Genomic DNA, 138,097 nt, shown 5'->3' with positions numbered 1-138,097 from the left:
TTAAGTTATGTCCCTCAGGACCATCAGATGTGCCCCCCATTATAAAATCCCCCACCCCATTACCCTGATGGGCCCCAATAATAATTTCAAACCCCCCCTTCAGATTTTAAACCCCCACCCTCTGTTATGGGCAGCCTGATGTGCCCCCCCCTTATCACGATGCCCCCCCCCCCCCCAGATCGTTAAAAAAAAACGCCCCTGCAAGATGAATATCTCACCTTACCTGGTTCCTGCGATCATCCTGCAGCTCCAGCCTCCATTCTCCGCTCTTCACTCAGCCCTGTGACGCTGAATATCCGGGTCCTGGCTTGATGACGTCATCAAGCCGGGACCCGGATATTCAGCGTCACAGGGCTGAGTGCACCGCGGAGAATGGAGGCTGGAGCTGCAGGATGATCGCAGGAACCAGTTCAGGTAAGATATTCATCTTGCAGGGGCGTTTTTTTTACGATCTGGCCACGGAGGGGGAAAGACGAATGATCACGCTGTTTGCTACAGCGGTGATCATTCATCCGCGGGGGGGTCACTAATTGGCTGCAAGGGAACATGTTCCCTTTTGCCAATTAGTAAGGCAGCTGACAGTGCCGGGAGGTGCGCTCTGAAGCGCACCTGTCCCTGCACAACAGCGCTGCAAGCAGGTCAGTATATCTACGTCGCTGTGGCTTGGAGGGTGCCACAGCTGACGTAGATATACTGTAGTGGAGGGGAAAGTGGTTAAAATAAAATATTTCCACAAATGAAGTAAAAAAAAATATTACAAAAGAAAGGAAAACCAAGACACATAATATAATGATAGAGAAGAAAAGGAAGAAGAAGACGAAGATATAGAAGAAGAAGATATAGAAGAAGAAGATGAAGAAGATATAGAAGAAGAAGAAGAAGATATAGAAGAAGAAGACGAAGAAGAAGAAGATATAGAAGACGAAGAAGAAGAAGAAGATATAGAAGACGAGAAGAAGAAGAAGTAAAAGAAGAAAAAGAAGAAGATATAGAAGAAGAAGAAGACGATATAGAAGAAGAAGATATAGAAGAAGAAGAAGAAGAAGAAGATATAGAAGAAGAAGGTATAGAAGAAGAAGAAGAAGAAGATATAGAAGAAGAAGAAGATATAGAAGAAGAAGAAGAAGAGATATAGAAGAAGAAGAAGAAGATATAGAAGAAGAGGAAGAAGATGAAGATATAGAAGAAGAAAAAGATAATTGAAGAAGATACAAGAAGTAGAAGATGAAGAAGATTCGAGTAGAAGAAGATATAGAAGAAGAAGAAGAAGAAGATATAGAAGAAGAAGATGAAGACCACGTAAATGAAGACTTCCAACAACCATTTTGGACACACCTTCTCATGCAAACACTTTTCATGAAGTTAATTTACTATTTTTGATACCTTTTTTATAACTACTACATCACCACATAATCACTTGATGTTTTTCTTCATAAAGAAGGTGGTTTCATGCATCATTGACCTCCAATACAAGTTTTAAAAGCTATTTAAGGCCAGCTCAAATATTTTACTCGAATACAGACTCGGATAGTGACGTCGGATATCCGAGGTCGAATCGGATATTCGATTAACTCGAATATCGAACTTCGAGTGAATTCGGATAGTTTACTATCCGAATTCGACCAAACTCGAATAGGATAATGAGGTATCCGATCAACACTATGTACCCAGCATGACTGTGGTAAGAAATGCAGCACCAGCAGCCCTCACTTTTGTTTAGAAGGCATAGTCAGCTGATGCATAATTATGCAAATACATGCAGCTTGAAAATAGACCAGCAGAATCCTACCTCAACCTCTGTAATTTGTACATTTTTACACTGAATAAATTTGCATACATTTGCATAATCCTGCATCAACGTGGATATATTTGCATCTCATTGACCATCCCTGTTGCTCAGCTAGATTGATTTAGGTCACATAGCTGCATTCTTACAGCAGAACTTTTAGTTACGAAAGACTTGCTGAAACACAAAGAAATGAGCATTTGGGCACTCTGCTTACTAAGCTCTTGGGTGGTATAATTAGAACTTTGCCTGGAAAACTTCTACATTGTCATCTCATACCGGCAACTGATAGAATATGTCTTCTAATTCAAAACAACACAACTGTGACAAATGCTTCTCAGTGCTATCTGGCAGTAGTTTTATGCTGTTTGAACTTTTTGTGTGTATTTTTCCCTATCTCTTGACTTTTTTCAGCATGTCGGGCCTTTGACTATCAAGCTTGCTTGTCAAATTAAAATGACCTGACCTGATTTTATGTCTCCCATCCTATGTTTGTTTCTGTTTGATGTCTGGGATGCACACAAGGCATCTGTGATGTCTTTTTCTTTTAGGCTCGTAGGAAATGTTGATATTTAACAAAACAGCATCAAAATTTTGCCACCACAGGCAGATATTTCTCATTGTTAGGAAAACTCATCTGAAAACAAACACAAGAAAAAGAGCAGCCCTCTGTCATTCCAGATTTCTTTATCAACCTTTTGCGGACTGATGTAGTTGAAATCTGCGTCCTGCCGGTGGCCATGTAGCTCTGACAGGACATAGATTTAAAATATTCACTGACGAAAAAAAAACGTCTTTGCCATTTGCCCTGGTGTTCCGTCGCTGCACCAGCTCTGCTGTCTCAGTGATAGAAGAGTTTCTGCCTTTCCGTCAGGATCCAATGTCAGTGGCTCCTAACCTCCTGATTACTGTGAGCCAATCACAGACAGTAATCACTGGGCTGAATAGGGAACAGATGGGTCAGGTGCTTAAGGGGCCAGAGCCATCCACTCCCAAAAGGGTTAAATGAAAAAGCGAGCACCAGAATAAGTTAAAAAGATAATTCCTCTAGTTATTTCATTCTTGCTTGTGTTGCAGATTGTATACAGTGCCGAACTGAGACATTCAAGCGCACTTCCATTTAATTTTGAATTCCAAGCTGCATACAAGATGTCAGTGCAATTATATAGTACTGACACCTTCTGCAGTCTGAAGAATGCATGTCACTATCTTTCAATAAAAATGTAGAATCTTCAATAATACTCAAACACCGCTTGAATTTCTTCTATGGCACATTAACCAGTTCACCAAAAAGGGGTTTTTACCCTAACAGACCAGAGCAATTTTCACCTGTCAGTGTTCCTCCATTTTATTCGCCAATAACTTTATTGCTACTTATCACAACAAAATGATCTATACCTTGTTTTTTTTGCCACCAATTAGGCTTTCTGTGGGTAGTACATTTTGCTAAGTATTTTATTTTATTCTAAATGCATTTTAATGGGAAACGTAAGAAAAAAATGGAAAAAAGTCATTATTTCTCAGTTTTCGGCCATCATAGTTTTAAAAAAAACGTTCTCTTGTGGATAAAACCCACACATTTTATTTACCCATTTGTCTCTATTATTAAACCATTAAATTATGTCACTATCACAATGTTTGGCGACAATATGTTTGGAAATATAGGTGTTATAGTCCAGTCTATAATTACAAGCCCCTATGTAGTAAAGTAAATAGTAATATACCCTCATAAAATATAGATGAAAAAATAGATGAGTCCCTGAGGCAACTATTTATGTATTTTTTTTAAACAGATTTTTTTTTACAAGTGTCTTTGTGTGTGTGTGTGGGGGGGGGGGGGGGGGGGGGGCTTTGAAAGTATAAGTTAATTTTATTAATTTGTAATTATAAGTGTATGTGTATGTATGTCTGTATGTGTAATTTTACTTTTTGGCCACTATATATATACTATACACTTGCCTGTTGTATAGGAAATGTTCACTTATTCTTTTCTTTTTTCTTTTTTTTTTTTACTGCCTCTGACTGCTGTTTTATAAATGGATCCCCTGATCGTGGTCATGTCCATTCACTCCAGGCATTGCGATTGGGTAGAGGAGCACTCCAATCAGAGAACGCGGTGTCCCGATGGGTAACGGTGGCAGGGGGCGCATACACGTACACAGCGGCGGCGGGAGCGAGTGACTTGTTAAAATGTCCTGTGGCTGTTAACAGGCTAAAACAGGATTTTTTTAATAAGGTGGCTTGCCTTTTAATTGGTTAAAAATGGGGTCCTACCTACTATAACTTTAATCCACCAAGCATTACCGCATGCGAAAAAGCAGAAATCTACTGATTTTATCAATCATTTTGTCAAATGTCAATTCACTAAGGCTGTTACCACATGGAAAACTAAAATTACTTACTAGTGAGATAAATTACCAAACTACTAAGGCAAGTAACACATAAATGTCAATTCTCTAAGATTAGAGCATGAGGTAAAATAAGTGAGATCTTTGGTATTTTATCTCCAACCTGGAGCTGTCAGTAGTAAAACAAACAGTCATTCAAAAAGTTGTAGCAGGGAGAATACAGAGCAGAGAAAATGTGAAAATGAATTAAACTAGTCAGAAAAATAATAAAAACAAAACAGAGGACACCAAGAGCCCAATAGTGCAATATTGTCTGGTAAGCTCAATATATAATGTAATGTCAAAGGTTTTTATTCTCACAAAGGTGGGTTACCATCAGGTAACCACTTGACAGGCAGGTGGGGAGTATTAGTACCTGACCCCACTCAGGAATAAAAGTCGCTCTCTGTAGATAGGAAAATGGGGAAAGAACCCCTCCACCAGGGGTGGACTTAATCGTGCTGTAATATGTACGAACAGAGGCGCCAAGCAAAGTAAAACAATGTTCTAAAAATGATAAAAAGAGGGAAGTCGAGGTGGACTTACCTCCCTCTGGTAGTGGACATATACTCAAATGCAGAGTAAAAAATATACAATTTAATATTTATTCACAGCTCCATAAAATCGCAACGCGTTTTGCGGTCAACAGTCCCACTTTATCAGGCAGTACAGGAGCATATAAAACTGGTTCAGGTCCATAAAGCGTGTGAGCGCGCTCACACGCTTTATGGACCTGAACCAGTTTTATATGCTCCTGTACTGCCTGATGAAGCGGGACCGTTGACCGCAAAACGCGTTGCGATTTTATGGAGCTGTGAATAAATTGTATATTTTTTACTCTACATTTGAGTATATGTCCACTACCAGAGGGAGGTAAGTCCACCTCGACTTCCCTCTTTTTATCATTTTTGGAACATTGTTTTACTCTGCTTGGCGCCTCTGTTCGTACATATTACAGCACAGAAAAATAATAAAGTTTAGGACTGGCTTAGGGCCATGGTAGGTAGAATCTATGTCCTGCGGTGTCCAACTTTGATGCGACGTAGATTCTACACTGTGGCTTACCGCAGTCCCAAGCCAATTGCTGCTCGCTGTGAAAGTAAATTCGAGCTTCCTCCTTTCGGTAAGGAGCCAGTTTCATCGGCTTCTTACCAGGTGATCACTGTGAGCCAATAACAGTGATTACAGAATGGCTGTGTTAAAACAAGGCTCTGGTCCTTATTATTATGTAGAAATTTAAATAGGTAATACAATAATGGTTTTGAGTGGATATAAATGTTATGTTATGATAATTTTAAGCACCTTGGATTTGCAGTATAATGTTCGTTTTACAAATTTCTGAAATATTTCTTAAAGCGGAATGAAACCCAGCATTTCTTCTTTGCTCTAAAAGATTATTTACAGCATATTATATACTACCATTTTTTTTTTGTAGAACAGCATTCAATTAGTAAAACATAGGACTTACAAGCTCAGTGCAGAGAAAGCTGGATGCATCCGAACTGGAGATAATGTTATCGTGTGTTTACTTAATTGTATCAAGTGAGGAATGTGACACATTCTCTGACTGTGCAGACTCTCCTGAACACAGTCAAGATGAATAAGTCAGTTATGAATAAAATGCAAAGTCAGCTCTCAGCGCAAAAAAACCTGTACTTTGGGAATTTGTAATTTCTAAATGAATAATAATACTTATGCACAAAAGCAAATATGACAACCGTATGGCATATAAAAAGTAGGAAAACATGTTTTAATGAATATTATGTCAGGGTTTTATACTACTTTAAATACTGTGCTTCCGTGACATTCCTGTGGCCCTAATCTGGAATGAAAGTTGGAACCACCATTCCACTGTGTTGAGGTCATATACTTTAATAAGCTGGTGGTCCTAAAGCTTAAATTAATGGAACTTTGGTATATATATTATATATAAATACAGAGGGGCTGCAGCACACAACAGGAAAACAGTGAGAGGGGCTCTTGGTTACGCTTTAACGCGCTTAAGCTAAGTGTCCCCGATCTGGTGAGGCCTACTCTAACCAGGCAAAAATGCTAGTTTTTATCAGCGTTCTAGTGGGAACCATACCAAAAGCCCAAGGGTCAACTAAATGGGAGAAATAAAATTAAAAACACCTCACCTTCTACTAGCTACTGACTGAACTATGAGCTCCACCCATTTATATGCTTAACTGTGCTAGAGGTGGGCGTGGCTTTGCACGCTCACAGGGGAAAATAATACTGTATATGTTAGGGAATGAGCAGCACAAACCAAATTGTATGCAATACTATGCAAAGCATGCACGCAGCACTGGAGAATCCTAATCTCCATAAGAAATATATAAATACAGAGGGGCTGCAGCACACAACAGGAAAACTGTGCCAAAGTTTTTATTTTTTTCCTCCCATTTAGCTGACCCCTGGGCTTTTGGCATGGTTCCCACTAGAACGCTGATAAAAACTAGCATTTTTGCCTGGTTAGAGTAGGACTCACCAGATCGGGGACACTTTGGCGCAGTTGGTGAGCTTAAGCGCGTTAAAGCGTAACCAAGAGCCCCTGTCACTGTTTTCCTGTTGTGTGCTGCAGCCCCTCTGTATTTATATATTTCTTATGGAGATTGGGATTCTCCAGTGCTGCGTGCATGCTTTGCATAGTATTGCATAAAATTTGGTTTGTGCTGCTCATCCCCTGACATATATATATATATATATATATATATATATATATATATATATATATATATATATACACACATACATACACACACACACGCTATGTGTGTGTGTGTGTGTGTGTGTGTGTGTGTGTGTGTGGGTGTGTGCGTGCGTGTGTGCGTGTGTGCGTGCGTGCGTGTTTGTTACTCAATCACACAACAATGGCTGAACAGATTTGAATGAAATTTGGCACACGCATAGTACATTACCTGGAATAACATATAGGATACTTTTTATCCCCATAACCAAAAATTGGGCAGAGACAAATGGTAGGAATTCATTCCTTCTGAATCGATTCCTTTCAGAAAGAAATTCATTGTTTTGGAACATTAGGTGGAAATTGAAATGTATGTGTCCAGCTTTACACTTTTTATGGAATGAACAAACACATTTAATAACAAAATTGGATATTTTGAACTCTGGCAGTTAACTAAAAAATATAGACAAAATGGAATTTGATTTGCCGTCATGTCACAGTTTATATATGAGGGCAATCTAACATATGTGCATGCCTAACGGTCTATGACTCCTGTGGCCTCCTCCTTTCCCAGAAACCAGAATTACCTTGGACTGATAGCTTCCATACCTCGCCTCATTTTATCGTCCATGCTTCTGAAAACGTAAAGTAAAAACTGTAATGGTGGACTGATACAGGAGTTAACCCTGACATTTCCACTATACTGACCCCCAAAATGAAAATGCATTTGACATTATTATAGTTCACTCCCACTTTTGGGTTCACGATGTCAAACACACTTTCCACACACTTAAACAGGCCTATCCGTCTCCAGGCCTGGAAGCAGGTGCCGCTCTCCCGCAGGTACACCACTCCTGCACACTTTGTACTATACGAAAAACAGGAGACAGCACACCGTTAGCTTCTTCAAGTAATCTGTATTCAAACCATACAGTTACAGAGCACACAAGGACACGACATGTTTTGGGTGTAGCCCTTCCTCAGGTGTGCCACACCCAGTGAACATTACCCATATATACCCCACCCACAGGAAGTCACCTGACCCTCCGGTCACATGACTAGAAAATAGTGAATACACACATATACTTTTCACCAAAAACATTTCTTTATCAAAGGGAACTACACTGACCGTGTCTACCCCAGAATAATCACTGAGGATGTTGCCCCCCCCCGAATGCAAGTCATAATTCAATTATATATTCAGCGTTATACATTTCCATTCACATATAATTCCTGTATCGAGTCGCATGGTCGCAGTCAGTACTGATCCTACAAAGAAAGAAGATTAGAGAAAACACTTCAGACTTAGGCACTCGTTCAGCCCATTGGGAACAATACAGGTAAATTTCCTTATCCATTTTGCTTCACGTTGTAACAACATTTTCTTTCTGTCGCCTCCCCTAACTAAGGGAGGTACACTGTCGATAACAAACCACCGCAGCTGAGCTGCTGTGTGACGTTTCTCCAAGAAGTGCCGTGAGACTGAAGTCTCATACTCCTTTTTCCCTTTGGCTAAGTTGGAGATATCCCTCTTATGCTCTTGAATTCTTGCCTTTACCTCTCGCTCCGTTTTCCCGACGTAAGCATATCCGCAGGGGCACTTGAGCCCGTACACTACGTACGAGCTCAAGCAGGAAAACCTACCCCTGACTGGAACCCTCACGCCGGTTGTCGGGTGAGAGATAAAGTTCCCTTTCAGCACTGCATTACAACAATTGCAGCTCAAACAGGGTACCGTTCTTCGCCTCATTTCAGGGATCACATTCTTTGTATAAGGTTTGATATCGGATTTACTCACCCAGTTTTTGATCGATCTGCCCCTGCGGTACGCAAAGACCGGTGGATCCCGGAACAATCTCCCAAATTCGGGATCTTGTCCCAAGATCGGCCAGAACCTGCGCACCACCGAGCGGATTCGATCGGACAGGGTTGCCTTATGTAATGAATGTTTTCCAATGATTGCTAAGTATTTGCAATAGGTGCTCCCCATCCTATACTTTCTAACTGATACAGTGTGACTGAATGGTGTACTGGTTAAGGGCTCTGCCTCTGACACAGATGATGTGGGTTCAAACGTTGACTCTTCCTGTTCAGTAAGTCAGCACCTATTCAGTAGGAGACCTTGGGCAAGACTCCCTAACTCTGCTACTGCCTATAGAGCGCATCCTAGTGGCTGCAGCTTTGTCACTTTGAGTCTGCCAGGAGAAAATGTTCTATGTCTTGTCTTGATTATGGCATGTTTGTATAACAGTTATGCTGGCCTCCGGATATCTCAACCAACAATTTGTTACTAAAAATGTCTTTTAAGTACATTGACCATTTTAAGAGAATGACAGAGTCAAGTGTTACATTTATACCATCCTAAATATTTTTCTGCATTAAAAAAGCAATAATATCCTGGCTGCAACTGTGCCACAGGCTGTTGTGTTATGTTGTTTATTTATTTATAAATGGATTCAAATATCCTTCATTTAAATTTGATTTGAAGATTGACAATCATGCATCCTCTCAGTGGGGTTGCTGAGAGTTAAAGAACCACACAGGAGTGCACCTATATGCTTTGCATCTTTTTAGCAAAAGTTTTTTTTTTAAATATTATTAATGATATGATTAGCAAAACATTGAGCTGTAATTGGAATGAAATCAACTTCAATTGGACTAGAACCAACTACATGCCCCAGTCTCTGCTGCCCTGTAGGGAAAAGGAGCACAACAGATTGCAAAATTCATAGGAGACTTGAGGCAAAGCAAAGATGAACTGTTTATCCATTTCCCAGATTTACAAAATACCTCCATGACAGAGTCTTCTTATTCTTTGACATGGATTTATATACAATTACCAAAAGTTTGCAAACACTTCCGGGGACACTATTTAAAAGACAACTCTGTGATGCTTCGTTGAAATGGGCATTGCATAGAAATACCATGCATATTTTATAAGTGGTGACAATGGCAGTGCTCTCCTGCTAAATTCCAGGCCATGCTGCTGCAGGGACATATCTTTCATTGCCATATCGTTCATGCCACATTTGTTTGAATGGGCCAGTAGAATGCTCAGCAGGCAATCAATATACTTTATTTTCTTATGAGGACTTATTTGATTTGATTTTAATGATTATTTCCATGTGTTCACATGAATGGACCAATAGGAATCATTGCATAAAGCCAAATGGACTGCTTAGACTGCTCATCAATGAAGTAGTTCAGTCGTCCGTCTGAAAGGGGCTTAAGAGAGGTCCTGGTAAGTGTAACAGATAATGTGAGGACAGAGAGTGGGTGGGGCACTTCTAGCAAGATTAAATAATAAGTAAAGAAGAATATAATGTCAAAGAAGAAGAGAGATGAACTCAGAGTTGGATTAAGATGAAATGGGTCCCTAGGCAAGGTAGTAGCTTTGACTCCCCTTTATTGTCCTTTTGGTAATGGTTGTGGAGGTCAGAGCACCACATTCAAAGAAATATCACCTTTCATGGGGGGTTGAGGGGCTAAAAAACCTTGAGAGAGGTGGGGGAATACTTTCAGGGCCAGTTCAAGTAACAATTGGGCCCTAGGGCAAAATTAGCCTGGGAGCCCTCCAACAGACACCCCCGACCAAAAAGCGTCATTAAAGGCCCTTTGTTGCAGCCAAATTTCCCTTCTGGGCCCCTGAGCTGGCTGCTGACCCTCCCCCAATCACCTCCCAACTTAACAGACTCTGCAGAGTCCCTGGGGAGCAACAGTTAAGATGGGGGAGAGACAACTTGGGGGCCCCTACAGGTTCTGGGGCCCTGGGGCGATTGCCCATTTTTTCCTATGGTAGCTCCGGCCCTGCATACTTTTTACTGTATTTAAAGGGGCTTTTGTTCCATCTTTTCATGCATTCATGCATGGGGTGCTATAAAAATGTTAATTATTAAAGAGGGCTCCCAGATTTGACCATAAACCCCTCCCCTGAATCTTCATTGTAAGAGAAGTAAGATTCGTGGTCCTATTTTGCAGAGCTCCTTGCCCTCTCCTCCCCCCCCCCCCCCATCATGGACTGTGCAAATTGGTATTGCCCAGGTGGTGAAGCCCCACACTGTTTGGCTCAACCATTCTGGCAGTAATAATCATCATGGAGAAGAGAGGGTTAAACAGGCTAGGGGCAGGAGCTACATAAGTTTCAATAAAAGCAACAACATTGAAATTAAAATAGAAATTAACCCCCCTCCTCCCAGCACCAAAGCAATATGTAATGCATGGTGTTCCAGTGAATCAATAGGAATTGCTCAACATCTTACTTAAAGTAAACTACAGATCAAACATTAACAAGAATTGATACTTACCCAGGGCTATCTCCAGCCCCATAAGAACGTCTGAGTCCCTCACCATCCCCTGCAGTGTTCCGTTCAGCCACAATCAGCCCCGGTAACTGGTTCAGTTGTGTCAGTCAGGGTCCTCTGCACATGTGCGGGAGGTCCATACATGCGCAGAAGACCCCTGTCATAATCATCACAGCCATTGGTGATATTGCATATAATACAGAAGCCATTTTTTTCATTTTTCTGCCTGCTGTGGACTATTTCAGATGTGTATGTATGTTCAGCAGCCACCTGGCTTTGGGGGTATGATTGTCACCTGGCTGAAGGAAGCTGCTAATTTGATTGTCTGTATGGCAGTGTAAAGTACATTTGCATTCAGTTTCCTCTGGACACTGCGGCCTCCAGCAAGGAAACAGGTAATTCGTTAACGACCCACTCTTTTGTCTTGAATCTGCTGAAAAGGTGTTGCATTGCTTTGAACTGTGTATGCATGTAAACAGCCCTGTTGACCCAATATACAATCCGGACTAACTGAGTCTGGAAAGTTGGAAGCTAAAACGGGAAACTTTGAAGTTTGCATATCACAGCCAGCAAGGATATGACAAGCGTTCTGTGCAAACCTTCTGAGGAAATTAAATTATATCTAGACGTGTACCCTGGGAATACACTGCTTGCTATAAAAGTCCACGGAGGACCTTCACAACTTGTAGTTCCTTGGAGATAGCAAAGACGCTAGGACTGTCCTGGTTTCTGACCAGCGACCGCATGCTCCTTGCAAAAAACGCTCTGATCTGTATGCCAGTAACGTTTTATTCCCGTTTTTATTTTGTTTATGAGCAAACTGTCTTGTTGTGTGTCTTTCAAATTTTTACCTTGTTTTTGTAAATCTTTTGTATTTATTACTTCCTGCACTGTTCCACTTTTTTTCTGGAATATTAAATATTTATTTAATAAGCTTGACTTCCGATGTACTCATAGTCTGGGAAGAGACTGCAGTGTAATTTGCATTACAAGTTCAGTGCCTGATTGTGCCTTGCTATTGTGTGATTGTATTGTGTGTGTGGCATTCCTGTATTTGGCCTAAAGCGCAAAGCTGACCCAAATATGAAAACGCTGGACTGAGTGCAGGCCACTCGACAGCAGAGTGGGAATTGTTGAAGTGTCTAGCAGTAGTGTTGGGCGAACACCAAGATGTTCGGGTTCGCGAACGTTCGCCGAACATCGCCGCGATGTTCGGGTGTTCGCGCCGAACTCCGAACATAATGGAAGTCAATGGGGAGCCAAACATTCGTGCTTTGTAAAGCTTCCTTACATGCTACATGCCCCAAATTTGCAGGGTATGTGCACCTTGGGAGTGGGTACAAGAGGAAAAAAAATATTTGAAAAAGAGCTTATAGTTTTTGAGAAAATTGATTGTAAAGTTTCAAAGGAAAAACTGTCTTTTAAATGTGGAAAATGTCATGTTTCTTTGCACAGGTAACATGCTTTTTGTCGCCATGCAGTCATAAATGTAATACAGAGAAGAGGTTCCCGGAAAAGGGACCGGTAACGCTAACCCAGCACCAGCAGCAGCACACGTGATGGAACAGGAGGAGGCGCAGGAGGAGAAGGCCACGCTTTTTGAGACACAACAACCCAGGCCTTGCATGAGGACAAGAAGCGTGCGGATAGCATGCTTTGTACCGCCATGCAGTCATAAATGTAATAAAGATAAGAGGTTCCATAAACAGGGACCGGAAACGCTAACCCAGCACCAGCACACATGATGTAACAGGAGGAGGCGCAGGAGGAGAAGGCCACGCTTTGAGACACAACAACCCAGGTCTTGCATGAGGACAAGAAGCGTGCGGATAGCATGCTTTTTACTGCCATGCAGTCATAAATGTAATAAAGATGAGAGGTTCCATAAACAGGGACCGGCAACGCTAACCCAGCAGCAGCAGCAGCACACGTGATGGAACAGGAGGAGGCGCAGGAGGAGAAGGCCACGCTTTGAGACACAACAACCCAGGCCTTGCATGAGGACAAGAAGCGTGCAGATAGCATGATTTGTACCGCCATGCAGTCATAAATGTAATAAAGAAAAGAGGTTCCATAAACAGGGACCGGCAACGCTAACCCAGCAGCAGCAGACGTGATGGAACAGGAGGAGGCGCAGGAGGAGAAGGCCACGCTTTGAGACACAACAACCCAGGCCTTGCAGGAGGACAAGAAGCGTGCGGATAGCATGCTTTTTACCGCCATGCAGTCATAAATTTAATAAAGATGAGAGGTTCCATAAACAGGGACCGGCAACGCTAACCCAGCAGCAGCAGCATCACACGTGATGGAACAGGAGGAGGCGCAGGAGGAGAAGGCCACGCTTTGAGACACAACAACCCAGGCCTTGCATGAGGACAAGAAGCGTGCGGATAGCATGCTTTTTACCGCCATGCAGTCATAAATGTAATAAAGATGAGAGGTTCCATAAACAGGGACCGGCAACGCTAACCCAGCAGCAGCAGACGTGATGGAACAGGAGGAGGCACAGGAGGAGAAGGCCACGCTTTGAGACACAACAACCCAGGCCTTGCAGGAGGACAAGAAGCGTGCGGATAGCATGCTTTTTACCGCCATGCAGTCATAAATGTAATAAAGATGAGAGGTTCCATAAACAGGGACCGGCAACGCTAACCCATCACAGATGGTCATTGTTCATGTTACTTGGTTGGGGTCCGGGAGTGTTGCATAGTCGTTTCCAATCCAGGATTGATTCATTTTAATTTGAGTCAGACGGTCTGCATTTTCTGTGGAGAGGCGGATACGCCGATCTGTGACGATGCCTCCGGCAGCACTGAAACAGCGTTCCGACATAACGCTTGCTGCCGGGCAAGCCAGCACCTCTATTGCGTACATTGCCAGTTCGTGCCAGGTGTCTAGCTTCGATACCCAATAGTTGAAGGGTGCAGATGGATTGTTCAACACAGCTACGCCATCTGACATGTAGTCCTTGACCATCTTCTCCAGGCGATCGGTGTTGGAGGTGGATCTGCACGCTTGCTGTTCTGTGGGCTGCTGCTGCATGGGTGTCAGAAAATTTTCCCACTCCAAGGACACTGCCGATACCATTCCCTTTTGGGCACTAGCTGCGGCTTGTGTTGTTTGCTGCCCTCCTGTTCGTCCTGGGTTTGCGGAAGTCAGTCTGTCAGCGTACAACTGGCTAGATTCTCCTTCAGATTCCCCCAATTGCATCATGACAGCTGTTTCCTTGATTTTCAACATTGACCTCTTCAGTAAACACAGCAGTGGTATGGTAATGCTGACTGAAGAGTTGTCACTGCTCACAAGCAACGTGGACTGCTCAAAATTTTGGAGGACTTGGCAGAGGTCCAACATGTTGCCCCAATCGGATCCACAGAAGCTTGGCAGCTGTCCGGATGCGCCTCGGTACTGCGCCGTCATGTACTGGACCACTGCACTCTTCTGCTTGCAAAAGCGGGCTAGCATGTGCAGCGTAGAATTCCAGCGCGTAGGGACATCACACAGCAAGCGATGGTGGGGGAGATTGAAGTGCTCCTGCATCTTGGCGAGTGCCCCCGAAGCAGTACTGGAATTTCTACAATGTTTGGCCACTCGTCGCACCTTCAACAGAAGATCGGCCACGCCTGGGTATGTCCTCAGGAACCGCTGAACTACTAGGTTCATCACGTGCGCCAGGCAAGGGATGTGTGTCAGCTTAGCCAACCTTAAAGCACGAATGAGATTACTCCCATTATCACACACAACCATGCCCGGTTTCAGGTCCAGTGGTGCCAGTCACAAATCCGTCTGTTCCTTTATTCCCCTCCAAATTTCCTCCCCTGTGTGCTGCTTATCCCCAAGGCATATCAGCTTCAGCAACGCTTGCTGACGCATGCCAACAGCTGTGCTGCACTGCTTCCACGATCCTACTGCTGCTGGTGCTGGGTTAGCGTTTCCGGATGAGGTACATTTTTGAGATGCGTTGGAGGAGAAGGAGTCAGAGAGGTAGGTGCTGCTGTTGTTATCCAGTGGGAGGGACGGCAGTGCAGCTGTTTGCGGCGTGGGCAACACCCGCGCCGTAGCAGGTGAGGAATCGCTGCCAGGCTCCACAAGGTTCACCCAGTGCGCGGTAAGGGAGATGTATCGACCCTGGCCGAACGCACTCGTCCAGGTGTCAGTGGTGAGGTGAACCTTGCAGGCAACGGCATTCTTCAAGCTTCGGGTTATTTTGCTGACCACGTGCTCATGCAACTCAGGCACTGCAGAGCGCGCAAAGTGGTAGCGGCTGGGAACCACGTAACGTGGGATGGCCACTGACATCATGCCCTTGAAGCTGTTTGTCTCCACCACTCGATATGGCAGCATTTTGCAGGCTAGAAGCTTGGCTATGCTGGCTGTTACTGCCACGGCCCAGGGGTCATTTGCTGGCAATTTCCTCTTGTGATCAAACATCTCCGAGACAGACAACTGAATTGTAGGGCTGCACACTGAAGGGCTGTTGGTTGTTGTGTTTGATGAACACTGGGAGACCTCAAGAGCACTACTCCGGAAAGTGACAGTGTCAGCGTCTGATGTTTGTGAATGTTGTGAACCACGTAATGGCTGGGCTACTGCTGCTGCTGAGGCGGGTCTGGTGGTGAGCCTGGTGACCCCAAGGGAGGCAGTGTTTCTGGTACCCTGTCCTGCCGCGTTTGCCCACAGAGTGGGATGTTTGGATAGCATGTGGCGGCTCATGCTGGTGGTGGAGAGGTTGTTAATACTTTTCCCCCTGCTCAGGCGGGTCTTGCACACCTTGCAAATCGCCATAGTACCATCCTCAGTGCAGTCTTCAAAGAAAGCCCAGACTTTGGAGCACCTGCCTTGCTGGCGATTTCTGTTTGCGCCTCTTTTGCCTCTCACTTGAACTTCCACGCTTGTGGTGCCTGAAATTGCGCGCCGCCTACCTTGTGGCACAAGGTGAACTCATGCAGCAGTGGGTTCTTCAACAGACTCATCTGTGCTGCTGCTGCTACGACGGCGATGTTCTCGTTCACAAACAAAATCTGGGTCTATGTCCACATTGTCCATACCCTCCTCTTCCATCTCCTCAAACTCGTCATATGTCATTGTGGGGGGCCGCCGCCGTGGAGTAGAGCTCCCCAGAACAACCTCTGCGCAGCTCACTCCAACGTCGTCTTCCAGATCTTGTCGGCCGACCTCCTGCAATTGCAACCCCTCCTGCCCAACTTGCTCTGGGATTTGGGTTTCAAAGTCCTCGGACTCGCCTTGCATTTCAGTGCGCCGTGCATTTCCCACAGTTAATGGTTGTGAATCCGGGCACAACATTTCTGGCTGTTCCTCCATTGACCTTTCAAAGGTGGAAGTTTGTTGGGCTGGGAATAGCTCCTGTGAATACCCCATTGTGTCCTGAGGTAATTCATCGGACTGGTTATCTGGCAGTTGTGTGCGTGGTGTCGCTGCCGGTTGTGTCAGCTTTGCGCCCACTGGCTCCTTGTAACTGGCTGATGACTCGGACCTCGTGCGTGATGTGCTGGTGCTGCTTAACCCACTGCTGGACGCTTGAGAGGTCATCCAAGTAATTATCTGGTCCTGTTCTTTTGGATTTGTGAGGGTTGTTGTCCTGGACAACATGGGCGGTATTGAGTAGGTTTTCTTGGGTGCTCCCCTGTGGCCTGTACGTGAACCGTCAGGGGAAACACCTCTTCCCTTGCCCCTCCCTCTTTCACCGGATTTGTTCCTCATTTCACTTATCCTTAAAGTACACGCTGACTGGCAGCAGTACAGTGGCAGTACAGAAATGCTATACAGTGGTGGGTGAGCGGTGTACCACTATTCCCAGCAGCGACACAGAGCACAATGCTATACAGTGGTGGGTGAGCGGTGTACCACTATTCCCAGCAGCGACACAGAGCACAATGCTATACAGTGGCGGGTGAGCGGTGTACTACTGTTCCCAGCAGACACAGAGTGGCAGTAAACACAATGCTATATAGTGTGGCTGAGCAAGGTACACAGAGTGGCAGTAAACACAAAGCTATATAGTGTGGCTGAGCGAACGGTGTACTACTGTTCCCAGCAGACACAGAGTGGCAGTTAACACAATGCTATATAGTGTGCTGGGTGAGCGGTGTACACAGAGTGGCAGTAAACACAATGCTATATAGTGTGGCTGAGCGAGCGGTGTACTACTGTTCCCAGCAGACACAGAGTGGCAGTAAACACAATGCTATATAGTGTGGCTGAGCGAGCGGTGTAGTACTGTTCCCAGCAGACACAGAGTGGCAGTAAACACAATGCTATATAGTGTGGCTGAGCGAGGTACACAGAGTGGCAGTAAACACAATGCTATATAGTGTGGCTGAGCGAGCGGTGTACTACTATTCCCAGCAGACACAAAGTGGCAGTAAACACAATGCTATATAGTGTGGCTGAGCGAGCGGTGTAGTACTGTTCCCAGCAGACACAGAGTGGCAGTAAACACAATGCTATATAGTGTGGCTGAGCGAGGTACACAGAGTGGCAGTAAACACAATGCTATATAGAGTGGCTGAGCGAGCGGTGTACTACTATTCCCAGCAGACACAGAGTGGCAGTAAACAGAATGCTATATAGTGTGTCTGAGCGAGGTACACAGAGTGGCAGTAAACACAATGCTATATTGTGTGGCTGAGCGAGCGGTGTACTACTATTCCCAGCAGACACAAAGTGGCAGTAAACACAATGCTATATAGTGTGGCTGAGCGAGCGGTGTAGTACTGTTCCCAGCAGACACAGAGTGGCAGTAAACACAATGCTATATAGTGTGGCTGAGCGAGGTACACAGAGTGGCAGTAAACAGAATGCTATATAGTGTGGCTGAGCGAGCGGTGTACTACTATTCCCAGCAGACACAAAGTGGCAGTAAACACAATGCTATATAGTGTGGCTGAGCGAGGTACACAGAGTGGCAGTAAACACAATGCTATATAGTGTGGCTGAGCGAGCGGTGTACTACTATTCCCAGCAGACACAGAGTGGCAGTAAACATAATGCTATATAGTGTGGCTGAGCGAGGTACACAGAGTGGCAGTAAACACAATGCTATATAGTGTGGCTGAGCGAGCGGTGTACTACTATTCCCAGCAGACACAAAGTGGCAGTAAACACAATGCTATATAGTGTGGCTGAGCGAGGTACACAGAGTGGCAGTAAACAGAATGCTATATAGTGTGGCTGAGCGAGCGGTGTACTACTATTCCCAGCAGACACAGAGTGGCAGTAAACAGAATGCTATATAGTGTGGCTGAGCGAGGTACACAGAGTGGCAGTAAACAGAATGCTATATAGTGTGGCTGAGTGAGCGGTGTACTACTATTCCCAGCAGACACAGAGTGGCAGTAAACAGAATGCTATATAGTGTGGCTGAGCGAGGTACACAGAGTAGCAGTAAACACAATGCTATATAGTGTGGCTGAGCGAGCGGTGTACTACTATTCCCAGCAGACTTAGAGTGGCAGTAAACAGAATGCTATATAGTGTGGCTGAGCGAGGTACACAGAGTGGCAGTAAACACAATGCTATATAGTGTGGCTGAGCGAGCGGTGTACTACTATTCCAAGCAGACACAGAGTGGCAGTAAACAGAATGCTATATAGTGTGGCTGAGCGAGGTACACAGAGTGGCAGTAAACACAATGCTATATAGTGTGGCTGAGCGAGCGGTGTACTACTATTCCCAGCAGCGACACAATGACTGGGGGGACCCTGGCTAGCGTGGCTGGAGCGCGAACTACCCTGCCTGCCTACCCAAAGCTAAACCCACAGACAAATGGCGGAGATATGACGTGGTTCGGGTATTTATTTACGCGAACCACGTGACAGTTCGGCCAATCAGAGCGCGTTCGGGTCCGAACCACGTGACCCGTTCGGCCAATCACAGCGCTAGCCGAACGTTCGGGGAACGTTCGGCCATGCGCTCTTAGTTCGGCCATGTGGCCCGAACAGGGTGATGTTCTGCAGAACCCGAACAGTGGCGAACACTGTTCGCCCAACACTACCTAGCAGCAGCTAGTGGTGGCAGTGAGAAGTGTTTTGAGGGGTGACAGCCTTGTGTTATCTTGAATAAGGCTGCTTCCCCTCGTGATCTGGTCAAACCACCAGTCAGTAACCGTTTCTGCAGGCGTGCCGTGGGGCCGGTTCCTGACAACCCCGACTGATGTGACTTACCAGGGCTGATTGCGGCTGAATGGCAGACCGCAGGAGGGTGGCGATGGACTCAGACGTGCTTATGAGGCTGGAGGAAGCCCCGGGTAAGTATCGATTCTTGCTATTGTTTGATCTCTGGTACACTTTAAGGTTCCACTGTAATGCTCAAGCCAATTTCCTTAATTGCTAGGCAAGGTTGCAACATCAACATAGGCATTGAGAGTGTCAAAAAGCAATTGTACTGAGCATCAAAAAGCAATTGAATAGAGCGTCAAAAACAGTAATTGTGCAATGCTGGGGAGACAGCAGACTCGCATTTAGTTATTTAGTAAGGCTAGCTAGGATTAAAGTCTTTATTCAATTTGATACATTATGATGGAGAGAGACCAGCACACCAAAGGTATCAAAGAGATGCATTAGGCCAGAAACCCACTAGGAGCGATTTCTAAGCACTAGTGATTTGAAAAAGCTCTTGCTAAAGCAATGCTATGGGGGATTTTTATAAAATCATATTGCTCAAGTGGGATCACACCCATAGCATTACATTAGCAAGAGTTTTCAAATTACAAAGCACTCAGAAAATCGCTCCTAGTGGGTTTCCTGCCTTATTTTGTCTTCAGTGATGAGCAAAAATGCCTATATTCTTTTCGCATTAATTTTCGCAAAAATAATATAAAATTCTACATTCGAGCGAAAATACCAAAAAATCATTTTGCAATAAGTGAGCATTTTTCACATTGTTCATGCTACAGTAAACGAGTTTCACGCTGCTCGCAAATTTTCACAGTAAAAATAAAAGATTTTTCCCATTTTTCATGAATTTCCACTTTGTGAAAATCATTTTCTTTGACCCTATTGCAAAAATACAATGCATTTTTGTGAATATTTTCGCGAAATTGAAAATAGCAAATTTGCAAGCCCCACTGTTTGACTTACATTTGACTGCATTTGCCACATGCTTGTTTTAGGTTTGTGATGCAGACACTACTGATGCCTGAAAGATCCAAAGAAAGAAAGGAGAAGGACATGGCTGTCGTAATCTATTATGTGATCAGTTATCTATTTTTCGGCACATCACTGATTACAAGAAAGCTGTTTGTAGCTTGTATACATTACAATCCACTAATGTGCTATCAAAGCAGGCATACTTGTAGCTAAAGATCTGAGAAGCAGCACGCCTGTGCCGTTATTTACTTCTTTCTTTAAGAAGGCATCAATTCAGGACGTCTCCTACTGTATATTACGGAGAGAAGCAACATGTGTTGGTTCTGAAAACCTGCTGAGGACATATTACCCAGTCCAGCTGTTTTACCAGCTGCCACAGTAATCTCCTTGAAGACATCCCTCACTAGTAAGAAACAAGGTTACAAAACACATCATCAAATCATCATTTGTCACACGCTAAGTACTTTGCTAAAAAGTCAACTTGTTTTTCTATTGACTATAAAAACTTTTGCTAATCACTGTGGTGTATGGGTGTTAGGCCTTACAATGGACATGAGAAGTAGGAAAGGATTCACTTTTTTGCCGACAAACTGTTCCCGGGCAAATAAAAACAGTTCACCATTTGTCTTTACTGCAAATTTTTGCATCCACAATTTGTGTTTGAATTTAATATTGAAGTAGCGGCAGACTTTAGCAGATAATAGCAAAGCCCAAGCACAAGCAAGAATCACCACATTTGGAGGGTATGTTGAAGAGAACAGTGGGACAGTCAACATTTCCCTTTTTTAAAACAGTTCTTCCCCTCTACCCCATACTCCTTGTCAAATCCATGGACAATGGGCTCTTCCCTACCTCTAATGCCCAGGAGGAGGAGGGTGTCTACACCCTGTGTGGGGGTGAAATGAATATAGGGGTTCGTACCATTTACCCATTTCCACAAAGAGTTAAAGATAGAAAAGTAACCATGAAAAAAGTCTTTTAACCACTTTATCCACCACTGCAGTATATCTACGTCCTCTGTGACTTCATATAAGCCACGAGTCAGTAGATATACGTCTTGTAGCAGAAGCAGTGCTGTGCAGGATTGGGCTTGTTCCTGTGCACTTTTCTGGAACTATCTGATGCAGAACTAATTGGTGAATGGAAATATATGTTTCCTGAGCTAATGAGATTGATTTTTACCATTAAAAATACTTTTCTTTTCTCAGTTCATTGTGAAAAATACATTCTGTAGCATTATTTCAGAATCTAATACCCTATACTTGAGATCCCATCAATATGTGCTCATTATACATATTTCATCATTATGGGAATGTAATGTGTAGATGTATGCATCTCTATATATTTCTATGCACATACGCGTTGAGATACATGGATGTGCATTATCATTTGCACAAATGTTCTGAATTGCATTCAAATCTATGCATCTCGTCAATTTACTGGCCTTTTTTTTTGAGTGACCATTTATCATATCTATTTGTTTAAATACCCCCTGCAAACCAATTCATAGCAATTCTACTAACTATATATCAGTTACTTATTGATCGCATAGATTTGTATGCATCCATTGTATCCTCATGTTTTATTGTCGCATAAATTTTTCTACTTGCAATTTTTGTTTTTTATTTATATATTATATACATATTTATTGACTTATATGTTTGTTATAATGCTGAACTGTAGCACTAAGCGCCTCTCTTGATGGTTGTAGGCACATTATTTGGCCTGAGGAAGTGGGCGAGTTCCCACGAAACGCGTTGCCTGTGCTTTTTTTTTACTAATAAATATCCATTCCTATATGGATGTGTCATCATTGAGGTAAGCCACCTCATTTATCTATATTTTAGTTGCTTTTAATGTATTTTATTCACCTTGAGCGCCTCTTTACCTCTTTTTTACTGTGTCTCACCCCATCCGTGGGGTGCTCCTACACCTGACCACTGGTGGTCTCTGACACTACCTAGTTTGCCAGTGTGTTTTTTTTTCAAGAGCGCGGCCTTCGCCAGGTCTCCTGGTACCCCGAGTGGAGTCGGGTTTGTGCATCTCCACCTGCCTGCAGTGGTCGGTTGCCCTTCTGCAACCCGCCTTTGTGAGTATTATTTCAACACCATTTAATTTATTCACCAATCTTTGTGACGTACTGCACCATCTGGGCTCCCATTGTCTCTGTGTGTCTTTCCATAGGGTGCACATACTCACCGTCAACCTTCTTGTAAACCCTGGATGCCTCTTCCTGTTAAAAAGTCCCAAATTCAGGGGGGAAATATTTTAGTTTAGGATGGTGATCTATACAAATCCACAATTGGACCCACAGACTCCCCCCCCCAAAAAAAAACCTCTTAAAAACACACGATCCCCCCAATAATGGCCCAAAAAATACCCCAAACAGCAGCTGTCGCCCATAGAATTGTCTCTTTATTGAACTGGGCATCCCCAGTCAAATTTAAACAATTCAGGATTGATCCTATCAAGACAATTATTGGCAATTATATCAAGATGTTTGATGTTAAATTGACATGAACAGTTCCTTGATGCCTCTATATGATGAAAAAGTTGAACAAACAGCTGTATATTATGTAAAAGCGGCCCACGTGCAGCCATGCAGTAACAACAAATAGTGAAAAACGATTCCTTGGTGTCACTGTGCAGTAGAGTTCAGCATAAACAGTTCCTTAATGTCACTATATGATGAATAGTTGAACAGAAAACTATGTAAACTGTAAAAGCTGCCCACTTGCAGCCATGCAGCAACACATAGTGTGAAACAGTTCCTTTATATTACTATGCAGTAGAGTTCAGCATCCAGCTATTAATCTTCTAACAACCACCCAATCGCAGCCACAAATTAGCAGGATTCATAAGACATGGAACATTCTCACCCATTCTTGTGAGGCATATGAGTTGCTGCTGTTCCGGTAAATACATCTGGATTCGTTCATCCTGGGATGAATAACAAGCTCCGATGTATATTGGAACCGGGAAGTGACATCAGGACCGGCAGGTGCTGGCTATTGGCAGGGCGGTATTGCTGCTAACTAGTTTCGCCGGGTGTGCAGCGTCATCAGAGCTGCCATATTTCCTAACTACCAAACCACTACTTTAAATGCATTGGGTCACACTGCGGCAACTGTGCATGCCCCCAGGCTCCGCCTTCCCGGGTGACGTAATCACGCCTCTGCTGCCCCATTCGGACTTGCAGAGGCAGAAATGCGTCACCAGGACGACGCCCTCGTCTGGTTGATCACATGCACAGTCTGGCACTATCTTCTGGATTGAGTGCTCATTGCACTCATCCTATATCATCCATGCAAACAATTACTCAAAACCTATGAAACAAGAAAATCCCATTGATTTCTTTGCATATAAGTCATCAAATATCACTATTATGCAATACACTGCTGGAACCCACCTATCCCCTCGGAAAGATTTTTATAGGGGAATATCAGGGGGTCTGAACTACATGAACACATTATTTAAACACAAAATAAATGCAGCAAAGCAGACTGTCATCTTTCAGATGGCCCTCCAAGCAAATCACATTATGCAGTCAGGATCACGAAAAAAAGGAAGGGGTAAGACGTCCGCCCCGCACAGTACCCCCCTAAAAGACGTTGATGCCATAACCCACAAATAAAGAAAAAATAAATAAAAAGTACAAATAAATATAAATTAAGGTAAAAAATAAATAAGAAATAAGAAAAAAATGGAAATAAGGGAAAAAATAAACATCAGACACCACAGTATGAATTTGTGAGTAAATAGTAATTAAATAAATAGAAAACTGAATACCAAGCAAGTATGATATAAAGATGAGGGACAAAGGATCGGGACACAATTTTTTATTGATGTATAATCTTAGGGGAGAAAAACCCCATAGTTAAGTTGGACGTTTAGACCAAGGGAGCCGTAGCATTCAAACGATAGGGCCATCTCGCCTCACTGCGTAGCAAGGTAATGTCTTGATCCCCCCTCTAGGATTGGGGTAAATCCGATCCAGCACAAAAAATGAAACACCAGATAGATCACGTCTATGTTTCTCAATAACATGCTTAGCAATCAGGGATATATGCTTCTTGGCCACATCTCCCAAATGTTCGGAGATCCTTTGACTTAAATTCCTCTTGGTTTTCCCAATGTAAAACGCTCCGCATGCACAGAGAATAATATAGACTACCAAGATAGTGTTGCAATTAGCAAAATGCAGAAAAACGAAAGGTTTGCCAGATGGCAAAACAATGTGTCAGATGTCAATGGCAAATATGTTCCAGTGTCTGCTCAGAATCTTCAGGAGACCGTTATGCTCTGAACCATATTGTGTACTGGATCTGACAGGACTAGTAGCTCCACCTGGGTCCACAGCTACTGCTCGCGATGAGGTCAAAAGATCACTCTGTTTACATGCTTTTGCCCTTTTATAGGCTTTAACCAACTGTTTGGGTTTATAACCTCTTTCAAGAAAATGCTTTCTGAGAATTTCATTCTGAAATGCGGCCTCCTTTAAGCAATTACGCCTCGCTCGTAAGTGTTGTCCTGTGGGTATGCCACGGGTAACGTGTCCTGGGAAGCTATCGGCCCATACAAATGCATTGGTGCTAGTAAGTTTACGATACAGTGTAGTATTTATTTGTCCATCTGGACCAATCAAAATCTGTAAATCCAAAAAATGAAATATGTTCCGTATCAAATTCTAGGGTAAACCGTAACTTTTTGTCATTATGATTTAATAATCCCACAAACTCATTCAAGAGCTCTGTGGGACCATCCCAGAGGACCAAGATGTCATTGATGTACCTGTTCCACCACAGAATGTGGCACAGGTACAGCTCAAAACCCTCACTACCAAAAAGTTGGCTCTCCCACTCCCACAGGTACAGGTTAGCCAGGGAAGGGGCACACATTGTCTCCAATAGCCGCCCCCTGCACCTCGAGGTAGTGTGAGCTATCAAACAAAAATACATTATTCTTAAGTAGGAAATACAAGAGCTCCAATAGAAAGTCACTATGCAGTCTCTCACCTACCCCAAGCTCATCTAGAAATCTCTTGACAGCTGCTAACCCCTTATCATGTGGTATGCTTAAATATAAGACTTCCACGTCCAGGGCTGCCAGGATGGTTCCAGGTGGAACATACAGATCTAGTAATTTAGTTAAAAGATGAGTCGTGTCTATAACATAGGAGGGTAATTTAATCACGTGTGGCTGTAGGTGGGCATCAATATATTGACTGACTTTTTCTGTGAGGGATCCCCCTTCCAGACATTATAGGTCTTCCTAGTATTGGATATCTCTGTTTATGCACCTTTGGTAAGGCATAAAATGTTGGTGTTATTGGGTCAGGGTTTTTCAAAAATTGCCCTATAGTACTTGTGATGACACCCCCACCTACAGCCGGTAGAGATGGAAAGAGTTAGAGCTCCTCTGTCAATGTATTATTGTTAACACTTTTTTGGGGGGCTTTACTGTTGACCACCATCAATAAAATAATTACCTCCACAAGATCAATTACAGAGATTTCAAATGGATATAATAATAATAATAATATATTGCACTAACAATGTTTTTCCAATATTTGTACAGCCTAATGTACATTTTGCAGCTCGCAGGCCGGCTTGAGCAGAATCAAAACTCTTGGCAGTAAGTATTTACATTAACAGTGCATACAATGCCTTGCAAAAATATTCACCCCTTTGCCATTTTTCATGTTTTGTTGCCTTACAACTTGGAATTATAATGGATTGTTTGAGAATTTGCACCATGTGAACCATTCTGAAGCCACCTTTTGCAAATATTACAGCTGCTAGTTTTGCTTTGGATAGATCTCTATGAGCTTGCTACAACTTACCATTGGAATGTTTGCTTAGTCATTGTTAGGAACCCATTCAGGACTTGATCTACCTGCTGGTGGCACTGTGTGCGGGACTTATGTACTTCCTATAATCCACCACCAGAGTGCTGCGCACCTCATGTGTTCAAACTCACAATCCTTAGTCTCACCTTCAGATGGCATCAGACTCTGGAGTTTCCTAGGACTTCCACCTCCTGCCAGCAGAGGTCAACCTACTTGGGACTTTGCAGGCCTATCTGCTGACACGCCCATGGCTCCCCTTACGACCAGCTCTCTGGCAGGTGCCAGAACATCACATAGCTTACCCTGTGCTTGTTGAACTCTGGTCTACTGCATCTCTGGTCCTATCCTGATTACCTGGTAATAATATAATAACATATTCTCTTGACATGCATATTTAAAAAGTTCAGACCCTTGGGTAACTATTTATGTTGTTTTTGGTTTTTTTTTAATTGTATTTTTTATTTTTATTTTTAATAAAAAAAGTGTATGTGGGTAATTTTTGGTGTGGGAGGGAAACTGTTAATTTTAAATGTAAAATAATATTTTTTTTTTATTAAAAATGTATTGTGGTGCCGTTTACTATTTGTCCACAAGATGGCCACAGTGAAAAAAGTCCTGGATGCGAACGATCTCGCATCCAGGAACTTAAAAGCAGGGGAGATGTTTCCTGGGGGCAGAAATAACGCGCTCTCTGGAGAGAAAGCGTCGGTATTTCTGCGGGGAAGATAGACCGGTGAATGGGAATTATATTCCCATTCACTGATCGGAGGGCTAGCGGCGGGCAGCGGGAGCGTGCGCGGGGGCGCGCCCGTTCGCGCGCACGAGGCGGCAGCAGCAGCAGCAGTGTCTTTCTGGACGAGGAAGCTCGTCCAGATAGGCCGAACTGGTTAAACTAGCCACCTACAGCCCTCCACTACCCAGACTGTCTTCTATCACAGTGGTGATCTCCGCAGCCTCCTTGCTTACAAACATCTGAGATCTGGCACATGGACTCACGCAAATAGATGACGCTCCTTCTACAAGAGTGGTAGCTATACCAACCTCTCCATGTTACATGTTGTTTGCACTCAGTATATTCCTTTTGCATATCCTTGCTGACTTCTGCACATAAAGGGCGTAGCAATAGACCCTGCAAGAGATGCAGCCGCAGGGGGGGCCAGAAACCACAGGGGCCCCATCCTGAGAAACTGACAACTAATGTCAAGGAGAGAAAAAACTTTCTGCTCTCTGTACAATTGTTCTAATGACTGCATCTGCTTAGCAACTGATAGGGAATCATACAAAGTTTTGCAGACAAATACTGTATTTGTACACAGTCCCTATTCAGTGTTCAGCAGGGTCTTGTGTACAGCGCTGTTCTACCCTCAGCCTTTCTATCTCTCCGCAAGTGCTGTGTCCTGTAGTGATGCTTGAGAAGTCTGCAGAGCCAGTTCTGCTCCATGGACAGAGTGAGTGTAATAAGCTGAGGCTGGGAGCACACTCGTCTGTCAGTTTTCTGTATGCATTTTCTGCACACTATGTGTGTCTGTATGTGTGGAAGCTAATGTAATTGATAGAGAAAATGTGTGCAGTGCTTCACTGCTGTCTGTTTTATCTGCATTGGGAGAACAAATTCAAGTGTGCACTAGCCAATTAAATAACATTGGTTCTCAGTTTACCTGTGCAGAAAGAGGGGGAGAGGGTAAGTTGGCAGGAGGGGACCTCATCCAAAGTTTTGCAGGGGGGACAGTGATTTCTAGTTACACCCCTGTTGTGGATCCCACATTTAACTGGATGTTGCGATTGGACATCTGTGGTCCTCACATATTGATCTCTGAGTATTGGCAGCAGTATCTTTCTGGTTTGCATCAGAACTAGTGGGGACTGGATCCTTTACTAAGCAGGGCCTTTGCACTTTGATGGTTTCAAGTGAACTACTCTAAGACAACTGTCTCATTGGTGCTACAACGATATATACAGAGCCATGTTGCTTATGGTATACACTCATTGAGGAATGTGTCTTTTAGAATTGGATTACCTGTCTACAATCCCTACAGATATATTGCGTATCATATTGAGGAGAGACCAGGGGCGTAGGGCCTGTGGTCGCAACGGTCGCCTCGGCGACCGGGCCCGGCTCCTGAAGAGGCGGGGGAGGGGCCCGGGGGGCCCATGTCCGTTTGGACTCGGAGATCCCTGCGTGCGTTATTGGGAGGGGGGAGCTGCAGCCGTGGGGAGGGCAGTCCGACCTCTCCCCGGGCCCCCCCCTCCCCCTCAGATGCAGAGTGCGCAGCGCACGGAAGCGCTGTAGGCAGAACTCACCTGCCTGCGTTCCAAGCGCCGCTGGTCTCCTCCCGCTCTGCATAGATCTGCTGTTACACACTGCTTCCGGCTAAACAGGAAGCAGTGTGTAACAACATCTATACAGAGCGGGAGGAGACCAGCGGCGCAGGGACGGAGGTGAGTTCCGCCTACAGCGCTTCCGTGCGCTGCGCACTCTGCATCTGAGGAGGAGAGGAAGGGAGGGAGAGGGCAGCTAGCGACCTACCTACCTACCTAACCTACCCTGGGGGGCCAGCTACCTACCTAACCTATCCTGGGGGGCAGCTACCTACCTAACCTACCCTGGGGGGCCAGCTACCTACCTAACCTATCCTGGGGGGCCAGCTACCTACCTAACCTATCCTGGGGGGCCAGCTACCTACCTAACCTATCCTGGGGGGCCAGCTACCTACCTAACCTATCCTGGGGGGCCAGCTACCTACCTAACCTATCCTGGGGGGTCAGCTACCTACCTAACCTATCCTGGGGGGCCAGCTACCTACCTAACCTATCCTGGGGGGCCAGCTACCTACCTAACCTATCCTGGGGGGCCAGCTCCCTACCTAACCTATCCTGGGGGGCCAGCTACCTACCTAACCTATCCTGGGGGGCAGCTACCTACCTAACCTATCCTGGGGGGCCAGCTACCTACCTAACCTATCCTGGGGGGCCAGCTACCTACCTAACCTATCCTGGGGGGCCAGCTACCTACCTAACCTATCCTGGGGGGCAGCTACCTACTCTAACCTATCCGGGGGGGCAGCTACCTACTCTAACCTATCCTGGGGGGCCAGCTACCTACCTAACCTATCCTGGGGGGCCAGCTACCTACCTAACCTATCCTGGGGGGCCAGCTACCTACCTAACCTATCCTGGGGGGCCAGCTACCTACCTAACCTATCCTGGGGGGCCAGCTACCTACCTAACCTATCCTGGGGGGCCAGCTACCTACCTAACCTATCCTGGGGGGCAGCTACCTACCTAAGCTATCCTGGGGGGGCAGCTACCTAACCTATCCTGGGGGGCAGCTACCTAACCTATCCTGGGGGGGCAGCTACCTACTTAACCTATCCTGGGGGGCCAGCTACCTACCTAACCTATCCTGGGGGGGGCAGCTACCTACCTAACCTATCCTGGGGGGCCAGCTACCTACCTAACCTATCCTGGGGGGCAGCTACCTACTCTAACCTATCCGGGGGGGCAGCTACCTACTCTAACCTATCCTGGGGGAAAGCTACCTAATCTATCCTGGGGGGCAGCTACCTAACCTATCCTGGGGGGCACCTACCTCATCTAACCTATACTGGGGGGCAGCTACCTAATCTAACCTATACTGGGGGGCACCTACCTATCTAACCTGGGGGCACTTAATTGTCTAACCTGTATTCGGGGCACCTAGCTAGCCTATACAGGTGGCAACTATACTGGCTACCTATATTGGAGGCACCTACCTAACTAACCTATACTGGGGGCACCTACCTATCTAACCTATGCTGGGGGCAACTATTCTGGCTACCTATATTAGAGGCACCCACCTAGCTAACCTGTACTGGCGGCGCCTGCCTATCTAACCTATACTGGGGGCAACTATACTGGCTACCTATGCTGGAGGCACCTACCTGGCTAACCTATACCGGGGGCAACTATACTGGCGTACCTATGCCTGGCTACCTATACTGGGGGGACCTATAGCTGGCTATAGGGATTCGGATATGTGTGTGCGTCGGGTGTTGCCGGGGGAGGGGGGCTGTTGTTGCCGTGGGGGGGGGGGGGGGGGGGGCCACATCCAGATTCCGCATCGGGGCCCAGAGGTTTGTAGCTACGCCACTGGGAGAGACTGTACCATACTGGCTGTGGATATTTAGGTGCTGGATCATACCATTCTACCTCTTTTTTCTGCCCATAGAGATAATTGTATATAAAAGGTTTTTAGAGATTTAAATAAATGATAATAAATAAATAAATACATGATTCATTGAGTGTTTTGGTTTGCAGATGGGTTGTGTTTTTCTTGTGTATCTTAAAGCACACCTCACAAAAGGCAAAGCTACCTTAGGTAAGCACAGAGGTATGTTCCTGCTGGGTCTACATACCTCTGTCTATTGTCCAGTCCTCTCTAAAGATGGCCCGATTTGTGCAAACTTCGGTGGTTCGCGTTCGCGAACGAACGCAAACTTTATGGCGGTTCGACCCGCCCCCTATACTACATCATTAGGGCCAACTTTGACCCCACACATCACAGTCATCAGGCACAGGGTAGGCTACACTCCCTCCTGAAGCCCCCCCCCCCCCCCCCTTATAAAAAGCAGGCAGCGAAACTTCTGGCTCCCAGATATCATTCACACCGACCAATCCGGTTTTGTCTCTGGTAGAGAGGCAGAGACAACACTCTCAAAACAGTCTCCCTGATCCACTACGCAAATAAAACTAGATCCCCTCTGTGTATAATGTCAGTCGATGCCGTGAAGGCGTTCGACGGGGTTCACTGGCAATTTTTAGAGCTATCTCTTGAGCAACTGAGCTTGGAAGCCAAATTTAAAAACAAAATAATGTCTTTATACAAAAATCCTAGCGCCAGAATCAGAGTAAACGGAACCCTGTCGGATGCCTTCAATATCGCAAATGGAACCAGACAGGGATGCCCACTTACCCCACTACTTTAAGTGATCTGCATGGAACACTTAGCTATAGCCTTAGGGCCCTTTTACACTTAATCAGTTGGTGTGCGTTAGTGTGCGTTAGTATGCATTGGTACGCGTTAGTGCGCGTTGGTACACGTTTTTTCCATAGCAGTGCATTGGGAGAAGATTTCAGTTAAAACGCGTTAAGTGTGAAAGGTGCCATAGGAAAACATGGGTATTACTTTGAAAATCAGTTTTCTTTCCGTTTTAACTGAGAGCAACTGATTAAAGTGTAAAAGGGCCCTTACGACAAAACTCCTCAATTCAGGAAATACGCACCAAAACCCAACACTGAAAACTATCCGTTTGCGGATGATCTTTTGATATATATATCTCCAACCTACAAATTGCGTTCCCTCATATTCTATCTGAATTGGGAAGGTTTGGAGATGTTAGCAACTTCAAAATTAATGTTAGTAAATCGGAAATATTCAATATCAATTTTCCCACGCGTATAGTAGCCACTCTACAAAGATTATTTTCATTCCGATGGCAACCCAATGCAATAAAATATCTGGGAGTATTCATCCCAAGTGATCTTACCCAACTCTTCCAATTCAATTACCCTAAACTCTTCAGTAAACTCCAACAAGAGTTAGATAACTGGACTAATCTTAAACTTACTTGGTCTAGTCGCATAAATGTAACCAAAATGGACACTCTTCCTTAAATTCTTTATACTCTACAAGCTCTACCCATTAAGCTGCCCACCACTTATCTAAAAACACTTCAATCCTTAATGTTAAACTTTATATGGCAACACAAAAAACACATAGAACAAAATTCAAACTCTTTACTAGGCCCACAGCCGAAGGTGGAATGGCTTACCTGATATCAAAGCTTATTACAACGCAGTGACACTCACTCACATCCTAAACTGGTTCCAGGACAGAAAAGGTAAACAGTGGGTCACTCTAGAAGCATCCTTTTCGCACCTAGATCCAAGGGCTCTACTTTGGATTCCCCGCAACCAAAAGCCTAACACTGACAATCTAGCCTTCTGGTCCCCGATTGTCCTTAAGAGGTGGAACGACCTTAGAGACAACTTGAAATTATCCACTTTACATAGTCCCCTTATGCCTCTCCTTGACAACCCCTCTCTTGCTTCAGGCATTCGACAACAATACATTTTGGGATGGGACCGGGACTTTTGGCCCCAAATTAGGCATATTATAACAGGCAGTAGACTCGCTCCTAGAGAGGTCATAGGTAGCCCTGATGCCCCCCCCCCCCCCACGTGTGGACTGGCTGTTGTGGTCTCAGTTGACTTGGTTTTATAAATCAATTACATCTAAAGCTAATGTGCATAGAAACTTAATTCTGTTTGAGAGGCTCTGCGCTACGTCCTTCTCTCTAGACCACAAAATCTCCATAATCTATATACATATAGTGTGCACTAATAGCGAAAAAGACGTTATTAAGACTAACGGACCTTATTAAGACTAAGCTAACGGACACCTGGGACAGAGACCTCGGTCACCCACTTCCCACTGAGGATTGGGAAAAATGTTTTGAGTTGACCCATAAATTCTCTTACTCCTTAAATTTCCAAGAAAGGAACTTTAAAGGGAACCTGTACTGAGTAAAATTATTTTAAGTAAATACATGAGGTAACTTCAAATTCACATTACATAGTTAAAGAGATTGATAAGTAGAGTACACGGGAGGTAAGTATGACTTGTGCATGTTTATTTTGACTTTTAATTTTCAGTTCAGGTTTTCTTTAAGATTTTTGCCAGATGGTATTGAGTCCCGTCACAGGTGTCAAAATACGACTGCAGTTCTACAGATTTGTGCTGGAGATGCTATGGGGCTACAGGTACCTATTACCATATCTGGTGAGACTGCCCTCTGATACAGACCTTTTGGAGGAGAGTATTTGAGATTCACCAGTTTCTCTACTGTAAACCATTGCCCCTGCAGGCCTCGGCTGCCTTACTTACTCTCCCGCCCGGTAGCCCTTCTGCTATTAAAAAATCAATTACCTCTTCATTGCTATTTTCAGCTCGCCTATTAATTGCCCGACATTGGAAATCAAACACAATTCCTACCATGACAGAACTATTTAAGGAAATCAATAATATTATGCGTATGGAGGACCTGTACACCTCAGTTCAGAATAATGCTGAAGCATTTGTTGCGAAATAGGCAATATGGGTTGACTTTAGAGACTCAGACAGAGCCGCAGCAATAATTTCTAGCTAATAGACCCTGCAGTACTTTTCTCATCCTTCCCTGTCATAGGGCACAACATACTATTGAGGGCATTGTGCACAAGGGCCTTTGGTGCATCTTTTCTCTCCCTCTCTCCCCTTCCCCTTTCCCTCCTACAACCCACTCTCTCTTCTCATCCCTCCTAATCTATATGCTTACCCCTCCTATCTTTCAACTCTAGTCTTACACTACTGACAAATTGTTATATAGATATTTAACTGCCAGATGCCACTGATACATGCGCTTTTACTCTCTTATGAGAAGTCAGTTTGAAATTGACAGCTATTTCTCCAAAAGATGTCTTTTGCGGACTTTCTCCCAGTTACTTATGAACATTATGATCGTCTTGGATTTTAAGCAGCCAAGCCGATATTACTGACTCTCATACCACTTCAAGGACATTGGCCTCAATTCACTAAGTTTATCTCCTGTCTTTAATAACTCTTCTAGAGTTGTTACCATGGTGATAAGGCATGTAGTATTCAGGAAACCTTTTACCTCAGGCAAACCTAAAGTTAACTCTTCTGTCTTTAAGTTAACTCTTCAATCCTTAAAATAACTCCAGAGTTAAAGACAGGCTGTTTATTAACTGCATGTGAAAATAACTACAGAGGAGGTAAATTAACTACAGAGGAGGTAAAATAACTACAGAGGAGGTAACTTAACTACAGAGGAGGTAACTTAACCACTTAAGGACCAGCGGTCTCTGGGCACTTAAGGACCAGAGACCGCTGGTCCAATCCCGACAGAATCCCGACGAATCGCCGCACATACCCGTCGCAACTGCCGTCATCGCCGCTCGCCGGGACCCCCAGGACATAGACTCTGCCTGTCTCTATGACGGCAGAGTCATGTGAGCCGGTCAGGAGCCGCTTTCATTGGCTCCTGACCCTGTTTTTCAATGTAAGCCAATGGGAACAGCTTACATTGAAAGACAGGGCCAGGAGCCAATGAAATCGGCTCCTGACCGGCTCACATGACTCTGCCGTCATAGAGACAGGCAGAGCCTGTGAGATGCGGCGAGAATCGTCGGGTTTGAGCGGAGCGATCGGCGGATAGCGGCGGAGACGGCGGATGCGCGCTGCGGACAGTGATTGAAATCTACGCCCTGCCAGTCAAAAGCCCACCAAAACAGGGCGTAGATTTCAATCACTGCGGTCCTTAAATGGTTAAGGAATGAAGAGATAAGATAACTCTCTCTTATGTGGAGGTAAGTTTTCTCTTGCCTTATTATCTCCAGCATGATCTTAGTGAATTGAGGCCAATGACTCCAGTTAAATGTATTATTGTTTGATTAGTGGTGTACAACTATTCTTTTTTTCCTTTGTTTGTTCTTAATTTAAAACTTTAATAAAATCTATTTGGAGAAAAAATGAAATGAAAAGAATTGTAGACCATGACAGCATCAAAGAAGTAAGAATATACAATACAGTCCTCCAGTACAGTTCATTTGTACATAATTACTTGAATGTTTGCAGCAAGGTGAATACAGGTGAATATTCACAACTGTAGGAGGGGGAGAACACAGCAGAATCACCAAAGACAGGCATTGAGATACATAAAACTTAAGGAAATATTATAACATATCTATAACTTGAGGAGTGATATCCAGGTTAACAGAAACTGATTCCTCAGAGTCAAGCCAAGGCTTCCAAATCTTAGAGAATTTAGAGACGGCACCACGTCTCTCCCAGGTAAGTTTGTATAGAGGAAGGGCTTGATTAATTAAGCGGATCCAAGTTTGGAGAGAGGGTTCCGAATTGCTTTTCCACTCTATAGCAATATTTTTTTTTCCCATAAAAAAGGAGATACCTCATTAGGAGCGTCTTGTGTTTATTTAGAGGAAGATCCCACAATACACCCAAGATGCATACCTTATAAGATAGAATACAGGGGAGACTCAGTTTTTCTTGCATGAAAGAGAGGGTTTTGGACCAAAAGGCCTGAATAGACGGGCAGTCCCAGCACATATGCTTAAAGGAACCAGGGGTGTGGCCACACCGCCAGCAGGCGTTGGAAATGTTAGGCGAAAATTTACTCAATCTGATAGGGGTAAAGTATATCTGGTGAAACCATCTCAATTGGATCAGCTTATCTCTAGAGGGAATAACCGTTTTGACATAATTTTCTTCAAAATCGGCCCAATCATCAGAGGAGATCGCCTCTCCCCAATCTGCCCACTTATCCCTAGCTTTATTTATTCTGTGAGAGTATTTAGATTCAGTAAGATTGGAGTAGTATCTAGAAATAAGTTTAGAGGGATCATCAAACAGGAGCCATTTTTCAACAGTACCTGGGGAAAGACATACTTCAGAGCTGCCAAATTGACACAGAGCAGCATGGCGAATCTGAAAATACCGAAAGCGAGCACAACGTGAAAGATTAAACTCTAAGGCTAGATGGGACCACTTTTTGAAAAAGCTGATTGACATATTTAATGCCTTTAGAGACCCAAAAGCTAATATCTTGCATAACTGAGAATTCAGTGAGATTAGAGTTACACCAAAGTGGGGAACTAGGAGGGAGAATCTGTTTGTTGTCTCTGGCAATCTGTTGGGCCTTGTGAAATGTCTTACGGGAGAAGGATAAAATATCTGTGCCCTCCCCAGAGAGGGGACTACCCCGATAAATAAGGTTACAGAGGGCTTCATATGAAGAGGCACAATCAGCTTCAGCATCTAGAGCGGAGTCATTTCTAATACTATGTACCCATCTAAAGATGTAGGAAAGTTGTGCGGCCAGGAAATACATTTGAAAATGTGGTAGAGCCAATCCACCTTTACTTACTGGAAGACGCAGAGTATCTAAAGCCAGTCTAGGAGACTTCCCAGCCCAGAGAAAGGATTGAACCAATGAGTTCATTTTGGTAAAATATGACATAGGGATCCAGCATGGAGCCATCAGAAGGATATATAGGATTTTAGGAGCAATGATAATTTTTATAAGATTGACTCTACCCAACAGATCCAAAGGTAGGTTGTTCCATCTCCTAAGTTTCTCATCAATATTAGAAATAATAGGGGAGAGATTATTACTAATATAAGAATTGTTCTGCCTCGCAATCGTTATTTGAAGGAGGAACAAGTTTGAAGGGGAAGGTCTGGGGGTAAAGTATTGATAGATTCTTCATCCACAGGAAAAAGGAGAGACTTTGACCAGTTAACCCTTAAGCTCGACAGATCACCAAATAGTTTGTAAACCTCTAAGACCCTAGATAGGGAGCGACCCGGACTGTCAAGGTATAAAAGCACGTCGTCAGCGTACAGGGAAATCTTTTCATGTACCCTTCTAATTATCCAGCCAGTGATATGAGGGTCACCCCGAATAAATGCAGCTAGGGGTTCCATAGCTAGGGCGAACAGTATAGGGGAAAGTGGGCACCCTTAACGTGTGCCTCTGCTGATTAAGAAGGGATCAGAAACTTGACAATTTACTTTCAGTCTAGCAGTGGGTGAATTATAAAGGATATTAATCCATTTCCTAAAGCCTGGGCCAAATCCAAAGGCCTCTAGGACAGACTGAAGATACCGCCAAGATAACGTATCGAAAGCCTTATTAGTATCCAAGGCTAAAAGTATTCTTTTCCCAGCATTCTTATGAGGAAGTTGGAGGTTCACAAATAGTCTACGTAAGTTTAATTTGGTGGAGCGTGAGGGAATGAACCCGGTTTGATCCGGGGCAATTAGTTTTTCAATAACCACTTTAAGGCGGTCCGCAAGGGCTTTGGCCAGTATCTTCACATCTGTATTTAAAAGAGAGATGGGACGATAAGAGTCACACATCTCAGGATTCTTCCCAGGCTTCAGAAGAAGGGCTATATGGGCTTCCCTCATAGATTCAGGGAGTGTACCCACTTTATAGGCGTCATTAAACATATGAAGAAGGGCTTGAGAGGTAACTGATCCGCTCTTAATATACCATTCAGATGGTATACCATCAGGATCCAGGGATTTATTAGCTTTAAGGGTTTTAATTGTGGCCACAACCTCTGAGACAGTGATAGGCGCTTCCAGGGATGCACAGTCTTCTACATTGAGAGTAGGTAATTGACATTCCTGCAGAAAGACAGATAAGGAGGACAGGTCACACCCTGGGTCAGCTTTATAGAGGTTACTATAGAATAGGCGAAATGCTTCCAAAATCTCTGGAGAGGAAGAAAGCACCTCACCAGAGGAGGAGATAATTCGTGGTATAGCAATAGGAGAACATTGGGCCCTAACCATGGATGCTAATAATTTACTTGACTTATTACCAAATTCGAAAAACGTTTGAGAGAATATACAATTTCGTCTCTTCGCCCTATTCGGTAATCTAATTTCATGCTCACGGCGGGCTTTGGCCCACACCGAATAGTTTTCTTTGATGGGATTGGACTGAAATTGAGTTTGAGCAGTTAGCATTATTGATTCAGCGCGGGCAATATATGCATCGTCATTTTTAAGGGTGATACCTCTAATATGAGAGAAATGGCCACGCAGGGCTGCCTTAGATGCGTCCCACACAATACCCAAAGTAGAGGTACCCGGGTTAAGATGCCAATATTCTTTCATTTGTGAGGTACAGTAATTAAGCACCACCTCATCACATAACCAGAGCTGACCCACCCTCCAGGAACCTGCGTTTCTCAAGGAGTCGCCCACCTGAGTGCACTGAAGAGGCGCATGGTCAGAGATTCCATGAGGAAGGTATTTGATGGATTCGCAGTGTGGTATTTAATACCACCAGTCACTGTACCTGTTCACGGTACGTGTATGTGTGTGTGTGTGTGTGTGTGTGTGTGTGTGTGTGTGTGTGTGTGTGTGTGTGTGTGTGTGTGTGTGAGACAGCTGCAGATTTGTAATACCCATCACTGCATATACCTACCTATTGTTCAGTGCACCCACCCACCCACCCACCTACATGACCACACGCAGTGTCACTGCACCTGTTCACGGTACGTGTGTGTGTGTGACAGGTGCACATTTGTAATACCCATCACTGCATATACCTACCTGTTGTTCAGTGCACCCGACCCGCCTACCTACATGAGCGCACGCAGTGTGATTTCTAATACCACCAGTCACTGTACCTGTTCACGGTACCTGTGTGTGTGAGACAGCTGCACATTTGTAATACCCATCACTGCATATACCTACTTATTGTTCAGTGCACCCACCCACCTACCTACGTGACCGCATGCAGTGTCACTGCACCTGTTCATGGTGCCTGTGTGTGTGTGTGACAGGTGCACATTTGTAATACCTATCACTGCATATACCTACCTGTTGTTCAGTGCAGAGTGCACCGACCTACCTATGTGAGCGCACGCAGTGTGATATTTAATACCACCAGTCACTGTACCTGTCCACGGTACCTGTGTGTGTGTGTGACAGATGCACATTTGTAATACCCATCATTGCATATACATACCTACCTACATTGTATTAGTCAAGTCAGTGCATACCTTTCATTTCATTCCCCCAATATGGGCAAAACAAGCAGAAGCAGGCCACCTGGCAGGTCTGTTTGAGGTCGTGCAGTCGTGATTTTGTGCGGCCCTGGACCAAAGTACAGTGTTCAGAAGGCGCGTGCCATCAACCCCCAAGATTGTCAGGGCGTAGTTGACTATTTAACTCAGAACACCTCATCTTCCTCAGCTTCCACATGGAACCTATCTTCCTCCTCCTGCTGTGATTCTGGCACCTCACTTAACACTCAGTCAGCCACCACCACCAAAGTGCCATCACCCCGGGGCTCAGCGGTGTGGACATTTTTGTGTGTGTCTCAGATGAGAGCAATGCCACCAAAATTTGAGCCGTGGAAAGACCAAGACCCGCGTAGGGACAACTTCCTTACGAAGGCACATGATGACAAAGCACAAACTGCAATGGGATGACCACCTGAGGAAAAGCAGCACACAAAAGCAAATCCACACAACGCAGTGGAAGATACCAGGCCGCAATTATTTCTCAAAAAATGTGATACCCAAACTGTACCGTGATGTTGAAAGGCAAGTGGTGTCATCTCTGGCACAAAGCATTGGGTCAAGGGTCCATCTGACCACGTGGTCAGCAAAGCACAGTCAGGCCTGCCCGAAGACTAAGTCAGTCTTCACACACAGCATCTCTGCCTGCGCGCCGTGTGACTACCTGCCCCAAGACTAAGTCGCTCCCCACACAGCATCTCTGCCTGCAGGCCACTTGACTGCCTTCTCCGCCACCACCAACAGGGTCCAGGACTCCAGGCGGATTCCTGAATTTTGAAGGCAGCTGCTAGCAGCAGCCGCTATAATAATTTTTCTGGTGCGTGTACATGCCTGCCTAATGTTTCTGGCTGCACTGCAGCTGCAACAACAAAACAAAAGGCAGGTACATGTGTCAATTCCTCTTCGTGATCGTTACCTTGTCGCGGTGAAGGGGTTTACGTATCACAATGAAGCAATGACCGATGGCTATATGAGGTCTTGGGGGGGCACACCCAAGATAATAAGGTCATTGTTTCATTGTGGACAGACCAAATTTGATCAGCTAGACAGTCACTGTTGTTCTGTCACTGAGCTACCTCAGCCCGGCGACCATATGGGCTTGAAAACCGCCATGGCCTGCACTCTGGACATGGTGCGCACCAGTCCAGCGTGGCTGTCACTACACAAACAGCTGTTTGCGGTGCGTTACACAGTGAGTTTGGTCTGTCAGTGTGAAGCAGTACTCTAATTACACTCCCTGACTGGTGTATACACATGCAAGATGTTTTAAAGCACTTTAGGCCTCCAATTTAGCATGCAATGTGATTTCTGCCCTTAAAACCCTGTTTTGTGTCAAATCCAGATTTTAGCCCGGGACTTTTGGCATGTATCCCACTCCCCCATGCAAAAACTCAGATGCTAGACCCCTTGAAACATCTTTTCCATCACTTTTGGGGCCAGCATAAATGTTTCTAATTTTCAAAGTTCGCCTCCCTATTGAAGTCTATTGCGGTTCGCAAAAGTTTGCGAACCAAACTTTTTGCGGAGGTTCGCGGTTGAGGTTTGCGAACCGAAAATTGGAGGTTTGAACCATCTCTATTCCTCTCCCCTATCCCCTTGTCCCCGTAATTTTGAAAGTTTGACTTTTAGCTAAAATCAAATTTTCAGGCAGGAAGAGGGAGGTTTGCTAAGATGTTCCCTCCTAACACCTTCCTATTCCCTCCTCTTCTCTGCCTCTTTGACTCCCCTAAAGAGGAGGTAATTTCAGTGGCTGGAGGGAATGCGGGTCCAGGATGTACATACAGTACCTGTGTGCTTAGTTTAGGTGGCTTTGCCTTGGGTCAAGTATCCTTTAACCTCTTGAGGACCTCAGTGTTAAACCCCCCTAATGACCAGGCCATTTTATGTTAAATGGGCCACTGCAGCTTTAAGGCCAAGCTGCAGAACCGCACAACACAGCACACAAGTGATTTCCCCCCTTTTGTCACCACCAACAGAGCTCTCTATTGGTAACAACAACAACAACAACAAATAACATTTGTAAAGCGCTTTTCTCCCGTGGGACTCAAAGCGCATAAGCATGGCTCTGACCATCGTGGTACAGAGGAAGAATTTTATAAATCTGGAAATGCCAGGCTAAACAGGTGGCTTTTCAGTCTGGATTTGAATAGCTCCAGGGATGGTGCTGTCTTTACTGGGTGTGGTAGGGAGTTCCAAAGAGTAGGGGCAGCATGACAGAAGGCTCTGTCTCCAGACTTTTTGAGGTGCACTCTGGGAGTGACCAAGTTTATAGAACTTGCTGATCTGAGGTTGTGAGAGGTGTGGTGCAGCTTCAGCAAGTCCTTCATGTATCCAGGGCCCAGATTGTGCAGGGATTTGAATGTCAGCAGTCCAATCTTGAAGAGTATTCTCCATTCTACTGGTAGCCAGTGCAGTGAGCGAAGGATCGGTGTAATGTGACAGTGGCGAGGCTGGTTTGTTAGCAATCTGGCAGCAGCATTCTGCACTAATTGCAGGCGACGCAGGTCCTTTTTGGGGAGGCCAGCATAAAGGGCATTGCAGTAGTCCAGCCGTGATGTGATGAAGGCGTGGACTAGGGTTTGAAGATCCTCTGGGGGAATCAGATGTTTAATCTTTGCAATGTTCTTCAGATGAAAGAAGGAAGATTTAACTACAGATGAAATTTGGTTTCTGAAACTCAATTCCCCATCGATTAGTACGCCAAGGCTGCGCACAAGGTTGGAGCTGTTTATGTCTGAATTCCCAATCCTGATTGGTGTTGCTTTAGGATAGAGCTGTTTTGATGGCGAGCACTGGCTTTGGACAAACAGGACCTCAGTTTTGTCAGCATTCAGTTTCAACCAGTTATCATTCATCCATGCCTGAAGCTCCGCTAAGCAAGAGTTTATTTTTGGGGTAGGGTCTGTTCCACCAGGTTTGAAGGACAGGTATAGCTGTGTGTCATCGGCGTAGCAGTGGTACGTCAGGCCATGTCGTTGGATAAGTGTACCGATTGGCAACATGTAGATTGCAAACAGCAGAGGGGATAGGATTGATCCTTGTGGCACTCCGAATTGTAGAGGTGCAGGTTTGGACATTATAGGTCCTAGGGATACTCTCTGTGTTCTGTCAGTCAGGAATGATCTGAACCACTGGAGGACTGATCCACTGATGCCACAGTACTCCTGCAGTCTGTTAAGCAGGATTTTATGGTCAACTGTACCAAAAGCAGCTGAGAGATCCAACAGGATTAGGATGGAGCATTCCCCTCTGTCCCTTGCCATGAGCAGATCGTTGCAGACTTGGATGAGGGCTGTTTCACAGCTGTGGTGTTTCTTAAAGCCAGATTGTAGAGGGTCCAGGATGTTGTTTACTGACAGCCTGGTTTCAAGTTGCAGATAGACAGCCTTTTCAATAACTTTACCTAAGAAGGGGAGGTTGGAGACAGGTCTGTAGCTGCTCATAGCATCTGGATCCATGGAAGGTTTTTTAAGAAGGGGCTTGATGATTCCTTCTTTTAGAGAGGTAGGAAACCTCCCTGCTTGCAGAGAGCAATTTACTATTTTGTGAAATGCTGGACCAAGCAGGTCAGGGCATTTCAGCATATGTTTAGTTGGTCCAGGGTCCAGGTCGCAGGTTGTCTGGCGGAGACGACAGAGGATGTCTGAGATCTCTTCCTCACTAATACTTTTGAAGTCAGTCCAGGGTGTTAGGTTGTTTTTGCAGCTATTTCCATTAGTTGCATGAGTCTTGGGTGCTGTGGACTGAATGAGAGACCGAATAGAAGATACTTTGTCAGCAAAGTAGCAAGCAAATTTCTCACATAGCTCCTTTGAGGGAGTTATAGTAGGTTTTAGACAGGATGGATTACATAGTCTATCAACTGTGCGGAATAGTTGGGCTGGTCTGTTGGCGGCCTTTGCGATCTCCTGTGATAGGTAGGAGGATTTTTTCTTGGTGATCGCATTTTGGTAGCTTTCCAGGTGAGAGACAAGGGTGTGTTTATCTTTTGAATTCTGAGATTTTCGCCACTTCCTTTCTAGTCTGCGCACTTCTTTCTTTATGTCCTTTAGTGAGCTGTCAAACCACCGTGCATGGTGAAGTGGTGTAGATCGTTTGATGCGAACTGGAGCGAGGGCGTCATAGGCAGATGACACTGCATGGTTGTATATCAGGACCATGGAGTCTGGGTCTGCGCAATGATTGGTTAATGCGTCGAAGTTGAGGATATTCTGAACGTGCTGGGGTGAGACATCTTTCAGTGAACGGTATTTTATGAGTTCTTTCCCTCTGTGTTTTATCGCTGGTGCTGTCAGAGAGAAGTGGATGGTGTGGTGGTCTGACCATACCACTGGGTTTATATCCATGTGTGATATTAAAAGTCCGGAATGAAATATAAGATCCAGGGTGTGCCCTTTTCGTGTGGGTGGGGAGGTTGACAGCCTGAGAGAGACCCAGTTCACTCATTATGAGAAGTAGTTAACTTCCTAGCTGGGAGTCGTGATCATCCACCCATGCATTGAAGTCTCCCAGGATGATCCATCTAGGGTGTTCCACTGTTACGCAGGATAAGAGTTCAGATATTTCCTTAAGAAAGGCTGGACCATTTTTTGGGGGGCGGTATATGAGCAATATGTTGATGTTTACTTCTGCTGACAGTTGAGCTGCAAGACATTCAAAGGTTTCAGTGGGGCCTATGGGCAGGGGCCTTATGTTCAAAGAGGATCTGAAGCATATGGCAACCCCCCCACCCTTGCTGACTTGTCTCTCACAGTGCAAGATTGAATAATTGGCCGGCACGGTTGCTTCAAGAGTTGGGCCTGCATGCTTCCCAAGCCAGGTCTCTGTCAAAAAGGTCAAATCAGAGAGCTCTATTAGGTCATGTATAGTTGCAGTCTTATTATTTATCGATCTGGCATTGCAGAGTGTAGCTGTGATTAAGCTTTTCTGAGGGCAAATATGTTTTTTATACTTGGATCCACTACCTCTCCGCCCCCTTCTGCATTTCCTGAGTATCCCAAAGGATTTTAAGCGGAGAGCTAGTGAGGTGTTAATTTGTAATTGTTCCTTGGGAGGGCAGGCAGAGAGAAGGTCCTTTGATGAGTATTTGTATGTTGACATTAGAGACAATAGACTTGTTCAGATAGCTTGTACTTCTGGAGTCCTGCTGAGATCAAAGGGGATCTGTGCAAACTCCTTTCATTCCTACACAGAGTTGGATCATAGATTTATTTTAAGTAAAGTTCCTTGTTTTAGAGTTAGATGATAAATGATAACATAAATGTGGAAAATAGTCACTTGGTGCATATGCCTTGGATAATGAATAAAGGATTACTCACAGGGTGGAGTGAGGGCAATCACAGGCAATCAAGTCTTCAGAGAGGTTGAGGGTCTTGTTTCAGGTCAGCTGTTAGAAGGCTTGGTGTGTTCAGCAGAGGTAGGGTCTGATCGCCCCTGCAGTGTTTGTTTTTTTAATATAAATAGTTATGTTATTTTTTTTTTATGAAATTTATGTATTTTTTAACATATTTTTTTCCCTCCGTCCCCCCCACCCCCCAGGCAGCCAATAACGGCGATCGGCTGTCATAGGCTTCAGCCTATGTGAGCCGATCGCTCTCTTGTCCCCCAGGGGGACAGCTGTGTCACACGGCTGTCCCCAGTACAGCGCTGCTGCAGATCGCAGCGCTGTACAATACAATTAAGCGGCGGTTTCGCCGTTACAGTCTCCCGAGTGGCGATCGGAGACTGAAGGCGGAGCTCTGCTCCGCCCACCAAGCAGGAGATGCGCGCGCAGCCTGCGCGCGATCTCCTGCAAATGCAAGCCCCAGGACTTTACACCAATCAGCGTTAGGCGGTCCTGAGGCTGCGGCCACGGCCACGCCCATCGGCGTGACGCGGTCGGGAAGTGGTTAAATAATACGTTGCCATGGTGTATATCCTATTACAAGAGTTACTGGGGTCTGGAAGGCGGTTGGCTTCTTAACTGTCATGTAAAGGCAGTTTTGGGTCACACAAAAGGGCATCTGAGTAATTTTCCAGAGATGCTCTGCCTAATGGTACCCATACACGGTACAACAAAAACGTTTTCCCATATATTCGACCAAAACCATCCAATCGAATGAAAGTAAAAAATAATCTTTTTTTATCAAGAAAAACAAACGATTAGCCCATTTTTTTTAGTAAAAATCCAATCGCACATGTTGGAAAAATCTTTATATTCGAGCGGAATAATCAAACTAAATTATCTAATCAAAACAAATGAAAAAAAATCTACCATGCAGTTGGGCATCATGAGGGCAGTGGGGGGCAGAACAGAGATAGATGAGGTTTGACGAACTGTGCGTACACTTTAAAAATGTACAAGTCTTCCTACCACAGTGATACATTAACTCAGTGCTGTGATAGCAAAGTGGTCCCATGGGATCTTCGTAAAAGGGAAACCAACGTTAGCCATCAAGAATATGATCCCTGTAATGGTCTTGTGTTTTTTATGTAGTCTGTTTCCATGCAAGCACTACTGCGATTTAATCCAAAGGCAAGTGTGATGTCTGCCTAACCTCTTATTGATTGTGTCTTCCCACATCAATCCCCTTTATTAGCTGATGAATCTTTCTGTACGGAATCTAGATGAATTATTTAAGCAGTAAACTTTCCATTGTATCAAATGGTTTTAAAGCAAGGTCATCCTGAATGCAGTGATTGGGCATTCACACTAACTTTCAAAGCCTGACTTTCTTAAAAACTTCCTGTACCATTTTCTGAGTGTTTTTGCTCAATGGAAGGTATAGGGTAATCACAAAGCGCTTGAAAAACCGATTGGTATAGCGATTTCCCCAGCACTTTTAATAATAAATACATTGTATTCAGGGCCAGATTTCTACTTGTCGACACCCTTTCCCACAAACACACAAAATGATCAGAGAAGCATTTGGCATCGGTTTACATCATTCTGCAAAACCGTCACGTTTTCCCCCCTTGGGGAGCGAAAGGCAAAACACTCACTAGTGGAAGGCCTCTGAATAGCCCAGAGGCTTTCCAGGACTTCTTGCAGCCCATCATTACAGCGCAGGGTTCCTTGGTTTTGTAAGAGTGCGAGCGCTGCATTGGACGAGCGTGTCCAAAGGCAGGCATGAGTAAAGTCTGAGCATGCCCTGTAGAAAAAAAAAGACATTCGTGCATGGAGGAAAAAAGTAATGGATAAACACCTTTGTTGTAGTGGGCATGCACTATCCTTATTCACACATGCCCAGTATGGACACAATCGTCCACGACAGCCCTCACACACTGAAGAAACGTATTAGATCAGAAATTGACTCATCGCTGTAACGGTGGGGTGTAAGAAAGTACGGAAAACCTCTGAACTATCCAGAGGTGTCCTACTACTGAGGTAAGTATCTATATACAGTGGGTTGCAAAAGTATTCGGCCCCCTTGAAGTTTTCCACATTTTGCCACATTACTGCCACAAACATGAATCAATATTATTGGAATTCCACGTGAAAGACCAGTACAAAGTGGTGTACATGTGAGAAGTGGATCAAAAATCATACCAAACATTTTTACAAATAAATAACTGCAAAGTGGGGTGTGCTTAATTATTTGGCCTCCTGAGTCAATACTTTGTAGAACCACCTTTTGCTGCAATTACAGCTGCCATTCTTTTAGGATATGTCTCTACCAGCTTTGCACATCTAGAGACTGAAACCTTTGCCCATTCTTCTTTGCAAAACAGCTCCAACTCAGTCAGATTAGATGGACAGCGTTTATGAACAGCAGTTTTCAGATCTTGCCACAGATTCTCGATTGGATTTAGATCTGGACTTTGACTGGGCCATTCTAACACATAGATATGATTTGTTTTAAACCATTCCATTGTTGCCCTGGCTTTATGTTTAGGGTCATTGCCCTGCTGGAAGGTGAACCTCCACCCCAGTCTCAAGTCTTTTGCAGTCTCCAAGAGGTTTTCATCCAAATTTGCCCTGTATTTGGCTCCATCCATCTTCCCATCAACTCTGACCAGCTTCCCTGTCCCTGCTGAAGAGATGCACCCCCCGAGCATGATGCTGCCACCACCATATTTGACAGTGGGGATGGTGTATTCAGAGTGATGTGCAGTGTTAGTTTTCCGCCACACATAGCGTTTTGCATTTTGGCCAAAACGTTCCATTTTGGTCTCATCTGACTAGAGCACGTTCCTACACATGGTTGCTGTGTCCCCCACATGGCTTGTGGCAAACTGCAAACGGGACTTCTTATGCTTTCTGTTAACAATGCCTTTCTTCTTGCTACTCTTCCATAAAGGCCAACTTTGTACAGTGCATGACTAATAGTTGTCCTATGGACAGAGTCTCCCTCCTGAGCTGTAGTTCACTGCAGCTCGTCCAGAGTCACCATGGGCCTCTTGACTGCATTTCTGATCAGCGCTCTCCTTGTTCGGCCTGTGAGTTTAGGTGGATGGCCTTGTCTTGGTAGGTTTACAGTTGTGCCAAACTCCTTCCATTTCTGAATGATCGCTTGAACAGTGCTCCGTGGGATGTTCAAGGCTTTGGAAATCTTTTTGTAGCCTAAGCCTGCTTTAAATGTCTCAATGACTTGATCCCTGACCTGTCTTGTGTGTTCTTTGGACATCACGGTGTTGTTGCTCCCAATATTCTCTTAGACAACCTCTGAGGCCCTCACAGAGCAGCTGTATTTGTACTGACATTATATTACACACAGGTGCACTCTATTTAGTCATTAGCACTCATCAGGCAATGTCTATAGGCAACTGACTGCACTCAGACCAAAGGGAGCCGAATAATTATGCACACACCACTTTGCAGTTATTTATTTGTAAAAAAATGTTTGGAATCATGTATGATTTTCGTTCACTTCTCATGTGTACACCACTTTGTGTTGGTCTTTCATGTGGAATTCCAATAAAATTGATTTATGTTTGTGGCAGTAATATGACAAAATGTGGAAAACTTTAAGGGGGCCAAATACTTTTGCAACCCACTGTACACTGTATATGGTATGTGCTTCAGGATTTCTTTAAACTAACTGCTAAGAGGGTGGAAAAAAGTTACTGTGTACTTACCTGGAGCTTTTTCCAGTACTCTGTCGTATCTGAGGTCCATTTGTGCCTTTCTGGTCCCCTCTATTGTGCTGTTGTCAGTCCAACTAAAGTCTGTAACTGGCTTAGTTGCAGACTACTGCGTATCTGCTGTCCAGGCCACGTGCCTCCTCGATCATTCTCACATGGCTGGGAGTGTTCTGCGCATGCACAGTTGCAAGTTATCTGAGCTGCAGAATGCTCCTGACAACTGAAGTGTGATTGAGAAGGACATAGCTGGCAGAGTGCATGGGGTGACAGCGGCACAGTGGAGGGGACTGGGAGGAAAGTGAGGGACCTCAGATACTATGGGGAGCCGGAAGAAGCCTCAGGTAAGTAACTTACCTGGGGCTTCTTGCAGCCACCTGGAGTCACCCTGACAGCCCACAATGTCCTCCTGATTCCCTCCAACCAGCAGCGGCAACCCCTGCAAAGTTGTTCAGTCACCAGCTACAGTGCATGTAGCCACATGCACCCTGATTATGCTTCTGTGGCCGGGAGCGATCTGCTCATTCGCAGTCCATGAAAATTGCTACTGCGCATGTGCAGTGCACTCACGGTAGTGGGAGTGCAATCAGAGTGCGCACAGCCCAGGACCACACATGTGCAGTAGCCGACAACTGGCCAGCTCTGCAGGGGTCCCTGGAGGGAATCAGGAGGACTCCATGAGCACAGGATGACTCCAGGGGGCCGCAAGAACCCCCAGGTAAGGGGGGGGGGCGGTGGTGATGGTGGTGGGTGGGTGTGTGTGTGTGTGTGTGTGTGTGTGTGTGTGTGTGTGTGTGTGTGTGTGTGTGTGTGTGTGTGTGTGTGTGTGTGTGTGTGTGTGTGTGAGACACTCCACAGCCCACACTGACACCCAGAGCTGTGTGCACATTACACTACTGCTATTGTTTGCCACATTAAAGCATTTTTACATTTTAAAGCAGCCCTCTATTCCTCAAATTTAGGAATCTACTGTGATTTCTGCCCTTTAGCGATTAAAACATGACTCAGTGTCAAGTATGTAATTTGTATGTAATGTGTGTGTGTGTTTTAGATTTGAGCTATACACATTTTTACTGTATTACAGCACAGGTATGGACATGTTGCCTTACCAAAGGCTGAACTTGTGCCCCTTCTTTCTCCTCCATGCGCTGGATCAGCAGCAGCTGCAGCACACTTCTTTTACAGTCCCCTCCACCAGTTCTGAGGTGAATTGCAGAGCATTCCCCGCCTCTCCATTACCTTGATAGGCTGAAACCTTTCAGGAGGGCGGAGCTGGAGATATCAGGTTTCCATGACAGCGAGCTAGGCTGTTCGAGCGTGCGGCCATTCCCGGCAGCTTACATGCATCATGCAGCTCTTAATGCCTCTCTACTCTCTGCCCGATTCGGGAATGCACACTCGCCTAGTCGCCCGCTGCACAGCTCACACACTGCTGTGTGCAAAGCGGGCGGGCTAAGGACCAAACGGGGTGAGTTAACTGTGACGTCAGGCTCAGTGTAAGGTCATGATTGTATTTATTCTTTTCCGGGTCAAAGAGTTCAATTCCTGACTTGCGTAAGGAAGTGAAAAAATTAATCACTCTACAAAAGCGCTTTATACAAGAGAAAAAAAAAAACGCCCAAAAAAGTCAGCAATTTCGATTCTAGATGTGAACAACCCTAAGTCAAGACACACAAAACATTTATATTGTGCTTTTCTCCTGGTCGACTCAAAGCACCAGAGCTGCAGCCACTAGGGTGCGCTCTATAGGCCGTAGGGAGTCTTTCCCAAGGTCTCCTCACTAAATACTGTAGATCCAGGCTTACTGAACAGAAAGACCCTGGTCTCTTGTGTCAGAGGCGGAGCCCTTAACCAGTACACTATCCAACCACACTAAGGACTTGAGCCCACTAACGCAGTTGTGTCCGCTTTTCAGTTACACATCAATGTTACAGATGCTGAAAAGCGGACAGAAGCAGACACAACCGCGTTAGTGGGCTCAGGCCCTGAGTGAGCAAGAACGATCTCCCATGATACATAAATGTTGATTCCGAAAATGTAAATCATCTCCTTATGCCCTAAAAACCAGACACACAGTTTCCTGGAAATCTTTTTAATCTTGTTTACTTCGTACTACCCGGTCCAAGCCCTATCTTATAGAACTGTATTAATCCATGCACTAATGAGGAGCAGAAACTAGGGAATGGCTGTATGCAGGTTAGATTAGTACTACCAGAGCCCAGAGGGGACCCAGAGGACGCCGATGGACCTAGCGGGCTATAAATTCAGTTAGCTGATCAAACATACAGAAATTAAGGCGATAGTGAATGCAATTCACTGCCAAATACACCACATTGTGGAATTAAATAAATATTCAGAAAAATTCCTACTAAGGCAAAAACAAATTCTGCCAGGGAATCAGATGCATGTAAGCCATCCACTTAGCCCACCTGTAAAGTGCAGATAATAAAAGCAAAACAAGACAAGATTTCTGTACAGGGAAACTCTGATAGGCTGGAGTGGGATGGGGGACAATGAAAATTAAATGCAAAGGCAGTACATTGGAGATAAAACAGTGAAATTATATACAAGGGCATTCGTAGAACATGTTTCAGTTGGGGAAAGGCACATGGTACCCCGTGGACACTGCTCTGCATATGTGAAAGTGATTTTTCGGGGGGTTCTAGTGCGCGCTTCTCACTGGTTGCCGGCTGATCGGAGGTCTGATGCTCGAACACGCTGAATGCAGCGCTGGAGACTTGGGCGCAGCCGGCGCCACCATAGACCGTAATAGGAATTACGGCTATAGCAGCAGACAGGAAGTAACTACGGCGCTGTCATAAGATGGAGCTGAAGTTACTTTTAAAACACAATTCGGATTCCAGCAATTTAATTATTATTTCATTCCCCACCATCCATGGCGGCCTGGAGGTGGAATAGTATTTAGCACGGTGGGGAACTTGTGCAGAAGCAGGATCAGCCATATACCGGCTGGATCCTGTGCCCAAATCTCCCGCGCCAATATCTCTTGTACACCTGATGCTGGCTGCTGGGCTGGCACACTGCCTATTACATGATAGGCAGCGGGGACGGCCGGGGGAGGAGGGAGGAGGGGGGGTTGACTGACGGCGGGGGGGGTGGGGGGTGGAGGCTGCTGACCCATTTTGCCCCTATATGCGGATGCCTATGCATGCACGGTCAGGGCCGGCCCTAGACTTTTTGCCGCCTGAGGCAAATTTAGAAAAAAATTGCCGCCCCCCTGAGTCGTAGGGGTAGCGGGCAGGACGGGGGTATTGGGCCTAGCGGTGGGGAGGGGGTCGTATTGTAAGTGGACGGCGATGCAGGAAGTGACGTCAGTGGAGCGCACGCTGGAACGCGGATAAGGTGAGTCCTCCCCGCCCGTGCCTCTTACTATTGGGCATCGGCTGCTTCCTATTTACAGCTGGAGGGGAGTGCAGATCAGGGGACCCAGGCGAGGCCCAATACCCCCGGCCTGCCCACTACCCCTCCGACTCGGCGACCGCCCCCCCCCCCGCACCCACGGACGGGCGGGTACCGCCTCTAGAACTTTGCCGTCTGAAGCAAAAGTTTCACCCCGCCTCATGAGCGGGCCGGCCCTGTGCACGGTATAGCAAGTGGCAAGCTGGCGCATAAACAATATTGCTGACCATGCTAGGTAATTAGAAACATAGTTTATTGTTACAAGTGCTCAATACCACGCGTTGTATGGGAGCATTCTCCCCACACTTCCTTTGGTATACATTTCATTGTTACAAGAGATACATATAAATAGCTTTTAATATTACTGCCCTGTGGAATGATTTATCAATTAGTTGTCCATTTGATATAAAGTATGTAAATAAATCAATTACCCAGTTTTACCTAAAATACAAAATGTAACAGGAATGGGTTATTAACCACTTAAACCCCAGAGGGTTATACCCCTCTAGTGACTAGTCTATTTTTTACAATTCAGCAGTCGGAACTTCAAATCTTTAACGGTTTATTGCTCAGTCATACAACTTAGCACTCAAAGGAATTTTACCTCCTTTTCTTTTCCCAAATAGAGCTTTCTTTTGGAGGTATTTGATTGCTGCTGCTATTTTTATTTTTTAATATTAATTAACAAAGACCGACATTTTTATTAAAGTGGAGCTGAACTCTTGCACAGGACTGAAGAAATACATAAAGAAATGCACCCTGTATGTATTTAGAGAGTTTAGCCTGTTTATTTCCTCCTAATTTGTGTCTAGTGCTGGTAGCCCCAACCCAACCCTGGGGCACCTGTAATCTGTTGTAATCTGATCTCTCCCTTGTGTCACATGACTGCCTATGGCAGAGATGGCAAATAAGGCCATTTGAAAGCACAGAGTGTTCTATTTAAGTATTTTAAAATACAAATAAAAATTATATAATAAAAAGAGAGGTAATTGCTTACCTCTCCAGAAGATATAGACCCAGTTCAACTGCAAAAAAAAGTTTTTATTCAAAAAGCAATCTGACAATGCGTTTCACAGGTCATGTCCAGCTTCCTTAGGTAAATACAAAATGCCTTGATAGCATAGGGGATAGAGTGTAGGCGCCTCTAAAAGTTTTGGCAGGTAAAAACGACATTTGAAAAGTGGCAGTTGAAAAACAACAGTTAAAAATTGGCAGTTGAAAAACAACAGTTAAAAATTGGCAGTGAGAAAAACGACTTTTGAAAAATGGCACTTGAAAATTAACAATGGTAAACGACAGTTGCAAAATGGCAGTTGAAAAAGGGCAGTTGAAATCTGGCAGTTGGAAAACAACCGTGAAAATGACAGTTGAAAAATGACAGTTGGAAAATGACAGATGGAAAGTGACAGTTGGAAAATGACAGTAGAAAAACAGTTGAAAATGGCAGTTAAAAATGGCAGTTGGAAAATGACAGTTGGAAAATTGCAGTTGAAAAACAGTTAAAAATTGGCAGTTGGAAAAATGCAGCTGGAAACTAACAGTTGAAAAGTGACAGTTGGAAAACAGTTGAAAAATGACAGTTGGAAAATGGCAGTTACAAAATTACAGTTAAAAAATGATAGTTGAAAAGTGACAGTTGGAAAATGACAGTTGAAAAATGGCAGTTGGAAAATGACAGTTGAAAAAGGTCAGTTGAAGAATGACAGTTGGAAAAAGATAGTTAAAAAATGGCAGTTGGAAAATTACAGTTGAAAAATGACAGTTGAAAAATGGCAGTTGAAAATTAGCAGTTAAAAATGGCAGTTGGAAAATGACAGTTGGTAAGTGGCAGTTGGAAAATGACAGTTGGAAAATGGCAGTTGGAAAATGACAGTTGGAAAATGGCAGTTGGAAATTGACAGTTGGAAAATGACAGTTGGAAAATGGCAGTTGGAAAATGACAGTTGGTAAGTGGCAGTTGGAAAACGACAGTTGAAAAATGGCAGTTGGAAAATGACAGTTGGTAAGTGGCAGTTGGAAAACGACAGTTGGAAAATGACAGTTGGAAAATGACAGTTGAAAAATGACAGTTGGAAAATGACAGTTGGTAAGTGGCAGTTGGAAAACGACAGTTGAAAAATGGCAGTTGGAAAATGACAGTTGGTAAGTGGCAGTTGGAAAACGACAGTTGGAAAATGACAGTTGAAAAATGACAGTTGGTAAGTGGCAGTTGAAAAACAGCAGTTGAAAAACGATAGTTGGAAAATGTCAGTTGAAAAAATATAAAAGTTGGCAAGTGACAGTTGGAAAATGGCAGTTGGAAATTCACAGTTGAAAAATGACAATTTTTGGGAGTTTTGGGGCTCTAACTCTGATTCCGTCAGTGCCATTGAGCCCAAATTTGGGTCAGAGGCGGGGCAGGGTTGGGGCTACCAGCACTATTATATAAAGGGAGTTTATCAAAGCCATGTTTTTATTTATTGGTCCTGAACCCCCACTAGAATATGGTGGGAAGGCTAAATCCTAAGAGTAGCATACAACTAATAGAAAAAATGTGGGTTACACAACCTCCTAAAGTATACCAATATTGTTTTATTATTATCACAAAATTCTGAAACATATCCCCGCACAAATATCATCGGAATTAAGCAATTCTATCCCAACCCATTTAAAAACAAACAACTGCGGAGTACTTGAACTGGCTGCGTGCCTATATTATACATATTGTAGGAGGATATTCCATATAACTTATTACTAGCCAGATAATAAAGTTACATCACCTCACATTTGTCCGCGCATTCACTCTCCATTCACACATGTGCCAAAAGGTAACAGTACTTGGGGGCCCCCCTTGAGGGTTTTGAATTACTTCCACTAGGTCGCTACCTTAGTTGGGGGGTTCTGGCCCCTTGGGTTCAGGTGGAGCAAACTCCTCTTTTTTTGGCAGGTGGCTTTTTTTTCCATCTCCCGATCCAAGTGAGACAGTCACCCTCAAATTGATGTGCGGGGCCCTTAGGGTCAGATGAGAGAACACCCCAAATGTGGGTACACTGGCATACCCAGAACCAGAGATACGAGGCCACAAACAAATGGATGGCTTTTTTGGGCTGTTTTGTATGACACCCCCTGGGACCCCCCAGTTTAGGTAGTGACAGGGGCCCTTCATGTTTAGTGACAGGGACCCCACTACTCTAGGCAGTGACAGGTGCCCCCCAGTTTTAGGTGGTGACAGAAACCCCCAAGCTTTAGGTAGTGACAGGGATCCCCCCACTCACCGTGATGTGATGCAGCCAGTGCATCAGACCTCCTATCAGCCGGCAACCAGTGAGAAGGGGGCGCATCATACCCCTGTGGACATCGCGCTGCATATGTGGAAGTGATGTCTGCGAGGTCCTAGAGCCCGCTTCTCATTGGTCGCCGGCTGATCGGAGGTCTGACGCTGGCTGCTGGCACTCTGTCTATTACATGATAGGCAGTGGGGATGGCCCAGGGAGGGGGGGGGTTTGGGCTGCTGACAGGGGGGGGGGGGCGGCTGACAGCAGGGGGGGCCCAGAGGCCCCAGTTTGCCTCTATGTGCGGATGACCCTTGATGATGGGTGTAGCAATGGGGGGGGGCAGAGGTTGCAACCGCATTGGGGCCCTTGGGCCTGAGGGGCCCCGAAGGGCCCTCCCTTAACTGCAGTATTAGCTCTCTATTGGTCCTGTGCTGGTAATCATATCTATAGATGCTTTAGATAGTTGTACTCATAAACAAACTGTTCCCCATCCCCTTCTTGCACCTTTAGTACTGTGGCTGTCCTGGGCAGGCAGGGCCGGCGCTATAATTAAGGCAGGGAAGGCAGTTGCCCCAGGGCCCTGGCCGCCGGGGGGGCCCCAGGCCCCCGCTGGCAGCGAACAAAAATTCTGCGCAGCCTGGGACACTGTGCTGTGCGTACATACATCATGCCTGATGTGCTGCTCTGCCTGTGTCCTCCTGGGCTGCTGACTCCTGTCGGGTGTGTGTGGGGGTGCGGAGTTATAAAATTTGAGCTGCCATTGCTGGGGAGCGGGTAGGAAGAAGATACATACCACTACCGCCGGTTCCAGCATCGGGTCTCCATGGATACCACCCGGCGACACGTCCTGAGCCTTCATCCACTGACTCTGCGCTGCCGGCTCCACCTCCGGGATGCACATCAGTGATGCAGGCATTGACGTCAGTGCATGGACGTCCATGCCTGCAAGGAAAGAGGAGAGGACGTCGTCACGTGATCTTCGTGACGTTATCATCAAGACTGGCTGGCGGCATCAGCGTGCGGACTGTCCGGAGAGCGGCGGAGCCTGACTGACTTGTATATATTAATGGGTAAGTCAGTCAGGCAAGCCTGTTAAATATATAACATGTGGATTTGCGCGGCGGGGGTGGTGGGGGACGGGGGGGGGGGGGGTTAGCCTGGTGGGGGGGAGGAGGGGGGCCTTTGGTGGGCTACATCGGAGGGATAGAGGGAGGAAGGGATGAGCAGAGCAGGGTATGGGACATCTGTTACAGGGAGGGAAGCAGGTAGGCAGAGCACACACCATAAAAATTTGTGTCCATCGCAGCAGTTATCTCTCTCTCTTTCTTAGTCTCTCTCCCTCTAAGTCTCTCCCTCCCTCTCTGTCCCTTTCTCTCTGTCCCTCTCTCTCCCTGTCTCGCTCTCCCTCTCTGTTTCTCTCTTTCTCTGTCAGTCTCTCTCTAAATACCTCATTCTTTGTCTCTCTCTCTTTCTCCCTCCCCCTCTCAGTCTCGCTACCTCCCTCTCTCTGTCCCTTTCTCTCACTCTCTTTCCCTCCCTCTGTGTCTACCTCTTTCTCTCTCCCCTCTGTCTCTCTCTTCCTCCCTCCCTCTTTTTGTCTCTCTCTCTCTCTCCCTCTTTCTCTCCCCCTACCTCTCTTTCTGTCTCTCTGCCTTCCTCCATCTTTCTCTCTCTCTCCCGGTCTGTCCGTCTCTTTCCCTCCCTCCCTCTCTCCCTGGATCTTTATAGCTGAGAAACTGCCCTGAATTGTGTGTGTGTGTTCAGATGCGTGTGTACCTGTGTTCGAGTGTATGTGCATGTGTATGGGGGGGGGGGGGGCCTCAGTGTGTGTGTGGGAGGGGGCCCCCTGCTTAAGCTTGCCTCAGGGCCCCGAGGACCCTTAAACCGGCCCTGTTGGCAGGTTGTAGTATGCCATATCAATTGTTATGTCGAGATTGCTTGGGGGCTCCAATGTAAAACTTGCACTGGGGCCCATAGCTCCTTAGCTACGCCACTGTGGGTAGGATAGTTGGTGGGGCTGCTGCAGGAAAGAGGAGGACTGCTGCACAATAGTGGGGGGAAGCACCTGCAAGCCTCTATGCAGGACACTCCTGGAGTGGGAAATAGCCCACAACACAACATGGGTGTTTTATATTTCTGGACTGGAGTAAAAAGTGTAGATTCCTTTTAAATACACCCAAGTGTGCATGATTTAATAAGAACTGTTATGCTTCATGCAACTAATCCTACTTACCTCTGATGAGCTTTTCACGCTGCCACGATTTATGATTTTACAGTGCTGGGGCTGCAGCTAGAGAAAGAACATTGGCTTTGTTGCTGTCTAGGATTGTTCTAATGTTGCTCATTTTGCAATTGATATATTGACTTTTATAGCAGCAGGTTGTCTGTATTGTAAGCAAATGTTTTGGCTCTGTGAAATGTGCGCTCTTCAGGCAGTAACGCACACGCCTATGTCCAGCATTGACTTCCTTTTTCTCTTTTATATGATACACAGTTGTGTTTTAGTTAGTAATGAGGATAGGTATTGACTCAAAGAATGTCTCTTCTGTTTGATGCTGCTAGTGTTTCTAGTGTGTTTAAGTCAGAAACCTGGGCAATGGAAAGTAACCCTACAATAAAAGAATATCATGTGCAAACAAAGATTATCTGAATTTCTGCATGTAATTCTGTATGAAAATGTATAATTCTAGTAAAGGATTCAATTGGAATCCACCAAGGTGACAATTGGTCCATTTTCAATCTGAAGACACTGTGGATCTCTAAAATACAGCAGACATTGACTATGACTAGCCAATTAGTGATTAATATGTAAATTAGGGCAATAAGAGCATACCCACCTAGGCTCCTGTCTTCCATTGTAAAACATCTTACAGAATGCTTTATTATAGTATGGTTGCCTTGCTATGGGCAAATATGTGTTTTGTAATGTGGCTTTTGTAGTGACTTGAAGAATTGGTCACAATAAACTATGTGAGGAGTTAACTGAGTATTGTTTGACTTTTTTTTTTTCTTAGGCTTCAGGTCAGCGGACAGAGGCGCTATTCGTGACCTTGAGACTATACCGCCCCCTACTTGACCTGAGGAAGCGGTTTGAACATCGAAACACGTTGTCTGAAGTGTTTGTCACCAATAAAATAATTATATCTTTTACAAAATTGGAAGTCTCCCTATATAAGGTAGGCGAACATCGGTATATAGTTATATATTTATATATAGATATACCTTGAAAATATATCCAAACACAAGGGCACCTCCTACTGTTTCCACATCCTGGTTTATCACCCCACTACGTGGGGCCTTCACGACACTTTTGGAGTGAAGAATTTTTCAAGGTGTGGCGACCGACCCTAGGAAAAGACCGAGTGGGGACGGGACTTCCCCACATGTGCGACTGAGTGGTTGCCTCTTTAAGCAACCTACTCTTGTGAGTAGTATTACTCTTTTTCGTTTGACCATTTATCCTAAGATAATACACCATAAGGGCTCCCGGTGTCCCTGTGGTTTTTTCTTTACATTTGTACAGCTCCCATCTCTATAATTTACCTCTTTCCTTTACAATCATCTCAGACCTAATTTACTCAGATCACAAATATGTAAGTAATGTTATTGCCTCCTCCAGGAAGTACCGGAGGATTTTGCTCCGGTGATTTCGGGGGGATAAAGACCTCCTATCGCCGCAGGGATGCACCGATTCACCATTGCTATTACTGCTCAAGGGGAATCTGATATAAAAAGAAGTAATTTGGGAGACTTTAGAGTCTCTTTAATGGCAGAGGCCTCAAATCTGGTACAGTCAGTCACTGGGAGACTGGGGTTTAAATTCTGAAAAGGGGGCGGGCCATAAACAGCCAATCAGATTTCTTTGCTGGATAAACTGCTTCCATTCACACAATTTGGAAGCCAGGAACCAGAAAGCTCACAAACTTGGTCATTGAGTGACTGTGTGTCAAGGTTACAAAAACTGGGTGGAGTCAAAACAGATTTCCCTGGGAAAATGTAAACTGCAGCCCTTCTTCACTGTTAATGGCAGGGTTCTCAAACTTTGCACAGCTGGTTACTGGGTGGCTGGGATAAATATTCAGAAAAGTGGGTGGAGCCTAAAAAAAGTCAATCGAAATTTGCCTGTTGATTTTCAAGGGGAATATTAAAATTGCTGCCATTCTTGCAATGTTAATGGCAGGGTTATCAAACTTCGCCCAGATGGTCACTGGGTGACTGAGATTAATATTAAAGGAAGTGGGTGGAGCCTATAGTAGCCAATCAAAATTCACCTGTTGATTTTCAAAGGGGATATGTTAATGTCTGCCATTTTTACACTGTTAATAGCAGATGCCTCAAACCTGCTACAGTTGGTCATTGGGTGACTGGGGTTCAAATTCTGGAGAGGGGCAGAGTCACAAACCGCCAATCTGATTTGTTTAATTTCTATGGGAATATACAAATTATTGATGCCAAAGCTTACATATTTGGTAATTGCGTGTTTGAGTGTAAGGGTTAGAAAAAGGGGGCGGAGCCAACACCAGCCAAATACACACCCGGTCAACGCTGGGTCATCAGCTAGTTAACTATATGATCTTTAATTCAGATATCAATTTTGATGTTAAGTTGTACAGGTTTTCTCCCTGGTGGTAGTGGCTAAGTGGCAGCACAGATATCTAAAGGTGGCCACTAACGCTCCAATTTCTAGCGAAAAATTGTTCGAGCGATCAGAAATTCTGATCGGACGAAAAATCGTTCACTACACCATCAACTAACCAATCATTGCTTCCTATCTATCACGACCAACAAGAAAATCCAAATTTTGGTTAGACGAAAATTCAATCGGACGATTGTTTTAAAATTGTTCATTATTGATTGTGCCCATCAACTGAGATTATTTACAACCAATCCGATCAGAATTTCTGATCAATCGAACGATTTTTCGCTAGAAATTGGACTGTTAGTGGCCAGCTTAAGCTTATCTGAGGCTATAATGCATGACAACTCTCATAAACTAGCCTATTTAAGCATGACTGACAATAGGAGAAATTAATTAAAAGCACTAGAGAGGATGTGAACATCAAATTTTGGGTTCACAAACACCGAACTCAAACTTCTGTAAAAGTTTGAGTCCGCACAAACCGCCATAGACTTCAATGGGCAGGCAAATTTTAAAACCTATAGGGACTCATTCTGGCCACAAAAGTGATGGGAAAGTTGTTTCAAGGGGTCTAATACCTGGACTCAGAGCTGGGACAAGGTCCTCCAGCACCCAAGGCTGAGACACCTAAGTGTTCCCCTCCATCCCTCCCACCCCAGCCGTCACACACTGATTGCCATTAGACTGAGAGGCGCCCCAGGGCCCTCAAAACCTTAATCTCTAGGTATCTGGCTTGCAGTCACTACCATGTATCCACTTTTCTTTCAAATACAATAAGGGAATGATAGCTGAGTAAGATGTGCTCCTCTCCTACACTGTGCCCTGAGGCTGGAGCCTCACTCGCCTCTGCCTCGGCCTGGCCCTGCCTGTACAGTGGCATGCTGGTGGGGAATCCATGCCAAAGGTCCCACCAAAAATTACATACTTGACGCTGAGTCATGTTTTAATCGCTAAAGGGCAGAAATCACAGTACATTCCTAAATTTGAGGAATAAAGGGCCGCTTTAAAATGTAAAAATGCTTTAATGTGGCAAACAATAGCAGTAGTGTAATGTGCACACAGCTCTGGGTGTCAGTGTGGGCTGTGGAGTGTCACACACACACACACACACACACACGCACGCACGCACGCACGCACGCACGCACACACGCACGCACACACACACACACACACACACACACACACACATATGTAATAGTACTATCAGAATACAGTGGAAAAAATAATGCACTGTGATGGTACTGTGCCTGCAACTTATTGTGGCAAACAATAGCAGTAGTGTGGTGTGCACACAGCTCTGGGTGTCAGTGTGGGCTGTGTAGTGTCACACACACAAAGAAATGCAATAGTACTAATACAATACAGCGAAAAAAAATATCACTGGAGTAGTAGTATGTCTGCAACTTATGTGGCAAAAAATAGCAGTAGTGTGCTGTGCACACAGCTCTGGGTGCCACTGTGGGCTGTGTAGTGTCACACACACTGAGATATGCAATAGTACTATCAAAATACAGTGGAAAAATAATGCACTGGAGTAGTACTATGCCTGCAACTTAATGTGGCAAACAATAGCACTAGTGTACTGCTCTGGGTGTCAGTGTGGGCTGTTGAGTGTAAAGTACAATGAAAAGGGCTATTTGGGGTGCTTTCACAGCAAGTCAGTCAGCGAGGAACAAGAAAACAGGCCTAGTTAACTTTCCCCATCTCCTGCAGCAATGCTCTTTCCCTTCCTCTCACTACAGCAGCCAGAGACTAAATCCAAAAATGGCCGGCGCAACTGCGTTTTTAAAGGGGGAGTCCAGGAGGGGGTGCTAGCTGATTGGCTGCCATGTGTCTGCTGACTGTGAGGTAAGGGGTCAAAGTTTAGCTCAATGATGATGTATAGGGGGTAGGTCGAACATGCCATGTGTTTGCCGTCCGACGCGGGCGCGAACAACTGATATTTGCTGGGAACTGTCCGCCGGCAAACCGTTCAGACCATCTCTAAAAAGGACCACTATCACAATTTTTTTCACAATTTTTAATACATGTAAACACATACAAATAAGAAGTATGTTTCTTTCAGAGTTATAAGCCATAAATTACTTTTCTCCTATGGTTATGGGCTAGTCCAGGGGTCGGCAACCCGCGGTTTCAGAGCCGCATGCGGCTCTTTTTCACCTTCGCCGCGGCTCCTAGGCCGCGGCTCCGGTGTCAGTGGCTGCGGCGCGCGTGTCAGCCGGCTCAGCCGCGGCTCCGGTGTCAGTGGCTGTGGCGCACATGTGCTGTCGCTGGCCGCCAGCCTATCAGAGAGGCCGCCGGACCAGTGCAGTGCAGGGCTTCGGGCGGCCATTTTCCCGTAGCCCTGCAGTGTAATGCAGGCAGGACGTGACGTCGGGAAGAAAGAGGATCGTGGGAGTTGCGCGCCCGCCACAAGGAGGTCGGGACCGGAGGTCGGGACAGGAGGAGATCGTGACAGGAAGTCTTCTGACTAGGTGAGTAAATGGGTTTTTCTTTTCAGATCTGCTGAAGGATTGTGCATATTGGGGTCAGATCTGCTAACGATTTGTGCATATGGGGGTCATATTTCTTCAGATTGACCGCTAACTGCATGATCCTGTATATAGCATTAAGGTAACAAACAATATATGCAGTGTTAGATTTGTTTTATAATGGTTTTGCGGCTCCCAGTTTTTTTCTCTTTTCGGAAACGGGTCCAAGTGGCTCTTTATGTCTTAAAGGTTGCAGACCCCTGGGCTCGTCCAAAACCTGCCAGTTCTGTGAGATTTCTACTACCTACTGTAAGTGACAGCAACATAGGAGAAAAGCAACTTATAGATCATTTTACTCTGAGAAATGTACTTCTTAGTTGTATGTGTTTACATGTATTTTTCATTTTACAATTTCTTTGATAGTGGTCCTTTAAGTTGCGGCTACAGGTAGCCAGCAGCCATTTTAGCATTGGGAGCAGAATGGAATTATCCACCCTTCCACCCAGTTTTATTATTTTTAGTTGCAGGTGTTCATTTGGATCTGGATAAAGACCATATGGGGCACAAGGCAGAGCAATGAATTCGAGCTCCGTGGCCTTCCTGGTTATCAGTAAAAAGAACAATGCATTTTTAGCTTACCTGAAGCCCCCCATCACCAGACGTTCCCTCAGGGCCTGAAGCAATTGCCTCGGTGCCTCGTGGGTAATCCCGACCTAAGTGTGCTTGGAGAATAGTTATCCATCTTTGCTGGATGGACTTACATGTATACAGTGATGAGCCAAAATGCCAATATTCTTTTTGCATTAATTTTCATATGTAGAAAAGCAGTCGGCACCGTCTTCAGTTGCTATTATTTATTCAGATTAGTCATATAAATACACAACATTTCGGAGCGCAGCTCCTTTCTCAAGTGATGACTGTCTGACAACAGAAATGAACATAGATCTCCATTATATACCAAATCACATGCCTAAATCACACCCCTAGACTACAAAAGAGCCAATCACCGCTCTCCCATAGAGCGGACCTGATGGGGAACACATGTCACTTGGAATGGACCAATGGGTGGACGCCAAGAGCACCATGTGATGCGGGGGGAGGATGTGGAGGAAAAGGCGCATCACGCGGAAGCGCCCCTTCAATGGCGTCCACCCATTGGTCCATTCCAAGTGACATGTGTTCCCCATCAGGTCCGCTCTATGGGAGAGCGGTGATTGGCTCTTTTGTAGTCTAGGGGTGTGATTTAGGCATGTGATTTGGTATATAAAGGAGATCTATGTTCATTTTTGTTGTCAGACAGTCATTACTTGAGAAAGGAGCTTCGCTCCGAAACGTTGTGTATTTATATGACTAAGCTGAATAAATAATAGCAACTGAAGACGGTGCCGACTGCTTTTCTACATATCTGATGGGATTGGTCGTCCTTCCAGCCTGGCACGTCACCCTCTAATTGTCAGGGTGCATAACTACACTTGAAGAAATGCATTAATTTTCATGAAATAATGTTAAATGTTATTTTTCACGTTTTCGTGCTCATCACAAATGTTTGCAGTAAAAATATTGATTTTATGCGGTTTTACAGTAAAGATTTTAGTGGTAAAAATATATATTTTATCACAAAAGCATGAAAACTTGGAAAAATAATATTTTTTGCATCCAAAATTTTTGTGAACATTTTCTCAAAATACAAATTAGCATTTTTGATGCAAAAATGAAAAAAAATGACTTTGGTGAAAATTTGTACGCAGCACTGCAGGTATATTCAATTTGTTTGTGCTGAGGTAGCAAAGCTACCTCATGGCTAACATTTATTGTGAACGCTTGCAACTGCAACTTGAACCTTTTGATTTTCATGTAATAGCTATGGCATAAATGGTTTGTACTGTACTTCTGTTTGGCACCCAAGTACAGATAACAGATCACTGATGTGTGAATTTTGAGATAGATCACAGATGTGTAAGTAATGTTGTTACACAATGGGCTTGGGATGGTATACATGGGGCTGAGAGGCCGCACAGGGTAGATAGAGGCAGGTGAAGAAGTTTGACCTGCAGAACGCTGTACAGAAGAGTTTAGCATTCAGATGTGGACTGCTAGTAAAGGTTAGCATTGAAGGTAGTCAGTAAGCTCTCATATCCATTCAAGGGGCAAAATCAGCAATGCATTATAATGGTATTATTGATGAGAGGGCAGCTTGAGAGTGATTTACAATATCTATGTTAACATTTGCTTTATAGCAAGCCACTTGTGCCCCCTTGCGCAGCATATGCTTTGTTTGCATTTTATTTTAGAACTTGGCATTGCCATGGAAACAAGGCTCATTGTATTTGAACTCCATTCCAAAAAATTGATAAACAAAATCTAACCGACTGAGTGATAAAAATATGATGTTTTTCTCCCATGTAATTAGTAGTTTGTGTATTACAAGCTTTCTTTTGTCTCCTAATTAATTATGCTGCTAAGTGAAAGCTCACTGGAAGATGGTAATGTCATTTTAATTGAAACTGTCATTTATGTGTTCATTTTTGAGAGGGAAATACAGTAACTTTTAAATACATTCAATATTAAAGTATAATATCAGCCTTAAAAAAATGAAAACGGAAGAAAAAACATATATTTGGCATTAATCAAACACAGTCTCACAAATATCGAAATATACCAACTGAATACTTAGTTGTCTGCATGACAAAATGTTATCTTTTTTGCGTGTCAAATGTAGATTCCATCCCCTGGTCCCTGCTCCTGAGCGACCCCGTAACAAATTGGGGAATTATGCGAGCGGATCCTTCTGAATGCAGAGAGAGGCAAGTTTTGTCTCTTTCATCACTTATCCTAATGGATTGTTGGTGAATAATGTCATTGATGATATTGTATTACACTGAGGAACCTATTTTTAATGTGGTGATGGCTTTCCTAAGTAAATAGCCTCTGCAACCTGGGTAGTATGACTGTATGGTCCATCATCCCTTACAGGTAGGGCCGGATATCTGGAAAGGCCATGAAGGCCTTGGGTGGCTGCAGACTAATGGTACAACCGCACACCAAGCGTGTGAGTGCTGGTGCCGGACTCCCAGGCTGCTCAGTACAAGATGAATAAGGAGTCCGCACACAATCTTGAGGAACAACAAGTGCCAGAATTTATTGTCCCATCACATACATGTGCAATCGAATGTCCTACCTGCAAGGCCGACAATCGTTTCGGGGCCACTTAGGGTCCCCTTTGTCAAGGCAGGGAGCAGACAGACATAAATGGGGGGCTGCACATGGAATGGTAGGAGTGCTGTTGCACATGGAAGAGGAACACTTATACAGTACTTGGCCTAGGGGCACAAAAAGTATAAATCCAGCCTTGCTTACGGGGTTTTTGGAAGGCACTATGGTACCAGTCCTGGAACAATCTAGACATAATGTTAGGGTTAAGGTGCCCATTAATGATACAATCTTGATGACCACTTTTATGTAATATGAGGGACAACCTAAAGTATCCAATCAAAGTATATTCATATCCTTAAATAAATTTGGTAGAATTGTACATTGAATATGGTATCATTAGTGGCACTTTAAGGCCTCCTTCACAGTGGGACGTTGCGTTTGATGCGACGTTAAAGTCGCACAACGTGCCCCTAACACAGCGCATGTAGGTCATGAAATTGGACGTTATTTTGCACTGTCTTATGTGTCTCTTGGAGCGCTGTTTTCATCACATACTGATGGAACGAAAATGGCGCATGCGTTACATTTTAACAAAAAAAACATTACTGAGCATGTGCAACACACATAACAAAGCAAATGTATTGCTAAACGCACAGCATGCAGCACTTTCTAAATATTGCTACACGTTACACACAACGTAACGTGTGCACTGTGAATGTCGCACAGACTTTGTATTGCTGTGCGTTAGTCTGCGTTACAATTTTTTATCACGTGCCACTTTAACGTCCCACTGTAAAAGAGGCCTTAGGCCAGTTAGGGTTAGAGAGAGTATTTTTTTGCATATAGATTATTACGATTTAGGTAGTGTTATTGACACTTACAGGGTTAACTTTAGGTTTAAAGTCAGGCTGGGTGCAATCCAGTCAAATCGATTGTTATATTCCCCTACAAGTATTGGTCTTCCATTGAAGCTTCTGCAGCATGCTGTCAACTTCAATATCCTCTCTCCACAGAGAAGAAAAAAATGTGTGTGACTGGGAGCAACTGGTCAGTGTGTTTGTACAGAGCTCATACACATATTGACCGCTGAAATAATTCCTAACAATCATTTCAGGCAACAGGAATATAACGTGTGTACATGCTTTAGTGAAAAGACAGGGTAAGGGCCGTTATGCTGGCCACAAATGGGAAGATTTGATAATTTTTATAGCATATAAACCAGGCTTTACAGTCACACTAATCCTCCCACCGTTATTATTTGTATTGTTTATTGTATTTATAAAGCGCCAACATATTACGCAGCGCTGGACATTAATTTAGGTTACAGACAATATTTAGGGGTGACAAACAGCAATATGACAATACAGGAATACAAGAAAACCAGATCACACAGCACAGTATGAGTACAAAAGTTGAAGAGAAATCGAGAGCCCAATATGGTGTAGTATGTCAAAATTGATTGGATAAATGAAACAGTGAGATGGTAATACTCACAAACACGGGTTACCACCTAGGTAACCACTCATTAGGCAGGTGAGGAGATTAGACCTGTCCTCACTCAGGATTAAGAAGTCGCTCTCTGTAGATAGGAAGAAAGGGGGTAGATCACCCCTCCACATGGGGTGGACTCAAATATATTGGTAGGTGAACAGAGGCGCCAGAAGGATAAAAGTACATAAAATTTTTAAAAAATTGCTGGGAGGAAGTGGTGGACTCGCCTCCATTAAAGCAGACACCAAGGACTGTAAATATATAGATATACACATTTATTGAAAATACCGCAAAGATGCAACGCGTTTCGCGGGCACAGCCCACTTCTTCAGGCAATAAGCAGGGGATAAACAACAGCAATTCAGTTATAGCAAGCAGAGCACCTCTGCAGTCCTTTGTGTCTGCTTTAACGGAGGCGAGTCCACCACTTCCTCCCAGCAATTTTTTAAAAATGTTATGTACTTTTATCCTTCTGGCGCCTCTGTTCACCTACCAATACAGTATGAGTACAAGGTAATGCTTAGTCAGTCACTGGAGGGGAACATGGAGATTAGGCAAGTTAGGTTCACTCAAATGCATAGCATGGGTGCACAGTAATGGGGGTGCATGATCAGGTAGGATGCAAAAGGAGGAGGACCCTGCCCAAAGGCTTACAATCTAGAGGGAGAGGTAGGGACACGAGAGGTAGGGGACCAGAGTTCAGCTGTGGGTTTAGAGCAATTTTGATGAGTGGTAGGCCAGAGTGAAAAGGTGAGTTTTGAGGGCCTTCTTGAAGGTGTTGAAGGAGGGGGCTGCCCTAATGGGTGGAGGTAGGGAGTTACATAGTGTTGGGGCGGCTCTTGAGAAGTCTTGGAGGCGTGCATGGGACTGGGTGATGCGGGGGACGGTCAGGCGAAGTTCATTGGAGGAGCAGAGTGAGCGGCTTGGTGTGTATCTCTAAGTAAGATCAGAAATGTAGGTTGGACAGGTTTTGTGGATGGATTTGTAGGTCAGACACAATATCTTGAATCTGATTCTGGACTGGATAGGAAGCCAGTGGAGGGATTCACGGAGGGAAGCCACTCTGGTGGAGCGATGGGAGCAGTGGATAATTCAGGCTGCCGCATTCATGATGGACTGCAGTGGGGCTATTCGGGTCATAGGGAGATGAGACAGAAGGGCATTGCAGTAGTCGAGGCGGGAAATTATGAGGGCATGGATGAGGAGTTTGGTGGTGGTGGCAGAGGTCAGGAAAGGGCGAATCTTACTGATGTTACGAAAGTGGAAGTTGCAGGACTTTGTGAGGTTTTGGATGTGGGGAGTGAAGGAGAGTGCGGAGTCCTGGGTGACACCCAGACAGCGGGCTTAAGAGATAGGGAGAATAGTAGTGTGGTTAACAGTGATCTGCACATCTGGGAGGTCGAGGGATGACTGGGATGGGAAGATCATAAATTCCGTTTTGTCTAGATTTAGTTTCAGGAACCTAGCGGACATCCAGGAGGAGATGGCAGATAGGCAGGAGGAGACCTTGTCCATGGTAGAAGTGGATATGTCAGGGGTGTGGAGGTAGATTTGGGTGTCATCTGCATACAGATGATAGTTAAAACCCATGGAGGAGATAACCTTGCCAATTGTTAAGCTTGGAGGTGTATTCTCCACAGTCAGCACACAACACATAAGCTGACGTGAAGGAGGTACACACACCAGCACAAGGAATCAGGATATCCCCAGTTTAGTGGAGGAGAGGACTGACTCCAATAGGAGATTGTGGTGCACAGAGCCGGTGCAGATGCGAACAGCCACAAACAACACTTTCGTGATAACGTTTTAGCGCAAAGTAGCACTGAGCGCATAAACCAGGACTGAGGAGACCAGGACAGGTAGACAGAATGAACACTTGCTTAACTAGCCACTACTTAGTGACAGCAAGCGTCCACAACAAGACAGACTGGAATGAGGCAGCCAATGCTTGCAGCGATGGCGTGCCTTACAAAGACAGGACAGGATAGTCAGGAAATAGGAGGATCAAGATAGATGAACGTAACACAGACAAATATACAATAAGTATGTTTTCCTAGCGTATCACAATTACAGCTATCAATGAACCTATTTGTAACGTCTGACTAACATATGTATATATTGGCAATGAACCGATATATGACATAAGCAGGAACGCTAACTAGGACTGGAGCAATACAGGGAACAGGACTCAGAAGGATTCGCTATCTCTTCGCAGAGATGAACGCAATCCACAAACAGAACCAGGAGCAGGATACTAACTCAGCACGGGTGATCACGATACGCGCAACCTACCAAAACGTGCTGGAAGGCTGACTAACTGAACACAGGAAATAAACAGTTCGTGTACGTATATATCAGCGACACTGATGTATCAACGTAACACGAATACAAGGAAAATAACAAAATGTGCAAGTATGCGTATATATTGGCGATGAACCAATATATGACACAAGACAAGCAGAGTAACAACTTCTAGAACAAGAGCAGAACTAGGAGGACTCGCTGACCCCTTCGCAGGAGTCAGCGCAGTCCACACGGACTAGGAACGAGGTGGGGCACGAGCAGAGTAACAGACAGAATCTGAGACTATGGTAGCCCATGAAGCATTGCAGGAAGCAGTTCTTTATACTGAGGTCATCTAATGGGAGCAGACCTGCAGATTCCCACACAAGTGAGTGGTAATTAATCACAGGCTGACAGCAGGAAAAGGCAGACAATGATATGCAGCCTGCAGGAAAGGGATTGCCACTCCATTGCAGCAGACAATGTTTGTTTACACAAAAGCATATTAAACTGTCATTAACTTCAGAGCGACTGCAGATGGAATCAGCAACTAGTTTAAGTGCAAACCAAACTATGCAAGCAAATGCATGTAATGACATCAAAACTGCTTGGGTTGCAATACCACTGCAGCCAGCAGTAAACGCTGCAGAAGCGATCATAACACCAATGGAGGATGTGTATAGGGAGAACAGTAGGGGGCCAAGGACCGAGCCTTGGGGGACTCCCACTGAGAGGTGGTTGTGGGTGGACGAGGACTCATTGAAGGAGGTCGTGAAGGAGCGGTTGGAGAGGTAGGATGAAAGCCAGGTCAGGGCGAGATCGTGAATGCCCATGGATTGGAGGGACTGGAGGAGTAGGGGATGATCTACTGTATCAAAAGCTGCTGAAAGGTCAAGGAGAAGGAGAATGGAGTATTTACCTTCAGCTTTAGCTAAGGCAAGCACATTGACCACTTTGGTGAGAGCCGTTTTGGTTGAGTGGGCAGGCCGAAATCCAGATTGCAGTGGGTCTAGTAGTGTGTTGGCATTGAGGTACTGGGTCAGGCGTTTGTGAACCAGACCCTCAAGGAGTTTTGAGGCAAAGGGGAGGAGGGAGATTGGGCGGTAGTTGGAGGGTAGCGAGGGGTCGAGGGAGGGTTTCTTGAGCAGGGGCAGTACTGTGGCCTGCTTGAAGTCTGAGGGGAAGGTGCCTGTGGATAGGGAGAGGTTAAACAGGGTAGTGAGGACTGGGGTCAGATCCATGAAGTGAGGCTGAAGTAGATCAGAAGGGATAGGGTCAACGGGGGAGGTAGTGGTATGGGAAGTCTGCAGTAGGTGGTTGACTTCCTCAGTGGTAGTAGGATTGAAGGAGGTGAGGGGAGAATAGGGTGGAGGAGGAGTTGGTTGTGAGCGGGTGGGAGGTGAAGATTGAAGATTGGATATTTCCTGATGGATGGAGACTATTTTGTTGGTGAAGTGGGTGGCTAATTCTGTGGCAGAGAGGGAGGAAACAGAAGGTGGGGGGGTGGGTTTAAGCAGGGAGTTGAAGGTGCCAAAAAGACGCCGGGGATTGGAAGCTTGTGCTCCGATGAGCTTGTCAAAGTATTCCTGCTTCGCATGAGCAAGGGCAGTGTGGAACTTCAGCAGGTTAGTCTTGTACTGTAAGAAATCCTGGTGTAGTCGAGTTTTCGTTAAGTGGCACGTGTTTCCCTCTGGAGGTTGCGAGTATGGGTAGTGCGCCAGGGCTGGGGTTTAGGGGGTCGGTTGTGGCGGAATATTGGTGGAGCAGCTTTCTCTAGGGCTGATGAGAGAGTTTGGTGATACTGAGCTGCAGCAAGATTAGGACAGGTTAGGGTGGGGAGAGTGGAGGAGAGGCCATTGAGGGAGTCAGCAAGGATGCCAGGGTTGAGCTTGCGTAGGTCTCGCTGCCATCGACTAGGTGGGTGGGTGGGTAGTATGAAGGTGCCTTCCGTGAGGAGGTTGAAGGTGAGAAGGTAATGGTCTGAGGGTGGAAATGATGCGATGTCGAAGTCTGCAATGGTGGTGGATTTAGTGAATATAAGGTCGAGAGTGTGACGTGCAGTGTGAGTGGGGGCGTTGGTGTGTTGTACTAGGCCATGTGAGTTGGCTATGGTGAGTAGCCGGGTCACAACAGAGTTCTTGGGTTCATTGATGGGAATATTGAAATCCCCGAGGATGATGGTGGGGAAGTCAAAGGAGAGGATGTGTGGGAGCCAGGAGGCATGGTTGTCGAGAAATTGTCGTGTGAAGCCCGGAGGGCGGTATAAGACTGCAACAATGGCTGGGAGGGGATTGTAGAGGCGGATAGTGTGGACCTCAAATGATGTGAATTGTAGGGAGGAAGGTGGAGTGAGGACACGGAATGTGCAGGATGGGGAGAGGAGCAGACCCACCCCTCCCCCACCACTGACTAGGTTTATTCTTAAGATATATGCACTGATTTTCCCATTCAATTTCTTGCAGATTCAAAACAATTTCGACCAGGCACGACAGAAAATGACCTTTGATCAAGGTCATGGCAATATCAGTTGTCGATCAGGGGGCCAGGGCTATAGCTTTTCTACTGCATTGAACAGTGCAATACTGCAGTTTGATCAATTTTAATAAATTCCCTGATGGAAACTATTGAAATTTGATGTGATTGGCATGGAAGGAATCAATCACAATCCAATTAGATTTTGATCAGAGAGTGATTGATGAGATGGGCACATTGGCTCATAATCAAGCCGTGTGTGGCTATCTTTATGCTACCTTAAAACTGTCCTTAAGCCTTGTACACACGCTGGATAAAACTCAGTTGAGGCAGCCGATTACAATCTAGGGTGTGTATAGTGCAGTGATGAGCAAAAATGACGATATTCCTTTTGCATTCATTTCAGCGAAAATAATGTTAAATTTGACTTCTAAGTGAAAATGCTATTGAAAATCATTTTGTAATAAGCTTGTGATTTTTGAATTTTTTGTGCTGAAAATAAATCATTTTTCGCTTTCTGTGAATTTTTACGGTAAAAATACCAATTTTTTGCATTTTTGCACATTTTTGTTATATTGCGAAAATACAATAGTTTCCAAAATCAAAAATGGCATTTTCGATGTGAAAATTACTTTGGCAAAAATTTGCAAGCAACACAGGTTTAGAGGCCCCCGATGCCCTTCTACGCCTCAACCAGTGATCAGCCTGGTGAGTCGATTTGGCACAGTGCCAACAGAGCAGAGCAGTGTTCTCCCCAGTCACTGCTCCTGCTGTGTGAAGTGTGCCAATCCTCCCCCACATAGCAACAGAACATGTCGCTAGCGTGTTGGCTAGCAATGTATTTGTACAGTGCCAGCCCTGAAATGTTGTTCGAGTCCCGATTCCTGCCAGGTGACATGTAGGTTACACATCTCCAGGGCTGGTCCGCCCATAAGGCCCTGGGGGGGGGGGGGGGGGTTCCGAGCTGGAAGGGTAAGGAGGAGCAGGAAGGGGGTATTGGGCACAGCGGCGGGGAGAGGGGTCGGACTCACCCCTCCCTCACCTGAGTCCCCCGATCTGCGCTCTCCCTCCGGCTATTAAATGTAGCAGCGTATATTGTCAGGCAGCAGGCGGGATGACTCACCTCTTCCGCGTTCCAGCGCGTGTTCCACTCTCGTCACTTCCTGCAACGCTGCCCACTGTACTGTTAGTGGACTGCATTGCAGGAAGTGACGAGAGTGGAACGCACGCTGGAGCGCAGAAGAGGTGAGTCATCCCTGCCCGCTGCCTGACAATATACGCTGCTGCATTTAATAGTCGGAGGGGTCCGGGCTGAAGGAGGATCTGGCAAAATGGAACTTATATCCGATCTCGTGGACCGGACGCATTAACTCTGTAAGAATGACCTTTTACCAAGGCTCCTCTACCTATTCCGATCACTCCCTATTCAAATTGCTAAAGCAGCCCTTAGGGATTTGCAAACCTCTATATTTAAGTTCATTGCAAGCAAGAAAAAGAGCAGAATAAGGCAGAGTGTTATGGTTCTTAACAGAGAAAGGGGCGGCCTTGGTGTCCCTGATCTCTATAGCTACTACAGGGCAGCCTAATAATAATCGCCCTCTATGGGCGGACATCGAAAATAACTTATTAACACCAATTAACTTGGCAGCCCTGCAGTGGGCCCCAAGCTCTTCTCCAGCAAAATATAAAAAACAATCGCCTTTAACTGCTCACTCCCTCTCTATATGGAATAGACTAAGATTTACTAAAAAATTGCAATCTAAGGTGCCTCTTCAGCTTTCTATTTTTGGAAACCCCGATTTTCCACCAGGATTGGAGTCACGTCCCTTCCAGTGGTGGATTTCCCGCAACTTCTGTACTGTGACTAACTTTTTAGTAAATGACAAACTTCCGAATTGGCCTGATTTTTGCTCCCACATATCTTTCCCACTGAAAGAATACTTCAGAGCGCTGCAGATTTATCATTATTTAAAAGCTCTTACACAATCTTTTCCCATATCTTCAATCCATACTACTTATGAACATTGGTGCGCCCTGAGACCTCTGAGCTCTGACAGGAGGTCTGATATCCTATCTATATTCAATAATATCACAACCCCTGCAATTTGATAAATCACGTTCAGTGTTAGCATGGGAAGAAGACCTGGGTCAAACACTTACTTTAAGACAATGGACTAAATGTTGTTTCACGCTAGCAAAAGGAAGTAGTTACTATACACACATTGAAACAAACTACAAAATTTTGCACCGCTCCTATATTACCCCCCAGAAATTGCACTCTATCTCTAGAGATAGGTCTCCCCTCTGCTTCAGGGGATGTGGACAGTTGGGTGATCTTCCCCACATTTGGTGGTTCTGCCCAGTAGTTAAAACATTTTGGACCCAAGTTTCCTCTGCTATAAGCACGGCTCTCGAAATATCCCTCTCCCCCGACCCCCTCCAACTATTAATGGGACACAAGCCCTTGAAATGGAAATATCCACAGCATAGGCTGGCCCAACATGTGGCCAAAGCGGCCACACTCCATATCGCCCGCCAGTGGTTAAAACCGACCCTCTCATTTGAGTCAACAGATGCCATTATTATGGATATACTTATATCAGGAAGGCTGTTGGCAATTCTTAACGATAATACGCTGTCGTTCACTCGAGCATGGCAACCCTGTCTCTCAGCTTCACAATCGCTGGGACTGCGGTCTTGTGCTCTCTCCTTCTAGGGGTTATGCCCACCATTATGGTTCCTTATATTTTCGATTATTATTGTAACCTGCATGTTCTGTTTTTGTTAATCTATGTCTTTATTGTTGTTATACGAAAGCAAAATGCCCTTTGCTAAGGGAACATTTCAAAGCTGTTATCTTTCATCAGAATTTTCAATAAAAATATTTGAAACTAATAGCCGGAGGGGGAGCGCAGATCGGGGACTCAGGTGAGGGAGGGGGTCTGACCCCCCTCCTTGACACTGTGCCTAATACCCCCTTCCTGCTCGCTTCCCCCTCCAGGCTACCGATTCGGGGTGGGGTGGGGAGGGGGTGGGGGGTTATTATACTGGGGTGGGGTGGTGTGCTTTTTTCACAATTTTGCCTCAGGCGGAAAAAAAAGTCTACAACTGGCCCTGTATGTGTCATACATATCTACAAGGCTTTACACTAGCAGATTATATGCAGTGGGAGGGGGAATAAGGGTCACGGTCATGCAATGTACACTGCTGTGAGCTAACAACTCATCATGACCACTCATCAAACAGTTTGAAAGAACAAAAGAAAAAAAAAACACAGCCCAACAATAGAGGGTAGGTGCACACATAACATAACAGGCTGCGTTTTATGTCTTTCTTTTTTTCTATGTTGTGTGCGTTTTGCGTGTTTTTGCTACGTTTTTACTATGTTTTTGGTGTGTTTGCGTTAGCGTGTTTTTACCGCAGATGCATTTTTCAACAGTTTTGCATGCGTTTTAAGGCATTTGCGGTTCGCATATACAAAACGCTTATGCATTTTGTATGCGTTTTTCATGCGTTTTTCTTTTGCATTGTTTGCAAATCACTACGAAGACAACAGGAAGCGGAAATATATCAGAATTTTTTTTTAAGCAAAGACGCATAGAAAAAAAGCATGGAAAACGCAATGAAAACCGCATACCATTGCGTTTCCATTGACTTTCATTATGTGCGTTTTTGATGTATTTTTGAAGATTATGCAACAAAATGCTATTTTTGAAAATGCACGCATTGAAAACGCATATGGGTTTTTGATATGCGTTTTTTCCTGCGGTCCATTGACATCCAATAGCGGCAAAAATGCAGCGTTTTCCGCAATGCTAGCGTTTCTGCTAACTGTGCACCTAGCCTTAAAAAATAATAACAAAAAAAAAAAAAATCTATTCCAGCGGTTATCATTCATATGACACTGTGGCCCATATGCAATTCACTTTTTCCCCAGAGTTTTCTCCTAGGTGATATTTTCCTATCTTATGAATAAAATGCTTTTTAAGCCACCAGGAAGCAAGAAAATACTCAAAATCGTTTTGATAGTACTTTTTCACCTACTTGTTGGTACTTTTTCAATTGCAAAGTGCTGAAAAGTTATTTTAAAGAGAAGATGAAAAAATAATCACCTACACCTAGGAGAAAACTCATGAGAAAACTGCATATGGGTCTGTGTGTACAAATATTATAAAATCAGGAAGATCTTTGGTGAAAGTACACGTGCTTTGTTTCTCTGTATGATCTCTGAATTAACCACCCTGGCGTTCTATTAAGATCGCCAGGGCAGCTGCGGGAGGGTTTTTTTTTAATAAAAAAAAAATGATTTCATGCAGCCAACTGAAAGTTGGCTGCATGAAAGCCCACTAGAGGGCGCTCCTAATCCATATTTCTGATCGCCTCCGGCGATCCGCAGTAACAAGGAAGGCCGCAATGAGCGGCCTTCCTTGTTTCGTTTTGCTCGTCGCCATGGCGACGAGCGGAGTGACGTCATGGACGTCAGCCGACGTCCTGACGTCAGCCGCCTCCGATCCAGCCCTCAGCGCTGGCCGGAACTGTTTGTTCCGGCTGCGCAGGGCTCGGGCGGCTGGGGGGACCCTCTTTCGCCGCTGCACGCGGCGGATCGCCGCGCTACAGCGGCGATCGGGCAGCACACGCGGCTGGCAAAGTGCCGGCTGCGTGTGCTGCTTTTTACAGCGAGCAAATCGGCCCAGCAGGGCCTGAACGGCAGCCACCGGCGGTGATGGACGAGCTGAGCTCGTCCATACCGCTAAGGTGGTTAAAGTCCGCATACACCCCACATTGGGAAGCTCCTGCTACCAATGCTGCATGCACACGGATTTTTTCTATAGTCTGTAAAATGTTGTGAATGATCATGTCATTAAGGTTAGGTTTATAGGGGGACATTGCGTTGTAATGCAACGTTAAAGTCGCAATGAAAATATGCACTGTAATACACCAAAAAAGTCGCAACGCATTGTGTTAAAGTCGCATAGAGTAAATACAGTGAGGCATGCAGGCAAGGAAAAGTATGATTCCCTGTATCCACCATTAACGTGAGCGTTTAGAGGTAACACACTGCAGCAGTGCATTACCATAACGCAGCATTTACAACGCAACGTTAACATCGCACTGTTAACGTCGCATAGCCTTAACATTGCGTGTGGCAGGGAATGCAACATAACATCCACTGTGAACCTAGCCTCACGTGTGTACTTATTAGCTATGCCCCCATTCAATCAGCAATAACTTTATCCCTACTCACTACACCTAAATGATCTATAGATCATTTTTTCAAGACAAACCAGGCTTTCAATGGGAGGTATTTAGTCCCAAGAACAATTTTGTTTTCTAGGCATTTTAATGGAAAAAGGGAACAAAAATAAATAAATTATTTCTCAGTTTTAACAATTCCAGTTTAAAAATAAAAAGTGCCACAGTGATAAAAACCATGCCACAAGTTTTATGTCCCCCCTAATATAGTCAGATGTTTCCCGAGTATCAGCCCAACCTTCCCAGTATTGCCAGATGTGACCCCAATATCAGCACCCCCTGATATAGTCAGACGTGTCCCTTGTATGTACCACCCCCACAGTACAGAGAGACAGTAACGACACCAGGATTGGCACCCCTCATTATAGCCAGATGTGTCCCCAAGATAAAATTTCGCCCATTATAGCCATATGTGCCTCCAGAATTGCCCTCCCCCCACCAATTATAGCCAGATGTGCCCCCAGTATTAGGTTATCCCCCCAGGTAACCAAATGAGCCCCCATTGTCAGATAATGGGGAACAGAGGTACCAGCAGGGTAAAAGTGGATAAAACCTTTAAGATTTGCTTGGAGGAAGCGGTGGACTTACCTCCATAAAGCAGACACGAAAGACTGTCTGTATAATAGTAATCACATTTATAATATAGTACCCCAAAAGTGCAACGCGTTTCACAGGCCACGCCCGCTTCATCAGGCAATAAACGTGGGGACAAACAGGATTTCAGCAGTAGCAGGAGTAGCGCCTCATCAAGCTGGGACCCGGGTAACCGTCAATACGCGGCTGAGTGCAGAGCAGGGACGGATGCTCGGGCTGCAGGCTCATCGCTGGAACGAGGTAGGTTGAGAGAGGCAGCTTTATTTACATTTTTTTTTTTGCAATCTGTGCACAGAGGAGGGGAGATGAAGGATAACGCTGTTGGCTACAGCGGTGATCATTCATCCGCGGGGGGGATCACTAATTGGCTACAAGTGAACATGTTCACTTTCACCAATTAGTAAGGCAGCTGAGAGTGCCGGAGGGTGCGCTTAGACACGCTCAGATGGTGCACTGCAGGGCTTTAACTTAAAATTGTACATCTACGTCATTGTGGCTTGGGGGATGCCACAGATGACGTAGATATAATGTAGTGGCAGATTAAGTGGTTAAGAGAGAGAAAGAAGACATCTACTACAGGATATCATAGGTCACAATGCATTACATATCCAATATCATGCACCCAGACAGATGATAGGGTCGGTGTCTGAAACTATAAAAAATCTGTACACACTTCCGAATTTGCTGCTTTCCCCGAAGATCAGGCACAGTTACATACAGAGAAAACTATGCAATAAAAACATCTATAAAACATAAACCATGGAATGCCTGGCTACACTCTTAACCCTCCTGGCGGTTTGCAAAAAAATCGCCAGGGGGCAGCAAATCTTTTTTTTTAAATTTTTTTTTTTTTTTCATGTAGCGAGACAAAGTCTCGCTACATGATAGCCGCTGCTCAGCGGCATCCCCCCAGCCCCTCCGATCGCCGCCGGCGATCGGAGATCCGGAGATCCCGTTCAAAGAACGGGATCTCCCGGAGGGCTTCCCCCGTCGCCATGGCGACGGGGCGGGATGACGTCACCGACGTCATCGACGTCGTGACGTCAAAGGGGATTCCGATCCACCCCATAGAGCTGCCTGGCACTGATTGGCCAGGCAGCGCACGGGGTCTGGGGGGGGGGGGCGGCTGCGGCGCGACGGATAGCGGCGAATCGGCGGGTAGCGGCGGCGATCGGGCACTGCACGCAGCTAGCAAAGTGCTAGCTGCGTGCAGCAAAAAAAAAATTATGCAAATCGGCCCAGCGGGGCCTGAGCAGTGCCTTCCGGCGGCTTACCCCGAGCTCAGCTCGGGCTTACCGCCAGGAAGGTTAATTTAATAAATAGAAGATTAAATACATATATTTTTTTATTTTTTTTTACGTTTCACATGCTTTCTTCTACTCTCATTGCCTGCAGCAGCTGTCCACCATAATTTTGTGTTTATTTTGTGTGTTAGAAGGTTTGCACAGTTGTCTTACATAATTCACTGCCCTAGGGTGTGTCTCAACTCCAACAACAAACTCTAACGAAGGAAATTAGCGGAGCATGAGAAGACGTGAACTCCAAATTCGGACTTTGTTTTCATTTTTTCAGATTACTTGCAGTTTTACAGTAGCTGTAACTAGTTATTAGCCAAGCCCCATTTTAAAGTGAACCTGTGAAGACTAAAATATGGAGCCTGCTTTGACTTTTTGACATTTTTAGCGAATCAGTTCTCTTGAATGTTCAGTGTCTTTAAGGCTTAGGGCCTTTATGTCTATGGGCCCCCATACATGTATTTTATGTATAATTATTGGATTTATTATTATTATTTGGTTTATCAGCTGATAGATTTGCAAAGCTCTGATTTGCTGTGATCACATCCTGCTTTTAACACATGATCATGACTAGCGAATCAGATACTTACAGAAGAAACTTGAAAAATTAGAATATTGTGCAAAACTCAATTTATTTCAGTGATTCAACTTGAAAGGTTAAACTAATATATGAAACAGACTCATTAAATGCAAAGCAGGATATTGTAAGCCTTTTTTTGTTATAATTTTGATGATTATGGCTTACAGCTTATGAGAACCCCAAAATCAAAATCTCAGACCATTAGAATATTGTGAACATGTTGAATATTCTAGGCTCAAATTGTCAGACTCTAATCTAATTATTCTGAAACCCCTGCAAAGGGTTCCTATTTATTATATTAGTTTCATCTTTTAAGTTGAATTACTGAAATAAATTGACTTTTGCATGATATTTTAATTTTTCAAGTTTCACCTGCACATATCTGTCACCAGATCAAACTGATCACCTGCTTCTCCATGAGTTCTCCTAGACATGACCATCACTACATACTATATATAGAGATTCATCCCACTTTTAAATAGAAAAAAAGGCACCTGAATGGGAGAACTAGCAGTATAATCTTAATACAAAAGAGGAACTGCGCAATGAAAGGCCGTGTCAGGGTTCTTGCGAACCATCAATGTTCTGTTGATACCTTATTGGTATCAAGGGGGCAAGCAGCCCCAAGATGTGGGTCTAAGCAGGCACGGGTCTTCACCAGGGTACCCCGCATGGGATGATGGTCTGTCACCCCTAGTAGGTGGCGGCAGGGCCGAGGGAGAGGCAGGACAGGCTACAGCCTCTGAGCGCAGCCACCAGAGGGTGCAATCCTCTGCACTATCCTCACCTGCCACATTGCTGTGTGATCTTCCCCGTTCACTGCACCATCCCTCACTGCTTCTTTCCGGCTGCTTTTTCAATCGCTCTGAGTCCTATTCAGAGCACCAGCCTGTCCTCTGCATTAAAGAGACACTGAAGCGAGACTAAATCTCGCTTCAGCTCTCATATATAGCAGGGGCATGTGTGCCCCTGCTAAAACGCCACTATCCCGCGGCTGCACGAGGGTCCCTGACCCCCAAACCCACCCCCCGCAAACCTTGGTCGTCTTCTTGGTCACAGATTCTGCTTCCTGGAGGCAAGGGCTAACGGCTGCAGCCCTGCCTCCCAGCGCGTCTATCAGACGCACATCGCCGCCTCTCCCCCGCCCCTCTCAGTGAAGGAAGACTGAGAGGGGCGGGGGAGAGGCGGAGATACGCGCTGACAGACGCGCGTGGGGCAGGGCTGTGGCGGTTAGCCCTGCCCCAATGCGGAAGCACTCCCCCGCATTACGTAGGGGATTTGGGGGGACAGGGACCCCCGTTAAGCCGCGGGATAGCGGCATTTTAGCATATATATGAGGTCTGAAGCGAGATCTATTCTCGCTTCAGACTCTCTTTAAACAGCCGCGCTGTCATCAAAGAGATGACAGGTACGGGTGAGGCATTGTATTGCTAGGCAACAGTAGGAAGCCAACATCTGCTCCAACGGAAGTGGCTTCCTGCAGCATTCCCTTTGAAGATTGAACTGTGAACAAATACTTTATGTGAGCAGTGGCTGGACTGGACGGGAAGGGAGGGCTCCTTTTTGATCTCACTCAGCACTCAGGCAGCAGTGAACTGTCATTATGCATATGGATGACTGGACAGGACAGGGACCTGGTTGTTTTTATATGGGTGCCTGGAACCAGCCATGCCTGCAGCCTGAAACAAAACAGGTATGGAAGGGGGAAGGGGATTTGAAAGGGGTATACATCAGAGTTACACACATCACATCAAATAGCTGTTAGTGTGACTACTAAATGTGTTCTCAGTACTGCATATATCCTATGTGAAGTGGGAATTGAGATAGATTGTGGACACTGCAGTACTAAGAACACATCTAGTCATCTTGGTGTGATTTGTGTGTTTTGAGGGGGTGGGGGTCATACATGTAAAGCATGCCTGAGATAAAAGAAAAAAAGGCATAATGATTTATACTTACCTGGGGCTTCTTCCAGCCAACTTTACACCTTTAGCTCCTTCCCCATCCTGCCGGACTCCCCAGATGTGCCGCTGTCAGCCCTGTAAATTCTTTGACTCACCTGAGTCGCTGACAACTGCGCAGTCCCAACCGCTTGCACCCCTCGATTGTGTTCCCTTAGCTGTATGACAGACTTCACAGGAGCACAGCAGATTGGCCTACAGAGGGCTGGAAAAATCCCCAGGTCCCTAATACTAACCTACCCCCTACCTACACCTTACACAGCAATTAGCAAACACTGCTAGCCAGCCACTACCATCATATCTACTCCTACCGCTATGGGTGCCTGCCACAGAGCCATTGTGCTGCCCCAGCACCCAAATTACCGGCTGTGGCTAATAATTTTAGAATTTTGATATGGGCACCTATAGTGGCACCCAAAATGACCTGCTGGGGGGGGGGTCGCACTTTGGAAGCTCTGCCTCTAGTGCTGGGGAACCTTGTTCCAGCTCTGGGTGACGGACTACTTTGCTGCTTGGTTCCTGCCAGGTTACGATCCCCAGGACTACCACACCAGTGATGGGAAGAACAGAGGGTACCAGACAGGATAGGAGGGGTCTCCAGTAGAGTGGACCGTTGGGCAATTGGGCCAGGACAGGTTAGTTGGACCCGGACTGGCAGGACAGGAAGGCCTAACCAGTAGTCGACCGGAATGTACCAAGGTGGGGAAACGACTGGTGGAATTATTTCGGGAAGGGAGCTGACTGAGGGGCCCCCAGAAGGGCTGTAGACAGGCAGGGGGAATCCCGGGTAAGGTGCTGACAGCTAGGATCCTAGGAGGGGTACTGATTCAATTCAGAAAGTATACAATTAGTTGGCACTACAAGGATTACAGTCCCTCTCTGAGCAGATTGAATATATGAGTATGGAGATGGGAGGTTCAAATCATCAAGCCACCACCTTGATTATAATAACTGCGTGCTCATAATTATCACTTAACAACAAATGCATGAAATTGATCAACAAGAAAGAAACAAGTTCCATCAGGCACTGCAGTAGATTTAGATTTATTCATTATCCAAGCATAGTGTGAACCATATCATGTGGACTTGCTGTATTCAAATGTAGGTGCATAAGTCACAAGCAAACAACGCGTGCAAAAGTGACAAGAGTAGATATTTCTGTATTTCTGGATAAGATAGATGTCCTACCATATCAGAGGTGGGTGCAGGGCAAAATCGGGTAGCCTAAAGGCTGTTTCGCATGGTAGTGCTTCTTCCGAGGCGGATCCACGCCAATACACAAAAAACACTGGATTTTATTTCCGGTATCACATGTTAGGGGCGGGCCTGATAGAACTTTTTTTTTATTTCTTATTGATCAAGGGGTACTGATTGAGAGGGTAAGTTCTGGAGATGCTGACAGTCAGAGTACCTCAGGGAAGGGAGCTGACAAGCTAGGAACCCAGGAGGAACAGGACAGGCTGGAGGAATCCCTGGATACTGCAGATAACAGGAGAGTTTCTGGAGGGGAACTTGCAGGCTGATGGAATCCTTGGGATGCTGTTGATGACTGGACAGCTCCCGGTCGGGAACTGGCAGGCTGAGGGAATCCCCTGGAGGCTACAGATTGCAGGAGGAAGTTCCCGGAGTGGAACAGGCAGGCTGAGAGAATCCCAGGGTTGCTGCAAGTGACAGGAGAGATCCCAAGAGGGGAACTGACGGGCAAGGGGAAACCCCACGTAGCTGCAGATGGTAGGTGGAAGTTTCTGGAGGGGAACAGGCAGGCTGAGGAAATTCCTGGGAGTGCAGAAGACAGGGAAGTGAGGCTGGAGACTGACCATGCAGGGAAGAGACTGGCAGGATAGGGAACCAGGGATGAATGACAGGTAACTGACAGGGAGTGAAGGTATCCAGGGAAGTGACTGCAGGGAGACGGACAGAGAACCAGGGATGGCTAACTGGTAACTGACAGGGAATGCAAGGATACTGGTTAGGTACTGCAGGCTCAGGCAGACAGTCAGGCAGGCAGGAGTAGCAATCAGGGATTAGCCAAAGGATACTGGAAGGGAGATCGTGGTCGAAGACAGATTCCAGCAGGGGGAGGGCTTGGAGGGGGAGAGCAGCGTGGAGACACCGTGGCTGTGACCAGGGATGCAACAGCATCTAAGGAGTGAAAGTGCAGGGCTTAAATACCCAGCCTCTCAAATAGGCAGGATGCAGTACCACGTATGTACCGCTCTTGCAGGAGAGCCAGCGCAGGAAAGAGGTGAGGTGAGTAACGAGATATCGTTACAGGGCGCAACACACACTCAGACCCCTAGCAGCACTAAAGGCACATACATAGGAAACCTATGTCTACATACATCCTTGTCTTATAGCAAGCCAAGCAGAGTGCTCAAATGTTACTGTTTTTGTGTCAAAGAAAGCTCCTGCAAATTAAACACATAAAATGTACTGTAGTTACATGTAGAGATGGCCCGAATGGTTCACCGTGCGGACAGTTACCGGCGAACATCAGCTGTTCGAGTCCGCGGCGGGTAGCGAACAGATAGCGCGGTTCGATCCGCCCCCTATACCTCGTCATTAGGCTAAACTTTGACCCCCTACATCACAGTCAGCAGACACATGGCAGCAAATCAGGCTGCACTAACCCACGGACCCCTGCCCCCTATAAAAACACAGCAGCGCCAGCCATGTACTCAGTCTGGTGCTGCTGCTGTAGTGAGTGTGGAAGGAAGTGACATTTCTGCAGAGACAGGGACAGGTAGCTAGGCGCTTCTGTTTGTTGCTGAAAGCAACCCAAAACAAAATCCCTTTTGAGGACTCATATTGTTCTATTTGACATTGGTCACGCTGCATACAGGCCACAGTCGTTGCTGGGCTGTGCAGTTGTACTATACTCCTCTATCTGTATTGCAAGCAAGCCAGCACACCGTCTATCATAAGCTGTTCTTAGCATGCTACTGTATCTGCTATTGATATCAGTCTGTGTGGGTTACACACACTGCATGCAGTCCACAGTCAGTTGCTGGGCTTTGTAGTTCTACTATACTCTTCTAACAATTGCAAGTAAGCCAGCACACTGTCTATGATAAACTGAGCTTAGCTTGCAACTGTATATGTTATTGATATCTGTGTGTTTTACACTTACTCTGCATACAGGCCACAGTCAGTTGCTGGGCTTTGGAGTTCTACTATACTCTTTTTCTCTCTGTTTTACTTACTCTCTCTGTTTTAAAGCACTTTATGCCTCTAATTTAGCAATGCAATGTGATTTCTGCCCTTTAGGGATTATATTTATACTGGTTGAACTCGATGGACGTATGTCTTTTTTCAACCAAAATAACTATGTAACTATGTAACCCTGCTGTGTGTCAAATACGTAATTTTCCAAGGGACTTTTGGCATGTATCCCACTCTACCATGCCCACCTCTAGGTGTTAGACCCCTTGAAACAACTTGTCCATCTCTTTTGTGGCCAGAAATAGTCCCTGTATGTTTTAAAATTCGTCTGGTCATTAAAGTCTATGGCGGTTCGGCCAGTTCGCACGAACATGAACTTTTGAGGAAGTTCGCATTCACAGTTCGTGAACCCAAAATCTGTTTGGGCCATCTCTACTTACATGATTTTAATCATCAGATCTGAAGAAGTTACTGGTATTGGTTCTGTAGTATCCACAAGGCCGGATGTAAATTTTAACTCCAACATTCTCTAGTATTACTGCAGTTACATAGGAAGGAGAGATTCTGTCTAAATGTACGTATGCTGGGGATGTGTATATGGAAAGTGAAGTAAACACTCCCATCTCTGTGGTAGCTGAAAGTGATACTAGATACTGCAGGTCATCACATGGCGAGCTCTAAAGCAGTCACCACAGGGATAACAACAAAGTAATCACAGGTAAACAGCTTGTTATTACACTCAACATGACTAACAACCATTTGATAAGGGCTTTTTTCTTTGATGAATGTATAGTTACTTTTTAACTTAGCTGAGATTATTTTAGAGACTTCAGTCCATTCATGCCTAAATTGTTCTCCATATTGTCTAACGGAAATCCAGCAGCAGTGAACTTTCATAGGTATTTGGTTCTAAACTGTATAAATGTGTACATACAAAAATGCTCAATACACAAAACGATAGAGCAAAAAAAACAAAAACAAAAAAAAACAACCCAATCCATGTTCATGGATATAATTCAGACCCAATAAACAAAAAGAAATCCATGACCGAAGAAAAAGTCATAAGCCAGCAATATGCAATGATAGAAAATATTTATTTAACCACTTGCCGACCGCGTACTCATACCGCACGTCGGCAAAGTGGCAGCTGCAGGACCAGCGACGCAGTATTGCGTCGCCAGCTGCAGGCTGATTAATCAGGAAGCAGCCGCTCGTGCGAGCGGCTGCTTCCTGTCAATTCACGGCGGGGGGCTCCGTGAATAGCCTGCGGCTAAATGTAAACACAAGCGGAAATAATCCGCTTTGTTTACATTGTACGGCGCTGGTGCGCAGCAGCGCCGTAAGGCAGATCGGCGATCCCTGGCCAATCAGCGGCCGGGGATCGCCGCCATGTGACAGGGAACGTCCTGTCACTGGCTGCACAGAACACCAGGGGGGCCAGGTAGGAGAGGGGGGGGGGATTTCGCCGCGGAGGGGGGCTTTGAGGTGCCCCCCCCCCCCCGCAACACCGGCAGGCAGGAGCGATCAGACCCCCCCAGCACATCATCCCCATAGTGGGGGAAAAAGGGGGGCGATCTGATCGCTCTGGATGCACCCTGATCTGTGCTGGGGGCTGTAGAGCCCACCCAGCACAGATCACAAATAACAACGCTGGTCCTTAAGGGGGGGTAAAGGGTGGGTCCTCAAGTGGTTAAAGACATGACCACAGCAATAAGATAAAAACACGGATCAACACCAAGTAGCACTTACAGGAGTATGGTCACACACACAAATGTATATATAATAACCTGTTAATAGTGGTCTATATATAATCACTTGCACAACCAAAGCATGCCCATTCCAGTAGCAGGTAAGTTACTCCAATAATAACAGTGGTTATATGGAAGCAAACAGCGAAAAGGTAAAAATGTATGCAGCTTACCACTAGACAGCCTGGGGAGGACCTCTGCCCTGCTGTGTGAACCCGATTTCACATGTATCGCACCTCTTTGGGTGCTTACTCGGAGATAGAAGATTGAAAACCATGGCGCCTTAAATGCCCAAAAAAACGCAGCATAGCGTGTGATGAGGGGGCGTGACCACGCCCCCCTAAGCATCACACACGTCATGCGTACGTAATGACGCATGGACGTGGCGGCGCTGTTCTGTAGGAGTGTATGAGATGTTGCCTAGTAACAAGCTGCACACACAAGGCGGCGGCGGCCGCATGAAGAATATAGAGACTGCATACTGCAGCTGTACAACTGAATAATAATTAATTCAATATACAATATGTAATAAATATGAGGCTATAAGAAAATGCAACACACTAGATGTATCAAAATAAATACAGATAAATACATAAATACTGTATCAATGCACATTAATATTTATGTATTTACCTGTATTTATTTTGATACATATAGTGTGCTGTATTAATTATAGCCTCATATTTATTACATATTGTATATTGAATTGATGTTGTTTGCTGTTGTTTGCTTCCATATAACCACTGTTATTATTGGAGTAACTTACCTGCTACTGGGACGGGCATGCTTTGGTTGTGCAAGTGATTATATATAGACCACTATTGACAGGCTACTTATTATATATACATTTGTGTGTGTGACCATACTCCTGTAAGTGCTACTTGTTGTTGATCCGTGTTTTTATCTTATTGTTGTGGTCATGTCTTTAAATAAATATTTTCTATCACTGCATATTGCTGGCTTATGACTTTTTCTTCGGTCATGGACTTATTTTTGTTTATTGCATACAAAAATGCTGTCAGGAAATTTGGGTTCTGGGTATTACCATTAATAGAATATTGATAATATTACCAAAATGTTACTATTCTACATTATTGATAGTAGAATATAAGTAATATTTCCAATATTTTTCTGTCGCCTGACCTAACCTATCTCTTACTAACTCTCTGCTATCTAGGCCTAACACTCACCCCACTACCTACTCCAAGCACTAACTTATGCTGATGTGGGGGTTGGCTACAAAATAGCCAAATCGCTAGTTACTTACCTCAATGCTTCCTTCTTCAAACTCTGTACACCGGAACTGAATCCCTGGTGCCACTAACATGCCTAACATGCTTCTGCTGTTATTGTATCTACCACCACTATCTCCTCTGCTATTTTTACCACTACCGCTAACTCTGCCACTTTTTTTTACCACCTCCCCTATGTGGAGTTTGAGTACATTATACCAAAACAACGTGCTCCAGCATTTCCTCCCCTCCGCCTTCTGTGCCCAAATTGTCCAGTTTGTGTTTCAGTTGCCATAATTTCCTTTGTTGTCCATGGTGGTGCCCAAGTTTCCAGACGTGCTATGCATCCAAATTGATTGCTTCGGCATGAATGATGTTTGACTGAATCAGAATGTTTTCTTTAATTTCTTGGTCAAAATCTAGTAACATTGGAACAGTAAATGAGCATTAAGATTTATCCTGTGAATAACAGAACAATTATGAACAGATGAAGCCTTGGCGCACACACTCGAGGGATAGAATTAGGCAATGCATGAAACTGCCGGTGTCATCCATAACACTGTAATCTGTATTCAGAAATGTAGAAACAAATTAATTGCATGTAATTATTTGTTCTTCATGTGTAAGTACAATCCAGGTGTGCATAAAGCAGGATAATTAATCTCAAATAAAGTAGGAGCTGAGTAATTATTAATTGTGATATTAAGAGATTTGTCTTTTATGAATAACTTAACCAATATTAATGATGCCGGGGACAATTCTTACAACATCTGTGAAACATTTAAGCTTTGATTGTGTTTGATTTATGTTATATATTAGTAATAGATACTGAGCGTAATGCTGAACTCCTAGCAAAAATCATTTTCTGCCTTTGAAATATGTTTGTCATACCTGCTATTAAAAGAACAGCCCTAATACCAGGATCAAAGTGGTCTCTCATTACCTGATGCAGAGAGTAGCGCAGGAACCAGAGGAGCTCCTTCCTGAAGGGAGACTGAGATAATACATTGTATGTGTTTTACTGATGGTAAATAGAACATTACTAACATGGAACAGAGTTTTGTATTTTTATTTTCAGTTAAAGGTTTTCATTTTTAGGATTGAATTCTAAACCATGTCCTCAGCCATGAGTCTAACGTAAAATCTGCTTTATTCAGCTGCAATTAAACAGAGGTGGTTACCTTTTGAATTACCAGCACTAAAATGTTATGTTGTCAGCCAGATTAAGGTGTTTTGCCTTCTATTTACTTAGGATATTGGGCTGCTGCACTCAACAAGCTGTCTGAAGGCCTCAGGTACAGATCCGCCTGAAGGGGCTGGAGGAAGGCCCAGGTATGTATACATTTCTTTCTTTATTTCATACCTCATTTCTTACCTCATTTTACTAATTTTCTCTGATGACTCCTTCACAACTGAGGGGTTTTACCCCTGAAACACCAGCGCGATTTTTACCTTTCAGCGCTGCTTCCATTCCTGTATTTATGTAATATGATTGGTTATTGGGGACTGGGGTCCCCATAACCAATCATTGGACTGCAGAGACGGGGTGTGTGCGCGCGCGCGGGTCGCGGCGCGCACTCCATGTTTATTTATGTTACATGGTTATGAATGCAGTTTGAAGCAGTCTGAAGCAGTCTTCATTCTGTTCGCAAGAAAACAAAACTGAGCCAAACAGTGATACTATATAGTGCCATGGATGATTTGTATCAAACGTCACAATTTAGAGAAAAAGCCATCCATATAGCGATAATTAATACTCATAACAACTAGAGTTCACATAATATGAACAATTTTATTAAGGACATATCCCTTCTAAAAACAATTAAAACGTAACAAGGGTTGTGGCAAAATGACACATACAATAATGGTCATAAAGCAATATCACAATATTAGTACAGTACATAAGATGGGTACAATGGTAATCATAGATATTGGAATATGTTCAGTGTGCTTGTAAACCTCACTAATTAATCTTCCTATCATAGTACACCTTAATCACAGTAGCTGAAAGACAGCAACCATTGACAGAAGGCCAGGAAGAAAGAAAATAGATACAATGCTTACCACCAAAGACACCCAAATGTGATATGCAGACCAGCACCCCTTGAATCGTCTCACATGTATCGCAGATCCCCCTCTGCTTCCTCGGAGATAAAGTATTCGGGTGTAGGGAGTCCCTTATATAATCCTACTACAGCGTGAAGTAGCGCTGTATGCCGCCGCGTACACTTCCTGAAAGGGCGTGGACACGCCCCATGATGTCATCACGCTGTACGTTCCACATGACGCACTCGCGCGGTGACATATTAAACCATGATTCCCTAAGAAGTGGGCGGAAGTGTGTTTGCCCATACTACGGGCTGAAAGCATAAGTTAAATGTAAACATATATTTAAGTTAAATATAAAAAGGATGAACTGTTTGAAGGGAAGTAAGAGAAAAGAGAAATATGAATAGAAAAAGAGGATGGAGGAATAAGTGCGCTATACACTGAAGATAACATCATTACATGTCGAATTTCATAACACCCCTCTGCATCAGTACAATTTAAAAGTATATACAATAAATAAATCCAATATTGCCGACACACTAATCAGAAACATATCATAGGCAATAAACAATAATTATGTGCAAAAAAACATACAAAAATATCAAAAATACATAAATACAAAAGTAAAGTGCCTAAAGTGTCCATGTACAGTACGGAAAATACATTATATTTAAAGTGACAGTGTGCATGTAGAGAAATATAAATATATCTCTAATATAGTGTAGTAGATGACGTCTTCAGATACATAAGACAAAATGTGCAGTGCTACCTAGGGAGATAATGAAGATCATATGATTAATAATCACTAAGTCATAAGCAATTACTTATGTGACACGCCGCTACTCACTGACGGCGCGTACACACCCAGCCTACCTATAAGGTGCTCCCACAATACACCCCCAGAAATTAAACAATAAAAGTAACTGATTGAATAGTGCTGCTACTCACTAAACAGCATATGAGAGGTATATAAGAGAGCAAGAATATCATCATAATCTACTCCTAAAGTGTTCCAGAATATATCCACCCCAAGTGAGATCATTAAATAATGCTGCTACTCACAAAACAGCATGTGAAAAGTATATGTAGAATACCATAATACTCTAACTTGCCAAGTACATCACCCCTCGTGTACACAGTCACTCATGAGGTGAGTTAAAGTGCTACGTGCAAATAGGTGCTCAACAAACTCTAGTGAGTGCAAAACCAATAAAACGTGATATGCATCCGACCAGTATACTTACATGTCTAAAAAATGCAAAGGCGGATCATTCGACATAGCGTACAATTCTAAAAAACATATATATATCATTAAAAATATTTATTCAGTAATCAAAGACAATATCCAAACATCAAGACGTGGTAGAGGTCAGCCATTTTCAAACGACTTATTGGGGAAGGTAGCAAGAAAAACTGAACTCATCGTTCAGTCCTAAAGGGCTACGAGTTTGGAGTCTATAGATCCATCTCATCTCAGCACAGAGTAGTTTATTCACTATGTCACCTCCACGTATATTTGATCGAATATGTTGTAGACCCGAGAAGAGCCAACCCCTTAAAGATCCTCCATGACTGTTAAGTGCATGTGTTGCTAGTGTAGTCAAAGACTTCCCATGTGATTTGTCGCGCCCAGCTAATTTGGCTACCGATACATGCTTCTGTAGCCTCACTTTTAATGCATTTTTAGTTTGGCCAACATATTGCCAGCCACAGGGGCATTGTAATAGATAAACAACAGCAGTGGTCTTACAGTTTATATAATCATTTATAACAAATTTCTTCCCACTGTTCCTACTAATTACATATTTAGTGGGTTTCATGTTGGGACAAATGGAACAGTTCCCACATGAGAAACTCCCTTTGATTTTACTCCTCCTACACGGCCTCTGAAAGTGACTACTACATAGTATATTTTTCAGTGTAGGCGCTCTTTTAGCTGTAACACTCGGATGATCTGTCAAAAAAGGTTTCAGCTCTTTATCATTTAACAGGATATCCCAATGTTTAGATATGACTCTATACAGGTCATTCCACTGTTGATTAAAGGGACTCCCTACACCCGAATACTTTATCTCCGAGGAAGCAGAGGGGGATCTGCGATACATGTGAGACGATTCAAGGGGTGCTGGTCTGCATATCACATTTGGGTGTCTTTGGTGGTAAGCATTGTATCTATTTTCTTTCTTCCTGGCCTTCTGTCAATGGTTGCTGTCTTTCAGCTACTGTGATTAAGGTGTACTATGATAGGAAGATTAATTAGTGAGGTTTACAAGCACACTGAACATATTCCAATATCTATGATTACCATTGTACCCATCTTATGTACTGTACTAATATTGTGATATTGCTTTATGACCATTATTGTATGTGTCATTTTGACACAACCCTTGTTAGGTTTTAATTGTTTTTAGAAGGGATATGTCCCTAATAAAATTGTTCATATTCTCTGGACTCTAGTTGTTATGAGTATTAATTATCGCTATATGGATGGCTCCTTCATTCTGTTCGCAATCGTCGAGTCTAATTGGATTAAGGAACGCTTGTTCCTAACGTCCAATTAGTCACCTGCTGTGCGGGCTGGCTGGAGTGAGCGCGCGAGTTCCCCGCCCACTCCCAGCCAGTAAACAAACAAGTGCGCCTTTCTCCGTCCCTGGGGGTGAAGCGGTGCGCAGAGGGACGGAGAAATTTAGCACTGGGAGGGTGAAGTGGTTAAGGACTAGTGATGGGCGAACACCTGGATGTTCGGGTTCGGGAAAGTTCGCCGAACATGGCCGAGATGTTCGGCATGTTCGGGCCGAACCCCGAACTTTCCGAACATCCAGCTTTTGGGGGCCATATGGGGTCGCAGGCATAAGGGGGGAGCATGCCCCGATCGCGGGGGGGGTCGGAAATTCCCCCCACCCCCTCCGCTAGCGCTCCCCCCTCTGCCCGCTTCCCCATACAAAAGTTTAAGCAAAGTACCTGTAGTGGATGGCCTGGCAGTGGGCGGCACTGTGGAGTGAGGAGGAGGAGTCCGGAGAGTGACGAGTTGAGGGAGGCCGGGCAGCGGGCGGTTCAGCGGAAGTACCCTTGTGGTACTTCCACCCTTTCTCTGACCTCACGCCCGCTGCCCGGCCTCCCTCAACTCGTCACTCTCCGGACTCCTCCTCCTCACTCCACAGTGCCGCCCACTGCCAGGCCATCCACTACAGGTACTTTGCTTAAACTTTTGTATGGGGAAGCAGGCAGAGGGGGGAGCGCTAGCGGAGGGGGTGGGGGGAATTTCCGACCCCCCCCCGCGATCGGGGCATGCTCCCCCCTTATGCCTGCGACCCCATAGGGGGGCAGTATTCGGCCGAACAGGGCCCTGTTCGGCCCTGTTCGGCGGCCATTAGAAGTTCGGGGCGAACCCGAACTTAAAAGGCCGAACACCATCAGGTGTTCGGCCGAACGCGAACATCACCCGAACAGGGTGATGTTCTGCAGAACCCGAACAGTGGCGAACACTGTTCGCCCAACACTATTAAGGACCAGACACTTTTTTTTCCATTCAGACCACTGCAGCTTTAACGGTTTATTGCTCGGTCATACAACCTACTATCTAAATGAATTTTACCTCCTTTTCTTGTCACTAATACAGCTTTCTTTTGGTGCTATTTGATTGCTGCTGTGATTTTTAGTTTTTATTATATTCATCAAAAAAGACATGAATTTTGTAAAAAAAAATGATTTTTTTTAACTTTCTGTGTTGACATTTTTCAAATAAAGTAAAATTTCTATATACATTTTTGTCTAAATTTATTGTGCTACATGTCTTTGATCAATAAATAGACACTTATTGGATTTTTTGGGGGGGTAAAAGTTATAGCATTTTCAAACTATCAGGGCCGACGCTACTATAGAGGCAAAGGAGGCAATTGCCCCAGGGCCCCAGAGCCTGTAGAGACCCCAGTGGCTACAAGAGGAAAACATTTTTTTCAAAAAGACCTTATAGTTTTTGAGAAAATCGATTTTAAAGTTTCAATGGAAAAAAATACACATTTAAAAACCCACCGACTTTAACGGTTAATAGCAAATCCACCTTAAATGCTAGAAACCCTAAATTTGCAAGATATATTAAGGAGATCATTGGGAATAAGAGGAAAAAATATTTTTCAAAAAGACCTTATAGTTTTTGAGAAAATCGATATTAAAGTGTCGAAGGAAAAAAGTATACATTTAAATGCGGTAAATATCACTTTTAGTAGCAAACCTAACAGTAGTGTAATTTTACATGTATCAAAAGAAAGAGCAATACATTTCATGGGTTTCCAGGGGGTCCATACGCAGCCACAGCGCTTTGGCCAGGGATCGCTATACAGCCGCAATATGGCTGTATGTAGATCCCTGGCATTTTTTCCTATTTTCATAATTTAGAGTGTAGGAATTTTTTTTTTAATTATGTGGAGTTCCCCCTCCTGAAACTTTTTAACCCCTTGTCCCCCATGCAGGCTGGGATAGCCAGAATGTGGAGCTCCGACCGATTGGGGCTTCACACCCTGACTATACCAGCTGCAGAAAGGTCCCTTAATGCCGATTTTTGTTCCGGGGTATCTGTTGGGGGGCCCCAGGTTTATTTTGCCCTGGGGCCCCATTGTTGCTTAAACCGGCCCTGCAAACTATGGTGCAAAAAGTGAATTTTCCCAGTTTGAAGCATCTCTGACTTTTCTGAGCACCTGTCATGTTTCACGAGGTGCTAGAATTCCAGGATAGTATAAATACCCCCAAATGACCCCATTTTGGAAAGAAGACATCCCAAAGTATTCACTAAGAGGCATGGTGAGTTCATAGAAGATTTTATTTTTTTGTCACAAGTTAGCGGAAAATGACACTTTGTAACAAAAAAAAAAAAACAACAAAAAATGTTTTCCATTTTTGCTAACACGGACTCACCATGCCCCTCTCTGAATACTTTGGGGTGTCTACTTTCCAAAATGGGGTCATTTGTGGGGTGTATTTACTGTCCTGGCATTTTGGGGGTGCTAAATTGTAAGCACCCCTGTAAAGCCTAAAGGTGCTCATTGGACTGTGGGCCCCTTAGCGCACCTAGCCTGCAAAAAATTGTCACACGTGGTATCGCCGTACTCAGGAGTAGTAGTATAAAGTGTTTTGGGGTGTATTTTTACACATACTTGTGCTGGGTGGGAGAAATATCTCTGTAAATGACAATTTTTTGATTTTTTTTAATACACAATTGTCCATTTGCAGAGATATTTCTCCCACCTAGCATGGGTATGTGTAAAAATACACCCCAAAATGCATTATACTACTTCTCCTGAGTACGGCCATACCACATGTGTGAAACTTTTTTGTAGCCTAGGTGCGCTAAGGGGCCCAAAGTCCTATGAGTACTTTTAGGATTTCACAGGTCATTTTGAGGCATTTGGTTTCCAGACTACTCCTCATGGTTTAGGACCCCTAAAATGCCAGGGCAGTATAGGAACCCAACAAGTGACCCTATTTTAGAAAAACAACATCCCAAGGTATTCCGTTAGGAGTATGGTGAGTTCATAGAAGGGTTTTTTTTGGTCACAAGTTAGCGGATATTGATTGTTTTTTTCACAAAGTGTCATTTTCCACTAACTTGTGACAAAAAGGGGTGCCTGCAAGGGGCAGATTAGGGTCTGATCTGATGGGTAGCAGTCAATGTCTATATTGTAGAAAAAAGAGAAGAAATGCCGGGCACCTTCCGTCCGTGTTCATTTATTGCAGTGCATGTAAACAGGGTAGCTTGTTGAGAATATATCCATATTTCAAATCATCCGGTGGTGGTGTGGTGGAGGTGGGGGGGTACCGGGCACCAGTTGGGGCTTGCGACGGCCGTTTCACGTCTCTCTAGACGCTTGGTCACGCTGCGTTCCAATTACAAACGCGATGTAGTGCTCTAAAAGTCCGCACGATCGCAGACTTTTCAGCACGCAATTTGTGGCAAATTGCACACGCAAAAGTCCGCGATCGCGCGAATTGCGGCACTTCGTGCGCGCAAAAATCCGCGAACGGCACTTCACATGCTAACTGTTTAGCACACCCGTGCTAAACAGTTTGCACGGCTTTGTGAATCAAGCCCAATGTGGGCTGCACGACCGCTGTCTGGAACCTAGTCCTGATGTTAACTGACAGCCCCCGCATGTTTGACTGTCACTCGGCACGTGGCACTTGGCACGTGGCCCTTGGCACGTGTCACTTGGCACGTGTCACGTGTCACTTGGCACGTGTCACGTGGCACTTGGCACGTGGCACTTGGCACGTGTCATGTGCCAAGTGCCATGTGACACGTGCCAAGTGCCACGTGACACGCGCCATGTCCTGCATGCTCCTGGCACAAGTTACACCTGCTGCTGCTGCATTGCCCTGCTCCTGCTGCCTGTGCAGCTCCCACCGCCAGGGTGCCACAGGCCACTGATACCACCTATATTTAACCCAAAACACAATTGCTGCGTAATTTTTTGGGAGGTGTCTTGGCTGAAAACTGTCATATCCCAGCTGTGCGGTTGGACTTTGGATACAATGGGCTTGATTCACAAAGCAGTGCTAACTGTTAGCACGCCTGTGAAAACCCCCTTAGCACGTCTAAATAAGCTTTTCGCGCATAAAACTTTACGCGCGCAAAACTTTATGCGCATAAAACTTTACGCGCGTACTGCACAGAGCGCAGGGCGCTCCGCGCGAAGTGCCCATTAAAGCCTATGGGACTTAGCGCGCATTAAACTCTGCGCGCGTAAAACTTTGTGCGCGCAAAGTTAGCGCGCGATCTGATTGAGAAATCTGGTGCTAACCTACTTAGCACCCTGGTTAGCGCGTCTAAAGACTTTAGACGTGCTAAGTAGGTTAGCACCGCTTTGTGAATCAAGCCCAATGTGGGCTGCACGACCGCTGTCTGGAACCTAGTCCTGCTATTAATTGACAGCCATTTTTTTTTGGGGGGGGGGGGGGGGTTAAAGTCCCCACATAATCAATTAGTGTTTCCCTTTAAAAAAACAGGATGTTACATGCCTCATTTACCCTAAAAAACGTTTTAGAAGCAATTTAAAGCCCACTTCCAGTTTTTCTATTCGGATATCCGAACCTGCCCGGATAGCCCGGATAATGCGTTCGGATATCCGCATGATTGCGGATATCTGAAAGTTCGGATTCGGATATCCGATCCGGACCTGGATATCTGGGTATCCGGTTCAATTCGGATTTTGAAAAGGGGTATGCGAGCACCCCTGAATACAGAAAATGGTATACCAATATGCCAAATACAGAACTGGTACAATACAGAATGGATGCAAAATATAAAATTGGTAATTATAGTGACAAAGTAATAACATGATTTATACAGTGCACAACAAATTTGAAGACACAAAAGGGTGAGAACCTTGCCCTTGTGTGCTTGCAATCTAAACATGTAAGTGAGGGAGAAGTGACAGCTGGGACAGTCAGCACACTTGTGCAGTTTGGTGGGGTTTTGTAGGCTAATGGAGGATGAAGCCTAAGTGCCATGACATCTGTGCCTATAGGCTCCTGTGAGGTAAATCTGGGCCTGACAGATACAGTAGATGAAAACTCTGGGGAGTCTTGTACACAATCCCATTTACCACTCTACTAAATTTAGAGAGATATATGAGAGATATGAAATAGAGAGAAAAAGTCACTGCATCTTATACTCCGGAGTCCCCAACTTATGACTGCCCCCCATTACATATTGCCGATCCGCCTCAATGTTGGGGGCTCTCTGTACTGTCCCTGTGTCCTCCTTATTAACTACAGGGAGCAGAGGGGGACACGGGGTGAGCACAGAAGGACACAGGGGGTAACAAGGGGGACAAACAGGGCACAGAGGGGAACATAAGTAGATACATGAGGGCAAACAAGGACACATGGAGGCAAACAAGTACACAAAGGGACCAACTAGGACACCAGGGGGACCAACTAGGTCATGGATGCGGACACAAGTTGGACAGCTAACACAAAAGGGGGGGGGGGGGCACAGGAAGACACATGGGGTATACAGGAAGTACAAGTGGGACACAATAATTGGAGGAGAACATCTACAAGATGCCCCAGGACCAGGAATGCACCAAGCTTAGTATATTATTTTACCTGTTTTTGTCCTCTACACCTCGGTGCGTCTTATAGTGTAGTGTAGTGATGAATTATTATGTTTTATTATGCATTTATATGGCACTAACATCAGCAGTGCTTTGTAGAATCCATAGTTGTGTCACTGACTGTCCCTCAGAGTAGCTCACAATCTACAGTAATTCCTACCACAGTCATAATACTGTATAATGTCAGTACCATGTCAGTTTAGAGGGATAACAGTTAATTTATCCATATGTTTTTGGAATGTGGAAGCAAACCGCAGTGCCCAGGAGAAGCACATGCAATCAGTGGTGTAGCAATAGCCATAGCAGCCATAGCAACTGATATGGGGCCCTGGAGCAGAGGGGGCCCAGGTTGTACCTTATGTGTTCAATATTACATTTTCTACTGTTTCTCTACCCTCTGACTTTGTCTCTTAGCCCAAAGACTATACACAATGTACATTGCACAGGAATGTAAATTGCCCAATCAACTCATATCCATAGAGTAGGGGCAAGTGACATTGTTGAAGAGTGCCTAGTTCCTAGAGCCCCATGAAAGTTTTGCTATGGGGCCCCATAAATTCTAGCTATGCCACTGCATGTAAGCACAACAAGTACATACAAACTCCATACATAAAATGCCCTTTATCCGAGATTTAAAAACGAGACCCCAGTGCTGCAAGGCAAGATTGCTAAAGGAGGAGGATTGCTATCATTTCAGAACCCTTTACAGGAAAACAACAGCATTTATTTATTCATCATGTGGGAAGAATTCACTGCTTTACATTTTTTGTCTAGCCTGCCCTTCTCATTACTTAATTGAGGCACATAACACAAAGCATTTTCACATGTAAGGCAGTTGATGTGTTACTTACAATGACAAAGTTCTAATTCAGTTCTTGCTCCCGTCTGCCTGTATCGTGCATCTTGCTAATGCTCAATACTAAATTAATCATTGATAGGTGATAATGACTTTCTTTGCCCTATTTTGAGTACACTATAATTTTATGCAGATTAAGCCTATTAGCTATTAAGGCTTCTATATTTGGATACACAAGATATAATTTTACTTCCTACCACGCAGTTTCACAAAGAGCACAGGCCTGCTATTGCGTGGCAGAACTTCCTGCCTTCCTGCATACTACACATTTAATGGTGCCCATACACGGTACAATAAAAATGTTTGATTTTACCATTTATTCAACCAAAATGATCAAATCAAATGAAAATCAAAAAGAATCTTTTATTTTCGATCAAGAAAAATTAATGATTATCACATTTTTCAATGAAAATCCGATCGGACGTGTTGGAAAATCTATATTCGATCTAACGGAATGATTGAACAAAATTATCGAATGGGAAAAAAAAGAATAAATTGTACCATGTATGGGCACCATAAGGGAGATGTCAGTTGATAAAAGTTAGATACTCACAAATGAAGGAAAGTATTTGTTTTGCTCCAAGGGATCAATCTAAGGGACTAATCATATTGCAGCTGTCACTCAGTAGTTCACAGAATACAGTTTTTTCATATGTATTTATTTGTCTTTTATGCAGGTGCAAAAAAAAAAAAGCTTTAACTGGACCAGTGGCATAGCAATCACCCCTGCAGGGGGTGCAGCCACAGGCCAGCCCAGAAGCCTTGAGGGGCCTGGCCCGGGTGACTCTGGTGCCCTGCCGCCTGCTTGTATCCATTAATGAGTGTGCTGTTTTGGAAAACAAAACTTTTTTCTTTTGTTGTCGGGCCAGGCACTAGACCCTGGGCAGCAGCCGGCAAATTGCTTCCCAGCCTAAGTCCTGTTTCCTTATCTGACCCGCCCCCTCAAGCATGCAGGGTCTTCCAACCAGGAAGAAGAATCTGCTGGCTGCCGCTGTTGTAACACAGCCTGCCTGCAGCTGCGGCTGTGTCTGGGCTGGGGGCTAAGTGGCTGAGCTGGATTAGAGGGACGCGGGAGACAGGACTGGAGAGAACTGGTGTTGTTGTAAGTATATTATATATATATATATATTTTATCATAATACTGCTAGAGATGGCCCGAACCGCAATAAACTTCAATGGGGCAGTGAACTTTGAAGACTAGAAACACTTATGCTGACCACAAAAGTGATGGAAAAGATGTTTCAAGTGGTCTAACACCTGGAGGGGGGCATGGCGGAGTGGGATAGACACCAAAAGTCCCCAGGAAAAATCCGGATTGGACGCAAAGCAGCGTTTTAAGGGCAGACATCAAATTGATTGCTAAATTGCAGGCCTAAAGTGTTTTAAAACATCTTGCATGTGTATACATCAATCAGGTTATGTAATTAGAGTACTGCTTCACACTGACACACCAAAATCACTGTGTAACGCACCGCACACAGCTGTTTGTGTAGTGAAGGCCGTGCTGGACTGGTGCGCACCATGGCCAGAGTGCAGGCCGTGGCAATTTTCAAGCCCATATGGTCGCCGGGCTGTGGTAGCTCAATGATAGAACAACAGTGACTGTCCAGCTGATCACATTTGGTCTGTCCACAATGAAGCAACAACCTTTTATCTTTGGCACGCTCCAGGAAGTAAGTGTATGGGATCAAGTCGCTGATGGTGCCTTCACTGCGACTCACCAGGCTGGTCACCTCCTCAAACTGCCGCATGAGCCTGCATGCATTTCACATCAATGTCCAGTTCGGGGGCCACAATATACCCATCTCCCCAGATTGTGTCCTTCTACTGTAATTGTACAGGTACTGGGTGACGGCTTTCTCCTGTTCTAGCAGGCAAGAGAACATGACTAGGGTCGAATTCCAGCGAGTCGGGCTATCACATATCAAGCGTCTCACTGGCAAGTTGTTTCTCCGCTGAATGTCCACAAAGCTTGCCATGGCTGTGTAAGACTGCCTGAAATGCCCACACAACTTCCTGGCCTGCTTCAGGACGTCCTCTAAGCCTGGGTACTTTGACACAAATCTTTGAATGACTAGATTCAGCACATGTGCCATGCAGGGTACATGTGTCAGCTTTCCCAAATTCAATGCGGAAAGGAGATTGCTGCCGTTGTCACACACCACGTTGCCGATTTCCAGCTGGTGCGGGGTCAGCCACTGATCCACCTGTTTTTTAAGAGCAGCCAGGAGAGCTGGTCCAGTGTGACTCTCCGCTTTGAGGCAAGACATGTCTAATATGGCGTAACACGGTCGTACCTGGCATGCAGCATAGGCCCTGGGGAGATGGGGCTGTGGAGAGGAGATCGCAGCACCAGTAGAGTTGCCACTCAGCCAAGGAGGAGGAGGAGGACGACAGTGAAGAGGATGTAGCAGGAGGAGAGGAGGTGGCAGGAGGCCTGCCTGCAAGCCGTGGAGGTGTCACAAGTTGATCCGCTGCATAGCCACATACTCCCTGCTTGCCAGGTTGACCCAATGGGCTGTGTAAGTTATGTACCTGCCCTGACTGTGCTTGGCAGACCAGGCATCCGTGGTCAGGTGGACCCTTGACCCAACACTGCGTGCCAGAGATGACACCACTTACCTCTCAACTTCACAGTACAGTTTGGGTATCGCCTTTTTAGAAAAATAATTGCGGCCTGGTATCTTCCACTGCGGTGTCCCAATGGCCACAAATTTACGGAAGGCCTCAGAGTCCACCAGCTTGTATGGTAACAGCTGGCGAGCTAACAGTTCCGCCACACCAGCTGTCAGACACCAGGCAAGGGGGTGACTGGCAGAAATTGGCTTTTTTTGCTCAAAGATTTCCTTCACGGACACCTGGCTGCTGTGGGAAGAGGTAAGAACGAATAACTGATGCAAAAGGCCAAAAGTAAATTCAAAAATTCCTCTTTATTAAGCCAACTTAAAAAAGATTTAAAAACAATTAAGAACAAGGCAAAACCATGCCCAGGCCAGAAGGCCCCATAATATTATACAATGATGGCTCTAAGCCCTGCCATTATTAATATTGCAAGAACACATAAAGCATGTTCATATATAGTACAACACAATAATGTGCAAAAACGGTGTGTATAGCTCCTGAGAGGCAGTGGTATAAAGGCCACAGCATCACAATAGTAAAGTACATATCAATAAATAGTAAGTGACACTGCACCACTACCATTGACAGGAGAAAGACAAACAAGTATAAAAAAGATAGTAAATGCAAAAAATGCCTCCTGAAAAATGCATCTATAAAAGATGTGCAGTGCTGTGACTTGAATAAGAACTCATAGAGGAGTTGTCACAAGGAGGGGGGGGGGGGGGGATGAAGTGAAAGGTATGCACTGACTTGACTAATACAATGTGCAGTCACACAGGTGCAGTTAACAGGTATGCATGGAGTGGTATATCACACTGCGTGCACTCATGTAGGTAGGTGGGTGCACTGAACACAACAGGTAGGTATATGCAGTGTTGAGGTGGGTGCATTGAACACAACAGGTAGGTATGTGGACACATACATTTAAGCCTCAAACACACGTGCAAGGCATGTCATACTTTGGGGTTTTTCCAGTGTGAAGCAAGCAGCCAGGGGGGGAATGATTGATGTGCCCTGACTCTCAGTATCTTCACACTCCCATACTCCAGCAAACAATCCACAGTACAGTCAGCACCATCAAATGTATTAAAGCTCTTTTTTTCATCAAAGCAGCATGATGAGCAATCTGTAACAGCCACAGCTTTCTCAAGCCGTTCAGCATTGCATCTTACTGACATCTAAGATCAACTCCTGTTATATACTGCATCCTCTATTAAAACAACAATCAAATTTGAATACCATCAGCAAATCAGAATTCAGCAGCCATTCAGCAGACCTGATGGGGAACAGCACTATAGAATCAGAATCAGAATCGCATTTATTTCGCCAAGCACGACTGGGTCGTGCCCGGAATTGGGCTTGGCACAAGAATACAGGGCATGTACATAGAAACATATGAGACAATAGAGCATAGAACATCACAAGAACAATATTTTACATCAATACTTTACAAACACATCTGGTTCCAAACATTTACGTGATACCTTTCCAAACACATCAGCCATGTGGTGGTTTATATGCAGAAAGTCATGGGGGGGGGGGGGGCAGCCTACGGGGGGAGAGAAAGGGCAGAGCGTATAGAGTTCAGCGAAATTACAGCTGAGGGGAAGAAGCTGTTTTTGTGTCTCGTGGTCTTTGTGGAGATGGACCGGTACCTTAGATACCTCCGCCCCACGGGGAGCTGATTGAAAAACTGGTGGCCGGGGTGGGAGGGATCCTTGGCAATCTTCAGTGCTCTGGAGCGTAGTCTGGCGTTGTAGAGGGAGTCCAGGGCAGGGAGTGTGTTCCCGATGATTCTTTCCGCTGACCTGATGACCCTCTGTAGTTTGCGTCTGTCGCCTTCGGAGGAGCCAGCATACCATACAAGGATGGAAGAACAGAGGACGGATTCGATGGTTGCGGTATAGAAGTTTGTCGGGAGTTTTTGTGACATGCCGAACTTCTTCAGTTGGCGGAGGAAGTAAAGCCTCTGCTGGGCTTTCCTCTGGGTGGAGACCATGTTAGCCTTCCACTTCAGGGTGTTGGAGATGGTGGTACCCAGGAGGCGGGCACAGGGCACACTCTCCACCACCATTCCTCCAATGTGCAGTGGAGGTGGCGATGGGGCATGTTTCCGAAAGTCAATGATAATCTCAATGGTTTTTGCGTTGTTGAGGCCCAGCTTGTTCTCCTCGCACCAGTGGCAAATCCTTTCCACTTGATGGCAGTAAGCCTGCTCGTCATTGTTGGAGATCAGGCCGACTATGGTGGTGTCGTCTGCAAATTTGATTACCTTGACAGAGCTTGCTGAGGATCTGCAATTGTTCGTGTACAGGGAGAACAGGAATGGTGACAAGACGCAGCCTTGTGGAGCCCCTGTGTTGGTGGTCTTTGGTTGCGAGGAGGTGGAGCCCAGCTTTACCACCTGGGATCTGTTTGTAAGGAAGTCATTGATCCACAGTTGGAGTGTGGGGTGGACCCTGAGCTCAGCCAGATTCTCACGTAGTATATGGGGGCTAATGGTGTTAAATGCTGAGCTGAAGTCGAGGAGGAGGACCCTGGCATATGAATTTGGTTTGTCGAGGTGATTGTAGGCAAGCTCCAGACAGATGTTAATGGCGTCGTCGGTCGACCTATTTGCCCTGTATGCAAATTGGTACGGGTCTAGTTGGGTTTCTGTTTTGTGTTTAAGGAGGGGCAGGACCGCCTTTTCAAAAGTTTTCATTATGACCGATGTGAGGGCGACAGGCCTGAAATTATTGAGGTCGGACGCGCCCTGCTTTTTGGGTACAGGGATGATGGTGGACCTCTTGAAGCATGCCGGTACTCTGCCACACTGTAGGGACTTGTTGAAGACGGAGGAGAGGATAGGAGCAAGCTGCTGTGCGCATGTTTTCAGGCAGGCTGGCGACACTCCGTCAGGGCCCGAGGCTTTCCTGGCCTTTAGCCTGGACAGGTGGCACGCCATGTCCGCCTTGCTTACGGCCGGGGGAGGCAAGTTATGGCCAGGTGGTACGGCGGTATGGGGTGAAGTGATGGGAGCCTGTAGCCTCACAGGAGCCTCATTCTCCTCGAACCTGCAGTAGAAGTCGCTGAGGTTTTCCGCCAGCTCAGTGCTGGGAGGTGCGCTTTGGGGGGGGCTTGTAATTGGTTGCAGCTTTAAGCCCTCGCCAAACGGCTTGTGAGTCATTTGAGGAGAGGTCCTCCTTCAGCTTGTCTGCGTATCCTTTCTTTGCATTTTTCAATTCCCTGTCAAGCAAGTTTCTTGCCCTCTTGTATTCCTCCCGGTTCCCGGACTTGTGTGCGGCTTCCTTGCTTCTGCGCAGTTGCCGAAGTTTCTTGGTGAACCATGGCTTGTCGTTTGGATAGAGTTTGTGAGTTTTTGTTGGTATGCAGGAGTCCTCGCAGAACCTGATGTACGAGCTCACGTTGTCTGCCCACTCATCCAGGTTTGGTGCTTCCAGGGCCTTCCAGTCTGTGCAGTCAAAGCAGGCCTGGAGTTGAAGCTTGGCCTCGCTTGACCACACTTTGGTTGATCTAAGGACTGGTTTTGCAGTTTCAAGGCGCCTCCCGTAGGTGGGAATCAGGTGGATGAGGCAGTGGTCGGATGCGCCCAGTGCTGCCCATGAGGTGGCTTTGTAGGCGTCCATCAAGACCGTGTAGCAGTGGTCAAGGGTGTTCGCGTTCCTAGTGGGGCATGTGATGTGTTGATAGAAGCGTGGAAGCTCCTGGCGGAGGTTGGCCCTGTTAAAATCCCCTAGGATGATGAACAATGAGTCTGGCAGAGTTGACTCCCATTGCATGACAGTGTCACTGAGATTGCGCAGGGCGGTTTTGGCATCGGCATCGGGTGGGATGTACACACCGACGAAGACGTAGGATGAGAACTCTGGGAGAGTAAAAGGGCCTGCAGTTAATCAGTAGGAGTTCAAGCTCTGGTGAGCATATTCTGGCCAGGACAGAGGTGTTGGAGAACCAAGTGGGGCTGATGTAGAAGCAGATGCCGCCCCCCTTCTTTTTCCCAGATAGGGTGCTGTCGCGATCTGCTCGGATGAGGTTGTAGCCTGGGAGGTGAAGGGCACAGTCCGGGATGTTGTCATGGAGCCACGTCTCTGTGAAACAGAAGACTGGGGTGTTGCTGCCGAGATCCCTCTTTTCCCCCATGAGACGCAGTTCCTCTAGCTTGTTAGGGAGGGAGCGGACGTTCGCCAGGAGGACTGCTGGTATAGCTGACCTCATGCCTTTCCTCTGCAACCTCGCTCGGGCCCCCGCCCGGCAGCCCCTCCGACGCTTACGTGCGTATGGCTGTGTCGTAAAGGCCATCAGCTCCGTCACATGGCTCCAAACGGAAACAGCCAGGAGCCTGTCCTCTGGGTACAGGGCAGTGACATGTTCCCACCTGAGTAGCTGTGACCTGGTGTAGGTGGTACGTGCAGATAGGGGTGTTATGGGAGACATGGCCGCAGCGCAGGGCTGAGCTTACGCGCCAATGCAACAGCAGTGATCACAGAAACAGAGCGGAACAGCCAGTCAGTGCATAGCAGCAGCAACAGTGCGGTGAACCAGTGCATAGCAGTCCATAGTTAGCGCAGTTGCAGTGCAAAACAGTCCATAACAGTCCATAAGCAGTGCAGAACAGTCCATACTATCTAATATGCAAATTCGTACCTCCCATATCGGTGTCATCAAAAGCTCCTACAGCCTTCCTATTTCCCTCCCTCATCTTCGCATAGACATATGAGGATTACTTCATTCAATATGCAAACACATGTGCATTCATATAATGAAGCTCTCTTACCAATTGCTGCTTAGCAGAGAGCTGCTGCATAGCCTTCGCCCCCAGCCACAACTTCCCTGTCTCACGCATAGTGACGTTTGCATGTAAACCTTGTTATGTGACTAATCAGTCACATGACTGCTTACCTCATTGAGGAGGCCTTCCACAAGACGAGTGTAAGGATCCGCTCAGCTGGCTGCACAGGCAGACAGCTGTTTGACCATTCCTTATGTCTGAGGGATGCAGGTCTCTGGAAAGGAGACCTGGCTTCATCTTGCAACTTTCAGAGTTGCTTTGCTGAGGGATTTGCATACATGCAAATTGCCCAGCTGTCTCCTTTGAGGGCTGGCAGTATAAGAAGCTATGTTTCCCAGAGTCCTTTGCTGGTCATTCCTTCATGGTTTGTTGAAACACTCCTAGATTGTCAGCCATGCTATTTCTTGTTAAAGTTATCTTAGAGTAATTCTTGGAACTGTACTAGGCAGTTTCCTAGTGCAGTCAGATTGCATATCTGTTTTGTCTGTCTGTTGCGATTGTCCTGTCCCAGCGGTGGTCGACAGGAAATCGTTCTGTTTGTCTGGGTGCTAACCGGAACAGCGGTTGTTACTGGTAGCCCCTTCTGATCTGTCTTGCTTGGATTGCACTAGCCTCTAGCGGTAGTGGCAGTGGATCCTTCTGATCTGTATTCCGGAGTGTAAGCTGGAGCAGCGGTTGCTACTAGCTACCTCATCTGTTCTGTCTTGCCTGGATCGCATTGGCCTTGCGCTAGTGCTGTGGATCCTTCTGTTCTGTCTTCCTGGATCGCACTAGCCTCTAGCGGTAGTGCTGTGGACCCTTCTGTTCTGTCTTGTCTGGATCGCACTAGCCTTGCGCTAGCGCTGTGGATCCTTCTGATCTGTTTTCTTGTTCCTGAACTTAGATCGCACTCGCTCTGATGGAAAGAGCAGTGAATCTTTCCTCTCATATTCCTGTTTTTCGTTTGTCTGTCTTGTCTGATACGAACGCTTGCTTTAGGCTCGTGAGGAAACCGCTAAGCAAGCGCTCGCATTCTTTGTTCTGTGTTTGTCTGTCGGTGGTAGTTAGGCATGCTTGTCTCTGTTGTGCTTAACAGGCGGAGACCGCGCTGCAAACGTGTTCGCTGTTGCGAATGAGTGCGGTGTTCGCGTTTAGTTAGCGTTTGTTATTTTCATTACTTCTCATTGTTGTTTGCTGTGCCTTTGCTACTCTCGTGCCCTGTCTTGCTTAAACCTTGTGTCACCTCTGGCAATCACCTCTCTCGCGATTGCGTTCCTACTTTTGTTTCTGCTGATGTGTGTTCACCGTCGCAGGGTTGCGACTAGATTGGTGAACACACATTCATCCTGTACCTGTGCTCTTTCTCTTTAAGGGCTGTTCAGCCCCGCATTGTCTTGATCTGTACAATCCCCATCTGGCATCTGTGGCCGTGCAGCGGCTGTACTCGTCTGCACTCCACAGTGCCATCTGCCGGTGGGAATTGCCCTCTACTGGTGCTTGCACCAAAGCTGGGTTCCCCCCTTTTCATACGCTTGTGAAGAATTTCCGCCATCTCAGCGCACGCCTTGTGCGCTGATCACGGAGATTATTCCGCATTCGTTACAACGAAGGAGGGAAATAGGAAGGCTATAGGAGCTTTGATGACACCAATATGGGAGGTACGTATAACCCGATTTATCCGTTAGCCCTGGGCTCCAGCTGAGAGGAATCCACCAGACACTGACTCAGATGAAATTATCAAAGATTTATTTGTGATCTAACAGTGGTCAAAGTAGCTTCAATCAACCCGTAACACTTCAATAACACAATACACCTCCCTTGCACATGACAAGTCAAAATACACAATCTCCTAGTCTTCACAGCCGGTGCTGCGGTAAATGCTGCAGAATAAAAACGTTAAGTTACATACAAATTATATATGAATGTTAAGCTACAAATGTCTTTGTAATGGTTGGTGTCAGCACACAGAGAGAATCTGATTATTGATGATCTGCAGTATCACCAACAATACAGAAGTATACCTGATTATTAGTGATCTGCAGAATCACCAGTAATACAAGTATAGCTAACCTCTGGACACCTAATAAAGTGTAAGTGTTTGGTGCAACCGTAACTTTAATAGTTTGAAGAAACCTCACCAGAGGGGCTGGTGAGGTACTATCAGTACACGCAGCGTGTACTAGCTTACAAGCTCCGGCAAGCTGGAGACATAATACTGAAGAGGCTAAATCTCCCGAGGAGCGGGTGATTCAGAATATATTGCAGGCAAATGAACACCCGAGGGGCGGGTGAGTCAAACTGTACTGCAGCCAAAGAGATACAGTAATACTAAAATGACAGATACCTAGTGAGCAGGTAATTAAGGCTGAACTATAACCTAGCTGAGTTGCTTAACCAGCGGAGCTGGCGCAGTAAACACCTCACCAGTGGCGAGGGCCCACTGGCGAGTAGAATGGTCAGGCAGGCAAGGGTCGGTAACAGAGAGGTACGTATCGGTACAAAATCGTGAGACAAGAGATTAAACGGAAATCAGGCAGAGGTTCAGCAACAGGAAGATACGTATCGGCACAGAATCGTGAAACGAGAGAGTAATCGGTAATCAGGCAAAGGTTCAGCAACGGGTAGGCAGATAGGCAAAAGTACAGGATCAGAAAGCCGAATCAGAGTCAGAGGAAATAGCCAAGAGTCATACACAGGAGAGCAAATACAGTAGACAATATCCTAATCTGGGTGTGAACTCCTTGGCATCAACACCCGGGAACTAGTCTATAATAAACAGTAGCAAATAGCAATATCCTAGACTAGGTGTGAAATCCTTAGCATCAACACCAGGGAACTAGCCTAAGGTCTGCGCGCTAACACGCAAGTATTCACGACAACAGACCAAGCTAAACTGAAGCCCGGAGGCTTATGAAGCAGAGGAGATCCCACTGGCACGCCCCCCTCTAGCTCAGCCAATCCTGGGCGCCGTGGAACTCCTCTGACCTCAGCCGACCAGCAGGTCAGCTGACGCCTCTCCTCCCCGAATAAAGGTCCTGTCTGTGCACGCGCTCGCGCAAGACAGCGACCCTGTGTGCGGAGGAAAGCCCCGTCCTCGGCGTCCTACACGCCGAGAAAACGGGGAGAGGCACAGAGACGGCTGCGGCGGCGGAAGCGTTCGCCGCAGCCGAGGACCCTTAGACCACCTCCGTGGAGGCAGCTGCAGTGGTGGCGCCGCTCGCCGCAGCTGCCATTACAATCTTCTTGTACAATAATCAACCACTTCACAGCATGGTTACATCACAGTACCATTGAGTGGGGAATGGGCTACTGAGAAATTCAGTTCCTTAACAGTTCTCAGTCCCTTGTAACCAAGTCCAAGCTATATTGCTCAGCAAAAGCTGGGGGAACTTGTGACAGTTTTCAAGATGGTACTGTATAGTTTCACAGTTCGTTGGGTGATCCCAAAAGGATGTTCACTTTGCTCAGATGATCTCTCAAACTCTTTACCCTTAGTAATATTCCACCAAACCCACTTTACACTTAGCACCACTTGTCTGGATAGGGCCACCTCCTCCCTAAACAACAAACAAAATCAAATATAAATCAAATAATCAAAAAGGGTTAGGCAAATAAAAGTAAAAAAAATATATAATATAAAGTGACCAATGCACCTAGCTATGCCCCTCCGATCATTCTCCTACAATATAACTCTCTTTTAGTGCACTTTGACTTTAAGGCTGAATAAGCTCTAATTTAGAGTTGTTGCAACACTTCTACTCCAAGTAAGTTGACTCTGTATCTTGGTCAGATGTCAATTCACTTCTCACTATAGCACACTTTTAGTATCACAAGACGCAATGCATCTCCTCCTCTTTTTCACTTATCTTCTTTTATTACTGACAGGTTCTCTTTACTTTCATGGCCTTAGTTATCTCCTCTTTCTTTAGGACCGTGTACTCAGGCAATATGCACAAATCACACTTTGGTTCACTTCTTGTATCAAACTCTTAATAACACTTCAGAACATAGCACAGAAGAGCACATGAACTTTAACTCTTCAAATGGACTTGACAGGAACAATGTCTCTATACCAGGACTTAAAGGGACACTTAAGTAAAAAAAAAAAGAGTTTTACTCACCTAGGGCTTCCAATAGCACCCTGCAGCTGTCCGGTGCCCTCGCCGTCTCCCTCCGATCCTCCTGGCCCCGCCGGCAGCCACTTCCTGTTTCGGTGACAGGAGCTGACAGGCTGTGGACGCGAGTGATTCTTCGGGTTCCTGGCCACAATAGCGCCATCTATGCTGCTATAGCATATATCATATACCATATAGCAGCATAGAGGGTGCTAATGTGTCTGGGAACGCGAAGAATCACTCGCATCCCCAGCCTGTCAGCTACTGTCACCGAAACAGGAAGTGGCTGCTGGCGGGGCCAGGAGGATCGGAGGGAGACGGCGAGGGCACCGGACAGCTGCAGGGTGCTATTGGAAGCCCTAGGTGAGTAAAACTCATTTTTTTTGTTTGACTTAAGTGTCCCTTTAATGCAAGCGGGGGCTGTGTCAGCTCTGCAGGGTATTTATGGAGGCTGTTAATCTCTCTTAGTGACAGCAAGGCCTTCACACTCAATACACTTTATATAATCAGCAGCGGATTTCTTCGCCTTTACTGGGCAGCTCTATCTCGCATAAACAACTGTATAATCAACACAAGGGGCTTGATTCACAAGCGGTGCCAACTGTTAGCCCGCTTGTGAAAAGCCCCTTATCACGCTTAAAGAAACTTAGCGTGCGCTAATTAGCACTCGCGCACAAAGTAACAGAGGCGCTATATCTGGTTCTTGAACCGACTTTGTTCCCTCCAAAAACTGTTTGCCTGAAGAAGCGGGACTGTTACCCATGAAACGCGTTGCACTTTTGGCGGTCATAATAAATGTTACTTTAAACTTGAAGTAGCCCATTGTCTGGCCATTTTTTCAGAAGGGAGGTGAGTCCACCCACTTCCTCCTTTTTAACAATTTTAACTAATTTTACTCTACTTGGCGCCTCTGTTGTTATACCACATAATTGTTGAGTCCACCCTGGGTGGAGGGGTGTATCCGCATTTCCTTCTATCTACAGAGAGCGACTTCTTAACCCTGAGCGGGGTCAGGTTACAATTCTCCCCGCCTGCTTATCTAGTGGTTGCCTTGGAGGCAACCCGTCCTTGTGAGTATAATCATTGTGTTTGTTTGCATCAGACATCACCTTATTAACATTCTAAACCATATCATGCTCTCGGCTCTCCCCCTTTCTTTCAAGCTGATATCTCACTTTGCCATTTAAAGACAGGTCTTCTCGCTGACTCACTTTTTATCTCAAAGACTTTTTTTTTTTTTTACAAACAATTAAAGGGTACCTCTTACTTACTTGCATACAAAGGGTTACTGTTTGGTCATCTCACTATTAAAAAGAAGACCAAATAGCAATGGAAGCCCCCAGTTTAGTTACACCCCCCCCCCCCCCCCCCCCCGTCTTTATCTTTTTAAAGTATACAAAGATGACAAAGAGTCCCTTGTGCCTCAACAGAACAAATGCCCACTGCAAGGATGAGAAATTGCTGGCCTGTCCCCTGTGTAAGGTGATTGTCTTCTCCTCCCTTTGTCCAAATCTATGTATGTATGCATTTGAAAATTGCAATTCTGTGGAAATCTGATTTACCTCAACTTGATAATTTTAGACCAATCACAGAACTCGGAAGCATTGGACCAATCAGAGAATGCAGATTTTTGCAAGATTCCACTTTTCCAATTTCTGATTTCCAGTTTTTTTTGTAATTGTTTGCATTCTCTGATATAGACACAGAGCTGTTTGTGCAGCGTCGTGACCCCAGGGTCCCAAAAGTGAAACAGCTTGCTATTGGATGAATAGAGTGATGTGGGACATCGAGAAGTGGCTCGATCATCTCAGGGAGGAACACTGCTTCCAGCAAGGATGTTTACTTTACTGTAACGTTCCGTCTCGGCTTCTCTTTAATGGCAACACAGACAACAGGATCAACAACCAGACAGAAGTCAACCTTACCTTCAAACTTCCAAAATAAAAGTTTACTTGGTACGTCAATGGACAATGGAACACAGGATGTAAATTGGTAATAAGCTTTTTGCAGTGTTGTGCCACCCCAAGCTAAGGCAATACCTATATTGAAGGTTATGAATCATTTCTGAGCAGCTGAAAGCAATTTCCCATTCCAGGAACAGCACTAAGTGAATACGTTAAAAATGTAACAAATTCCCCTACCTTGCGGCTTTATGTGGAATGCAGGTTCCACCGACATCACCTCTGTTCACAAAGGATGAATTGAGGTAATGCATTAAATAAACTTCAACTTTAAAAGTGTTTTTTTTTTCTGCTTCTAGAAATGTTGCAAAAATGTACCTTTATGTTTTCAGAATGGGCAAAAAAAGTCAGTCAGAGCTGCACAATGCAACTTTACGTGGAAACAGTTCAGTCAGTCCTCAAATGCTATGATTTATCATCACCACTATGTACATCTGTCATTAGAGAGGTATGGAATCTGCATGCTCCACCCCCTTTTTAAATAAGGTGATTTCCTGGCTGTAATACCAATTCTCTCACTATAAGACTTTTAAACCTAAATTACGTATTGAAGAAGTTGCACATAGTGATCCCTTAGCTTAGTGCAAATGCCTCAGCAACAGATGAGCAGCAATAGCTTATAGAAAAAGTGAGCTATATAACATGGCATTTCTAGCCATCATATTGCTCAGACAATGTATGTATCATATAAATGCAGTGTGATGAACAACAAACACCCTTGGCCATGGGACCTAGAGGTGGTTCCACGGCGGTCATTACAATTTTTGTTTGGAGCAGCAGGAGTTGTCATAGGCCATGGGACCTAGAGGTGGTTCCACGGTGGTCATTACAATTTTTTTTTGGGGAGCAACAGGAGTTTTCATAGGCCATGGGACCTAGAGGTGGTTTCACGGCGGTCATCACAATTTTTGTTTGGAGCAGCAGGAGTTGTCGTAGGCCATCAGACCCAGGGCCGGGCCGAGGCATAGGCTGGAGAGGCTCCAGCCTCAGGGCGTAGTGTAGGAGGGGGCGCAGAATTCATTCAGCTGTCATTCCTAATTGTGTTTGAAGCAGAAAGAAATAAGAAAAGGGGATAAGGGCAGTGACTGCAAGCCAGATAACTAAATATTAAAGAGGAACTCCAGTGAAAATAATGTAGTAAAAAAAGTGCTTCATTTTTACCATAATTATGTATAAATGATTTAGTCAGTGTTTGCTCATTGTAAAATCTTTCCTCTCCCCGATTTACATTCTGACATTTATTACATGGAGACATTTTTACTGTGGGCAGGTTATGTAGCTGCTCCTAGCTGTTTTGGCTGTTAGAGACAGCTGTAAACAGCTATTTCCTGTCTGTGAACATTGTTACATTGTGGCAGTTTGCCCACAGTACCGCGGTCCCAGAGCTTCTTGTGGGAGGGGTTTCAGCACAAAATCAGTCATACAGCGCCCCCTGATGGTCTGTTTGTGAAAAGCATTATATTTCTCATGTAAAAGGGGGTATCAGCTACTGATTGGGATAAAGTTCAATTCTAGGTTGGAGTTTCTCTTTAAGGTGTTGGGGAGGTTGTGGGCCCTGTGGCACCTCTTAGTCTAATAGCAATCAGTGTGTGATGGCTGGGGTGGCAGGGATGGAGGGGTGCACTTTGGTGTCTCAGCCTTGGGTGCTGGAGGACCTTGTCCCGGCTCTGATGGGACCTAGAGGTGGTTTCACAGCAGTCAATATAAATTTTTTTGGGGAGCAGCAGGAGTTGTCGTAGGCCATGGGACCTAGAGGTGGTTTCACGGCGGTCATCACAATTTTTGTTTGGAGCAGCAGGAGTTGTCGTAGGCCATGGGACCTAGAGGTGGTTTCACAGCAGTCATTATACATTTTTTGGGGGAGCAGCAGGAGTTGTCGTAGGCCATGGGACCTAGAGGTGGTTCCACGGCAGTCATTACAGCCAAATGTTAATTTAGTCTGTCCAATCTTCATTGTGAATCAGTGAGAGGGGCCTTGTAATTATCACTGATCCATGACTCGTTCATTTTTATGAACGTTAGTATGTCCACATTGTCTGTGGACCCGGTGACCACCCCACCTGCAGCACTAAATACTCGCTCAGAAAGAACACTGGCGGCGGGGCTTGCAAGAACCTCCAGTGCATACTGAGCGAGTTCAGGCCAGGTATCCAGTTGTTTTGTCCAATACTCCATGGGCAGGGGCAAACGCATGATTTTTAAGGGGGGGATTCCTGAAAGTTCCAGAAGCACTTATGTCTTCGAGTGCTTCCGAATACAGGTGGCTTCATACTGCCCATTCACAAAAGTGCGCTGGTGTACTACGGAGCTACCTATCTTTGGAAGTACTCAAGGACACAAGTGTTTCTGAGGGCTTCTGGTAACAGCAAATTTGAATGGGGGACAGCGCTGGAACAACTCCCCGAGAGAGGAACGTTTTTTGTTCCTTTTGCTTTTTGCGATAAAGCGATGAATTTTAAGGCAGAAATTGGTCTCAATGTCGATTGCGCATGTTGCAAGATTGTCGGGCCAAAGTTGGTTGGTCGGGCGTGTGGTGGCCGATTTCGGAATGAGCAACGAAACCCCCACAGCTGCAATGTATAAATGTGCCCCCCCAGTGTGTGCATTTATACATTACCTGTCCAGTGTCAGCCTCCACGCGGTGTCCATTCATCTCTGACGTCAGACGCTGTACACCGCTAGCGTGTACGTGTGTATTCAGCTGTTAGAACCCAGCGAGATGGATGGACACCACACCGAGGCTGCTACAGGACAGGGAATGTATAAATGCACACACTGGAGGGGCACATTTATACATTGGGGGGCAGCGGTGGTGCGGATGCGGCGTGCTCAGCCGATTCCCTGAAGATTTCATGCTGAAATCAGGTGGGAATCGGCCTGTAGTATATGGGCAGCTTCGACAAGAGAAAAATGTATCTCTAATCAGATTCGATTAGAGATAAATTTGTCTCTTTGTCGAATATGCCCATAATCGTCAGGTCTATGGCTACCTTTATACTTGTACAGTGGCTGTGAATCCTAATTAGCTAATTACGTCTGCACAGGACCTAGAGGAGAGTTAATCTCAACTTCTATTTTTGGTCTATCATCTTATACGTTCGGGAGAAATATTTCCTCAAAACATGCATTTTATAGCAAATATGGTCCAGAGAAACAACAATATAAAGCTGAATCGCATTTTACCATAGCAGAAGTTTACATGTCTGTAGGGCACAGCTATTGTGTTTTTATTTCATTTATTAAACCAACGGAATCCCTTCCAAACATAATGACAAAATCTAAATGACTTGTAATGAAAATGTCAAGGAAACAAGTAGCATTACAATTGGGGATATTAAAGTGCTGAAATACAATCAGGAGTGTTTTCTTCTTCTGAAAAATTATGTTCTTGTCGTTTTATTGAAATGACAGCAGAACACTGAAACAAGTTTTTGAGCCTCTGAAATTGCAGGAGAAACAGTGTCCTAATTATTGGCTATTTTGTTGTTAAAAGGCAAGATTGGAAGAGATGTAGCCGGTAATAAATAATGGCAGAGGAATGTTTTTACATCAGATTTACTGGCCCATCGATTTTGCGATCATTCTTCAAAATCGATTTTCCCATCGATTTCCATTCACTTCTATAAGAAAATCAGAAAAACAATCGAAATCAGATCGTACTTGTCGAAAATTATCTCTCGAGCCATCTATTTGCCGGAACATCTCATGGTGTATTCCCAGCATAACTGTTCTATTAATGATACAATCCTGTTAATGATCGATCGTTTCTGATCAACGTGGTAATCGATTGCAAACCATTGTTCATGCCCATTAACGGCCAAAACTTGCTGAACAATTTGATAAGATTGATGAGGTCAATCCTTTTTTGGATCAATCCCATTAATATGATCAAATTGGTTAGCAGGTTTTTGGCCGTTAAAGGGCACAACCAATTGTTTCCGAATTATTTCCAGTGATCAGGAACGATCTATGCTATGATGTGGGATTGTATGGTTAATGGCCACTGTAAGAATGCATGCACAAGTCCAATTACAATTGCCCAATTTTATAACTTCGATTTTGTATGAGAGCTTTCCTGCACCTCTGTTAATAGTACTATTTCACACTACATGAAAGTGGTAAAATTGGACAGTCAACGGCCAATCAAAATTGCATTTGTGTACACGCCCTGAATCAATAATAGCCATGGATGGGACAGAAATGGATTACCTGACCTTCTCCTATATGCCAGAGGAGGCTGCAAGGATTATATCCCAAGTATAAGTGGCTTTCCTTAATAAGGCAGATAAGGCAACAAGATTACAGATTCCCAGAGTTGCTAAACTACACATTACATCTGAGCCTCATGCTAAAACATTAGCGGAGTACCACAGACTGCAACACAATGGGCAATGATTTGGAAAAAGGCCTCATTCCATGCTATGTTGTTAATAATAATAATCAGAACATTTATAGAGCGCTTTTCTCCTGTCGAACTCAAAGCGCTCAAGAGCTGCAGCCACTGGGACGCGCTCAAGAGGCCACCCTGCAGTGTTAGGGAGTCTTACCTTGAACCCCTTAGTGAATAGGTACTGACCTAGCCAGGATTCAAACCATGGTCTCCCATGTCAAAGGCAGTGTCCTTAACCAGTACACTATCCAGCCACTGTTGTGAACCTTTGAGTGAAAACAAATTGAATTACCCAAATTAGTGACAAAACGACAAGAACTTAAAACTAAGTTAAAAGAATTGATTGCAGCAGGGGCCTATGCAAAATTTGAACAGAAGTTTGTGACATATTTGGAGTTGCATCAAAAGAATATTGAATCCACGAAAAGAAAAAAATACCAGCGAGATGATTATGGCTATACCCAAGGATATGTATACTTTTTGCAAAGACCTATATAAAAACCACGTGTCACACATAAACCTAAAGTTGGACCAACTACTGGTTGACAATAAAGTCGATCTAATCAAGATATAATATACCAAAGAGGGCATATATCCAACAATCTGTCCAGCATGGAAGGAAGCGGAGGAGAAGGCACAGTAGTAGCAGGGTGAAACATCAGTCGTCTGTGATTGACAGACGCATCCATAACACATGAAGTAATTGTAGTTAATATCTCATTGGTGGCTCTAACCCCATTACAGTTATCTGTCCTCAACCATGGTCTTTCATTTGCCCCCACCAAGTGGCCTGACCCTTTACAGTTAGACATTGATTTCCACCTTTTTTTCACACCATTATTTAAAACATTATTCCTCTTTATCAAGATAATTTAATTCATGTAGCTCCCCTCCCATAGAGGTAGACCATTTATCCTTACAAGGTACACAACTTAGATCAAAAAGTCCTTTCCAACCACCATCATGCCAGATCATTGACGTTTTTATGCGGAAACAGTACAAAGTGATGTGGACTCACTATTAAGCAGAATTAACCTGATGGGGATGACCATTTAATATAATCTTAATAAGGAAGAACGACAAGCAACTGGCTAATAATACAACACCGACCATTAAGCCGTTCGATAAGGGCAGGCAGTTGTCATGATGGGTGCAACCAAATATCATGCTGACATTTTGTGATCATGTCACTGCAGGACATTCAAGATTTATCCGGCATTGTTCTTCGGGCTGTGGAAGAAAATATATAATTTATGAGAAACTGGCTAAAGTTTTTATTCAAGATCACCTCATAACCCATTTTGTACATTTTCCCTAAGATACACAAGGGCTTGGACAATTCACCTAGGTGACTCATAGTGGCCAGTGTGGACTCTTGATAGAGACACTAACATGTTCCTCAATGTGTTGGAGAATATTCCACCACTTGTAGATGAATGCTTACTAGTAAAATTAGATGTTGAAAGCCACACTTTGCCACACTATTCCACTGGAATAGTGGAATAGAGGTATTGAAATACATGTTAGAAATTGCATCTGATTTCTCTCCAGTACAGGTCAAATTTGTATGTATTCTGTTGGAGGTAGTATTCAGATTTAATTACTTTTGATCTAAGGAGCAATTTTATATGCAAATGAGGGGTGTGGCAATGGTGATCAAATGTGGCCCCGCCCTACACAAATATCTACATGTGCGTATAAAGATATGCATATTTACACAAACAAATTATTTCAAAAACACGCCCTCCAGTGGTATAGATACATAGATTATGTTTTTTGTGTGTGGACGGGGCCCACATTTGACCTAAGAAGCCCTATTAACAGAGTTTATGTCCATCTGTAATGAGATCAAACTTACATTACATAACTCTAGGGACCAGATAAGTTTCCTGGACACTATGGTCTTGCAAAGGGGTAAAAACCTGGTACAGACCTCTGTACTAAACCTATGGATGTTAACTCCCTACTCCATTATGGGATCTTCCATCCAGAGGCATCTCTGAAGTCTGTACCAATTAGCCAGTTTCAGAGAGTACAGAGGATTGTAAAGCATCAGACACTTCTCGCCGCCTCCGCTCCGCACACCACCGAAGTCTTCCACTAGGGCAGCGCAGTAGGCGGGCAGTTGGTGGGCCAGCTCGTGTCACATACTCCAGGTGACTGTGACGTGTGGGTGAGGATCCTTTTGACACATCCAATCAGGGGTTAGCCATTGTCCCATCTGGTCCAGCTGGGTCTGTATGACTGTGTCTGGCTGCTTCTTGATACTGGCAGTAATATATAAGTTAAATGGTATGATGGTTTACTGTGCTGTATGGCTTGATAAAGGAACATTCCCTCTGAAATGTTGCTAATGTATGCTGTACTACTTGATCTGCTAATGCAATAAAAAGAGCTTATCAATTATCTCTGGATGGTGCCGGTCTTCATGTTTACAAACCCTAAGGGAGGCTTTACGTGGTGGATTTTGGGGTGTCTTAAGCCTAGTACATACATCCAATTTTAATTGGTCAATGACTGAATAATTTTACCACCTTCATGTAGTAAGATCACTTACCCACACAATACATTCATTTACGTTCTAAATCTGTTGGCACTCTTACTACAGTGTGTACCAGGCTTAAGGAGTAGTTTTGAGCTAGGGTAAAATTATCAATTGGTACTAGGGCAAAATATCTTTTGAGGGTAGGGTTAGATCTGTAGATTTGGGGTAAAGCATAGGGGAAATGTTATGGTTATGGTTAGGCACCAGCCAGGTGTCAGTAATCCTGTGCTTACCAGGTCAAGTGCTGCTGCCACCACTGGCAGCGCATCTGGGACGTCCAGTGCGGCTGGCCACAGTGGCAGGGATAGTGTCAGCGATGTTCTTGCGGGGACCCAGCCGCGTGATACTCAGACTGTAAATGAGGGCAGACGCATGCGCTGGCAGCGTCGCTCCTCTTATGCTCTAAGGAAGCGTGTCAGCTGACCAGCTGTCAGCTGACACGCAAGGCTCCACCTCCGGTTCCAGATTGGCCGAGCGGCTGGGGGACGTGTTCTTCTGCTTACCCGGGCTTCTTAAAGTGAACCTAAAGCCTGATAAAAAAATGAGATTAACTCACCTGGGGCTTCCCTCAGCCCCCTGCAGCCGATCGGTGCCCTCGCAGCTCCGCTCCGATGCCTCTGGACCCGCCGGCGACGACTTTTGGTTTCGCCGTCACCGGCCGACAGGCATGGGATCGCGAGTGATTGTTCGCGTTCCCAGCCTGTATATCTCCCCCTATGCTGCTATTGCGGCCAGGAGGTCGCAATAGCAGCATAGGGGGCGATATACAGGCTGGGAACGCGAACAATCACTCGCGTTCCCATGCCTGTCGGCCGGTGACGGCCAAACTGGAAGTCGTCGCCAGCGGGTCCAGAGGCATCAGAGCGGAGCTGCGAGGGCACCGATCGGCTGCAGGGGGCTGAGGGGAGCCCCAGGTGAGTTAATCTCATTTTTTTTAACAGGCTTTAGGTTCACTTTAAGCGCTGTTCTGACACTTGCTCACTGTCTGCTCTAGCTAACACTTCGCAATGAAGGCTTTAGACCCTAGTCAGTTCCGTGTGTGGCTTGAACCAGCAGGACCCCGGGGATTCCATACTAGCTCAGCTTACATATATATTGATTACTTGCGTTTGACTATTGCTTGTTTCTCTGACTTCTCTTTGCCTGCCGATTCTGTACCTTTGCCAATCTGATCTGTTGCCGACCTCTGCCTGATTACTTACTTAGATTTTGCCTGCCGATTTTGTATTGAATGGTTCTGAGGGCCAGATTTGGCCCATGGGCCGGAGTTTGACATGTATGTTCTAGAGACATAGGAAGATATCTAAGAGAGAGTTAGGACCTTCATGTCTGTAGATTATATAATCTGTAGGATTAAGGTGTGGTCAACAGTATCAAACAGGATCACAACACGAGGGATGAGCATAGCATAATGGCCTTTGCATTTAGTTGTAAGGAGATCATTGGCCGCTTACGTAACAGCTGTTTCTGTGGAGTGGTTCACGCAAAAGCCAGACTGGAACTGATCAAGCAGGGAGTTAGCAGATTTACACATACCGATTTCCACCGTGGAAAGTCGATTTCTGATCAGAAACTCGGAAAGCGGAATTTGGAAGCTCATCCCTAATATATTGTCACAATTGCAATATGGTGTTAAAAGCATTTTCTTTTCTTTTACAATTGCCTTTCTATGATAATAAAAATATGCTCAAAACAAAGCTTTAAGATTTAGTCATCTTTGTCCATTCATGATAACACATATAGCCATCTGTCATGTGAGAAGAGTGAATTAGATAACTTTGATTAATAACTTACTGGCATGAAATGCTGTTTAAGCAGAAAAGGAAAAGTTTGTGGCATATAAATGCACTTTGTGAAGCTTGATAAATCGCTTCTATTGTCTTCTTATCGTGACGTGTGCTGCATGCTTGCTTCCTCTGATTTGGTTTCCACTGAATGACAGCCATTGATTACAGTCGCTTGTGTACAGCAGGAAACTTACTGAGCACATCTAAAGTAAAGGAATAGATGCAAACTTTCATAATCCAATCTGGTCAATTTAATTGCAGAGACATTGCATCCAAATCAGCTGGAACAAAATAGGTCTGGGTTTATTGTTTAATGAAATACATTTCTGTCCTGCCACCTCAAAGTGTAGACAAAGTTTTGTTGAATCCATCTTATGCTATCTTCTATTTTATCTGTTTCTATATATTTTTTCGTAATATGAATATTATTTTTCTTACATAGAAACACTGGAAACGTAACTACATGTTTGTTTTGCTGTTTTCCACCTGTTAATGTTTTATGACCAGAAGCAAAAGTCTCTAAGGGCTCATTCACACTAGAAGCACTTTTTAAAATCACTCCCATCCACTTTCATTAAAATTGCGGAAAAATCCCCGCAATTTTCACGTACGCGATTGTGAAATCACGGTGATTTTTCCGCAATTTTTACAGCGATTTTAATAAAAGTGAATGGGAGCAATTTTAAAAAACGCTAATCAATCGCAAAACGCTCAGAAAAGCACTTCTGGTGTGAATGGGCCCTTACTGTTAAGGCTGGTACACAACAGGCAATATATTTCTCTTGGTTGACAATGATCCAATCAAAATTATCAGAATGGCCTTTCATTGGAAGTGAATTCTTTTACCAACTGACCGGCAGTGACCTATACGCAATCAGCTACTCAGTCTGCCTACCCAAGCTGCTAGAGGAGAGGCCTGGCTGACATGCAAACAACCAAGTGTGGAGCAAGTTTCATAAGCACTGGGTAGAAGCAGAACATGATGGTCAGCATGGGTTTGTTCCAGCTCTCCTGCACACAGATGAAGATCTTCAGCTCCTGAAATAACTGCAAAAGTAGTACAGAGGCGCCAACAGGGTAAAAACAATATTTCTTTAAAATGGATAAAATGAAGTAGGTAGCGGTGGACTTACCCCTCCAAAACAGACACAAAAATTGCTGATTTAAACAAAAATCAGTTTATTTACATACTCCGAAGTTGTTCAGAGTATGTAAATAAACTGATTTTTGCTTAAATCAGCAATTTTTGTGTCTGTTTTGGAGGGGTAAGTCCACCGCTACCTACTTCATTTTATCCATTTTAAAGAAATATTGTTTTTACCCTGTTGGCGCCTCTGTACTACTTTTGCCGGTGTTTCCACCCCTGGTGGAGGGGAATTCTTCTTTTTTCCCGATCTACAGAGAGCAACTTCTTAATCCTGAGTGGGGACAGGTCTAATCTCCTCACCTGCCTTCATAGTGCTTACCTGGACCTTAACCCTTGTTTGTGAGTATAACCTACCTATACTTACCTTCCATACCCAATTTACAGTACATACTACACTATACTGGGATCTCGGCGTCTTCCCTTATATAGCTCCTGAAATAAGGTCGGCACGGAGGAGCCAGCGAGTCTGACATCATCATGCCCACCGGCCAGGAGCAAGCAAGGATCATGGTAGAAATAGCCGGGGACCTGTTAACTACTGCACCGGAGGTATAGTGATCGAGTGGGATGCTGCATAGGAGCCACTTATCACAGAGGGGCAGCAGCTGGCAGCATTATTTGATGAGCTTTTAGTCTCCTAGGAGTGCGGGAGTGCAATTCTATACGGCATTGAGAAGCCCAGTGTTTTAAAGTTTTACACAATGGAGTTTTATTGTCTGTTTTTTTTTTTCATACGGATTAAAACAAATTTTATAAGTGAAGATAGAGATCTGGAGTGGCTGATTCTGCATAGCAGTGAGGAGTGTGATTAAATGCGCATAACCTACCTGCGGCCGGGGATTATACTATTTTCATGTTTCCCCATATAAGAATGCATTATTCAGCACGTGACCCACCGAAGCTGCCTGCTATGAGGAGCGAGAGATAACCGCTCTCGCTCCTACTTTGCCCAGCCAATCCGCCCCCAGAAGGAGACTTCCATGTGTCGGGCTGCTGCCGCATCATTAGTTGTTTGTCATCGGCAAACATAGGAGGGCACGTCATAATCCTTCCCTTCGGCTCCTGCTTCTGATGCTTTCAGGAGCAATGACGCACCCTCCTCCAGCTTATATGTTTGCCATTGCGTAGCAATGACAAACAACCAATGATGCGGCAGCAGCCCGACACACGGAAGTCTCCTTCCGGGGGGCGGATTGACTGGGCAGAGTAGGAGCGAGAACGGTTGTCTCTCGTTCCTCATAACAGGCTACTTCGGCGGGTCACGTGCTGAATAATGCGCTCTTGTATGGGGAAACATGAAAATAGTATAATCCCTGGCCGCACTGTGAAAAGGAATCCCCTCTCACATAATGAGCTGCCCCATTAGCTGTCACCGTCAACTTGTCAGGGGATCAGTCTTTAAGGAAAAGAAACACTGCACAGCAAAAAGATATACTGTGTTCGCACAGACTGTTATTGCAATTTTGATTTATGCTACTGACAGAAATTTGTTAAGTTTGATAGAATTCCTTTAAGTGCAGGAAGGTTTCACCCTGCGATGAGTAGAGCAGAATGCAATACATTACGCTCTATTCTTTGGGCACAGGGTGAGCCGACTGATGGCCACTCAAATTCCCAACGGTGTTAAATACCATTCCCCCTCCCAGTTGTAGCAACTCAGAGGGACACGTAATTTGGGGACCGGCAATCGCATTACTGCTGTAGCGGCGCCCAACTCAGGTGCCACGTGGCTCACGCATGGCGCCAAAAGCACCTGCTGCATAATTTAGAACATGTGGGAAGTTTGTATAGTGCCATTTGTAAAAATTTAGCAGGTATTTCGTTTTTAGGGAGATGCAAAGGCCCTCTGCTTGCTTATCTTGTTTTATCATTAGGAATAATTGGGGACCCCAGGAGCTTTTCTATACTAAGAGACTTTGCCAGGTTCACTGAAAAGGCCTGCAGGTCCCCTTATGAAATGCTTTTTTTTAAATTAGCCTTCAGCCTGCCTTTTTAAAAAAAACATCAGAATATTAGAGCTTCATTTAGGCTTACAGTATAATAAAGCCATGTTAAAGAAGGTTAAGTTATGCTTATTGTTAAAGAAAAGTAAAACTTACCAATATGGTTTTTCATGCCAAGGATTAAATAACATACACACGGCAATCTCAAGGTTTATGCCTGGTGTTTGGGGTTTCTCCTACAGGCACCTCGAGCTGGAGGGTTTTAGCAATACATTTTTCACCCTAATGAGTTTTTTTATAGGATGTGTTTTTAGACTTTTTTTAATATTAACTTTTTTTTTTAGCAAGCAGGCCACAGTGTGGGGGTGGCTGAGCCTATAGAACGGCCAGTTGGGGAAAATTGTGCATTTGTGGACACTCAGATAGTTTATTATTAAAAACTTATTTTGGGAGTAATTGACCAAAGAGTTGTTTTAAAGATTGCATACCCTGAAGAAACTGGCTGGCGGGGAGGTAAAATGTGTAGGTAGATAAAGGTTTACATAATGCAAGTCTACTATGGAGTATTGGCTGAAGATGTCCTCATGTGTTGAGTTGAAATTTAATCGACCTATGTTGTAGTATATATCTGCCGGTTTCTCTTTTCTTGCCTTTAAATATTCATGGTCTATTGCCAAGGAACAGGGACTGGACAGAGTATGTTTATGGTTAATATTTATGGTTAATGGTTAATATTTAGTCCAATCACTAATCAGCATAGTTTATACATTTTTTGCAGCATCTTATTTTCAGCTTTTACCTCGGAAACAGTGAGCCTCTCCCTATTCTTCTATTGTTACTGGCTTAATTTTATTGGGGGTTATTTTACCCATGCATAAAGCAAGCAGGTTGGTATTTTTAAGCCAGTGGAAATGTAGTCCAAATGTGGATTGATAGTGTATTTAAATACTTATTATTTCCGTGTATTGACCAAGGTGTTGTTTAAAAGGTTACTTGTTGATGTTTCTGTGTTATTTTATTATTAATAGTTTGTTATTTAATTCACTAAATAGGTGTCATCATTTTAAGGTAAAAATACCTAAGCAAGAATTTTTTTGCTGGGCTAAAATGGAGTTTGGTGGCCCAGTGCAGTCTCTGGCTCACTTAGACTTAATGGGCCAATCCAATTTACTTTTTTTCAACGTTTTCTCCAGGAGATATGTTTTCATCTTAAGATGATATGGGGAACATAGGTACAACCAAAAAATGTACAGCGTCTTAAGCATCGCAAATATTGCAACAAAAACTGTAAAAATTAGGAGGATAACCCTGCCCTTGCATGCTTACAATCTAAAGGGTAGTGGGAGACACATTAGGTAATGGGGGGGGGGGATGATGAATGAGGCAGTGAACCTTTGCCTCATTGTGAACAGATAAGTAAATAGGGGCTATAAAATATTATAAGCTTGTCTAAAAAGGTGTGTTTTAAGAGTGCATTTGAAGATGTCCAGGTTTGGAGCATGAGGTACGGATTGTGGAAGAGTGTTCCAGATGAGGGATGATGATCGTGTAAAGTCCTGGATGCGAGCATGAGAGGAGGTAAATGTTGCATTATGGTAACGCACTACTGCAGTGCTTTACCTCTAAACACAGACATTAAACAGATACAGGGAAGCATACTTTTAATTGCCTGTATGCTCCACTGTATCTACCATATGCGACAGTAACGCAGCATTAAGGTGCGTTGCAACCTTTTTCATTGCGTTGAAACTTTGCATTGCAACTTTAAGGTCACATTGCAACGCAACTTCCTACTGTGAACCTAGCCTGAAAGTACTAAAAAGTAGATTAAAAAAAGTCCTGTCCAAATTATCCTGAGTTTTTTCTTGCTTGCTGGTGGCTTAAAGGGCAAATTATTGATAAGATGTGAAAATATTATCTAGAAGAAGATTTAGGAGAAAAAGTGGATTGGATCAAGCCCATGAGTCTTACCCATGTATATACTGTATACAGCAAAAGTCGACACCAGGACAAGTTTTACTCAGTAATGTGTCCACTTTTATATCCACCTAAATTCATCAGATGTTCTTCAAACTTGATTTATTGCTTGGTACAGACTTGATAAAGGACATTAGGACATCCAAAACAGCTGTTGCTATTACCTATGCTGCGCATCTTAGCAAGTAAGTAGAATTAATCACCATAAGTCATTTTGGAGGTCACTTTAAAACATACTGCCTTCCCCTCATACACAGGGAAACGTCCTTATGTGCAGTGAATGGGTACCTAAAAAATGCCTCCAACTGTGCAAAGTTAATCTCTTTATCTCACAAGGCAGTCCACCACCTGTAAGATAAAAACACGCCTATTCACAAATATGAAGAATCATGAAACATGCTGAGAGCTTCAGACATATAGATCAGTTTGTTAATTCAGAGCTAGGTGCCAGCTTCTAAAACTTCTCAGAGCAGGGCGGATGGCACATAATGTCAGCTCCCCCAACCAATTTTGTCTACTGAGTCCACAGGGGTCAATAGAGGAGAATTTTATTTTTCATCAGTTCCTCAAAGCTATTAAGCTCCTAAAACATGGCTTTTTATACTCAAAAGGACACACAGAGTGCATTCAATCTGTATGCATAAATTAATATATGTTGTCTAGTTATCATCACCTATGTTGTACTTTTGGATACTTTTTCACTGCTGAGATATTCCATTTATTTTTGGTGATAACAGAAGGCCATTTGATTATATTTTTCTGAAAGTAAAGGTGAAGCTAGATTTGAATGAAGCTCTGCCTTGTGCAGTGCAGACTTTATCTGTATGTACTAAATATTGCCAGCTATTAGGTGGCAAGAATTTGGAGCCTTTGATTCATATTGGACCAACTTGAGTTTACTGAAAGGTCAGTGAATTAGCAGTTGTATAAACACACAGGCGGTAAGAGCAGTTTCTTAATAAGGCACTTGGCTTCAATACAAATACCACTAGGCTTTTATTGTTAACCTACTGAAGAGGACTTGGTGAACTGCGAATTTGCAAAATGCATTGTCAATTGAATAAAATAGAATTTTGCCTTTTTTAGTTGTGTGGTTATTGGAGGTAAGGCCATTGCTTTTCTCCCGTTAATTGTTTTTTTTTTTTTGTTTATTTTATTTTTTTAATTATTTAATAGTTTTGATGCCTTCTATATAACCTTGTTTGTTTGTTTTTTTTGTTTTTTGTTTTTTTTGCTAAATTACTTGGTAAGGGCAGTGCTACTTTATTAGTGAAGGACTCATATTTAATAGCTATAAGGCAAGCCTATGGGAATGGGATCACGTATGATCTCCAGCCCGGGGACATTTTAGTTATTCTGTCCCAGGGCGTACCAGGAGAGCCCAGCTTCTGGCTCTGTAGTAAATTTTGCATAGTAGGGCACACAGTATATTTTTTAGGGCTAGTTCACACGGAGCGATTTATCAGTGATTTGCTGATCACTGGCGATCAGCGAACTGCTGCTGCTAATGCAAGTCAATGAGAGTGTTCACACTGTAGCAATCGCCAGTGATTAGCGATTTGCTGATGGTGCGTGCAGCATTTTTGGAGCGATTGCATTTCAATGTTATGGAGTCACAAAACGCAATCACTCCTAAATCACTTCCCTGTACAGTGAAAAAAACAGCTTTTTGCTGATCGCCGGTGAGCACCAGACAACCTTTTCTTTTATTGCACTGCAATAATGGGGGAAGGGGGTGGTGTTAATCAGCTCAATACACTTTATTTGGAGGGACATTTATGGAGGGGTCACTCTGCCACTTCATTAACCTATGGGAGGGGTGCCAGGGTGCTTCTTTCTTTTATAGAAGGGCATCAGACTACTTTATTTTTTATGGAAGGTAGCATTAGCCCACTTTCTTCTATTACGGGAGGAAGCAGTGCAAAGCGTCAGTTCTATTAGGCACAAATATTTAACATTGTAGCACCTGCACCATCTATGCTTAATGACTCAATGTCAACATAATCAGAGGTGGACCTCACATAGTTTTGAAGGTTCTGCACCCATGCCATGCAGGATTTATGCCTCAGAGGAATATTTTAAGGAATTAAAGGATTTTACTTTTATTTAGGTGGATTTAGTTCTTTAGGCTTATTGAGAGAATAGGTCTTGTTGGGTGGATAGGAAGAAAAAAGGATGTTACAGCAGTGGTAGAATAATTAGCATCTGGGTGGGGGAGGGAGCTCAGAATTATGAATTATTATGAGGATGATTTGAGTTATGCATTAAGGAAAGTTATTATTAACCATTGGAACTGATAAGTAGGTGGAGTGAGTGGGTGGAGTTAAGGATTGGAGGGACAGTCAGAGTAAGGCATTCGATCAATGGGTTAATGTAGGAGTGTGTGTGTGTGTGTGTGTATGTGGGAGGGTTACTTTAGGCACAAGTTGGAGAGGTTAAAATTAAGCATAGTTTGGGGTTGAACATGTATATGTAGGTAGAAAAAAACAGTTTTGTAAAAGTAATACTTCTTAATGGCTAACTGCCACCTCCTCCCACCATGCAGAGTAGCAAGTAGTGGGAGTGTCTGTAATGTTTTCATCCTTCTAGTTGCTGCTTTACAGCAGAACACTTTCTGCTGCCATTCGCTAGTTCCCAATCACGTGACCCTCATGGTTTTCGGGGACCAAGTGGGGTCCCATGCTATCATTTTTGCAGGGGGCCCTATTAAGTCTAGTTATGCCCCTGGTCAGAGCAGTTGGGGGAGTAAACTGAAATTGCCAGCTTTACCAATACTCAGGCTCTGCTGCACTGCTTGGTGCTGACAGCTCATGGCAACTTAGTCAATAGAGAAAAGTTTTCCATGTTTCTGATTGGCTACTAGAGTTAAATCTGTTACACAGCAAAACCTTATATTTAGTTCTTGCATTGCTTTTAGGAAAAAGCATTCAAATAAATGTGTTTTTCTTCACAAATGTTGTTTAAAAGGCAAACCTTGCAACAAAACCATTTGCCAGCTTAGCTCAATTTGTTTTCTCTTTCTTAGGTGAAGTTTTTGAGTCAGATGGAGATTTGGATGTTGCTTAAGTGTAAAGAAAAGAAACCCCCAGATGGGTTGCCCAACTGACAGATGACACTGACAGATGACACCAGCTCTTCCCCTGACAGTATTAGGAAAATATTTATCTATCGGCAAGTACATTAGCGGGCTAGAAAGCGCTGGAGCATAGCGAGTTATTGCTTGGCTAATTTCCCCGCCAGCATTAGAGGTTACAAGATGCATTACAGCCTTTACTCTCTCCTGGTAATGTTTCTTAAAAGGAATTACTAATAAGTTGGCAACAGGAGAGTAGCCCATAGATCAGCACTGAAAGTGGGACAAAGTGAACATGTACACCTTGTTAGCTATTCATATATATGCTTTGATGGGGTGGCTCAGGAGCAAATGCTAATAGGACACAACGTAGGCTGTCCATAGAATATACGTTTACTAAAATAAATGGAGCAGCTCTTCCTTCTGTGCTTCAAGATGCATTTGGGACAGAAGCTACGCCGGTTGGGTGTTGATTAAAAGGCCCACCACAGCTGCTGACATGCTAAATATATGGCTTTCAGAGGCTAAGGGAAAACGAGTACAACATGTAAAGTAACAGAGCAGCACTGCTGTGCTGAAAGGGAAAAATGTTTAAAAAACAATTTTTGTCTACATTTGGAATAGAATACACACGTTTTTAAATGTGAACTACAATGATGGTCTGTTCAATTAATCCTTAAAATCGTACTGCATAATATCAATTAATCCTAAAAATCAATTCATCCTTAAAATCACACTGGATCTGAAATGTGCAATCCTGAAATCGATTTAGATTTTATGGAAGTCATAGTTTTTGCCAACCTTGAGACTGGTGCCATTGTCAGTCAATAGCAGACAAGGAAATGTACTTAAAATTTCTATATTTGATCAGTGCGCTCCTCAGTAGATATTCTAAATATTAATAAATCTTAATAAATCTCTGTCTGGTCGGATCGCTATTTTTCAATTGTGTGTGTCACACTACGTACAAAATTTCTATTCTATGGAAACAGCACTCAACAACCTACATATTAATACACAAGATGGTCCAAAAACGTGATTGCTAATCGTTAGTGGTTGGCCTATTGTTCCGGTGAGAATATATCATTACTGCTATGAACTGTATATGAAGGATTATTGGTTGGACTATTAACTGGATACCTGTGGATCACACCTATTGAGGGTGTTGTGGACTTTTTAAATGTGAAATCTTGTGTATTAATCTTGTGTATTAATATGTAGGTTGTTGAGCGCTGTTTCCATAGAATAGAAAAGGAAATGTACTTACCGATTTAGTTTGTAACCATAATTAGGAATCATATTTTGCAATTATGCATTATTTCAAATAATTTTGTGCTGACTTAAGCTGTTAATAGCATAGCTCTCATACATCCTATCACCACCAAAATTGCTACACACAGTGTGGTAGGGGGATCAGTGAAAACAAGTCACACCTTTTTTTTTCAAAAAAGACCTTGTAATTTTTGAAAAAATCTATTTTAAATATTTAAAGGATAAAAGTTTTGTAAACTTGGTAAAATTACATTTTGCACAGCAAAATGTGACGATAACATGTATCATATGATCGACTCTTCCGCATCCCTGCGCGTACCCTCCGCATCCCCGCTCGTCCGCGCGCGCGTCAGATTCGATACCCACTCGTCCCCGCCGGCCCCGCTTATCTTCCGCTCGATTCCCTGCCATTGTCCGATCGTGGGGAACGAGCAGGGAATCGGCGGTGGCGAGATCGGACCTGTCCGATCTTATCAAGTGAGCTGCATCAGCGGCTTGATTGATAAGGCACATCGCAGCGTGTAGACCTAGCTTTTGACCTGTCCTGAACTGTTTTCTGCAAAAGAAAAACACAATACAGCTGAGATAACCTAATCAGAAGTCAGAGCTCTCCAGGACTTTCAAAGTCACAGAGCTCAATGGCTATTTGCATAGATAACAACTGGACTTTCTTAACTCTTCCTGTACTGGAAATAAATATTAGACTTATGTCTCTGCTCCTAATGCTTTATTTCTTAGCTGTACTACACAACCAATTCATTATATCATAATTTTTTTTCGCTTCAGTGTCTCTTTAAATTATGTTTGTTAAGGTACACATTACCACAAGAACTAGGAGCAATTTATTTTTTCACACAGGTCTGCCTCTCTGCTATAAAATTACCCCATCATTTCCAGATACAGAAAATGACAGCCCTGCAGGACTGGACCATTTTTTTTGCACAGGGGGTTAGTATCAACTCCTCGGTGTATACTTTAGTAATCACCTTGCTGAAATAAACTTATTCAGGTGGTGGTGGTAAAGGGTTAGGTTTCCAGCAATGTGTGTTTATTGTCTACACTTTTCTGACTGCTCACTCAAGCATTATCAGTGTTTCTTCCCCTCCCAGCACAAAGCATCCATAGCCTTGGAAGTTACAGGACATCCTTCTAGCCCTAAGTGTAACATCACAAGCAGCCAGTCAGGAGTCTTGAATACATATCTACTTGACTGCTTATTATATTACAGCAATAGACTACCTGTTATGTTACCTTTTCTGATCAGCTTGTTTACCTCTTTCAACTCTTCTGCAACACAGTTAAGGAGATTTGTGAGCTGGTCTGGAGTCAAATCTATACATTTCACTTTGCTCTAAAGCTTTATTCTTTTCCCACAATAGAACAATCATGATTATTAGGGCATAAAATGAGGAGCTGACAGCAACCCCCCTGTGCAGGCAATGGTTTAGTCACACTGAAAAAGGTCCTTTGTGAGCTGTGTAAGGAGTGAAGAATGATTTGATTTTAAACCATAGGCAAGACGTTTTTAATCAGGATGATACCATTTATTGGCGAACTTAGAAGAAAAGCAGTAACCTTTCGGCTATGAAACCTTTGTCAGACTGATTCCTGTATAGAGAGAGTGTTGTGCGAATAAACAAGTGCCCCTAGCACTAATGGCAAAGTGTACCCTAATATAGAGTATTTTAAAAAAAAAAATGTTATCAATTGTTGCCCTTGAACTGCTAAAGTCAGCACAAAATTTTGCATCATTATGCGTAATTACAAATGGATTACACAAAATCAATTGCATTTTCAAATTGCAATTACTTGTGGCCATAATTGCAAAATTTACATGAAATTTTACGTCATTGTAATTAGCAGATTATGATCATCACTAATGCTGGCAAGATGCTTTGCAGTTTTGTTTTGCTTTGAATGAAAATACTAAAAAATCCAAAAGTAAGTAGACCTGACAACTCTAGAGCAGGTAAATGGCTCCACTGCTCTACTCGCAATCTAAGGTGTGTCTGCCCACCTCTGGGATGAAAAAGTTATAATGGGGAGTCCAGTCTGGGCTAGAGGTCCATCACTCCTCCCTTACAGTCCAAAGCCAGAATCGTGCCCATTTAGGACTCAACCCTCCACGGATGTATATCCAATATTTATTGCATGTCAATGGCAGTAGTACAGTTTGTTATACTGCTGTACTACTGCCATTGACATGCAATAAATATTGGATATACATCCGTGGAGGGTTGAGTCCTAAATGGGCACGATTCTGGCTTTCCACTGCTCTACTTTACATATGTGGGACACAGACGGTGGCTACAGAAGGATTGCAAGAGAAAGGCCCATTTATTACAGGGAAAGAGTGAAGAAATGGGACCCCTTGCTCTGGGGGCTTCTCCCCAGTAGTTATGCCACTGATTATGTATCTAATTTCTATTTAGAAGTTTTTTGTAGATAAGATTAAAAGACAAATGAGGCAAGAGGGATGTGGAGGCTGACATATTTATTAAATTTTAAGCAATACCAGTTACCTGGCTGTCCTGCTAATACTCTGCCTCTAATGCTTTTAGCCATAGACCCTGAACAAGCATGCAGCAGATCAGGTGTTTCTGACATTATTGTCAGATCTGACAACATTAGTTGCATGCTTGTTTCTGGTGATTTTCAGACACTACCACAGCCAAATAAACCAACAGGACTGCCAGTCAACGGGTACTGTTTAAAAGGAAATAATAAATATGGCAGACTCCATATACCTCTCACCTCAACTGTTCAGGTAGAAAACTCAGGAGAAATGTGGTCAGGGCTACATTGTCACATTCTCAGTATTGTGATGTGTGTGACATCACCCAAACCCATCCTTGCTGTCTTTTGTCCCATCACACACCCCATGCCCATTGTCTGCTTCACCATCTCTGTCCACTGTCAATTATCTCTGCTACCTGTTCTTCCATCTTGTTGGATTGCGACTGATCTCACTGGCTCTTGCATGATACATCTCTGCCATCCCTGATCTCCAGTGCCGATTACCCATTCTATTCCACTGTATCACCTTTCTGCTGCCTCCCCTGTCTGGATAAATAAAATGATAACTAGTATATGAAACAGTTGTCATCAAAATGGTTCAGTGACAGCAAACGTTCATACATCTAAGAAACCAAACAAAACAGGCCACCCTATGGCTGTTGTTGAATGATGGTAGAAGAACAATACTTGTACGACAGACAAGCAAAAATATATTTGAGAAGCAGACAAATCTAAAAATGCTGACAACCAAAACTGTAGCTTGTTATTTTATGAGCACAAGAGGATTTTATATTCAAGTTGTGGCTGCTGGTATCAAACATTAGGATAGATCACCCACAGAATATGCAGCATAGCAACAAATACCTGCAAGCGTAGCTAAAGGGCCAGATTACAGACAAGCCTTGTTATACTGAATGTACTACTGCTCACTCATTATTTGTTTATGCTGAATAAATTATTTTACTGCAACTAATACTTTCTGTTTATTTTTGCAATGCAAGCCTTAAAGCGGAATATAACCCTGCATTTCAACTTTGCTCTAAAACATTATTTACAGCATATTATATGCAAAAAGCATTTTTTTTTTTTACTAAACCAGCATTGGAAGCGTTAAACACAGAGGTTTTAAGTTCCGTGGAGAGATATGCAGACGTTCAGATAGTTACATTCTATTTAGTTATATGTATATATTTAGAAACGTTACACACTCTTTGGCTGTCCTCCAACTCCTTCTCAGTGAGAGAGATGAGTCACATTCAACACTTAGATACATTTATGTAAACAAAATGTATCTATCTCAAGTTCGGATGCGTCTGCAGAAATCTCCAGGAACTTTAAAGCCCTGGTCTAGTAAAAAAAAAAATGCTGGTTGCATATAATATACTGTAAATAATGTTTTAGAGCAAAGTTAAAATGCAGGGTTATATTCCGCTTTAAGTCAGCGTGTTTTTGTTATCAGGCAAATGTAAAATTTGTTTACAATAAATTGAGTAATCTAAGAATAATCATTATAATTATTACTACTTCTTTAATATAGAAATAGCTATTTTATTATCTCTGCACACCAGTGTATTGGCTATTTGGACTACTAGAAGACTTTCAATAAGAAAAAGAAAAATCCAGAGTTATGTTTATTATATTTATTTACAACTAGTTTGTACATACCACATGTAGGGATGGTCAATGAGATAAAAATTGTTCTGGGTGAATGTACGATTATGCACATTTTTTATGCAAATTGATGTAGCTTGACAACGTACCAATCAAATCCTACAGAGGTTGAATTTGTTTGGTCAAGTCTCAAGCTGTATACAGTACATTTGCATACAGAATTTTCATAGTCCTGCATCAACACTGGACAATTTGCATCTCATTGACTATCCCTAACCACCTATTACAGTCTGTTAATAATGTGTGTTGCTGTTCAGATTTGCAGATTTGACAAAATAAGTGATTTCTACTGTTGTGGATACTTATAAATGACAACATTTGTAGAGAGGTGGAACTTCGTTGAGAAGGGGGTTTAGATTACAAGCCTTGAGCAATGCTACTACTAGTCTCAGTCCACACACTATAGCCCATCATCGATGCTGTATCCTTTTTTTTTTGCGGGGCTTATTGTAGCTAATTGTAGTATAATTACTTGCAAGTGCAACATAGTACATCAAGCAGTAGCTAATTTGAACGTAATAGCCCCCAAATGATTTAAGCTGTCACCACATATTTCACCAAGCTCTGAGCGGCACTGCTGCTAGTCTACATACTATAGCCCCGACCACTTTTAATTTTAACTGTTAATCATTATTATTTCATGCTGCTTGTCAGTGGAGCTTATTGTAATACATTTACAATACAAAATAGAGCTACTGTTGAAAAAAAAATCCTTTAAAATGTATTTTTAGTCACCATGTTAAATACACTTTAAATAAGTAAATAAACAAGCTACCTAGATGCGTATGTGGTTATGTCATGTTTTCCAGCACTAAAAGAACACTACCACCTCTTTAGTGTGTCACTTGTTCTCACATAACTCCTTTGTGCTACTGTTGTAAAAAAAAAGAAGCATTACGATGTGGCTCTGTTGGTACCTACAATTGCAATTACACATTCTATATGCAGATTGTCATGGGATGCACAGACAGTAAGCAGATGGCCACCCTTTGAAGCACTGTGCTGTAGAAAACTACAATAATCCAGAAGACACCATAAATGTAACTAACTACTGAACAACTAATATACCCAAATACAGTACATTGAATAATACATGGTACAACATTACCTGGCAGGATCTACCAAAAGGCAGTATGCAAAGGTCAGAGTCAGGTAACCAAGATGACAAAGCAGGCAAAGGTTACAGGATCAAGGCTATCTAGAGTTAAGTAGCGCTTAGGGCCTAGCAACTCAATTTTCTGGCAATCTCTTTATGGAAGGAGGGGTCCATATAAAGGAAGTCCACAGATGCTGTATAATTTTTCTTCAGGTATGCATTCAGAACTATCTCCTGCTTGGGAATGCAATAATTACACCGTGGGATCAGTCAGGTTATGAGTAATTTGTATGTAAATAAACATATTAAAAAAGGGGGGTCTATGTTAAGCAACTACTTTTGTACCCAAGAATATGTACAAGTGAGCTTCATCCCACTTTCACATTGAATTGGCCCTCCCAATGCCTCTCACAGGTGAGGTGAAATACAAGCCTATTTCAAGCTTATAGGAAGCCACCTTATGGTTGAGAGGGTGAATTGAGGAACTTGAATTATCTTCGAAGCACAGGGCAACCTGCTGGTAGACAGTGGAAGTTCATTACAGCCCAGGCATATAATGCCACCAGCAGCTGATGATGCAGTTCCACAATTCTTTATGGAAGCCGGTATTTCCCTTGCATTCATGGGTCAGATCCTTCCTTGGAAGGTCAGGACCAGAAGAAAAAAATATATTTATGTGACCTCTATTTCAACAAGAAGAAATATTTTTTTACTGTATTTCTATATTATCTGCCTGTAGGATGGGGCTGGGGAGAGCGGCTAGCATAGAAGATTTTTATTTTATTTTTTATAAATAATGAAATCCTACTTTAAAAGTACAGTTGTCTGTTGGCCCACTGTGACTCAACCAAGCCTTTTTTTATGGACGAGTTTACATTGAAATAAAGGTTCTTTCAAACTCCTCTTCCCGCTGTTTCCAAATGTTCTTTGTTACAAAGAGAGTTATAAATTAGATTTTGGGAGCTGACAGTTGAGGGAAATAGAGTATTGTGATGCTGGTGGCTTTGTGTAATGTTAACTCGTCTTGATATGTTAAATATTCAGAGTTATTACTAGAGATATATGAATCTGTCACACGCTGATCAGAAACAATTGTTCTTAGATCATATACAAAATTCACATTGGCCTAGTTTGTTTTTAGAGATGGAAAAGATGAAGATGTCATTTTCTGCATAGCTTAGTTTTGCCTTGCATATCTGTACAGCAGCTTGGTTTATGTGCAGTTTTTTAATATTATTATTATTGTGTATTCATACAGTGCTGCTGACATCTTGAGCAGCCCTGTTTAGCATATATAGTCATGTCACTAACTGTCAGTTAGGAGTCCACGGTCTAATCCCTACCAAAGTCTAAGGCCAATTAAATTATCAGTATGTTTTAGGATTTGAGAGGAAACCAAAGTGCCTGGAGAAAACTCACACAAATACACAAAGAACATGTAAACTCTAAGCAAATAGTATCCAGGCCAAGAATTGAGTGCTGCAAGGCATGTACAGATATTGTTATTGAGTCTATTTGGGGATGCTATAAAGTATATTCTGTCACTATAACCATTAAAATGCACCCTCAATTTGCAGGCAGTAAAGCTACGGCAAGATCTGTTTTTTTTTAAATCATTAAAACCTAGTTTAGTATCCTAAATTGCAGTCAGAAGACTATTATGCAGATCCTACTCATCTTTCAGCACTGATGAAAGAACACTGCAACCCAGATTAAATACACAATTACCCTTTGTTCCCAGCAGCACTTAACTTGGATTATCCCGGGTGCTGGACCTAACCTGGAGGTCTGGGACTACAGAGACACATAACATTTTTATTGCACTTTTCTCCTGGTGCACACAAAGCGCCAGAGCTGCAGCCACTAGGGTGCGCTCAGTAGGCAGTAGCAGTGTTAGAGATTCATACCCAAGGTCTTCTTACTGAATAAGTGCTGGCTTATTGAACAGGAAGACCTGAGATTTGAACCCTTGTCTCCTGTGTCAGAGACAGAGCCCTTAAAGAGGACCTACACTTTTCCACAGGAGTGAAGGAAAACACAGATAAAAAAATCACTATTTGTATTTAGAAATACCAGCCTGTTTAAAAAGACACTGAAGCAAAAAAACAAAACAAAAATCAAAAACAAAAATTATGATAATGATTTGTATGTGTAGTACAGCTAAGAAATAAAACATTAGGGGTAGATGCTCCTTGTTATTTATGCAAAAAAAGCCATTGAGCTCCACGACTTTCAAAGTCGCAGAGAGCTCTGTCTTCTGAAGCTTATTATCTCAAATGTCTGTATTTTCTTTTTCTCCCCAGAGGATAGGTCAATAGTTCATTGGCCTGCTCTGTAAAAACATTTAGAATGCTCAGTAGTGTGTAAACTGCAAATATTAGAGAATGATGTAATGTTATAAAAAAAACACTATATAACTGAAAATAAAAATATGAGAATATTTTCTTTGCTACTAATGTTCTAGTAGTTATCCGTACTACACAACCAATTCATCATAATTTTTTTTTTTTCGTTTCAGTGTCTCTTTAATTCACCCATGGGCCATTTCCCACTAGTAATCGCAAAAGAAAATAACAAAAGCAAGCATGTGTGATTGCGATGTTTCATCACTTTTGTTTAACATTGAAGAACAATCCCAGGTAAAATCTTTTCAAAACCAATTGCAATTTTCAAAAAAATAGAATCGCTGCAGTCTACCGTATTTTTCAGACTATAAGACGCTCCGGACTATAAGACGCACCTAGGTTTAGAGGGCAAAAACCAGGGAAAAAAGCAAAAAACTAAACCAGTTGTGTCTATGGTCCAGGGGCGTCTTGTAGATGTTTTTCCCCTAATTGTGTCCTCCTCCTGTCCCCTTGGTGTCCTCCTAATGCCCCTTTATGTCTTTGTATCATCCTGATGTCCCTCTTTGTGTAGTCATGATGTCCCCCTTTGTGTCCTTCTGATATCCAACTTTCTGTCCTCCAAATGTCTCCCTTGTCATCCACATGTCCCCTTTATGTCCTCCTGTTGTCCCCTTCATGTCCTCCTGTTGTCCCCTTCATGTCCTCCTGTTGTCCCCTTCATGTCCTCCTGTTGTCCCCTTCATGTCCTCCTAATGCCCCCTTCATGTCCTCCTGATGTCCCCTTCATGTCCTCCTGATGTCCCCTTCATGTCCTCCTGATGTCCCCTTTGTCGTCCTCATGTCCCCTTTGTCCTCCTGATGTCCCCTTTGTCCTCCTGATGTCCCCTTTGTCCTCCTGATGTCCCCTTTGTCCATGTCCCCTTTATGTCCCCCTCATGTCCCCTTTATCCTCCTGCATAAACGTAATTAACAGCAGTGGCAGCCGCTGTCACTCACCTCATCG

The 138,097-nt window shown here is 44.4% G+C and overlaps 2 long non-coding RNA genes across 2 annotated transcripts; one reads left to right on the top strand and one right to left on the bottom strand.

Annotated features, from left to right (window-relative positions):
* The first annotated feature begins 49,148 nt into the window (after positions 1–49,148).
* On the top strand, positions 49,149–137,382 carry LOC137522670 (uncharacterized). The gene is made up of 4 exons (XR_011022393.1): positions 49,149–49,306; positions 57,527–57,688; positions 88,099–88,178; positions 137,268–137,382. It is a non-coding gene; the product is annotated as an uncharacterized lncRNA (long non-coding RNA).
* On the bottom strand, positions 120,067–134,517 carry LOC137522671 (uncharacterized). The gene is made up of 3 exons (XR_011022394.1): positions 134,429–134,517; positions 132,399–132,528; positions 120,067–120,256 (listed from the first exon to the last, which is right to left on the bottom strand). It is a non-coding gene; the product is annotated as an uncharacterized lncRNA (long non-coding RNA).
* Positions 137,383–138,097: the final 715 nt, after the last annotated feature.

The sequence above is a fragment of the Hyperolius riggenbachi genome, chromosome 6 (genome assembly GCF_040937935.1).
Source record: "Hyperolius riggenbachi isolate aHypRig1 chromosome 6, aHypRig1.pri, whole genome shotgun sequence".
NCBI classification, from domain to species: Eukaryota; Metazoa; Chordata; class Amphibia; order Anura; family Hyperoliidae; genus Hyperolius; species Hyperolius riggenbachi.
This window is presented reverse-complemented; position numbering and strand designations above follow the sequence as displayed.